Source organism: Pomacea canaliculata, linkage group LG5 (assembly GCF_003073045.1).
Source record: "Pomacea canaliculata isolate SZHN2017 linkage group LG5, ASM307304v1, whole genome shotgun sequence".
Lineage (NCBI taxonomy): Eukaryota > Metazoa > Mollusca > Gastropoda > Architaenioglossa > Ampullariidae > Pomacea > Pomacea canaliculata.
In genome coordinates, this window is record NC_037594.1 from 3,501,653 (window position 1) to 3,626,343 (window position 124,691).

General features: G+C 39.6%; 10 protein-coding genes and 1 long non-coding RNA gene across 26 annotated transcripts; 4 read left to right on the forward strand and 7 right to left on the reverse strand.

Moving 5' to 3' along the window:
- Window positions 1–1,662: 1,662 nt before the first annotated feature.
- Window positions 1,663–29,563, forward strand: LOC112564356 (poly [ADP-ribose] polymerase 14-like). Of its 4 annotated transcripts, none has more exons than XM_025239101.1 (28): window positions 1,663–2,136; window positions 4,123–4,278; window positions 4,653–5,793; window positions 6,723–6,851; window positions 7,962–8,180; window positions 8,806–9,045; window positions 9,293–9,565; window positions 9,762–9,995; window positions 11,221–11,454; window positions 11,813–13,335; window positions 14,000–14,168; window positions 14,382–14,819; window positions 15,142–15,260; window positions 15,636–15,860; window positions 16,303–16,521; window positions 16,750–16,813; window positions 17,371–17,435; window positions 18,655–18,709; window positions 18,889–19,032; window positions 19,686–19,751; window positions 21,521–21,706; window positions 23,069–23,299; window positions 23,447–23,625; window positions 24,002–24,196; window positions 24,541–24,760; window positions 25,514–25,674; window positions 26,999–27,173; window positions 28,485–29,563. In XM_025239101.1, exons 2-28 carry the CDS (start codon window positions 4,219–4,221, stop codon window positions 28,760–28,762), a joined length of 7,242 nt encoding a protein of 2,413 aa, XP_025094886.1. In that variant the 5' UTR covers window positions 1,663–2,136; window positions 4,123–4,218; the 3' UTR covers window positions 28,763–29,563. The 4 variants fall into 4 exon arrangements, with proteins under 4 accessions (XP_025094886.1, XP_025094885.1, XP_025094887.1 ...); XM_025239100.1 differs by having other exon boundaries at window positions 4,172–4,278; XM_025239102.1 differs by lacking the exons at window positions 1,663–2,136; window positions 4,123–4,278; window positions 4,653–5,793 and adding an exon at window positions 7,430–7,704 and having other exon boundaries at window positions 6,774–6,851.
- A 1,373-nt stretch (window positions 29,564–30,936) lies between these two features.
- Window positions 30,937–46,036, forward strand: LOC112564357 (poly [ADP-ribose] polymerase 14-like). Of its 6 annotated transcripts, XM_025239105.1 has the most exons (23): window positions 30,937–31,337; window positions 32,256–32,409; window positions 32,574–32,721; window positions 33,046–33,114; window positions 33,768–33,998; window positions 34,208–34,441; window positions 34,868–36,393; window positions 36,709–36,856; window positions 37,353–37,757; window positions 38,125–38,177; window positions 38,494–38,608; window positions 38,741–39,237; window positions 39,789–39,915; window positions 40,389–40,526; window positions 40,856–40,921; window positions 41,562–41,747; window positions 42,243–42,476; window positions 43,081–43,259; window positions 43,676–43,858; window positions 44,274–44,478; window positions 44,734–44,891; window positions 45,141–45,315; window positions 45,721–46,036. In XM_025239105.1, exons 3-23 carry the CDS (start codon window positions 32,652–32,654, stop codon window positions 45,996–45,998), a joined length of 5,277 nt encoding a protein of 1,758 aa, XP_025094890.1. In that variant the 5' UTR covers window positions 30,937–31,337; window positions 32,256–32,409; window positions 32,574–32,651; the 3' UTR covers window positions 45,999–46,036. The 6 variants fall into 6 exon arrangements, with proteins under 6 accessions (XP_025094890.1, XP_025094889.1, XP_025094892.1 ...); XM_025239104.1 differs by lacking the exon at window positions 32,256–32,409; XM_025239107.1 differs by lacking the exon at window positions 32,256–32,409 and having other exon boundaries at window positions 43,084–43,259.
- Window positions 46,037–51,231: 5,195 nt separating this feature from the next.
- On the forward strand, window positions 51,232–70,349 carry LOC112564359. Of its 8 annotated transcripts, XM_025239114.1 has the most exons (17): window positions 51,232–51,422; window positions 51,994–52,106; window positions 52,277–52,586; window positions 52,724–52,780; window positions 53,539–53,666; window positions 53,996–54,821; window positions 55,388–55,423; window positions 57,115–57,339; window positions 58,052–58,297; window positions 59,185–59,457; window positions 59,802–60,035; window positions 60,485–60,712; window positions 61,202–62,715; window positions 66,042–66,078; window positions 66,237–66,433; window positions 67,666–67,774; window positions 68,286–70,349. In XM_025239114.1, the coding sequence occupies exons 5-17, from the start codon at window positions 53,607–53,609 to the stop codon at window positions 68,348–68,350; spliced, it is 4,050 nt and encodes a 1,349-aa protein (XP_025094899.1). In that variant the 5' UTR covers window positions 51,232–51,422; window positions 51,994–52,106; window positions 52,277–52,586; window positions 52,724–52,780; window positions 53,539–53,606; the 3' UTR covers window positions 68,351–70,349. The 8 variants fall into 8 exon arrangements, 7 of the variants coding, with proteins under 7 accessions (XP_025094899.1, XP_025094898.1, XP_025094900.1 ...); XM_025239113.1 differs by having other exon boundaries at window positions 51,232–51,409; window positions 51,565–52,586; XM_025239115.1 differs by having other exon boundaries at window positions 51,232–51,409; window positions 51,994–52,586.
- A 3,835-nt stretch (window positions 70,350–74,184) lies between these two features.
- On the forward strand, window positions 74,185–77,178 carry LOC112564375. The gene is made up of 3 exons (XR_003099202.1): window positions 74,185–74,579; window positions 76,576–76,696; window positions 77,110–77,178. It is a non-coding gene; the product is annotated as an uncharacterized LOC112564375 (long non-coding RNA).
- Window positions 77,179–91,704: 14,526 nt separating this feature from the next.
- Window positions 91,705–93,551, reverse strand: LOC112564369. The gene is made up of 2 exons (XM_025239136.1): window positions 92,489–93,551; window positions 91,705–91,872 (listed from the first exon to the last, which is right to left on the reverse strand). The coding sequence occupies exon 1, from the start codon at window positions 93,485–93,487 to the stop codon at window positions 92,495–92,497; it is 993 nt and encodes a 330-aa protein (XP_025094921.1). The 5' UTR covers window positions 93,488–93,551; the 3' UTR covers window positions 91,705–91,872; window positions 92,489–92,494.
- Window positions 93,552–94,502: 951 nt separating this feature from the next.
- LOC112564364 lies at window positions 94,503–96,331 on the reverse strand. The gene is made up of 2 exons (XM_025239131.1): window positions 95,128–96,331; window positions 94,503–94,665 (listed from the first exon to the last, which is right to left on the reverse strand). Exon 1 carries the CDS (start codon window positions 96,256–96,258, stop codon window positions 95,134–95,136), a length of 1,125 nt encoding a protein of 374 aa, XP_025094916.1. The 5' UTR covers window positions 96,259–96,331; the 3' UTR covers window positions 94,503–94,665; window positions 95,128–95,133.
- A 2,371-nt stretch (window positions 96,332–98,702) lies between these two features.
- On the reverse strand, window positions 98,703–100,871 carry LOC112564368. Its single transcript, XM_025239135.1, has 2 exons — window positions 99,825–100,871; window positions 98,703–99,269 (listed from the first exon to the last, which is right to left on the reverse strand). The coding sequence occupies exons 1-2, from the start codon at window positions 100,814–100,816 to the stop codon at window positions 99,266–99,268; spliced, it is 996 nt and encodes a 331-aa protein (XP_025094920.1). The 5' UTR covers window positions 100,817–100,871; the 3' UTR covers window positions 98,703–99,265.
- Window positions 100,872–101,529: 658 nt separating this feature from the next.
- LOC112564367 lies at window positions 101,530–103,434 on the reverse strand. Its single transcript, XM_025239134.1, has 2 exons — window positions 102,320–103,434; window positions 101,530–101,814 (listed from the first exon to the last, which is right to left on the reverse strand). The coding sequence occupies exon 1, from the start codon at window positions 103,343–103,345 to the stop codon at window positions 102,326–102,328; it is 1,020 nt and encodes a 339-aa protein (XP_025094919.1). The 5' UTR covers window positions 103,346–103,434; the 3' UTR covers window positions 101,530–101,814; window positions 102,320–102,325.
- Window positions 103,435–104,545: 1,111 nt separating this feature from the next.
- On the reverse strand, window positions 104,546–107,074 carry LOC112564371. Its single transcript, XM_025239139.1, has 2 exons — window positions 106,083–107,074; window positions 104,546–104,730 (listed from the first exon to the last, which is right to left on the reverse strand). Exon 1 carries the CDS (start codon window positions 107,048–107,050, stop codon window positions 106,085–106,087), a length of 966 nt encoding a protein of 321 aa, XP_025094924.1. The 5' UTR covers window positions 107,051–107,074; the 3' UTR covers window positions 104,546–104,730; window positions 106,083–106,084.
- Window positions 107,075–108,467: 1,393 nt separating this feature from the next.
- On the reverse strand, window positions 108,468–110,325 carry LOC112564372 (short-chain collagen C4-like). Its single transcript, XM_025239140.1, has 2 exons — window positions 109,344–110,325; window positions 108,468–108,617 (listed from the first exon to the last, which is right to left on the reverse strand). The coding sequence occupies exon 1, from the start codon at window positions 110,271–110,273 to the stop codon at window positions 109,350–109,352; it is 924 nt and encodes a 307-aa protein (XP_025094925.1). The 5' UTR covers window positions 110,274–110,325; the 3' UTR covers window positions 108,468–108,617; window positions 109,344–109,349.
- A 2,727-nt stretch (window positions 110,326–113,052) lies between these two features.
- Window positions 113,053–114,116, reverse strand: LOC112564366. The gene has a single exon (XM_025239133.1). The coding sequence runs from the start codon at window positions 114,094–114,096 to the stop codon at window positions 113,059–113,061; it is 1,038 nt and encodes a 345-aa protein (XP_025094918.1). The 5' UTR covers window positions 114,097–114,116; the 3' UTR covers window positions 113,053–113,058.
- Window positions 114,117–124,691: the final 10,575 nt, after the last annotated feature.

Consider the following 124,691-nt stretch of genomic DNA (forward strand, 5'->3'; position numbering starts at 1 on the left):
ACATGCGCTTTATCTGTAGTTTGTATCACCAAAGCATACAGAACGAAATTATTTCTTCATCAGAACACCATTTGTAAGTTTTATCTGACCTGTTCTACAGACATTGTGTACAGTGAGGTCTGCTGTTTATAATGAAACCTCAGTCATATACGGTGTGTGAAAGGTTAGGCAACACAGTTCTCTAACTCGATCCTAGATGTCTCACATCTGACATTCACATTTTCGACCCATTTTTATGAACCTACAGGATTCTCAACTAAATGTCATGACACCTGAACAAAGGGCTTTGGCACGGAAGGAAAAGAAATGTTGCTACAAGAAAAATTCAAAACTCGGGCTGGCGGGTCGCTAACAGACCACACCCAGCCCTGCGTACCGTAACGCGGGCGCTCACCGCGGATGCCCGCGGGCGCTCACTCACGCCCTAAAGAGCTTGTGATACCCTTCGCCCACCGTGGGCGCCTGTTAAAATGGCGGCTGACAGCGAAGTCGAGAATATAATTTTGTTGATGGACATATTTGACAACGACGACTAATTAATAGAAGCAATCTATTGCAGCGCCAAGCAATATACTTCTAGTGGCATTCATTTGGGAACTAAAAGAGGAAAAAAAGTCCATAAGAATTAAAGATTATGTGGAAAGAACAATGCGGTAGTCAAGTATATCACGTAAAAACAAACGACGAGCAGACTTTCTGTTGTTGTGGTCCCGATTCGGAGTTTCAAGATCGAAGGCAAATTCATCTACCATCTCTAGAAAGACATGACGATGAAATCTGAACTTTTAATACACTTCTTTGTCGTCGTATATATCTATCTATTGCAAAATACTTATTTATTAGAAGATCCACCGTGAATATCATCTACACGTCTAAACTTTACAACCATGGCGGCCATCTTTGCGCCCGTGGCGTACTACCTCTCGAGCAAGTACGCGTGCGCCCGCATTGCGGTACGCAGGGCAGCCCTGCGTACCGTAACGCGGGCGCTCACCGCGGATGCCCGCGGGCGCTCACTCACGCCCTAAAGAGCTTGTGATACCCTTCGCCCACCGTGGGCGCCTGTTAAAATGGCGGCTGACAGCGAAGTCGAGAATATAATTTTGTTGATGGACATATTTGACAACGACGACGAATTAATAGAAGCAATCTATTGCAGCGCCAAGCAATATACTTCTAGTGGCATTCATTTTGGAACTAAAAGAGGAAAAAAAGTCCATAAGAATTAAAGATTATGTGGAAAGAACAATGCGGTAGTCAAGTATATCACGTAAAAACAAACGACGAGCAGACTTTCTGTTGTTGTGGTCCCGATTCGGAGTTTCAAGATCGAAGGCAAATTCATCTACCATCTCTAGAAAGACATGACGATGAAATCTGAACTTTTAATACACTTCTTTGTCGTCGTATATATTTATCTATCGCAAAATACTTATTTATTAGAAGATCCACCGTGAATATCATCGACACGCCTAAACTTTACAACCATGGCGGCCATCTTTGCGCCCGTGGCGTAGTACCTCTCAAGCAAGTACGCGTGCGCCCGCGTGCGCTCACTCAAATTTCGCTGCGGTACGGCCCGCCCGTCGTAGGCGCCCGCGGGCGCACGCGTGCGCCCGCGTTGCGGTACGCAGGGCAGGTGCTCTAGCAAGCAGGAACGGGAAGTATGCAAACTCTCAGAGCAAAACGGTTCTCGCCTTTTAAACAAAGCACATTTAATTACACAAAAGTGTATTTTAATGTAGCATTAATTTTACAATTATATATATTTAAATTATATATGTAACCAATAATGTTTTGCTATTGGTGAGTGCATGCTATAAATAGAACACGATAAGGTTCGTGGAAAGCATGATGTGGTGCTATTTGGTAACTGCGTAGGTTCACAGATTCTAAACAGAAAGCTGAGTACTTTATGGCGAAACAGATAACGACATCACGTGACCGTAAATCCGGTAGAGGAGTGTACGGACGAAGGTAGCGAGGACTAATGTAACCATTCTGTGTAAAGTGTTGTGAAATGTTTGCTTTTCCTCCAATCTAACGAAGCAACTCACCGTCTATTTGAAAGCTGTCAGGTGTGACGGTTGTCAGGTAGGGTACTACTGGCTGACACTGGAGCTTGCTGAATTACGGGTATGTACGTTATTATTATGTATACATAAAAAGGGCCTTAATCCACAAGATATTTGTTGCTAACAACGAATAAAAGCAGTGAAATATTTGTCAACCTCTGACGAGATAATTTGGCTGCAATAGTATGCGTCCCTGTGTGCATGTGTGTGTCATTCTAAACATTTGCCGAGTAGCTTTGTGGGATAAGAATACTCACCGATTAATTAAAAGCTTGTTTGTGAATTTATCGGCAGTCAGATAACTAGTGTCATTTTCTTCATTTATTTTGTTTTGCACTGCAGCAATCTTTAGGAGCAGGGAACTACCTTTTTGTTGGAAAATGTACTGTTATCATTCTCCCTGTTCACACGTTGTCTGATCTCACTAACATCGGCTGTCTGAAGATTTGTAAAATATGTCTTTCCACTTTAAATCTTTGGTTATCTTCCTTAAACGCTTGTTTCTTTAGGTTTTTACAATCAACTTGATGTTTAAGGATTTTTTTCTAGTAAGCGTTGCCATAGGTTGCTGTAGATACGTAACATTATTGTTAATGATAGAACACGTACACACATCTTTTTCAAAAGAGAGAAAAGGTAATTTTCCTAGACATATAAAATAATATATAGTTAAATCCTAATGGAGGTGCAAAGCTCCATATCATGCCGAGTTGACACACGTAGTGTGAAGTGGTTCTATTTCGGTATCTGTGTATCTTGAAAGATTGACAATAAAAACTTCTTGGAAGCTGAATTACGCAACAAGAAATGGACTGTTTGAAAAGAAATACCCGAGGACTGGTGAAACCATTCTAACATAGCAAACAGTTTTCTTTTATGATTTTTTTTTCATCGAAAAAGGAAAGTGGAAAATGTAATATCGATGTAACTTGCATCGGGATTTCCCGGTATTATGCCTTGGCAGTATTATCAATATCGCATTATGATACAGGGTTACTGTGTGTGTCAACCGCAGGTAGGTACACGAACACCTTTTGTGGCAAAGTAATTGTGGCAGCTCATGTACCTATCTAAAATTTCATGCTGCGTGTCTACTTTCCACTGCAACACGTCACTAATGCGTACAGAGTGTACAGGATTATAATAATTAATCTGCTCATGAGCTGCTCATTCTACACAGCGGCTACGGGCCGAAAGCCCGCGTGCAAACTTTTCGAAGGACATTGTTTCAATATTTATAGCTATTACCATACAATAAATAGTATTAATTATTTACACAATATATATATAATGAAGAGCTAAACACATATTGGTACAGCTTTCATAAAGCGTAACGCGCGACGGCCATAACGAAAATGGCGTACCTGCAGGTGGAGCTATCCAAACATGACGTCACTCGACCTTCGTCGTCTGCTCCATACCCTACACTAATATAAGCCGATAAAAAAAAAGAGCAAATATCCCCATGAAGCTGTCCATTAAAGTCAGTTCCCTACTGGCACTTGATTCCACGCCACTCCCCACCGGGCCGTGATATAGCCGTAGTTGCTGGCACGGCATAAAACACAAACAAACCACGCCCCACCTCGATCATACCCGTTGTGTGACGCTACCCTAGTTGAGAAATGTTCGCACGGGGTCGTGCAAAGGGTTAAGGAAGAGGTCACCTTACGATTCAAGACGTCATGCATGTAACGCATAGGTTTCGCTTGTTTTCTTATTTTGGTAAGAGACTGAAAACAAATAATGGTAAGGTGCGAATGCTTCACTCTGTCAAGCTTACAATACCTGAAAAGCATAGTCTAACCCACTCCTCCTGCTCTTATTTCACGATTATTGTATACGTGGTGACCTAATTCTTCTCCTCATCATTCTCATCATATTCTTCTTCTGGCTTCTTTTATATATATTATCGTTGTGCGTTTTGATTCCAACTACAGTTAAAGCTCTTTTGTCCCCTCTCATATAATAATTTATATATATATTTAAGAAATTCGAAAATTATCAGAAAATCAATGTTTGCTAAGCTCTTTTCCTTCATATTTAGATGTCATTGTTATCATCATCGTCAAGAGTTTTATTTTTAATTTCTGGAGCTGAAACAAGAAAGAGCCTGGACCCCAAAACTTAACGACTTTCTACGATGGATCGTAGCGCAAGTTTTCCATCTCTTCCTGAAGAGTGTGAAAAAGATATCGACAAGGTAAAATGTTAAAACCTGTTAAAGAACGTATTATATGCTAAGTAGAGCTAGTAATAACGCTCAAAATATTAAGTTACAATGGTATTAGTGTTGACAAACTGTGGTAAGATAACATGATACAAAAATAGATTTTTAATTGTTGATGAAAGCAAAAGAATCTTACAGAAAAAAGGATACAAAAGCCATCCTTAGAGCTCTGGCAGTGAATGTTATTCGTCGATTTCCTTATTGAAAAATTAATGATTTGACAGATGTTAAACACGCCGTTGTTTTGCTTGCGGAAGTTAACCTGTACTAAACAGAGTCGTTTCTATGCTGTTTTGTTATGTCCTACTTGCTAAAAAAGAAAACTGACAGAGTCTTCACATGTACAGGATATCTTGACGACTAACCGCCTGGATTCTAGTATATCGGGATTGGGCCCCTTCCCTAACATCAGGGATAACAATATGGAAAACGTGCCTTTCACGCCGCAAAGAAGTCACGTGATTGGAAACGGCCAGTCTGCATCCAGCATACTTTCTTCTGAGCCATCACTGCCTCCCATGTTTCCAAAAGGGCCTCAGAATGTTTATATGAACCAGATGCCTTTGACATCTTCAGTTGTTTCAGGAGTAAGCGGCCTTAATGAGCAATATAGCAGCTATCCTCCCTTCCACGTTAACGCTGCTGGAAACTTGTTCCTCCCCCTACAAAGTAATCAAATGACTGGAAGCGGCTACCACATGTCAAGTCGACCCTTTCCGGTGCCAGAAGTGCCCCCACCTGGCATAACAGCTTCGTATTTTCCTAATCCTCCCTACACATCTTTACCAGAAATAACCAGTTTCGGGGAATTTAACCCTGGGCAGTCACTGCATCCAGCATCTGAGTGTCGAACAAGTGCGAGAGACGAACACTTTCCTGCACGCTCTGGAAGAGACCAAATTCTTCCGGCATGCGAACAGCAGAATCAGCAGTCTCAATACCATCAAACCACATCGCTTGCAGGTGTAGAGCCTCCAAATGCCGGTGAGACTCAGCCACCCAGCTTGATAGGAGAGCGACAGGAAGCCAGGATACAGGTCCCACAGCCTACGTTGACAAACCTGAATCCAACAGTTCAAAGCAAAATCCAAGGAATCCGTAATATACCCCAAGGGTTCCTTATACCTCCAGAAATAGGCCAACGACCTCGCCATCCACCAACAGAAGACTGTTTCAGGATTGCTGGACAGCAACTTACACCCACCATCCCAACGGGAGCTTATTACGATCCAGCGATTCTACAAAGTATACCCTCTAATGCTTACCAAAGGTCACAGTTGCCCCCACCTCCACCACCTCATTGGTACACAAGGCCACCAGTGCCACCGCCTTACACTTTGTATGGACAGCAGCAGAATAGTCTCCATTACTTTCAAGGCCTTCCTGTCATGTACCCCAACATTGGAGCTCAGCCAGTGATACACCCCACACCGTATTCATCGATGTATATAGCTCCAGTCAATACTGCAGTTCAACATCAGGCAAAAGGTGAGCATAACTAACAATTTATGTATACTAACACTAAATTGTGCATGTGTATATTTTGTATAAGAATAATTGGGGGTTCATTTGTATAAAGTAGGTATTTAGGATTCTGTCAAACACAAAGACGTCAGAAGTATACATGTAAAATCGGTTGGGAATGTATTAATGCAAAGTTTAAAGAAGCTTCGTGACGATCTGATTGTCTTCCAAAGAAACTATAGGATTTTCGCTAATTTCGCAAAGTAATACTTAAATGATATCTCGCTCTGTTTCGAGGGTTGTGTTCACAGATGCACGAGTGTCTTGGTATCTTACAGCTATTTAAGGTCCAGTCCGATATGTTATATTGCTTTACTTGAAACTACCTATTTCAGTAATGAACTGTTCATTTGAAAGTCAGTGACGTGTTTCGTTTATTGTACGGTGTAATTCCTTTCATAAAAGGACAGTAAAAGAATATATTTTAGAAACGGAATAAAGAAACAAGTGTTTACTATGAAGCTAAAGGGTGCTCACCTCTCTCAGCCAGTCAGAACCCTATCTCTAAGAATAAATCTTCGGCTGAGTTGGTATATTATTTTGGTTGTGTTAAATGGTATAAATACCAGATCATATGACAGTATCTTTCTGATATTTCAATAGTTAGACCTTTTATTATTTTCTGATGCCGACAGCTTTTATATAGCCACTGAAATTGTCAGGGTAAGTACAGAATGTATTCGGGTAAGTGAATGAGCTAGCGTGTAAGGGAATAATTGAGTTAAAGCATCAACTGGTAGCTAAAGCATCAACTGGTAGCTGCTTGCCATTGTCTTTAGAGCAGGAAACTATGATTTCGAAAGTCCATTCACAGTCTGCAAATTAAAATATTTCAAAGAATTATAGGAATTTTCTTCTTTCATTATTTTGGGGTATCAATCCGATTATTACAGGCCTAGAACTGACCGATGCCAGTACAGAGACCCTTCGCAAACGCAGAAACGTGGCCAAACAGCGGACTACTTACCAAGACAAAGAAAAATATTCTAGATGGTTTCGAAGGTCTCCAGAAAAGGAAAATGGTAAAGTAGAAACATTGTATAGCCGCGGCTACAGCCATTTCAATAATAATAATAAGTAAATTTGTGTAACATGTTTCATCAGCATCTTCCAGACTCAAAGTGTTTTACAATCCATTTAAGCAAAGGCTGTATAATGACAGGAGTTTATGGGTCAACGCATTCCTGTGTTGTTATTACTATCAGAACTGTCACAGGTTAGTCCTGTTTCCAAAATGAGATGATTGAACAAAGTGCTTTTTTTTATTCCTTTTCGTGCATTATGTAAGTTTCTTGGTCACTACATTTTATAGTTATTATCACATTTAGGAGAACTACTTATATTCTTTTAGAATAAAATAAATCTATGTCATTGATACTATTAAAAATAGTGAACGTTTTTAATTTTCTCTTCTTCTATGTTGAATTGAGAGCAATAGGGTTAATTTTAAGATGAAAAATAAAGAAGAGCAAATCTAAGGAGAATTATTTCAGCAATGAAGCAACAGTTTTTCAAGATCCCCCCTTGAACTTATTTCTGTTCAAAACACTGTTTTAAAATGGTAAAAGATATTTCCTTCATTCACCAAAGGTGTTCTTAGTTATAGGTATGCTGCAGCAGTAGAAGAAGTAACACTCGAAGAGACTAGGTGAAAGCGAAGGTGTGGGTTCGAACGGTCAGAAATTTTGCTGTACGCTTACACCTTAAAATTCAGACTTGGTGAAGGTCAATGTACAAGCAAACCACTCCTTGAAGCCATTGTGTAGACCTTACACACACACGCAGAGAACTTAAGACAACGAACACCAGTCAGTTGTGAACAGATTTCATTGGCCGTCCTTCTGACATCTGCACCTTGTTCACACTTAGATGAAGGTTTGATGTCCCGTGTATTTTTTCTGAAGCTTAGAGAAATAATAATAAATAATAATCTAGCTGAAATAGTCGATACAAGAATATATAATAAAAATAGAATTACTATTAATATTATTACTATTAATATTATTACTATTATTACTATTAATATTATTATTATTATTGATTTAATGCCTAATAATTGATTGAACTACTGTATGAGGTCGTACTAGAAGATCCAATAATCACATTCTTTTGCTATTTTTAACAACCGTCAGTGGATGATACAGAAGATACCTCAGACAGTTCAACCGGAAGCGATGAGAAGGTAGCCCCACAACCACAAACAATAAAGATACGAGGGGTCATTGACTGGAAGATGGCAGCCATATGTAAACATTACTTTGAAAACCCAGATAAGGGCGGTGGGAAAATAGAGGAATTTAAGTGGGACAACATTGAGCACATTTTCTACATCAAATTTGCAGATGCGAAAGGTAATCGAATGATTGGTTTTTTATATTTTATAGATATTAAATGCAGTGAAACAACAGCTTAGATATATATATATATCATAACAGTCTGTGTACGCACAGATTAAAAGACTACTTGGATGACAAATTTTCTAATGATTATGTAAAGCTCAGTGCAAGATACAGTTTCACTAATCCGGACCATTATACCTCTTTTGTACTCGCGGTTGATGATTAAAAGATATCACCATGCACAACGATCAGCAACACGGACGTCAGGGTAGTCCATGGTTAACTTACATTTCTGAAGACTTCAGCCAATGAGAGAGCTGGAATCATATTGTAGACATATCGTCACCACCACTCTGACCTTTTTATGTGCATGGTTGTGTTCTTACAGTAGCTGTATATCTCGAAAACTAACGAGGAGTATTCCCACTGATTTGGGGAAATAGTTCTTTAATGTTAATTCTATTTTTACGAGTAAAGAAGCTAGTGATGTAGTTCGACAAAATTATGCAAGGCTGGTTTTGATTTTTTTGCTACATAAAATTTGAAAATTATGTTGCATTAAATGTCCTTCACATATTCTACATGGTTTTTTTTTGCAGATTAGATTACAGACTAACGTTTTGCTTATCTTTATCAGTGGCGAAGCAAGTTTCTTCATCTGTTCACAAGATCGGTGATCGACAGCTCGAGATCAGCCTTGCTCCCGGAGGTATCCCTGAATGTGTGGGTCTACGCACGGTTGAGATCAGCGGAGGGGATGTTGACTTTATAGAGGTTTACAGACAGTACTTTGAAAACCCCGTCAATGGTGGTGGAGCCATCAGTAAAATCTGGGCAGAAGAACAACAACTTTTTATAACCTTCAAAGATGCTGCAGGTTTTTAAAGACTTGTTATGATGATGATATGAATGATATTAGTCGATAGTTTGTGAATCAACGCATTTTAATGTATACACACACAACTACCTATCCCGACCCGCCCACTCCCACAGATACACACACGCTCGCTCACGACGGACAGACAGACGCTACAAGGTAAAGATTTACAAAATAACACTTATAGCAACATAATAATAATAGACATGTTATGACTTGCTGTATTTAAGCATGGTTTATGTTGCAGTGGCAGAAACAGTGTGCTGCAAGTCTCACACAGTTGAAGAACACACTCTGGTGGCAAAGCTCGCAAACATGACACAAGGGACTGACCCCAAACGTGACCTCGAGCACCTCAACGAAGAGTGGACAACAGTGGAATGTAGTGTGGGACCGCACCTAAGAGAAGAAGAAATTTATCGACAATACTTTGAGACTGTGGAAAGTGGTGGGCTGGTGGAAGACATTATTATAAACACAGAAGACAGGAAAGTACTGGTGACATTCCACAGTGGCAAAGGTATTTCAATTCTTTTTACATATTTTTATTACCCTGAATCTGTTATTTTTATACTGCAGGCTCCTATATCTTATAAGGCAACATTATGGCCATATTTTGTCTTCATTTACTCATTTAAAGAAATAAGCACATACAAACATGTACATATGCACATGCGCACACCGCTATATAGAAAATAATGATTGTGTTCTTTCAGTGGCTCGGCAGGTAGCCAGTGGTAGACACAGAATCGATGGCAAGGACGTTAATGTCCAACTCATGAAGACCTCACCCTTTTATCAAAACAAATTGCTCTTCATGAATGTGGCTCGAAATGTTCATAAAGAGCTGCTAATGAATTACATGGAAAGTATCAGTGGTCAAGAGGACATTCAGCTTATCTACAGTGATGTGCCTGGGGATGTATTGGTCACCTTTCAAAACAAGATAGGCAAGTACTGCGCACGCAGTTTCCTGAAATACTACTTAACTATACACTTAACTATACTCCTGTACAAAATGTTTGAAACTCAGGTAAACACATAAGATCTTGCATAAAATATTATTATTATTTAATTAATAATAGTCGACATTTATACATTACAGTATTACCATTTTAAAGTAGGGTCATGCTCTGTATAGAAATAAACTCAAACTATATCACACTAATATATAAATATTGACTCAAACATAGTACTTACATCTAGACTGAAATATATCAACCAATACATAGAGAAGCAACAGTACCGAATACCGGTTATGTAATTATAGATGTTAAGTTTTATCTTTATAAATACTAGCAAACCCCATAGGTGTTAAGGTAATGTTTACATTGATCTTCATTATTTTACATTACTTTATTTGCTTGAATTATTCATTTTTATTATTTTTTTAATCCCTGGTAGACCCAAAGAATGGAAATATTTCTCATATAATTTTTATTGTCTTCTTTATAATTACTTTTTATGACACCTCTTTCTGAAGACTGAATGTTAATATATTAGATTACTTAAATTTTCTTGCACATGATCCATTCAGTTGGTTTTTTTTTGTGGTTATTTTTTTACTGATTTTTTGCGTGTTTGTTGTCTGTTTTGTCTGTCCTACCTATGGCAATAGTCAGTATATCACGTGAACAAGAGTAGCTTTCTCTCTCTCTCTTATTTAATTGTGCTTGACAGTCAGGCCGACCAAAATTAAGTTATTAACGATTTATGCGTCTACCACGTCTTAAAAATTTAAAAAGTAAATAATTTAAACAAATTATGATAAACATTCTCCTAACACTCGCTGATGTAGGCCTATTGTCTGTTTGCTTGTATTTATTTAGGAAAAAATCAACAATTAATATGTATAAGAAATATTACAAAGATAGTATGTACATCATGAAAAATATCATCATAATGGTGAGCACATTATTCGACTGCAATTTACTAGACGACGACAAACAAAATTTCTTCATCGCTTGTATGTAGTTATCTCCCCTGCATCAGGGAAGGACAGTTAAGAGTAGAACATAATACAGACACCGATGAAGTGATCACAACTCTAGAAACGCTTAGAATATCCTACACAATCAAATATAAGTAGTTCATAACACTGCGCACCGCAGTTTTCTGTGCTCATATATGCATTTACTTTGTTTACTGTATTTAAATGTATTGTTACAAATCCAGATTTTTCAAAGATAAGAGAAAAATGCCAAACTAAGCTTCTGAGTGGAGTCAAGCTGGAGGTACACAGAGTTCCTGTCTCTAAATGTGTCATTGTGAGTAACCTCAACCCAAATACATCTGATGATGAGGTTGCTCATTACTTTGAAACCTTGGGAGGAGGTGGTGTGGGAGCAGTGTTAAAAGTGCTCCCTGGTAAAGATAACACCAAATACATCTTCCTTAAGGATCCTGAAGGCAAGAAACGCTTAATGTTTGTGCAATAGACTACAGTAGACATTAAGTTCAAGAGAAAAAAGTTTAGACTTCACCCCATGATGTACTCAAGCAGTAGATAGTAAGATGAATATCTGTTATTAAAGATGAACATGCTACAAAACAAACTTATTCTTAAATCACTTAACTTCTAATGTTTAGTTATCTCTACTGGTATCAGAATTCAACTCGCGCTATCATTTCTCAAAAACTAATAACAGTAACTGTTGAAAATGCAAAAGTAACAATTTTTATGTGAGTCAAGAGTTCTATAACACACATGCGTTGTTTGAAATCCAATCTCCTTGTTGAATTACTAAATTACCTTTTTCTGATTAAGTTGCTCAAGGTGTTGCGACAAAAAGTCACCGGCTTGGGGGAAGAGAACTCGTGGTGCAGCTTTATCTGACGTGCCTTGGACCTTCCGGAGGCAAAGAAGACCTTTATGTCTTTATCCTTCCCGAACCTCTAGAACTATATGAAAACACCGACATTAAGGTCTGTTACCTCCGACACAACAGTAGGATCTTGCAGACCTTCAATGAAAGTCTGTCCACCATGCATGCACGTGCCAAAATAGTAGAAAATGTACTCAAAGTGGAGTGCACCCTGAACGAGTCTGAACCCAATGTTCATCTCTTAGTTGACAGTTGGAAAGATGAAGTGCAAAAGGAGTTAGGTACATGTTTGGATTTCGTGAGGCTTGACCGGCAAGACGTATTACCAGAAATTTGGCCTGAAGTAATGAAAGCTATAGAAAAGTGTGAAGTCTGCGGTGATGATTTGCTCTTACCGATCCCACAGGAGCATGCCTTTCTGATTTTGAGCATAAGAAGCAAAGAGGGGGGCACGTTTGAGAAAATCCAGAGCATTGTTGAGGACGCAGAGAAGGAGCTTACCTTCAAAAAGCAGGAAGTGAGTGAGACTAAACAATTGAAGAAACATGAACGCGATATCTTGATGCTGTCTTCATTTCTTTCCGACGTACAAAATCAGTATACGAGACTAAAAGTAAACATCCACCAACAAGAAGCGGCGATTACTTTTTGTGGTCAGCTAGTGGACATCAGAGATGCGCAGAGGGTGATGTTAGAGACAATTCGTTCTGCTTCATCTACAATTATGAAAGACATGCCCAAAGGTAAAATGAGTCTTCTGGCCAATGGAAACTCTCATGACCTCATACAGAAAAGGATGATATCATCTGAACTCGCTGCCACTTGGGATTGTCACAATGAAGGCGTTGTTACAGTCTTCTGCCTGAAAGAATCTGATCTGCATCGAGCTGTTGAGGTCATTCAGACTTCATTCGGAGAAGAAACCATACTTTTGGACAAAATATCTTCCGAGGTAACGGAGTTGGCACGTTGGGGTAGGCTAAAGGATGATCTCATGCAGTACCACAGGGGGATTCTCACAATTAGTGCAAACCCCAACACCATAACAATAACAGCTTTCAGTGATATTATGCCTGCTGTTAAAGAAGCTGTTGAGAATTTCATAGCACAAAACTCTATCTACTCCGCAGTTTTCAGTTTTTCTCCCAGTCGCCAGAAGTATTTATCTACTTTCTGGGAAGAGAGACTGACAGATATTACTGAAAAGCGGTCAGTTTACAAAGTGCAAATCACACTGGATGACCAGAAAAGGAACATCATCGTTAAAGGAACAAAGGAAGGAATACAACTTGCTAAGAAACACTTGGAGAAACTAGAGAAAAGAATTGTGTGCACTGAAGAGAAAATCACAAGAAAAGAAATTATAGAATGCCTAGTAGGTCTGAAGAATATGAATGAACTAGAGGTCATTGCAAAAGCACATCAGTGTGTTCTGTCACTAAACCCAGAGGAAACTGGTATACAGGTAAGTGACAAAAACTACTGCTTAGCCAAAATCATGTCCCATTGTGTGAAAATATAATTTTGATAATTCTGTCCAATAGTGTTTAGATAACCAGGAAGAGTACAGGAAGAAATAATGACTTATAAATACATGTAAACAATGTAAAGATTGTTTTTTAAATAAAATAACAGATGCTTTCTTTCTCTTGATCTTAATCAGCGTAAAATGTGTTGCATACTTATACACAATATTTGTTATTTGTAAACTTTGATTCTTTTCCTTTGATGAAATACTAAAACTTGAGATTATGGGGGATGGCCCATACTTATTTTATGCAAAAGTGTTTCAGACAGATATACAAAGTACGTAAAGTTTGAAGAAGACTGTAATTTAAAACGTATTGAAACAATGTCCAATGCAGCTTTTATTAAAACATCAAGAAAACATATAAATTAAAATATTTACAAATAGATCAGTCTCAGTTAAATCAGGGCTTCTGCTAAGGCTAAATTTTTTGGGGTCCTCTTCTTCAGATTTTTAAGGGTCCCTGTTCTTCGCCCAAATTTGAATGGGACCCCATTGACGAAAATTGAAGGGGTCCTCCAAACTTTTAATGCGTACTGTATGCAATTTTTTTGCGTAAGCAGAAGCCCTGGTTAAATGTTGAAACTTTTTTTCTGAGCAGTTAGTGTCTACAAATCAGCCTGTTAAGATGGAAAAGCAGACAGTGGATCGTCATTTGGTTTCTGCAATGGTAGCAGACATCACTGCGTTGACAGTGGACGCCATTGTGAATGCTGCCAATGACAGAATGGCACATGGTGGAGGAATAGCTGGAGCTATTGTCTTAAAAGGTAAAAGAAAGAACCAATATTAGCTATATGAAGCATCAGTGCACCTTTTATACTAATTTAACACTGAGACTACCACTTTAATCCTCAGTTTAATTTTTTTAGCAAAAGCAAAATACTTGAATCACCTATTAAATAAATCTTGGTTAATTCAATTTGATATATTTGTAAGTAAACTTATTTATAAAATGAAAGCCATTTAATTTGTATCTACAGGAGGTAAAGAGATACAGGACGAATGCTACCGCCTTCTGAAAACCAGAGGCAAGCTGTCAGAAGGCGATGTGCTGGTCTCAGGACCAGGGAAACTTCCCTGCAAGCGCATCATCCACGCCATTGGACCTGTGTATAAGGGGGGCAAATGTGGAGAAAAAGAACGGCTTCAAACGGCAGTCCAGAATTGCCTGAAGACTGCCTCTGACTATGGCTACACCTCCATAGCACTTCCAGCGATCAGCTCTGGGATTTTTGGCTACCCTGTTGATAAGGCCACGCGTGACATTGTGGAGGCAATCAGGTTTTTCTTTCTTACCAATCCCGACAGCAGCCTTATAGATGTTAATCTGTGTGATGTTCTACAAGACACAGTCAATCTTTTTCAAGAAGCCTTGGGGCAGAACTCTTTACAGGGAAAGTCAGCAGTCATTGTCCATGGTACGATTTAACCGTAATTTTTTTATTGGCAATAAAAACTTCAGACGATATGCCTTTAGAATCTGGTAATGTTTGTAATGATAAAAATAATCTTATCAGCATCAGTGAACCATCACCTGCTATTCAGTAACAGATTTTAAATGAGCATGAACGATTCATTTACTGAACTTAAAAATTATAAGACTAGGAAAAACAGTTATTAAGCGCTTATATTTCTGTGTTAAATTGTTACATTTTTAAATCAGCTTAGGATTACAAGAAAGAGCAAAACTTCTCACCAAGGTTACTGCACTGCAGCTTTGTGACTACATTTTTTATGCAGATTCTCAGTTTCCTCTGCATCTTGAGACTACAGCTTCTACAGCTGCTTTTAGAAAGCTACCAACAGTCTCCCAAGAAATAAAAATTTCTGTGGTCGAAGGAGAAATTGCTAAACAAAATGTAAGTGGCAAAAGAAACTAAAAAATCACCACCACAACAACAATCACAATAATTATTTACAGAGCACATGTTTCCATCTTCAAGTGAGCTTAGTGCGCTAGGCACGAAAGACTAGAAACAGACTTCTGATAGACGAAGATGAGCAGCTGAGTAGTGTTATGAACATCTTCAAAAAAATATTTATAAGATTATTTCACAGAAATGTTGACCATTCGTTTAGATGATACAGGAGGGCATTGTCCTGTATTTGACAGATATAACCTATGACTTTTTGACGCGGATTAATTTATATCATTAATCCCTTTCTTAGAAAAGGGTTCTAGAGAGTGAAAACTGTGGTTCTCTTTTATCTTATAGCTTTCAATTAACTTTCAGGTGGATGTAATAGTCAACTCTACATCACAGGATCTTAACTTGAGTGCAGGCGCCATATCCTCTTCCATTCTAAGCGCCGCAGGACCCAATTTACAAAAAGAGTGCAGCTTGATGTATCCCCAGGGGATTCCCAGTGGAGAAATAGCATGTACCCCGAGTTTTAACCTGGCGTGTAAAGCAGTATTCCACATCGCTTTGTGCAAATGGGGAGACAAGGCCTCTGCCGTAAGCAGACAGTTTTTATGAGTATTCAAAACATTAACAAAAAGTGTAAGGGGTGAAATATATCCCCTTTTCCCCTTTTTGTGAGACGCTAGTATCTAGATGAGATGCAGAGTGTCTGTCTTTCAGTAGAAACGATGCACGTTTTATATAAAGCATCTCCTTTAACTGGAGACATACACTGGCATAGTTAGAGATTGGTTGCCTGAACCAGTTATTCTTGTGTTTATTTTTGAAGCTGCATAATTTTAACGGTCAAGCGGTAGCTAAATTTATTGCAGCTGTTAAGCGTCTTACTTCTGTAAATTAATGTAAATAAAAGGAAAAGATATCCACATACTCATCGCCACTAAAACTAGAAGGTAGTGGAAACGAATTAATGATTGATGACAATCGGGTTGATGATGTTTTGCACAAGTCATGAACTAATTCTTCTTTTAACCAGAAACTAGAATCAGTTGTTGACAAATGCTTACAAGAAGCCAGCAGGCGGCAATTCTCGTCCATGGCCATCCCCGCTCTGGGAACAGGCGTCCTGGGTTTTCCCCGGGATGTGGCAGCCAACACCATCATTTCCACAGTTAACCGGTTCCAGCAGACGTCACCGAAGACATCCTTGAAGGAGGTCAAAGTTGTGGTGTTCAACGACCCTGCAACTATTTTGGTAAATAATTTAGTCTATTTCTGTACACAAAACAGATTTTGATTGCATACTTTCCACTGATGCTTTAAAAACATTCCAAAATACTTTAAGGAAATGATTTGCTCCCATCTCCCATCTCCCATCTCCCATCTAATAATTAGAATCATTGCGAAAATAATGCAGCATACTTAATTCCATATCTCTTTAGTAGTGACTGATATTCCCATTCTATAAACTTCCTTTGCCCAGGCTTTTCGGTTGGTGGATTCTTCTGCAATGAAGCGGCTCGAAGCAGTAAAACTAAGCGAAGCCTGTAAGTAAAAGATCATCCCCAAATCATTATTTTTTAAAACATCAGGAAATCTACAAAGTGTTTTATCTATGGGATAATGATAATATAAACTCTTATTACACATCTACATTTTTAAGCTGCGTGTGTTTGCTCGTTTGTCCATAAGCCTTTTCGCTAGAATGTGTGTTCTTGTAGATTTTTGCTTCTTTGTTTGTGGAAATCCATTTTTAACTGTTTGTTCATGCTACAAATGCATAATTAGATACACGTGAGTTATATATTTCTTACAATGTAGACCGAAATGAAGGTACATAACTATATAATGTAGGTATATATGTTAGCTTATTTTCCTCCTTTCAATGGCACTATGAAAAGTTTCATTCATCGTGACAACACCTTAAGTGCATAACTATGAACTTTCAAAAATGCAATAAGTATTGTCACTTTGATCAGCAAAACTATCCGCATGTCATTCATCATAAAGTAACAGTCATTCCTGAACAGCTTCCTTTTGCAATGTACTTCGTGATCGTTGGTAATTGCTTTCTTGTAATTGTATCAGATTTTATTTCGTGAAGGTGCAGCAAACAGTGTCCAAGATGCCACGAGTTTCAAGGCTGAAGAGGAAATGGTAGAACTCTTAGTAAGCAAGACTATTACAATTAGATACATCAAGCTCATCAAATTATTACTGCTAAGTTTATCATTTCCAACTTAGTGGGACTATTACGGTTCTATTGATTGATAATAAAAATTACTTGGTTTAAGATGGAAAGAATGAATAGGCTAAAAGTAGACTTCCTGTTGCAATTTTATTCCAACCTGTGCGTTTCTGAAGTAAAAGGTGAATAAATACAGCTGCTAGTTTTATTTTTACTGGTTTTGTGCGACATTGTGCCCAAGATCATTTGGTTGACTGGTTATTTTTTAATTCTTTTCGCATATGATGTAAAAATATATTCTTGGAACTCCTCCAATCAGTGTAAGTAATTTTATCAGACTATCCGACTAATTAACCACTAGATGCTCCGCCCTCTTTAGTGATGTCATGACCAATCATATCACGCCTTTCAGTAGAACGCCGGAGAATATGAAGAGCTACTTCCCCTGACTTGGTACAAGTAACAAACCACGTGTCTAGCAGCAACACGTTTGTTGACTGTAAGTCTGAAACGATACAATCATGAAGATTGGTTCAACTCCGGTTCTGCAAATTGCTGAAAAATTTAAAAGGTCGAGTAAGAATTTGAGGGAGCTGATCTCTATCTTTTTATCTCCCATGATGTCTTCTTTGTCATCGGATTTGTTTCGGCGTGTTTTTTGGTCGTTCCTGCAACTGAATGTAATGCCTCATTCCATCTCGGTGACTCTTTTGATCGGCAGACATCGAAGTCGAATAAAAATGATTGCCAAAGTTGCATGTCCGTGACAAGAGACTTGCTCGACAAGAAACCATGTTTGACTAAGGTCGACCCTTTGGGCGGAGCTACTAGAGGTTAATGGACGATGACCTCATATAACTCAGTTTTCCAACCGGAGGTAACCCTCTGCTCTGCCCGAAACTATTCATAACCAGACTTTTGAGAGTAAACGTTTGAGAGCATTCACCGACTCTGGCAGGTTTCATGGGCAGTTTACAGTTCATCTTCTCATTACATTTTCCGCCTGTAATTGTGCTACTCTAAGTTCTATCGAAGTAAAACGATATTGAGAAGTCATAAAAGCACGAACATGTCATCATGGAAGTGGTTATTAGCGACTTCCTTTACTTTAAGATAAGGCATAGAGGATTAGGCTTTTGGACAATTATTATTTGTCTTCATTTTCTTTCTATCGTTATATAAATGAGTTGATTTTTTTAGAATTTACGCCTGGAACCAAGTATATCTTCACTGGTCTATCCCGAGAGAACGATTTGTAAGTATAAACCTAACCGACCTTTTAATGCATATTTTATTGAATATCAATGGCCTTTTTTACAATTTTGTTTATTACTTACTGAGATGAAAGTATTGTTATTAGGAGCAATCAATTCATAAACGTAGAACAAAACAAAAACAATAATGCAAACTAAAAGAAGTATTTGCTTCTGCCAGCTGTTTCTGAGGCAAAGTCCAGTGATTCAGATGTGAGTGTCAGTCTTGGTGGGCTTCATGTGACCATCAAACAAGGAGACATCACAGAGGAACACGTGGATGCTATTGTTAATAGCTCCAACACAAAGCTAGACTTGACTCGAGGTTAACCTTTTTACTATTTGGCATTTTATCTTGCCTTCGGGTACATGTTTGTCTATGGCGTTTCAATTCTATTTGAGAAGTGATCTTATTACAGGGATTTTAATATCTAATATAAGTTATATACAAAACTTCTTTATCAGAAAGTATAAATCCATTTGCGCCACCAGCCTTAACGACAAGAAAACAGCAGCTGGTCTGTAGACATTGTTCTTGCTTATGCTTAGTCTCGTTTCCTCTCCGACACATTACTGCTCTAAATGGATGGTGAAATATTGCCTTTCGCGTAAAAATCACCTTGAACGACATAAAAATGAATTGGGGAAAAGTGACACCAAATAGTCGGGATCTGATCATACGATGCTCTGATCTCTCTAACAGATAAAAGGTAAGCCTACGCTACACTAACTCTTTTATGCTCCACTGCTCATTGGAAAAACAGAAATATCACTGGGTTTTTTCAATGATTACTTACAGAATGCGGAGAAAAGCGTTTTGCCTATAGACTAATTTTTCTGTTAAACTTTTGCTTTCGCGAAGGAACATGCATGTTGGTTATGCATTAATTGTTTAATAAGCTGTTAAATATTTTATGAAGTGAAATAAGGATATGACAGAAAAATAGAGATACAAAAGCCTGAAGTGTTTTCATCTAGGAGCTGTTTCTACCATTCTGAAGGCCAAGTGTGGAGAGGCTCTTGAACTTGAATGCAGCAGTAAACGTGAGTAAATTAATGTTGCGAGTTTTATTCCATTAACTCATCGACTCTTTATTGGTTTCACTTACGATACAACGTACGGAGCCTTCTTCCTTTTAGATGCTACTAAAAATATTTGTTTTTCGGTTTCTCTAAACCGTCAAATAAAATAATTCATGTAAATAATTACACAATAAAATATGGTTTAAATGGAGAAATTCAAAATGGTATTTTACACAAACTGAACATATATGTTATATACCATTATATTTTACTTAAAAAAGTGTAGGTTTTTTTTAAACATGGAATCTTTGAAATGGAACAAAGGGAGGGTAAAATATTTGCATATTATTAGACTTTGAGAGGATGCCTTTGTTGGCATCGGCATAAGTAACATCCTCAGCAGAAAAGACTGAATCCTCAGGAAGGAACCTTTTTATGGAATTTAGACAGACATCATTGAGTGCACCAGGATTTTAATCAGCTGCTCATATGGTATTCAGTGTATTCAGAATTATTTTATGAATTACCTTTCAGATTAAAGAATTTCTTTTGTGGCTAGATGGTTTCTTTTGTAAACGTTCACGTCTAGTCATGATCATTATCAAGATTGGCAGCAGAATTCAAGGTTCTGATTTTGTCTCAAAACGCTTACCATATGATCGATGCTGATTTCGACAGAAGAATTAGGATAATTAAATTAAGTAATCTTTTTACTTTTGCCGCTACAAAATCTCAGAATGCAGTCGTCGGTTTTCTTCTCTCATACATGGTATTTTAAGAAGAAATGAGCGGCTGGCAGATCATTCAATATGTAGTGGAGATGTAGCTTTGAGATGGTATTTATTTACATCTGGAAGCCATGAACAACTCAATTGTGAGACACCCAAAAACTTCCAAAGCGTGTTCGCGTGACCTGTAATGAGGTCAAGGAACGGTAGTAGTGAGTTCTGCTTATTCAGAGCAGGTTTACTCATTGTCTGTATTAGAAATTTTGCAACCTTTTGTCTTGTCTAGAAAAGTGCGGGAATCTGGCCGTGGGAAATTTCATCAGCCTTGAACTAGCCTTCGTTTGAAAGGCGAATGAAAGTTTTTCTGATGGTATACGATATGACTCGTTTTTCAAAAAAAAACTGACTTAGCTTACTTTGATGCTATGCTCATCACAAACAATGCAACCACCTGAATAACATCGTTCATATTTATTTCTACAGAAGCCATATTTTTCGGAGATGCGTATGTCACGAACGAATAACACGCCTTTCTAAAATTCAACACACATGCATACTTTTCTCTGTAGACAAGAAGTTTCAGAAAGCTAGAAACTCCTGCTACCTTTGGTTGAATAGATTTGCGTAGAAAAACATGAAAAAAAAATAAAGGGACATCCGTTATCATAGAGCACGGAGAAGCACTAGGCGATAGTCCCGAGGTCATCATCATTTATTCATAAGAATGTTCTAGAAGGCAGTGTCTCGACATTGTCATTAAATGAGTGAATACTACAAATAAATTTTGTTTTGTGTTGATACTAGTATCACTTTAAAATTATTTCCGTTAAATTACGACAACTAGAAAGAAATGGTAAAGGTCTCATCATGTCTGCGGCTTCGCTCCGCCTTCCATATGCCGTGCACTGAACGTGTGTGGAGAGAAATGGAGAGACAGAGAGACAAAGAGAAGGAAAGAGAGACTGACTAAACTGAAGAAGAAAGTTGTGTAGCAATTAATTTCTTTAATTCACTGTCAAATTCGTGATCTATGGTTAATCAAGTAGATTTACACAATCTCAGTTGCAGATATGGTTCAGCATAAAACAGTTGTAACTGCAGCACACAATCTCAAGTGCAAGCACATTGTGCACCTGGACGCTCTGTTCTACCGTCAGCTGAGCGATTGGGAGAAGGCGTACACAGCGGTGCTGCAAGAAGCAGACAAAATAGGTCTGAGTTCCCTAGCAGTGCCAGCACTTGGAACAGGTAAGAATTAAGAATAGTAAATATTATAGTTCATATTACACTCTAAGCCACGGGCTATGTATGTGATCATTTATATGTGTACTGCGGCCACATTTGTCTGTCATTCGCGAACGCAGGACGGACTTGTTTCATTGTCGAAGTCTGTTCGCACACATTCATTGATACAAAAATCACCAACATTCCTCTGGTAAATTCTGTTAAGTGCCGAAGCGTATCCTTACTGAGCGATTTGAAGAATTTGACAAAGTGTCGTACTGTAAACCGGTCAGCTCAAGGTGCAGACTACACATTCCACTTTCACAGTAAACGCATTCGACAATATTTTCGACTTACTTTTCAATTTTTGGAAATCCTCAAAACATCGCAAGAGTTATCTCGCAGATCATTGAACGTTTTCTCTGTATTTTGTGCTTTGTAGTCACCCAATGTTAATTAATTCATAGTAGGAAAATGTTTAAATTTTCTTTCCTTCACTTGGCTTGAACAGAAATCAAGTTTCCGTTGAAACACGTTCGTGACAAAATATAACTCATAAACATGAATGTTTTCACTTTGCAGAGTTAAAACCGAATTTGTTCAAATAAAGGCAACACCTGTTCGCCATTGTAGATCAGAAAATTTGGTAAAAGCGTTTGTCTTTTTCTTCATTTCTGAGAAAAAGAACGATATTTTTCTCGGAGATCCAAAAATTTCTTAACAACTTTTCCAAAGCTGAGCCACCGAACATTAGTGTGGTAGGGAACATCTTTGTGATAGACTTGAACTTCCTTCAACAATGATATGCATCGCCGGTGTTTGAGCCCTTATGTTCTAATAAAGTGCACGATTTTCATCACGGTGCTGACAATATGGTTCATTTATGATATATTTTTGCAGAGCGCTTCTTGATGCTTAATGAATTTAATAAAGGTGACATCGTGGTCTGGATATATTTCATGAACAGTTTGCTGAATTATGGCCAGAAGACCAACATTCCTTCCAGTTAAATTTGGAGATATATCAGTAGTTAAATTTGGAGATATATCAGTAGTGACACTTCTCAATTTTATTCATGGAAGTCCATGCTTCTCGAGGCACCCTCTCTCTTTCATGAGCAAATCCTCGCCACTCGTAATGTCTTTTATTGACTCGAAAGTAGTTCCTGGGCTATGCTTAACTGTTATCTTTTGCATATTTCTAACAAGTCGTATTTGAAAAATTAAATGTCAGTCAAATGAACCTACGTACTAAAAGAAAAATAAAACTAATGCACTTTACATTTTGGCAGACTGGCTTGTACGGAGACATCCGTAGTGGTGCTTTGCCCATCCCTGTTTTATTTGGTATTCTTTTATTTGTAAAATATTTTTCTTTACTGTGCAGGAACCTTAGGTCTGTCGGCATCTGACTCAGCGCAAGCTCTGGCCAAGGCGATAGTCACTCGTAAACAAACATGGATGACACTGCAGAGAGTGGCAGTCGTTCTGTATGACAGTCCCACAGTGAGAACCTTTACTGAGGTGCTGAGACGAGAAGAAAATCAAGATACAGTTCAAACACTAAGCAGCAAAGACAAAGATGTGCGCAAGAAATCTATATTTCAACGGGCAAAAGGTAGGATAATTGAGTAACAATAGCAATTAAAATTCTGTTTAAATAAAGCGTATAATAACTAATTTGTTTTAAATTCTTTTACAAATTTTTGAGCCGGTTACAATTTATATCTAGTTATCAAAGAATTCAAAAGATGCCATTTTTCAGAGAAGCTTGGGTGTATTTTCAAACCCAAAAGAGACCCAGTCCCAGATGTGCTTAAACTCTACATTTTCGCTGCAAGTCACACAAAAACAGAGGAATTCCGGAAGTATCTCTACGAATTTGTAGACGCCAAGTACGAAAACAAGGAGATCAACGACCTTGAAAGGTTGTCCCCCGAAGAGGTAACCACCAAGATGTTTCACTTATGATTTGCAGGATATATATATATTAGCATGTCACATTATTTTATGTCAGATTGTGTTATTTCTAGGTTTCTTGGGAAAGTAAGTTTTCTTGTAAGGCACAGCTACAGAGTGTAGATGCAACAGGTATATAGAACCAATAATCAAACTCGCAAAAAATAGTATTTAGTGACATATAAACTGAACACTAATCATATACAAAGCTATCATACACATCTTAAAACTATATTTGATCATTCTAGTGTCTGTTTGTCCCTGAAGACTGAAACCAGAGGTGCTAATACGCGTTGTTTAATCATTTACTTCATATGTTACTACTTGTCAAATCCTGTTTGATAGTCGCTATTTCTATCAGTTTGAAGAAATAGAGGAAATGTGCAAGTCTTTTAAAGTGGAACTACAGAAGAATGCAAAGGGAGCTGTTGTGCTCAAAGGCATGAGCGAGGACGTTGAGAGGACTAGAGAGATGATAAGAGTTTTAGTCAAAGAACAAGAACGACAACACCAGGAAGATGTGATGGCAAACGTGGTTCAGTGGTGCTTCTTTCAGGTATACATTCCTTAAGCTGCTTGGTCTGGCACTGGCAGTATCTTACGTTCATTGTTCTATAAGTATAATGATCAAACAGGTCAGGAAATGTAATGTTTTAGCGATTCAGGAAAAATATAGTGCGCTTCCCCCAGTTCACTTCCATTTTTTCCGAAATAATTTTTTACATAAAAATATATACATTATCTTTAAACGCCACAACTCTATAGTTGAATAACAATTCTTAAATAAGATTATTTTACAATCTTAAGAGTTAATGAAAGCAAATGTTGCTAATTGATCTAATATTCTAGTAACATTTGTAAGTGTTTAGTATTATTCTTGTCTATTACTTTATGCCACAGGAAAAAGCCACTGGAACTGAGCGTAAAGCTTTTGGAAAAAGAGAGAACCTTCTGATAGAGGAAGCCTACCAGACGTTCCAGAAAGATCAGAAGAAGGACTCCGTAGAAATTTCTCTAGAAGAAGACGATGCCTTTGTCGTCCATTTCACAGAGAACAAGATATACTCTAAACTAAACCCTTCTGATGGTCTCAAAATAATGAGAAGAGAAATAATAAAAGGTATTTTCACTCTTAATGTGAGACTTTGACACTGATAATTGCTTACATATAAGAAATCTGCAACTGTACCTGCTCAGTTTGTAGTTCATTTTTAAATCGATGCAAGACTTTGAAATTGTAATTGGCAAAGCAAACTTTTATATAAACACTGCCTTTCTCTTATCTTTTCCTTTACGTTTGATTATCACTTACTAAACGATGAAAAGTAAGGAATTGAATCTCCTAGTATTTTGATATAAGAACATTTACGTTACTTAATACACGTTGATCACATGGGAAGAAATTTGTGAAATATCCTTTACTTTTATGTACGATTCATTTCATGTAGTAAATCAATTTGAGAAAATTTGTTCCGACGATTCCATTGATCCCAGTGTGTTTAAAAACATACCAAACTCTTGCCTAAACATCGTTGAACGAAAAAATATACCTTGATTTAAGAAAAAGTGTGATTGATCATGTAAAGGATGAATATGTTCTTAATGAAGAGTTACTACGATTCATTAGTATTTTAACTTGCAGGGTACAAAAACAAAAAAAAGGTAGTCTTTTTGATAATACGCAGGAACATTAAACTTGGTAACTTTTTTCTGTTAGTAACGTGTGGGAAAAGTAAGAGAGATAAAACTTCTTGTCAGTAATGTGTGCGGGAGAAGTAAGGGAGAAAATACATCTTGTTAGGAAATTTACAGTAACAGAAGCAATTTTGTGTAATGTGCTTCATCAATGACAAAAATATGTTTCTGTTTTAAGATGGGGTGAGCAGCGTGAGTCTGCTACCTGAAGAATGGGAGTTTCATGAGGAGGAGGAGGACGCTGTTAAGCTCGTGAATCTTGTGAATGGATGTGACGAGTACAAGACTGTACACGAAAATTTCTCAAGAACGGCAGAAGGAACGTTTTCTATTTTATCGGTGAGTATAGCAGTTCAGTTAATTACTAAACCAAGTATCTTCCATTTTTACCTTTTATTGAAATCGTGTTTGGTCCGATCAGTCTGTACCACTACAGTGATCCTATTTAGCCGTATGAACCGCTAGATATATCTGCACTGTGTGTGTGTGTGACATGAGACAGCTATCTCAATAAATTATGTAGACGCTGATTTTCACAGCCAAAAGATGAAAAGGACAACGTACATGTGATATGCTTTTATGTTTATGCTTCTGCTTTTAGCTGAATACTTTATTGAAGATAAGACTTTATCCAGGAGGGTAATTAGTAGATTTGTAAGGCAGCAAGAGCTATAATCACAAAGTACATCGACAATACCATCACACGTTCATACCCGTTACCAGACGTACCCCCTCCATACAATCACAAGTCAGACTTGCATATGATCACAGTTTATTCACACATGGTGCCGATCAAGGAACGACTGATGGACTGATGCACACATGATGAAGTTCAGAAGTCGCACGGCTAAAACAACAAATGGCAGCCTCAATCTGTTGCTCCTACACTCAAGCACACATAATCGGTGTCCCCTGGGAACTTAACGGAACTTTTTCGACACGAATTACCTCTCTCATTCAGAAGACTTTAGCCGATTTTGAAAATGTCTGCCTGTAACACAGAATCTCACGGGTGCTCTGGGCTGTTTGAGTGACTTTTAAGCAGATGCAGAGAGTTCGATTTGTCGCTACGTAATATTTTCTAAGGATTTTTGTTACTTTTTGAAGAGACATTTGTGCGAAGTCGGTATTACATTTTTACGATCTCTTCACCTGCCCATTTTAAAAAATGAATTACTAAACGAAAACCACTTAAACGCTTACTTTTCATTAAAAAGTACTTACTTTAGTGAACTTTGTTCATTAGTGTCAGTTATGTTTGCCGATGGTGCAGAAATGTAAAAAACAGTTTGAAAATTATTTACAACCATGCCAGCCGCAAGGCCTACTTTCTGTATTTTAGTCGTTACGAAACAATTATACAGATTATTGTTCATATCCTTGCTGTCCTTTCGTCTTAATGAAAATCTGTAGATAAATTGATTTTATTTAGTTGATTGTTTATTTTCTAAATCTTTACATGAACTGTGTCAGTGCGTCTCTGACTAATAGAGGTATAATTATATTTGAATACCACATGTCTAATTTGTATTTTTTCTGAAATTTATAAATGTCTTATTGCTTATTATTAGTACTACTAACAGCAGACGTATACAAGACCGATTGGTAAGCTGATGTTTACGTAAATAAAGATAGATCGTCACAAAAATACTGACTGTTACAGATCCAACGCATACAAAATTCTGTGCTGTACAAGCAGTACATGGCCAAGAAGGACCAAATGGACAAGCAGAACAAAGGAATGGAGTCAGAGAAGATATTATGGCATGGCACCTCGTTAAATGCCATTCAATATATTAATCGGTATGGCTTCGACCGAAGCTTTTGTGGAAAAAATGGTGAGTAGTATCAATGAAAACATTGATAATTGTCGTGTAGTAGTTTTAAAGGGGTCGTAAAACCTTAAGCCTAACCCACAATTAGGGTCTAGCGTGGCTTGTTGACAACCCAGAGACCCCTTATACAAGAAAAGGGGTGCCACCTTAAACAGGTATCATATAGGGTAGACAGCCTTCAAGAAGCTACAGCAAAGTAAGCGCGACCAGCTGGCTAGCAGAGGTGTTAATGACGTGTAGGAAGAGAGCAACACCTCAGGAGTCTCCTACACCTGTCTACCAGGACTTAGTAGGATAATGTGAGGGAAGGTTAGTCACCTGTCTTTCTTTATCACCTGTAGGCAGAAGGTTGTCAATAAGGGTGGTGCCTCCATCTTGTCTTTGCTGGCTACTTGTTGATTGGACGAAGGATGCTAGGAGGCATCCGTTGTTGTATATGCCTGAGCTAATCAGCAGTCGAAACAATTTCAGCTTCCTAACGCCAGCTTCATTTGTACCTTGAGACCGGGTCCTAGACCAAGAGGGCAAGACTAGGGAGGAGGGACGCTTGGGTTAGAGAACCTTGAGCAAGGGGGCGAGTCAGTGACGAGGAACTGTCGGGACTGCCTGCTGTGGCCGTGGGAATCAAGGAGCTTAGCAATCAAGACTGCACTACCTGTGAGAGGTAGACGTTCGACGCCAAGGCTGCCAGAAGACTTCGGGCTAAAGTGGTGTTTGTTCGGCGGTTGTGTGTGGCATATCAGTCTTCGAAGACACCTCGTGTGAGTCCCTGGTCCTGCACAGGCTGGAATCTGTGTCGCCGGGAAAGAGTCATCGCTCTCTGACGTGGTTGGCACATCGAGCGGGAGGGGACGAAGGAGAGTCGGACGAACACTTCGATGGAAAGCGAATTTTTAAAGCAATACTAACCTCATCGCAATAATGTACGCCGGGAGTCTATAAAATGTCTTCAGTCTCCAGGTTTACTTCACGTAGAAGTTAGAAATATACTGTATAGATGTTCACTTTGTCCGCTGTAAAGTGTTTAAAAATTTAAAAGAACCCATTTGCTTAAGCTCTAATCCTGTGTCTGCAAGTTAAATGCTAGTTACATGTATTACAGACAATAATTTGTTTCTTAATAAATAACAAAATAACGAGCGAATAAAAATGTTAACACTTACTGTCACATATGTGTGTAAAAAATAATCATTTGATAACGCGCAAATCTTCAAGGTTATGTTGATGTTGTTGAGCTACTGTTGTTACTCTTATATTATTTGCATGAAATCAGAGATTTATACTTACCGTGGTCTTCTTGTATCTTTTTCCCAGCTACTTGGTACGGCCAAGGAGTATATTTCGCCGTCAACTCCAGTTATTCTATGGACCCCACCTACTCCACCGCAGATTCTCTCGGTCAGAAATACATCTACCAATGCAAAGTCTTGGTGGGACACTCTACAAAAGGCAGCAAAGAAACGAAAACCCTGCCGATACGACAGGGAGAGATAAAATACGACTCAGCCACTAATGACGAAAAGAACCCACAAATGTATGTGATCTTCCACGATTCACAGGCGTACCCGGAGTACCTTATTACCCTTAGGTAACGTCCTGTACCTCGGCACTGACGACGCTGTATAGGAAATCCACTGTTGTAGCCACCGGACCTGTTTCATCTACAACTGGATGAGAACAGAAACATAAGTAACATTTAAATTGCTTCTTGATTTTTGCTTGTTCTATAGGTACTTGAAGAATTTATAAAATTTACTAAAATGGAACTATAAACCCTTAAAAAAATAACAATACATGTAGTTGTTAAACGTTTTCGCTCAAAAGCCAGTTTTGCTTATATTCTGTTTTCACTATTTTTAAGGCATACGTTTCATATTTGAGTTGCGAGACATATGTGTTTTATTTAAACTAAAGTATCTTTGACTTACCGTAGGTACGGTATGTTTTCTCAAGCCTTTATTTTTTATACATCATAATATGAATTTTGCTTTATCTGTAAAAGATCACGGTTAAAAGTATATGTGTACGTTATATGTGAATGTAAATATTTTTCTATATTTGTGTAATACCTACAATATATTATTCTCTCTATCAACTGCTCTAATGAAACAGTTTGAGGACCATGTAATTAAAGTATTATATGTTGACACCTGGTGATGTGAGCATCGACTTATTATATTTAACAGTGTATTAAAACGGAAAAGCGCCGACTTCGCATATTTTATGTAAACCTCCTTGAAGTATCTGAATGAAAAGCTAAAATCACTCATTATCTTTGGAAATTTGTTAGTAACTATATTTTTGAAAATATTTTCAAATAATTTGAAAAACTTAATTTTGTGCTGTGTGCTTAATCATGAATAAATCCCACTAGTACTTCCGTCTATTGATTCTTTCTTTAAAGTGATGAGTGTATCCATTGATTGAGTTCTATTAGCGGAATGCAAGAATCGAGACTCAAACTAACAACAGCGGTTTCAAAAGTGCTTTGTGGATACTACAGAAACAAAATAATAATTATTATTACCCCATGCACATCAGTATAATAAATTCCATCCAAGAGTAACATGACAATTAAAAAATCTTGTTGTCAGCAAGGAGTTATGTTCTTTATGTTTCAACGACTCAAGGTCCTCTGTGTCCCACGACACACATCTAATCTTGTTTTTACATCATTGAAGACACACGTATGCCTGCCACTGTCGATACACCAAGGCGTGCTGACAGAGGCAGTTCCCCCTTTCCCCTAGAAAATAAATAAACAAACCCAAAACCTAGCGAAACTACAGCTCTACATTGCTATAATACCCAATATACGATGTAATTACTTTATTTAACTGATAAGGAAAATACAGCGAAAAACGATGTCTACGTACTTTCAGGAGGTGGATCAGTCGGTGGTGTGGTGACGTAAGAATAATATACAACTGAGAGTTTCAGCTGTCATTACCTTTCTGATATATTTTACCAATATTTCATAACTGATTAAATATCGTTTTTGTGTCTGTGAATCAGATTTTAATAAGCTAATCACATAGTATCTAGAGACTGTGTTTTCAAGTTCGACTTTGGTTTATTTATTTTATGAAAGTTTCTAAATTTCCTAATCATCTTTTATTGAACATTTAGAGGCTGTCTTAACCAGCTTTCAAAAATAAAATTATGGATGACCTAGAGACCATTAGAAATATAGGTGACAGCGATACTAACAACGTGAACATTATTAATTACTGTGCCTGCAAAAAGAACTCGTACGAAAATAATACAGTAGTTCTAATAGAAACATGTCAAAATCACTAGCATATACAAATATACAAATCTGAAAACTAAAAGGAAAACACCTTTCACTCGAACAATAACTTTTACCCCACTTAAAGAGAAATTAAACTGGAGAAAAGATATTTTAATAAACCGAAAAAGACACAAAAGTACAGCTTTGATATAAAGTATTAGTCGACGGCCATTACAAAATAATTACGGCCATTACCAGTAGGCAGAGCTATGCAAATATTGTGACGTCATTCCGTTTCGGTCGTCTGCTTACCTCCTGAACACTGAAGTGACATACTGTTCACTCACAACAACACATACATCACATTCGTCACTAGTCAGGGGCGGTAACTCTGGTCCCTGACAAGTTCTCTAAATTGTCTGTTATTGTTTTTATCTTTTATTTGGACACACACACCACATTCCAGCCGACAAAGTAATTTCACAAATGTTTTGTACGAAACCTTTACGAACATCTCAACATTATGTCGGATTCCACGCATGACTGACCCTGTCACAGGAAAGTCGTCAGTCCCAGGTACCACGTGATTCTATATGTGTACCTGAATGAAAACGAAAAAAAAAGGGAATGCGTTCACGAGCTTAGTGTCTTTCTGGAAATAATGTAGCCCACAACAGCAAGCAATACCTTGCAATATTGATTGAAAGGGAGAGATGACACAGTGGTTCTTGTGATCAGTCGGCTGTCACTCAGTGCCGCGTGGGTGACAGCTGTGGCGTCATGGGGGCGCCACACGTGTACTGAGTCACAAGTGTGCGTACACAGGGACTTGGAAGGTTATCCCATCAACACAGAATGAGGCCATCGTATCTGTTTGAACTCTGTTTCTTCATAACTGTGTCAAACTACAACTTGAACACTCAACGTACATGAAGGTATTGTAAGCCATTAACTTAATTATATTTATATGCTGCAGCCTGTCGTTTGATAGAGAGGTCGCTTGATCACTAAACTACTATTGAACGGATAAGATTTATCAGTCACCGCGATATTAATTACATAGTTCAACAAGTTTATATGTGCATGTTTACAAGATAAACAATAACATTGCTGTATACGTCTTTTAGAAGCCGAAGTCTAACACCTGGTGTCTCTAACATCCACGTGAATGTTCACAGACACACAGACGTGCACACATGTGTATAGGTATTACATGTTTCTCTTATTTGTCTTACTCTATTGCTTTTCTCCACTCTCGACCTCATCATTATCTTTTTCTCATTTACTCTCTCACCTACAACAACTAGACTTACTAGAGGTAAATGCTACTTTCGGTTTGCCAGTACTTAGTAATAGTACAAATCTTCACCTTAATGCTACTTTCGGTTTCAGTTTTGTGTATTAAGCTTTCTGCAGTTTTCGTTATAACTCGAAAGTGCTCTGAACGCTGACCAATTAACATGCAAAACAACATAAATATTAGAAGTCACACATCAAGACAAAACAATTAAGAGTACAAAAGTTTCAAATGTTGTCTAACAACATCCCGCCTAAAGTTCAGGTCGAAATCTTTAGACGCTTCTTGAAAAAATTGTCTTGTTTGCTGGATTAAATGACTGTCGTCTGCTGATGTTGAATGGACGAGCTGATTTGCCTTCTTGCAATGTGTTCAGCGAATAGGTAGGAGACGTAGAAAGGAGCAAAAAATGAGAATTGCAGTAGTCCAGTATTTTTGATATAGAAGAGGGCGTGGATAGTAGAAAGAATAATAATCATGATGTGAATTAGAAGAACAAGAAGACGGGTGAGAGCATGGAACTGAGGCTGACACGCATGGTTTGTTCACTCACCAGGGGATAGCACAGTACAACGGAAGCCTCGTGTAAAACCATCAGCATTTCTCGGCAACATACATCATGAACACCTTTGTGCAAGGTGTAGATCGTACAGATAAAAGCATCAAAAACAAAGAGAAACAGAAATAACTTGAAAGGTCAAGCACAGTAGGTCAGTCTCAGTATGTACACTACTTATACTAGATGTTGTGTTTTTAATGTACACTCTTTGTCTTTTTATTGTTATCTATCTCCTATGGTCCATACTCCCTTTTTTAACCACAAATATAGAATTGGCTTGGGAATTTCTTGGCAATTATATAATTCTTTTTATAGATTTATATTCTTCAAGAGGCAGCAGGTCAGAGGTTCGATGGTTATTTTGCACGGACCAACAGGCCCTAAAGTTCTACCATGCGCCCCTTTCGACGCATTTTTAGATATTTTCATGGATACTGGTCACAAGGTACACCGCAGGATGAAGGTGGGTATTGCATTGTCTTTATTGTTTGTGTCAGTGAACTTGCCTGCAATAAGTGTGAGGTTCCTCTCATTCAAGTTCACACACAAAGATTTTTGCGGTGATGAAAAGTTCCTTTAGCTTCATTTTGCAGAAGAACCATCAGAGGATAAAACCTTCGAGTACGCTAACCCTAACCCTTATAACACTGAGATTCTTGTGTCTGTTTGATTGAGAATACAAGGTTAATAGTTTTATGATATATTTATATGTATAGAGAGAAATGACACGTAAGTCGATATGGCGACAGTGCTGAAATGTTTGGTTGTTTATCACTTCATATTACAGAAGAACCACAGGAGGATGAAATTTTCTATGACGTACCCGAGAACGCTCTTGAAAATCAGTCTGATGGAGGTGAGACATTTCTTGTCTGAGTAGACATGGTATCTTTACATTCCTTTAAAATGAAGCCCAGACAGTGAAGGCTGCAAAGTCTTTCACACATGATAGGGTTTGTACTAGAAATTAGTATATAATAACAATGAGCACACATTTCTAGTGTGGTTTCAAAAACGAAATAAATTTTAATACATTTTAATGCTTAATTATTTGTTGACCCAGCTGCTTCCTTAGGTTTCTATGCACCAAACTTTCTTTTCTTCCGTAAGATAAGTAATAAAGTGCATTCATGCAAAGAATACTAAAAAACACATCCGCATCAACACTAACGCCCCTGGCACGCCGAGACTTTAATTAATGACATTGCAAATGAAGAAACTTAGAAAGAGAGACAGACACACCTGAGGAATTCTGTAAAACTAAGATTTTTTAGTGTAAACACTTGCATATAGGTACTTCATTGTCCGTACTCGTGTGTACAGAGTAAATAATAACCCAAATAAAACAGATGTAGGAAAAATGTAATGAAGCTTTAATTACTCGTCTGGTACAGGAGTTATTCGTTGCGAGACGCATTTAGGATTGTTGTTATTTGCTGGAGAAAAAAGTACTCAGTACAAGTTTGAAATGCGTAGTTGTAACAAAGATGTCGTATGATGTTAAAACAGAAACACAGCAACTGAGGGAATGGGAACAAGAACTTCAAAGCCAGGAATGGCTCAGTTGCCTGGACACAGGGCCGTTTTACTCAGACAAACTTTTCTTGAAAAACGTGGCTCCAGTTGTCACCAAGGAGCTACTCGTCAACTACATGGAGACTGTCACTGGACAGAACGACATAGAACCTAGGTATTGCGATGAACCAGGTGATGTTCTGCTCACTTTCAAAGCAGAAATTGGTAAGGACTTAAAATACTTTTGAAATATTATTTATTATTAAATAGTCTGATGCATACATTATAAGTGAATTTATTACATCAGACAACGGATTAAAACGTCCCTAATGTAGAATATTTAAATGTCGATATCAGATTTGACTAGAGTGAGTGTGGACATCATGAGTTATTGTCGTGTTCATGTCATTGCTACTTGCTTGAACTGTTAACAGATTTTGAAAAAGTGAAGAATAAATGCCAGACAAAGCTACTGAAGGAAAGACAGCTGGAGGTGTGGAGGGTACCAGTCTCTAACAGCATCCTTGTGGAGAACCTCAGCCCAGACACAGATCCTGACCATGTATCTTGCTACTTTGAAACCCCGCGTGCTAATGGAGGAACAGTCCTTAAAGTTCAGCCAGTACAAGACAAACAGAAATGTGTCGTCTGCTTTAAAGATGCAAAGGGTAAGAAGGACAAGCTCATGGACGCTCTAGAAATGACATAACATTTCACGCAATGAGTATGGTGGTATTCAAAGCTTTGCTATTAGGTCAGGGTGCACAGTATCCCTCTAGGGTGTTGAGGTTCTCTAAGGTTTTATAACATATCAGCAAGTTAGGTATCTGCCAGTCACCAAGATATCGCACTAACAGCGGAGTACTGTGCACTTAATCTTTGATCTTTTCATCCATGAAGTCCACCTGACAGCCATGCATGCTAGTAAGACACAGAAACAGCTTCTCCAGTCTAAGCAGCAGCAGCAGCTAGTTTCTGTCGGTAAAAGTTCGAGAAGCTGGTGACCGAAGTTTACTACACCACCCTTTATCAGCATTAGGGATTTAGATATTTAATTTTGAATGAAAGACATGACTTTTGGCTTTCTGTTATAGTGGTTGACGACGTCCTGAAGGTCACCCACATTCTTGGAGGCCGGGAGCTGCGGGTGTCGCTCTACCTGAAATGTCTGGGACCCTCAGGAGGCAAAGCTGAGCCAAACGTCTTTAAACCTCCCGCGACTGTGACTCTAACAGACAAAGATAATGTGAAAGTCCGTTTTCTTAGTCACAGTGCTGAAACACTGGAGTTTTTCAATTTCATACTTGAAGATGTTCATGCCCAAGCCTCTGTTGTGGGAAACGTCCTCATGGTGAGTTACAAGATCAAAGAATCAACGGACAGACTTGATATACTGATGGAGAATTGGAGAGAGAAGGTTAACAAGCAACTGGAAATTTGCTTTGACTACATAGGACTTGAAAGTATAACCGTTCCGCAAGAAATTTGGTATGAAACCTGGAAGGCCATCAAAAAGTCTATTTTCGACCATGATGATCTAGTGTTACCGGACGAGGACGAGTTTACTTTCGTGGTACTGAGTAAACCAGCTGCTGGTGGAAACACTGGTGGAAACACATTTCAACAAGTCCAAAGAATCGCTAAGGTCAAGGAAAGAAAGTTCAAGCTTCAGAGTCGTGAAAAGACTGACACTAAGAAATTAAAGAAATTTCAGTTGGAGCTTTTGATGTTGTCAACGTTTCTCTCAGACACACAGTCACAGGGCATGAAGATCAAAGTTGACATCAGACTTCAAGAAGGAGAAGTCAATTTTCGCGGTTCCCAGATGGCAATAAGAGAAGCAGAGGTGAAGATGTATGACATCCTTCAGTCAGCCTCATCAAGGGTGGTGACTGATGTACCTCATGTTCATGTTGCCCTTCTTGCCACTGACGAAGCTCGCGATGCTGTGAACAATCGTCTCAGACAAGCTGGACTTGCTGCCACATGGGAATGCTGCGGTAATGGAATTATTTTCTATTGTTTACACCAAACGGCTCTTCTACAGGCTGTAAACTTAATAAAAACATCATTTAAAACAGAATGCATATCTTTGGATGAAGTGTCTTCCAGTCTACAAACTACAGCAGAATGGAAAGACACCGTACAGAAACTTGTCAGAAAACACTGCGGACTTGTCTCAATCAACACACATCACAGAACTATTTCTCTAACAGCTTTTTGTGACCTAATGCCGACTGTAAAAGAAAATATCGGAAAATTTGTTTCAGAAAGTAGTATATATTCTACTGCTTTTCAACTTTCCCCAAGTCGACTGAAGTTTGTGACTCTTTTCTGGGAAGAAAAACTTTCAAGCATCGCAGAAAAGTTGAAACAGTACAAAATAAAGATCACACTACAAAGTGATAGTGTTCTGGCTAGAGGGACAAAGCAAGGTATTGAGCTTGTGAGAAAGGAGCTGACTTTCTTGTCAGAACAAATTGTTTCTACGAAAGAACTGATCACAAGAAAAGAAACCATCAGGTGTCTTTCTACACCTCGTACCAAGAACGAACTGGAAGCCATTGCTTGCACCTGTAAATGCGTCTTGTCTCTTCATCCAGAGAATGTTAGTGTTGAGGTAAGTTACCAATAAGACGATCGTTTATCTGGATATATGACCTACCACGGTAATTTGCAGCAAATTTTAGATACAATCAGGTATCTTTACCTTAGTTTGATCCTTTATCCGTTCTGAGCACTGATTTTGTTTGTTTTTGCTTATTTTTAATTTCTTCTTTGAAGAGACGCTGTAGGTAGACTTGTAAACAAGGACATAAAACGAGCAGTTAACTTACCTTGCTATGTGAGCATTCCTCTAATGATTAGCTGCTATATGGAGGGTCGACATAAAACGTGCATGAAGCATCATTGGGTGAAATATTTGTTTTGACAGATGATCTCAACAAATCTGTCGGCTGAAGGCCCTCGGGTACATGCTGTACAAGGGGACATCACTCATTTGAACGTTGACGTCATTGTGAATGCAGCCAATGAGCTCATGGACCACGCCGGGGGCCTGGCCGGACATATTGTTTTAAAAGGTGAGAGCGCTACACTTTCAAACTTTCTTTTCATATAAATAAGTCAGAGCTAGACGACACTTTAACACGAGAGATCAGTCATCTGACTGGAGGAGAGAATGATTGTGCTAGAATTTAAAGAACTCTTCCTCACTTGCAAGCTGACATACTGTATCGTGATGACGATAAGAATATGAATGTGAACCATGTTTCCCTGCCCTTGTTATTGGTTTTAGTATAAAGGTAGAAATATTTTTATACCTTTACTGTTTTTGTGTGTTTTGACTTCTTGTTTTTCTCTCGTTTGAAGTCTATGTTCATCATTAGTATGAGATTCTGTTTGTGTGCGTGCATGTGTGCATACGTGTATCCGTAATTCCACGGTCTGCAATGATGATGATGATGGAGATTATGCAATATTGATGATGATGATGATGATGATGATGATGATGATTGATGATGATGATGATGATGATGATGATGATGATGATGATGATGATGATGATGATGATGATGGGGGGCGACGAGATACAGAAAGAGTGCTATCGCATTCTCAAAGATAAAGGCAAGCTGTCAGAAGGCGATGTGCTGGTGTCAGGACCAGGGAAGCTTCCCTGCAAGGCCATCATCCACGCTGTGGGACCTCGGTATAAGGGAGGCAACACAGGGGAAGAAAAATGTCTTCGAAACACAGTGAAACACACTTCTATTGCCATTCCTGCCATCAGTTCCGGTATTTTTGGCTACCCCGTTAAAGAGGCCACCCGGGTCATAGTGCAGGCTGTGAAACTTTTCTTCGAGACCAATCGTGACAGCAGCATCACAGACGTCCAGCTCACTGACATTCTAACAGACACCGTTCAAGAGTTCCAGAAAGCACTTGAGGCACCGATTAGCAATTATACTCCAATTACTAAACAGGGTAAAAATTACTTTGTAGATTAAGATTTTGTAGAAGTTCTTTAGACACAGGAGTTTGTTTTACGTAGTGTAGAACCTGATAATAAGACCTCCATCACATTGCGAACATATGGTGCACTGTTATCAACTGTATCGATAGTATTTATTAAAATATCTAGAAGTGTCCATGTACTTGTATATTTTTGGACAATCTAGCGATAAAAAAGCCAGTGATATAAAAGCAAATTTAATATAAAAAAATTAGGAGTTGGTGTCGTTGTAGTAATGATGGAAATAATAGAGGCACGAAATTTTCAGCCACATCTAGACAATGTTTTTGTAGCACACTAGCTTGGTCCTGTAAAACTATCCTACCTTCTGATGGGCAGCACCCTTTGTACTCCAAGGTCTTTCTGGGCAAGAAAACTCAGCAACGACAGCGGTAAGCCAGACATGTCCTGACTCCTAGTCATCATTTCTCCACTTTACATCCTCAATACAACACTGATGTAATGCACAAAACGGTCAAGACGACCACTGGGAGTTTTGTTCTTATTACAAGCTAAGCTGTAACAAAATGTGTTTATGTTCTAAAACTAAGTCGCCATGTTATGTTGCCCTAATGCTAGAAAATGTTTGGTGATAAATAATAATTTTGAGATGCATTTTTTCATTCACAAGTGTTTTTGTAGAAGGGGATAAAGATTTTGTAGTATCTCTTTCACCCTACACTAACAACAAACAATCTTTATCTGTAGACCGTACTTGCCATGGAAGAGGACATCACCCAACTGGCGGTGGATGTCATAGTGAATGCCGCTAATGAAAGGATGTCCCATGATGGTGGACTGGCGGGATACATTGTTAAGAAAGGCGAGTTAATAGTAACAAAAAGTTAGTTAAATAAATAGTCTCAAATGTGAGTTTTTCAAAGAAAGTTTAATTTAATATTGATATATTATATGTACAGAGTTTATGCTCTGTTTCCGTTTATCTGTTCTGCAGGAGGTGACAAGATACAAGAGGAATGTTTTCGCATTCTCAAAACCAGAGGCAAGCTGTCAGAAGGCGATGTGCTGGTGTCAGGACCAGGGAAACTTCCCTGCAAGCGCATCATCCACGCTGTGGGACCTGTGTATCGAGGAGGCAACAAAGGAGAAGAAGAATGTCTGCGGGATACAGTGATGGAATGTTTAAAGACTGCCTCTGACAAAGGCTACTTTTCTATTGCCATTCCTGCTATCAGTTCCGGTATTTTTGGCTATCCTGTTGAGGAGGCCACCCGGGTCATAGTGCAGGCTGTGAGGATTTTCTTAGATGCGAATCACGACAGCAGTATACAAGTTGTTTTACTTTGTGATATCTTACCAAAAACAGTTGCAGACTTTGAAAAAGCGTTGAAAGCAACTGCACGAAAAGGTGAAAGGTCAGCAGGGAGTTTGCCTGGAAGCAGTCAAACAACAGAGTTTCTGTTTTCAGGAAAAGAACTTGCATTCTCACAGGTTAGTGGAGATAAACCTGTCACGGTGAAGTATTTTTTTATCTTGTTGTTGTTGTTGTTGTTGTTGTTGTTGTTGTTGTTGTTGTTGTTGTTAACCGCCAGTGGCGCATAGGGTCGCAACTACACCACGCCATCGGACCCGGTTCTGGGCGTCTCTTTCCCGTTGTGTCCATGTTATGCCAGCTGTCTCTGCCTCTCTGTGGACCGATCTCCTCCACGTCTGTCTGGGTCTCTCAACCATGCGCCTCTCCTTTGTGTTCGAGCCCAGAGCTTGTCTTGTTAAATTGTCGGCCAGCTTTTCAATGGTGTGACCAATCCAGCCCCTCTTCCGCTTTTTAATGTCTTGGTGGCAAGTTTATGACCTATGGTTCTCATCCCATAGGTCTGTACTGAAGATCTCGGGCCATCTGATGTTGAGGATGTGACGCAGACATCTGTTGACAAATTTCTGAATCTTGTTGGTGATGGTGTATGTCACAGTCAGATCCATATAGAAGGACTGACTTTACCTTTGTTGCCACACTTTTACTGATGGAGTTTCTTTCTCTACAGGCAGCAGGTCTCAATAAGCCACGTGGACACCAGCACATTACCACATCTGTGAATATTGTCGATGATACCATGAACCGCTCTACACCAGGCGCTGTACAAAATGTAAATAAAGGGATGGTTGCTACCAGTGAGTGTTGACATTATAAAGTCTATAAATAAAACAGTTTGACTTTCAGTGTCTAAATAAATCTGATTTTTAAATAGAACAATAACTCTGAAAAATACATAATTTAATAAAAGTTTGCTATTACTGAATTGTGCGTGTGTCTGTATGCATGTGTGTATGTTTGTGTGTACTTGTAAATGTGAATGTGTGCTCACAGACGTGGATCATTTGCACAGCAATCTGTCAAGTATTTCGTATGTATATCGATGGGCACTTAGACACGTGTGTGCGTGCATCTTTGTACTGGTCTGTATAGTTGCATAAGTGGGTCCATCCTAAGAAGCTTTGACTAGAAGCAGCGAATGATTTACAAATAGTGTCTTTTCAATTTACAAATCGCAGTAATTCACGGCACTTTATTTATCAATGTAACATTATAAACTATGTCCATTTCCCCAACTGTGTAGCAAAAGTATTCTATTGCAATATTCCAGCCGCACCGATCTCAAACCCAAGAGTGCCAGGCTTTGATTTTGGAGGAATTCATGTTACAATCAAGCAAGGCGATATTACCACAGAAGAGGTGGATGCCATTGTTAACAGTTCCAATTCACAACTGGATCTCAGTCGAGGTAACATAGCCAAAACAAATTAACATTCATTTTTTTCTCTCAAGCTTATCTCACACTTAATGTAGACAGTTGTGGATAATGTAAGGAATGGAGAGATGGTCAGAAGGACGTGCCTTCGGAAGCACATTCACTGACAAAGATGTTGGTGGTGATTGCTTTAGGAATGGTATAAGTGTTGTAAGTCTTCGACACCGATTATAATAACAGTGGCGGTGATGGTGGTGGTTGTAGGTGTCGTCTCAGGTACGAGAATAAAAATCAAAGCCACAGCAGGTTTGGCAGCTATTTTTGTTTGAATAAATAAGGAATCTTTAAGCTTCTTTGTTCAGGGGCTGTCTCATGCCAGCTGAGAACCAAATGTGGACCAGCCCTTGAAAGTGCGTGCAAGGCGAAACGTAAGTGACCTTTGACATGACTAATTGCCCGTATGCACTTATTGTCATATAGACTGCAAGATGTTCATTGTTAATTGTGTGAACACTGTAGGAAACATTTTTCAATTGTGCGAAAAAATTATTGTGTTCTAAGAAAATCTGCTCCCTACATTACAATTAAAATAGTATAAACCTGTGTAAGTATGCAATGCTAATGATTCCAAATCGCAAACTTTACAAATTACAAATAGTTGCAGTCACAATTCCCATGTTAGGGGGATCAACTTTAAGCTTTGTAAAAAGAAAATCACCTACAATTTGTAAATGTTGAGACGACGTGTTCTACTGGATTGAATCAAGTCATGAAAGCAGTGCTCATCATACATCAATAAATATATCTGCTATAAATATTACATTGTCCATTATATGGTTTCCCTTCTGTGCGTTGACCTGCGAAAGTTTGTCACAGCCACTGTCAGGCAAATAACAAATACCAGGGTCTACTTGTTTCTTTATGACTCCTAGTCCTTAAGCTTTATTTCATTTCAAACTAAAGTTTTATAACATGTTCTCTTTACTACATACGTACCTAACCCAGAAAAGCAGGATACAGTTAAGATGTTATTATTTATTTAATTATCGTAGAAAGTTCTGGTGACAGTTTCAGAGATAGCTCAACGAAAGGTGGTAACGACTGCAGCTTTCAACCTGAGGTGCAAGCATATTGTACACATAGACACTTACCACTATGTAAACAATGACAGGCTGACCACTGCCTACCTGGACATTCTGACAGAGGCCGACAACCTCGGACTGAATTCCATCGCTTTGCCTGCTATTGGAACAGGTACGAGTGAAGTATTTACCATGTATACAAAAACATACATGTTATCACTTTTTCATAAAACACAATATTAATGCGTTTCCTTACATTTTAATTTTTTTCTGCTTTTGCATGTGTGTGTGGATATGTCTCTCTTATATATTATATGCCTTGTGTATGTATTTATGTATGTTTCTTTATTACGAACATGTTTTTGCTTTCTTCTCTTTTTATATGAATGCATGGATGACATAGGTATTTGTTTATAGCAATAACATACAGTATTGTGCGCGTGAGTAAACTTGTGTCCACGAGACATACTAGTAAAGGAAACGCAAATATGTTCATGGCCTGTTTTGTACTTTAGTTTTGTATTTAACACATCCTCTTTGTTTAATTCCTGACATATATATCATGAGGAATTATTGCTTAGCACCTAAAGGGATAATGCCTTAAACATTTAGTTGGCAGTTGACAATATCATGTGTGGAGTCTCAAATAGTAGTCTTCGTGCTTTAGGGAATCTCAACATATCTCCATCAAAATCCGCTCGAGCGATGGGCAAAGCTCTGGTCGCTCATGCACGAATCAGAAAAACTGTCAGAACTGTGACAGTGGTTTTGTTTGAAGCCAACATGACGAGGGACTTTACTGTCAACCTGACAGCACGAGCTGCGGAACAAGGTTTTGCCCCATCCACAACCTCTGGAAAAAGTGATGGATTCAAGAGGTTGTACCTTCCGGAAAATGGCGGTGAGAAAACCTTTACAAACATATTATCTTTGTCTGATCAAACAGTAGACAAGTAGGGGTACTGAAAAACAGAAATACCTCTTTGATATTTCTAAAGTTCTCGTACAGTCTTTGATGCGTGTTTACAATCACAAGAAGATATTTTATTTCGTTTCTAAATAATAGTAGCTTATACCTCGTAGTGTAGTCCTGAGTTCCATTTTGTCCCATTTGTCATTTGTTTTTAAGTATTGTGATACTTTAGTACTTAGGTACTGAGCTGTACATAAGCGACTATACACTTTCTCTATTGTGCTTTACGAAATTCACTCCTCAATTATGGTTTAGTACATCTTGTTATTTAAATGAAGAAGAATCATAAAAGTTTCATATTAACATCTACGTACGTTGTGAGTATCGTCTCATAACATTTAAAAATATTTTCGTGTTACAGGAGCAGTTTTTTCACTGAGCTTGTCTTTCTGTTTGTAATGATTTGGCTAGTTCCACTGTCAAATTTAATTGAGAGTTAAGACTGCTAGGATTTTCATTCTTTTCTCAATGTGTATTGAACTCGGGATGATATTTTGAAGAAACCTGTTGTGTACTAAATCTCTTTTTCCAGAAGACGGGGAATGGACTACGAGGCCTCAGAACAGCCCACTACCTAAAGTTCTTAAGCTGTACATATTTGCAGCAAGTCAGGATAAGAGAGCTGACTTCTTAAAAGCTTTGGACAGTCTTGTGAATAGCAAGTTCGTAGAACAGGAAATCAAAGACTTCGACAAACTCTCACGTGACAAGGTAACAATTTTTAAACAGTACAAGTTAAAATTTTTGAAAAGGGCCATACATATTGTGGTTGTCAATTTTAATTTACGACAATTAATTTTTTTAGAAATATGCCATTGATTTCTGTTGAATTTGGCACAATCTTTGTTTGCCACTCAATATTATGTTCACTGGCAACATGAGTGAGTCAGTCCAAGATCACTGTTGGAGAAACCAGGTACGAGAGCCACTTGAAGTCAACATAGACCCAATACTGATGTTCTCCAACTATAGTGTAAAATAGTCAATAAACGTAGGAGAACGTAGTCCCACATAAGCTTCGTGTAAAGGGTGGGCTCTAGACACTACCATATTTGTATATTTATACCCAAACAAAAAATTGTGGTAAAAAGATATATTGTTGTTCTAACTGTTACTTGTGATGGAAGCTTGAAGAACTGTGCGGGAAGTACAACCTGGAGCTGCTTCAGAGGGACGGTGGTGCCAGCGTGAAGGGCATGGCAGACGATATTCAAATGATGAAAGAGGAGATCAGCAGCATGGCAAAGAAGGCAGAAAGACAGCAGCAAGAAAATCTGATTGCAAACCTCGTTCAGTGGTACTTTTTTGAGGTAATAATTACAATAAGAGTGGTTGACTGCAAAGCTAGTTCAGCCATTCATCCATCTCTTACAGTTAGCATGGATTACAAGTTTGTCTTGTTGCTGAAAAAAAACTGTTTTGCCTTCGTATTTACCCGCCAACAGGGCATCTGTTTTATTTGTTTTATTCTTAAATCGATGAAGTAAAATATATAAGAAGAACAACACTTGAAAGATTTCTCTTTCTCACTTGAAAGATTTACTGTAATGTTTGAACCACCATTAAGTTTCCTGCAAATTGACAACATTGTGATCACAATACCAGTAGCGATGTTTATTTATTGTTTCATATTAACACGTGAAACACTAAGTATGACAGTGCCGGTGGCTGTATATAGAATGTTGTTTTCATTTACCACGGTTAATTTTTGTTCTCTTTTTAAAGGTCACAACTACTGGAATCAAACGCATTCCATATCAAAAAGGCCCAAATCTGTTGATAGAGAATGCCTTTCAGAATAGTCAGGACACAGTGGAACTGACAGATTCAGAAGGAACTGTCTATGTCGTCAGCTTTAAGGACATGACTGATTCTGTAAAGATGTGTCCAACTGACAGTGTACAAATCATGAGAAAAGAAATAATAACAGGTAATTTAAATGTCAAACTGTGTTAAGAGAACGCCTTACTAAAAAAAACTATAGCATTAACATCAATTTTTAAAAACTTACTTCGTGTGCAAAACGGTTTTGTAATGAAAGGTGCTGATTAAACTATCTGTTTACAGGGCTAGCTCGGCACAAACTAGTTTCACCTGATTATTCGGTGTAAAAACTAACAACCAGCTATATTCCTTTTTCTATCTTCTGTCTCTATTTTTCTTTTTCTTTTCCTAATGATTATAGACACGGCCAATAGTGCAAGTCTTCTGCCTGAGACATGGGAGCCTCTGAGCAGCGACGAGTCTGTCAAGCGAGTGCCCCTTGTGAAGGGATGCCCCGAGTACCAGAGTGTGAAGGCCAGCATATCCCAGACTGCAAAAGGCGGTTTTAAGATCGAATTGGTGAGCAGCAGTTTAAATACACAACGCCAATCAATCATCCATCCATCAATCCATCCACCTATCCATCAGTACAAATCAGTACAAGTGTCAGTCTTTCACCTTTTGACTGTGAATTCTATAGAGAGAGGGGAGGGCAGATGGAGGTATTTAAATTTAGGAAGCTTTTACAAAGAGTAAAAATGACTAAGACTTGTTTGACTTCCCATCACGTGATCATCGATCTACATTTGGAAATCCGTACTGACTCAGATCGAGCGCATTCAAAACCCGGAGCTGTACAAGCAGTATGTGGCGAAGAAGACACAAATGAATAAACAGAACAACGGGATCCAGTCTGAGAAAACCTTGTGGCATGGCACCTCGTCAGACGCCATAGACAACATCAACCTCTACGGCTTCAACCGCAGCTTCTGTGGAAAGAATGGTAAAACTTAGTTACCATAGTGATACAAATATACATTATTACTATGGGCTACTGATATATAAAATAAAGTCAATGCCATGTGGCTTAAATGCCCCACAAATTGTTATGGGTTAGAGTTTAATTATATTCTTTGCTTGTCGACTTGCATTTGTAAATGACATTGCGTAGAAACTAATGAATCTCATTTTCTGACTTGTAAGCTTATCTTTCCTGGAAGGTTCAGTTATTTATTGGGCTGACTAGAATAAACAGGCTTATGAAAATGTTTTTTTACCTTATCACATGACTTACTGTTGCCGACAAATCTTTATTTTCAAATAACCAAAATAATCTCTGTTGAATGAGAACAATTCTCCTGACATGGAGGACTACAACTGATCCTGTGTTTCTCCTTGTTTCACTCAGCTACGGTTTACGGACAAGGTGTGTACTTCGCCGTCAACTCCAGCTACTCCATGAGCGACACCTACTCTGTGAGAGATCAGTCAGGGAGGAAACACCTGTACCAGTGCAGGGTGTTGGTCGGGTATCCCACAGTCGGGAATAGTGATATGAAGTTCTTACCTACTCGACAAGGAAAGATAAGATACGACTCTGCCACCGACCGTAACTCATCTCCAAAAATGTACATCATCTTTAACGACACCCAGGCGTACCCTGAGTACCTCATCACTTTCAAATAACTGATGATCGTTGACAATAAAGAAAGTCACAGATGGTTCTTTGAGTCTTTGCTGTTTATGGAATTTTTGAGATATTTATTAGTATTTTTTCATTTCATTTATTGTTTTTGTTTGCTTGTTTGGGGTTATAATCATTCTTTGCTGTATACTTTGTCCGCTGTGTTGATATCTACTGTTGTGATGCATCATTTTTTGATGATCTGCCGCTTCAGTATAAATAGGTGTGGTTAGTAAGTGTGTATTCATTAGTTTTAATATCTTTAATGTTTAGCAATCAAACAAAATATAAACACGTGAAACGCAAGGAAATAATACAAATAATGATAATAATAACAATACAGTTAACACGTAGCTTTGATCTGTCGCTTTCTGTCTTTCTCTCTCCCTATGTCTTTCTTTCTCTCTGTCTTTCCCTCTCTGTGTCTGTCTCTCTATTTCTCTCACACTGTTGTCGCTTCTGTGGCACTTTCTCCGGAAATGTGTTAAAATATAATTTTTAGTGTTGTGTTTTTCTGAGCTTTAATCTAGGTAAAGCCTTTTACATAAAAATCTTGTCATACAATTCGGGTTGTCTCTTTGACTCTTTTTCTTCTTTATCTTCTTCATCTTATTATTATTATTTATTGTAGGAACAGTATCAGTATTGTAATAACTACCGTACTTGTTAAGTAGATGTTTTGTTGCGTTTAACTCTAATATTGTTTACACAGACGACTAATCTTCATCTTCAAAATAACATTAACTGAGAAACAAAATCTGAAAGAAGTCTCTCGAAAGATACAGCAAACGCACTATTTTTCACTCACTATCCCTCCCGCTCGCGCATGCGCGCGCACACTTGTGTCGACGTTTACAAAGTTTATGTCATGTTTACATCCCATGCCACTATTGAGCGTATGGAACGGAGACCAACACTGAAAAGAGCAAAGTTTTGGAAATGACAGAGGCAAAGTATTTTTATAAACGGGGTACAGCTCTTAGAGGTCAGCAGCTTGAAGCACTGGGGAGTCATCCTCTCTAGGGACGGCAGCTACACGCCAGACATCCACATCAGGATCGCAACAGCAGCATCGGCAATGACTACAGTAAATAGAATCTGGGGAAAAAAATCGTCTGCCAGCAGTCCAGTAATAAAAGTACGTGGTTTCATCAACTGAACCATTACCTACTTTCATACATAACGAAATACCTGATTAGTTGACGTCCTCGCCCACCATCTGTTGAAGGGAAGTAATCCATAGTAGAACAATTGCTAAAGGCTCCAGCAGTTGCCTCCATTGTGCATTCAGAAACGTGGCTGCAATGTGTCTCTAAACATCCACTTCTTTCTAATCTGGATTTCTCTCCTGACAACTGTCGTATGGTAAGAGTCCAGTATCGCCCCAACGTCGCCGGATGCACGCTCGCAACCGCCAAAACTGCTGACAGGGCTGGAAGGGGCCATGAACAGGGAACCCCCATTGCTACAACAATTAAGCAGCAGACTCAGCATCCAGCAGACGACGCGTGACGTAGCAGGGGCATGACGTCAGGCGTTGCTCAGGTCAGGTCAGGTCAGTCCCATGCCCGGTCCGGGCGTAGGGGGGACCGTCCGGCAGCAGCAACAGACAGAATTTTCCACCCGGTCCTGTCTTGAGCAGATGAGAGCAGGTCTGGCATCTCGCGTTCGGTCCATTCTTTAATGTTGGTGACCCAGCTTTTCCTCGGATGACCACGACGACGGCTCCCTTCGAGGGTTCCTTGTAGGATCGTCTTGGACAGGGTGTTGTTGGCGGGTGACGTGACCGAACCAGGCGAGCTTGCGCCGCTTCACTGTTGCCAGAAGGGGCTCATGTGGGCCCACGAGGAGGTTACGGTGCTCGTACGTATGCGTTGGTCTTGTGTTCGCGGTACGAGATGCGGAGCAGCTTTCTCAAGCACTTGTTCTCAAAGGCCTGGAGCTTCTTTTCCGTTGCGGCAAGCAGCGTCCAAGTCTCGCAGCCGTAGAGTAGGATTGACACTACGAGGGACTTGTACAGCCTGTGCTTGGTACTGAAGCTGATTGAGTTGCTTCGCCAGATCCTATCCAGCCTGGACATTGCGGATGTTGCCATACCAATCCTGATACGGATCTCTGCTGTACAGCAACCATCTCTAGTCAGGGTGGCACCCAAATACTTGAAGCTGTTGACCTCCTCCAGTTTCAGGCCGTTCATGACGATGTTGCTGCTGCTGTCGGTGGTGGAAATAATCATTACTTTGCTTTTTCTGAGCTTATTTCCATGCCATAGGCCCCGCTCGCCTGGAGAGTCTGTCCGTCAAATCCTGAAGTTCGTTGTTACTGCCTGCCATGAGGTCAATGTCATCTGCAAAGCGGAGGTTGCACAGGGGTCTGCACCAATGGAGATTGAGGTAAGGTGGTTGTGGAGGGTGTCTTGCATGATTTTTTCAAGGAAGATGTTAAAAAGGATGGAGAGAGTAGGCACCCTTGACGGACCCCGATCGTCATCGCGAAGAACTCGCCTAGTTGGTTGTTGAGTAGTACCGCGCTGGAGGCGTTCTTGTAGAGTGCTGCTACCATCTGGATCAGTCCCTCCTCTATGTTGAATGATCTCATGACCTGCCAGAGTCCATCGTGCCAGACACGATCAAAAGCTTTTTTGAAATCGATGAAGTTATGGTATAGTTGACGTTGATGCTCCAGGTGTTTTTCTATCATAACACGGCAGTTAAAGATCTGTTCTACCGTGCTTCTTCCAGCCCTGAAGCCAGCCTGTTCTTCTGCCAGCAGTTCCTCTGCAATAGGTTTTAAGCGGTTGAGGATGATTCTGAGCATTACTTTGCTTGGTGACTTATCAGACTGATGGTTCTGTAGTTCTGGCACTGCCTCAGGTTCCCTTTCTTAGGGAGTGGATGATGATAGACTGAGCCCATTCTTTGGCCATTTCTTTTCTTCCCATATCTTTTGACACAGTGTGGTGAAGGCCTTGGTTGTTGCGTCTCCTCCATGCTTCAGCAGCTCAGCAGGTACGTTGTCCACACCAGGTGACTTTCCTCCCTTCAGACTGTGCATAGCTTCTCTCACCTCATCAGTGAGGACTGGCAGGTCTTCAGCCTCTCTTGTCCCAGTCTGGTGATGCTGGAGAATGCTGGTGTCTGGCTCGATCTTGTAGTTGTACAAGTCTTGGCAATATTCAGTCCAACGACTTAGTACAGCAGCGTTTTCCGTAAGGAGCTGTCCGGCGCTGTCTTCGATGACTGTGGCTGGTCGCTGCTGAGTCTTGGTGAGGGCCTTCAGTGTTTCATATGCCTTCTTGCTGTCTCCGCTTGCCATGCCTATTTCCACGCTGCAACACTGGTCTTCGATCCAATCTTCTTTTGCCTCCTTCATCCTTGTTCTGATCTGCTGGTTGACAAGTCTGTACTTGTCTGCTGACGTCGGGTCTCGACCTCTCCTCTCTTCAAGGCTCTCCTTTCGTCGCAAAGATCAAGGATGTCGTCTGTCACCCAGGGTTGTTTGCGCTTCCTCTGCTTCCCCAGCACTTCGTCTGCAGTAGAGAGTAGCACCTCTTTGATACTTCCAGCAAGGGCGTCTATGTCGCAGTCTATAGTAGCCAGGGCTGCAAATTTGCCCCCACCTGGGCCTGGAAGATCCTCTCTGTGTCCGGATCTTTGAGCTTCTCAAGGTTGAATCGGATGCGAGGGCTCTTATTGTTGTCACGTCTCAACTTCAGTTTCAAGTTGAGGCTAGTGAGGACGAGGTTGTGGTCGCTGCCTATGTCAGCGCCAGGAAAGGACCTCGTTTGTGCTTTGTTGATGCTTGATTTGAAACGCTGAGGCAGCAAGATGAAGTCAATCTGGTTATGGACCAGACCTCCCGGCGAATGCCACGTTACAGTTCTTGACTTCTTGTGCGGGTGGAGGGTATTGGCAATGGTGAGACGGTGACTCTGAGCGAATTCTAGTAGCCGTAGGCCTCTTGCGTTGGTGTTGCCTAGGCCAAACTTGCCGACTGTTCCTGCCCATTGTTGGTAAGCGTCAGGGCCGATCGTAGCATTCCAGTCGCCAAGAACAAGCAAGATGTCTTTCTTCGGAGTTTTCTTGATGATGTTGTCCAGCTCCTCGTAGAATTCCTCAACCTCTTCATCTTCGTGTTCTGATGTTGGGGCGTACACTTGTATAATGGTGATGTTGTGCGGTCGAGCAGAGATTCGGATGGAGATAAGTCTGCTAGAGACTGGAGTGCAGCTGATGACAGTCCCAGCCACCTCCTTCCTGACAATGAAAGCGACACCACGTTCATGCTTGATTTCGTCTCCGCTGAACCAGAGCTTGTGGCCTTCATCTGTAGTTGACTCCCCGAAACCAGTCCATCGACTTCTGCAAGTCCCACTATGTCCCAGCGGTAACGCTGTAACTCGTGTGTGAGTTCTTTCACTTTGCCGCATTGAAAGAGTGTGCGAACATTCCATGTTCCGATAGTAGTCCTTGTGTAGGCAGCTTAAGTGTAGACTTGGGTGTAGACTTGGTTCCAGTATCACACTTGTCGCCCCCTCCCTGGAGACCACCAGAGGGGTGCGCGGTCGTTGGTGATCCGGGCCTCGACCGATCCGGCATGTTGCTTCTATTCTGTTTGCTACCATAGTACTTCAGTGGGCTTTGGCGAACTTGGTGGCGCCCATCTCCTCTCCAAGTATTTGTATTGACGTGCAGAATAACACGTCAGCCCCTCACAGCGTTTGGCCCGCCAGCAGAAGCGGTTACCGGGGTGTAGCCAGGTTAAGGACCTGGAGCCAGCTGTGAGAGTTGATTGCCATGTGAGGACCAGTGCTCCCGTCTGTCCCAAGGGACACTGCTACCGGAAAGTCAAAGGTGCTTCCTCTACATAGACACCCCGGACACTCTCATAAAGGAGAGAAAATGACACATGACAAAATGACGTAAATTAAAGTGACGTCAGAACTAAATGACGGTCCTCCAGCCAAAGGTCAGCGTCTACATGCAATACAAGCACAGTCCGCAGGCCAAAGATCAAACATGTCATATAAGCTGGAATGCATTCTATAGCAAACATAGCTGCACAGAACACATCCAACAGACGACATCAGTCCTATTGAACGACGAATGACCCCAGCACACACAAAAAGTTCACTACAGTCCGCGAAAAAAGGCCTTGCCATCTCCTCCCCCGCCCGCGAACCGGATAAAAATAGCCTGGACTATGACGTCATAGTCGTCTGCTGTCAGCGGCCATTTCTATTACCGTGCGTCCCCAGCGCTGAGAGACAGACACAGAAACACGGCTGACACAAGACAGTGATGAACATGGTGAACGTTTTCATCAAGATATCACTAGAATGGATAAAAGATGCCAGGGAAAATTGTCCACTACAATGCTGACATCTACGACTTTGTGACTTGGTTGTTTACAGGTATTAACCAGAGGTCAGTTACTATTAGCATGCATTCGTGATGTACAGAAAAATATTGCTGATTACAAAAAGAAACTACAGCCAATTTTGCCTTTTGTTTGTCATATTCATGTTTAACACATACACATTAATAAGAATGGTTAATTTTATTTCAGTGACATGGCTTTTGTAAACATTTGTTGACCAATGTAGTCAACATGGCCATGCACACTGACATCACAAATCTCCAGGAGACACGAGATTATAGTCAAGGGATGGTGCTCTCACAAAGGATTCTGGTTTCATCTTACAAACACTTAACAGGGGCTCCTTTGTGCCACACGATAAAGTCAATCATATACTACATCATTCTAGAAGCTCTCTAGCCTATTATCGTAGGTACCGCAAGACGTTCTGAAAGTGAAAATATGTAAAGAAAGCTCACCAAAACTATCCATATAGACATTGGTACAATACGTAGTAGACTATATACATATAACAGTTTCACATCAATATTTACTTTTTATCTATTGTTTGTTTGTGTTTGTGTTTGTTTTTTGTTTTTTTTTTTTGTTTTTGTTTTTGTTTTTTGCATTTGTTTTTAGTGTGCCGACCTTGCTTTCTGACCCAGAGGCTACTTAAATAGTCTCGTTAAATCAGACCTGCTATATGGCAAGGAGAAGCAGGTTCAACTACACACATAGGCTGTTGAGGGAACGTAATGTATTTTATATTATTCAGAAAAGAAAAAAATAACAGATTTTTAAATATAGATTTTGATTAAATAAAGCTTTAGTTACATTAATTTTATTTTTATAATTATTTAAATTTTGTAATACATATTTCAACTTGGTTGTGACACTGAAGTATGAGGTGTTTCTATTTTAGGCCCAGACATACACAGTGGAGATACTGCCTGCAGGTGTCAAGGTCACTTAAACTGAGGCGCTGAGAGGTTTAAGTGCACATGAACTTTTCTTCATTGTGCTTTACGAAATTTATTTCTGTACACTTTGAGTTCGTCAGATATTTTTAAAAAAGTTAGAAATCTGATTTCAATGAATCTTGATAAAGTCAAGGCATTGTGGTCTTAATTTTTCTTTATGTAAATTTCCCTGTTGGAGCCCCACAGCCTGGTCACCGTAGATCGTTAATAGCTTACGTGGCGCCACAGGAAGCTGACTAGACAGAGACACAGGTAAGTCCTTTGAATAAGGTGATGGTGGACTGTGCACATAAGCAGTTTGAACAGTGAAATTGCTAGACTATTTAAGTAAATATACCAAATATACATTGCAACTCCCGTGAAAATATCGTTTCAAATAATGTCTCAAGGTGATTGTGTGCGCGCCTCAAGTGTAACACATCTACGCTATGACTGGAGTCTGCAAGGTAAGTATATTTTCCTTTTAAATTTGCAGTAGCCTCAAAGAAACTGTGCGAAGGAATGAATGCACGAATTCTTGAATAAACATAGTCTCTAGATATTATCTTCCTGCTCCTTTTAAAATAATGTATCTGTGTGTAATCGATTTGAGCATTAATTGGCTGTCTTGTGTCTGTTAAGCTCATCCAATAGTTTAGGTTTGAGGTTAGGCCACAATAAAGGTACAATCATTCCAATGGCTTTAGCTGGCGAAAAGACCCTCGGGTAAATTATCGCAAAAGACAGTCCAATTCCCGATTTAAGAATTAGGTCAATGAATGAAGTTTATTTTTATAGAAAAAAAAAACTATCATAGCGGGAATTCCCGAACTGATAACAATGCAGAAGAAAAACAGGAAAGCAAACAGCAAGCAGTAAAATGGAACAGAGTATGGGCAAACAAAGATGAAAATCACAGACGAGCAAAAGAAAGGGGCTGACAAGCGATAAAATGCTCGTTATTACATTATTGAAGTATAGCTGTGTCCCCTTCTTTCGACAGTCCTGTGTATTTGCGTTAGGAGTTCTTTCCCCTTATTACCACCCTAACAACTAAATATTTTTGTATTTATTATCGTGCTTTGCATCCATTGACAGTTGACACTCACAATCATCAAAAACACTTATAACTGGAAAAGCAAAGCTTAGCACCGTCACTCCTGCAATTTACTATCAGCATCGTCGTTATCATCATCATAGCCATCGTCGTCGTTGCTATCAACAGGTTTCGTTTTGGATAATTGTTGAAGAGATGAAGAGCAAAAAATAACGTCTACTCAGCAACTTCAAACCATGTATGGCAGCAGAAGTCCTGCGTCTATTGCTGGCTCCTTCGAAAAAGTTATTGACGAGGTAATTCGTCTAAGAACGATATTTATTAACAATAATAATGGGCTTTTTTAAATAATTGTTGATCATAACAAGCAGAGATAATAAGTAATTTATCAACCATTAAGATTTCTAAGGTATGACGGTAGAGTAAGCAATCATATAAAACTAGGTAGTGTAGTAATGTAGAATGAATAGTGAGCGATAATGTTTGTAATATAAGGCAACATTAGAGGAGAAATCCTTCCATAATCTTGTCGATTAACTGATGCAAACTTTCGGACTTTTTTCACATGATCTTGCATTTTGTTTCCAGCTTACAAACAAATGAAAACATTTTGATAAATGTACAGGAAATCCTTGCAAATAACCGGCCTGATTCAAGATCGTCAGGACTAAGCAGTGTTTCTGGACCCGAGGACAGCACCACGTACAATGTAGTTAGGAGCGAGGACAACTTTCTGTTGACGTCACGACATAATCACGTGGTTGTAAATGAAAACTCTTCCACAGATAGGAATATTCGTGAGTGTGAGCTGCCATCTCCTCTCATGTTTACAACACTGCCCCCTCCTGGGGTTCTAGTTTCCAGAAATCAGCCACCATTTGTCATTCCAGATTCTTCATTCTTGCGAAATGCAAATCCACCATCATTTCCCAATCTCTACAGCTTACCATCGGCAAGAAGTTTTAATTTAGGGCAGCAAATACCTTCAACTGGCCACTACCAAACAGCGAGATCTGAAGAAAAAAATCCTTTGTTACCTGAACATCAGAATCAAGAATCAGCACAGTTCAAAAATGACCAAAAGGCAGCAGCAGGAGAACAGCGCCCTTATGTCAGTCCACCAAAACATGGTTTTGGAAATTCAGAACAAACACCTCCAATCCATTTTGGATTCCCAGTCACTCACCACAGTCTACCAACTCATCATGACCCAAGTCCTTTACACAATGTATTCTATGTACCACAGTTTGGCTCCCAGTGGATTCCGACCTCACAAGCTCAAGGACCATATACCTCGTCTTTTCGCTACGAACCTCCGCAGAATATACAACACAGCTCTTCTGGGTGTCAACCATTATATCCTCCTTGTGGAAGCCAGCCATTTGCGTACCCTATTCACAATCCACACATGATGTGTACCATTCCTGGTGCAGGCAACCCTCTAATAAGTGGTGAGCTTAGATACATTTTCTGTCACTGAGTTAGGTATTTGAAATGATGAACTGCTTTTTGAATTTCGTAAACCATTTTAAACATTTATATTAATGATCAAGCATTCTTACAGTAATTGAAAATTCATTAACATTCAGTTTTGCTTTAAGCATATTATTGTTACTCTCCATTAATCAATAAGCAGATGTCGAACAGACTCGTCATTCCAAATAAGATTTTATACTTTTGAGTGAGACACTTCATATCATTGTGGTTAGTTTCTTTCCTTAGATATTAAAAACATCTATTTCCAGTGATTTTCTCTGACCACTCGCATTGTGCTCTAAACTTTCACAATCCCTCTACCTCTCTGCTGAAGATATTCATATTCGACTTTTCAGCTTTTACATCATCGATGTTCTTTAAAATATAGAAGCATTAAACAAATTAATTTGTTCTAAAAAATATGCTCTAAATATATTAAAACTGAATGGTGGACTTAAAGACGGAAGATAAGAGGGAAAGCTATCAAGATATAAAAGTTTCTTCCTCAGAAAATTTGCCAGAATTGTTAATATCGTTGCAGAAGCTGCTTCAAGAGAGGCACAGCAAAAACATCAAGGTATAATAAATAACTATAAAGAAATTTGAAACACAATTTTATTTGAAATATGGTATCACAAAAGAGTAAAATATTTTTTCCTTAGGTCTCAGGATTTTCTCTGAGTGCCCCTTACACTTTATGGTATATGTACTACAGAAAATACCGAGACCTCAGGAAAAAAATTACCTTTTCAGCATATGTCAAATTAAAATATAAAAATTGTTTGCTTATTTTTTTAACTCGTTTACGAGTAGGTCAATTTTGGCAGGCCCGAGCATCTAAGAACACATCACTCTATGCGTAAATGAATGAATCCATAAGGTAGGCAAGAACTGGAACCTTTAGGAGTTGTTCCACTACAGATTACTTTCCTTTAAAGGCTGAAAAAGTCAACCAATCAGGTATTTCGTTATGTTTGAAAGTAGGCAAAGATTGTGTTCAAGCGCCATGTTAAAGTCGGTAACCGGTTACTCAATTCAACATGGAGTTGTACTCAAACAACTGATAATAATAAGAAAACAGTAAGTAATATTTAAATTCTAATGTATATTCTAATACAATATGTGTTTGTTTGGTACTTTATGTTTGTTTATATCATGTAAAAAAAAGTTAAATTTGTAACGGTTGACCTACTTCCCGATTAGTGAATTCTCTGTCGCATACAGTTACAATCTTTCATTTGATTTAACTACCAGTAAACCAAACCTATTCTTAAAATTTACACTACGTAAAATGCTCTTTAAAATGGAGTATCACCGATAATTGTCAACGTTGTAGGCTAATAGATATACATTTTGTTTTTAAATACCGGTCGAAATTTTACTCGCTGGCATTCAGCGCTTCGTCCTCTAGTAGCAACGCGCACTTCTCCCTACTTAGCACATGAGTTAAATTTAAAACTTATTTTAGTCTTTTTTAATTTAGGTATCAATTTCGTTGGTTGGTTTTTATTTGAAATATATATTCCATTTTTAAATTCAATATGCAATTTATACAAATTATGAATATTAGATCTAAAGGGTAATTGGAAGAAAACATAATTTTCTTATTCTTCTTCTATTTTTTTTCCATTCGATTCTTTGTGTCGTCTGCATTAAGTAACTTCTACTCTAGGACTCGCAAGATATGATTATCTCCCCTAGTTTGGTTTGTAAGTTCTCACGTAAAATATTTTTAAAATTAAATTAATATATTTTACTGCTATTGGACTGCTGGAAATGATCTAATATTGCATTGTAACTGGAAATAAGTAGACAATTTAAAACCTCTAGGACAATGGGAAATGAGTGAAAAGTCTATAACTAATTCCCAACTAGACAGAGTTAAATAAAAGTGAGTAAAAGGAGCCAAGCCTAAGAGGTCGATAGGTAACATGTAGTCTCCTTCTCAACGTCCGGTCCATGGGCATTTGCAGTCCATGGTGTAGTATCTGTGAACTGAAAGTATTTATACTTCAAAGGTATCGTGGAACTTTAGCCCATAGCAAATAGTCATCTGTAGATTCCTGCTTTAAAAATTCTGTTGTCAAAAGTAAAGAGATGAGACGGAACGACGATTGACCACGATGCATCTCTCATTTTTTTTAAAATCTTCTATTTCAAAGCTTCATTATACTTCTTTCCCCGAACTTATATTGTTTTTTATGTTGAATGCTTTATTGATGTCGAATTAAGGTGTAGTTTTATTCTATTTTTGATACTTCAATGAAGGTTTTCAGCAAGGGTTGGTGGCTAGTACTGAATGTTCATCAGGAAGAGTAGAGGATACAGAGCCACTGTCAAAAACCATACAGATACTAGGCGTTGAAGACTCAAGGACAGCATCCAAATGCAAATACTACTTTGAAAACCCCGAAAAAGGCGGCGGAGAAATACAGGAGGCCAAGTGGGACAGCATTGATCGCATCTGCTATATCACCTTTTCCGACATGACAGGTAGGTTTACAGTACATTTAACTATTTACAAAGATATTAGTCCCTTGATAGAATATGTGACTGTGTGTGTGTGTAGGGAGTGGGGTGGTGGATGGGTTGGATGGCAGATTATAGAAATCTTTGAAATGAAATATAACTCTCCATGTGTGTGTATATATATATATCTTGCTGAATTTGGGGATTAAAAAAATACCTTGTGAAAGCATGACAATTTTAAGCAAATTTAAAATCAACAATAAGTTGTTGCATAACCAGACTATAAAAGGCATATAGAGTTGTTCAATTTTGAAATGTTCTAGATTAGCTACTTATCGTTCTTATTTCTGAACGAGATATCTTACAGAAAGCTGTTGATAATGAAAAAGTATTTTTTTATAACAGGTGAAAACAACGTTTTTCTAATATTTAAATGAGTAAAGCAAATATCAAAGGAATAAATAATTAATGATATCCTCAGTTACAGTCTCTTTGGTTTATCTGCGTCCTTCTGAGCTATCTTTGGAGTCCAACTGTTAATTTATCATTTTCATTTATATAATTAAAAAAAAAAGAAAACCAACCCTTACCTCATTAGTCCTTTTAGAAATTTAGCTGTTAGTTGGTGTTTTAGAAAGTTTGCTAGAACGGACGAGTCTTAAAGAGTCCTTGTGCATCGAGTATTAATTTTTCTGTACCATGAATTTTATAGTTAAAAAGTATTTTTCCTCATCAGTTGCGAAACGAGCTGCTACGTCTCTTCACAAAATTAATGATCTTCAGCTGGAGACCAGCCTCGTTCCAAGGGGCATCCCTATCTCTTCGGGCATGCGCACTGTTAAGATCATCGGAGGAGATGTCCAATATCCAGACACTTACAAACTATATTTTGAAAACCCCCAAAATGGAGGTGGGCCCATCAGTTCTATGCGAGCAATGAAAGAGGCGCGAATGTTTTTGATAACATTTGCAGATACCGCAGGTAAATGAACATTTTTAAAGCTGACTAAACGTTCGAAAAAGCTAATTAATTTTGAATATGTTTTATTTACTACAAGAGATTATTATCCGAAAAAAACAATTTGATGTGTTAGCGAATTATTGGCATTAAGAAAAAAGTCAAGATCTTGTTTTCCCGGACCGCACAAAAATAAACTTACTGATTGTATAAAAGCTTTTTAGCAAAGAGCTAAGCTGTCGCCTTGGATGCTTCCTACAGTGAAATCGGCAGTTAGAATTTGGGTTAATCTACTTGTGCAGGTCTTTATGTGAAAAATTCCAACATAAACTGTTTTTTGACTATTAACAACACTATTTTCTGTGAACATCCCGGCAATTGCTAGCCTTTAATTATGAAAATCCTCAATAGATTGTGTAAACAAGTATGGCGTCGATTTTAAATGGTTCTTAGAAAATACATCCACATACACTCTTGTCCGCGCGGACTCCACTAAAATTGTCAGCGCTCTCTTCGTTAAGAATATTAGCATTTCCATCAAATCTTGATATACTGCTATTCTTTCACAGTATTACCGGTATCACATTTATCTGACTAAAGTTAGTGTAATTAATGTTTAGGCATAGAACGAAGAAACGGGACAGGTTGATACAGACACGTATATATAAACCAGCAAAGAGCGATAAAATGAGTATTTAAATGCTGTTGTAAAGGTATATTCCTTATATTTAACTTTTACTTAAGACTGTTCATTCTTGTGTTAGGATACAATGCTTATTTGACACCAACGGGAGCGGGTTTTTTTTTCTATTAAAGAATCAGCACGTGGCATAGCTGTCTTTAATTTTACCACAAATTTTTAAACCAGTTTTGAAGTGTAAGTCTAATTTTAAGTATGTTGAATTTTTCAGTGGCAGAAAAAGTGTGCAGTCAAAAGCACATCATTCAAGGACACTTACTAGCAGCAAAGCCATTAAGAGGGCAACAACTGATAGATGTAAGATGTGACCCTGAACATGTCGGAAACTCTTGGACAACAGTGGAAGTGATTGTTGGACAGAAGCTAAAAAATGAGATGTTTTATCGACGGCACTTTGAAACATGTACACACTCTGGGCTGGTAGAAGAAATAATTTTGAAAAGAAATGAAGGGAAAATACTTGTTACATTCAACAACTTCGAAGGTATTTTTTACATCTTACCACTTCTATCCTGCAAACAGTTCTTTATGTTTACAGATGCACGTTTTATCTACTTAATGCTTCTGCATGCCAGTACAATAAAAATAATCACGAAGACTAATTGAGAAAAGTTAATTTGAAAGCACGCTTGTGCTCGTGTTTCCGGTACATGATATATCTTTCTGCTTTTTTTAAAATTGTTAAATAGTGATAAAAAGACTTTTCAATTTTTCTTATGGAGAAATATTTTAAAATGCCGCACAAATATCCCTGGAAGGCTAAATACAGTCTTCAAAAAAATTGTTTAATAACATGAGCGCGCACTAACCATTACATTTTACTGTCAGCTGCTCATCAGGTTTCAAGTTGTAGACACACGATTGATGGAAAAGAAGTCCAGCTGAGTGTCATGAAGACATCGCCATTTTACTCTGAAAAACTTTTATTCCGGAATGTCCCTGAAACTGCAACAAAAGAACTTTTAATCAATTACATGGAAAATGTTAGTGGCCAGGATATTAAAAGCACTAACCACAGTGATAAACCCGGGGATCTCCTTGTCATCTTTCAAGAGAAAATCGGCGAGTATTATGTTTAGAAAAATGCTAAAAAATGTTTAATGGTTTAATTATGAGGATCAAAAGGTCCGATTGCTGAATGCCTAAATTTTTCTTCTATTCCATCCACGCTCTTTCTTTATATCGTGTTTCACTCATATTTTCCAGCTCTTTCTCTCTTTCATTTGTATCAGAGACTGTATCTGTAATTGGTATGAGCGTGAGTTGTTACGCTGCCATGTGTGTATTTGTTGCATAACTAAAAAATCAAATATGATTCTTTCTGTTACTGTTCTTTACTTCCAAGTTTAATAGAAATAATATAAAGTATAATCTGCGGTACTTAATTGGTTCACTGTTTTCTTTATTGAGAATTTACTAATAAAATAAGAGTTATATGTTGCGTGTTAACGAAAGAAACTTGTTTTCAATCATTCTGTTTATTGTAATTTATGATGGTGTAATCATTGCAGATTTTCAAAAAATAAGACAGAAATGCCAAGCAAAGCTGCTTTGTGGAGACAGGCTGGAGGTTTGTAGGGTTCCTGTGTCTAGCTGTGTTCTCGTGGAGAACCTCAATCCTATGACATCAGATGATGAAGTCGCACATTACTTTGAATCACAGCAAAGAGGAGGCACAGTACTCAGTGTGCAACGAGAGGAAAATCACAATGTATTGGTCTTCTTTAAAGATCCTGAAGGCAAATAATGTTTACTTTATCTTCGTTCTAATAGGATGTTCATGATAACTACTTTTCTCTCTTCCTTTTTTCATTAAAAAGTGCAAATGATTAAATGTATCGCCACTTTCTAGTCACTTTGACTCACGAATAAGCAAAAGGACATTCTGTCATATTCTTAAAGTTATAAGCTTCTTTGAAATGAGGTCCCATGTCATTTCGTATTATGCACTACTCAAATTTTTACACTTTTTAAAAATTATAATGGACAACTAACTAGTTTCAAAATTATTGGTATTTGAAAAATCGCGAAATATATTCACTCCTCTGCTATATATAAAACAATACTGACATTATCGGAACATCTATCACATTGAAAGAACGGATCTATAAAATGTATAAAGTGGTAATTTACATGCTTAGCGGATGGTTTTCACGGTACCATAATCCTGATACAACCAGCACCTCATTCTGCAACCACTAATAGAAGTGTCTTCATTCTTTACCCAGTCGCTGAACGCGTTGCCATGATGAAACACCGACTTGGGGGACGAGAACTCGGGACCAGGCTTTACATAGAATGCCTTGGACTTTCCATCGACAGAGAAGACCCTTCTAGCTTTGTACTTCCAGAGCCACTGGAACTGTCTGTGAACACCAACATCAAAGTGTCATTCCTCCGCCATAGCCCTGAAATGCTTCAGACTTTCAATGAAAGTTTGTTGCAGGTTTATGCGCGTGCGAGAATTGTGAAAGACTCTCTAAAAGTTGAGTGCACCCTCAAAGATTCAGTACATGATGCTCCTCGCTTAGCAGGCGCCTGGAGAGATAAAGCATACAAGCAATTAGAGAACTGCTTTGATTCTGTGAGACTTGACCGACAGGAAGTATTGCCAGAAGTATGGCCTGATGTGCTGAAAGCTGTACAAAAGTGTGAAATCAGCAGTAAAAATTTGCTCTTAACTCTTGCAGAGGAGCATGCCTTTGTGATTTTGGGAAGAAAGAAATCAGATGGAGATACATTTGCTAAGATCAAGCGCATTGTTGAGGACACAGAAAAAGAACTTGCTTTCGAAAAAAGTGAATTGCATGAGGTAGTGGAGCTTAAAAGGCATGAACGTCATCTTTTGGACATGTCGAGTTTATTTGCCAACACAGAAGAAAAGTATAACAGGCTCAGTGTTAGAGAAGAAAATGGACAGGTTGTTTTTCGTGGTCAGGTGAAGGACGTGAGGAATGCGCAGCTAAAGATGTTACAAATGTTTCGCTCGGCTCCGTCGATGACATTAACGAATGTATCCCACGGTAAAAGAAGTCTTCTGGCCAATGAGAGCGTTCATAACTTCATACGCCCAAAACTGGCATCACTGAGGCTCACTGTCACTTGGGATTGCCAAAATGAAGGCCTTGTTACATTCTTCTGCCTGGAGAAATCACATCTCTATCAAGCTGTTGAGATCATTCACTCGTCACTACAAGAAAAAGTCTTGTCTTTAGATGAAACGTCTTCCTGGGTAACGGCTTCACCGAACTGGAAAAAGTTGAAAGACTATCTTATTAAAAGCAACCAGGGCACTTTAATGATTGAAACCAAGCCAAAGGGTATTCTGATCACTGCTATCAGTGAGATTATGTCCGAAGTTAAAAATATTATTCAGAATTTCGTTTCAGAAAATGCAATCTACTCCACTGTTTTCCGCTTTTCTCCTAGTCGGCAGAAGTTCTTAGCACTCTTTTGGGAGAAACGACTTGAAAGTATAAAGGAGTCGTTATCCGACTACAATGTGGACATCCGACTATGCAATAAAGAAAGAAGTATACACGTTAAAGGAACAAAACAAGGTGTGGAACTTTCTAGAGAGCAACTGGAAAGCCTAGAGAAGGAGATTAAGTGTACTGAAGTAGACGTCAATGTGCACGAATTCATCAAGCAGCTAGAGGATTTGAATCTGAGGGACCTAGACAGCTTTGCAAAATCACACCACTGTGTGGTTGCATTGAGTCTAGAAAAAAATGGCATGCAGGTAAGAGCTAGCTTAGGGAAGTATCACTTAAGAAAACACTGAAATTTGAAAATAAGTATAAAGACGTCGCATTTTAAGGTAATATTTTTGTGTATTTCGTTGTACTATTAAACCATTAAATATTATTATATTCCGCCATTATTTTGATAATATTTCCCTCTTATTGTAAATTTAAACTAGATGGCAGCAGAAACGTCCTTGTTTTCTTGACTAATATTATAGTAAGGTGGAGTATATTTTGTTCACGTCACTGTTGTCAAGATATTTCTTAAGGTTGTCATTTAATTTTTATAAAATTTTGCATATTTACGATTTACATTGCATTGTTTTAACTGAACCTGGGACTTGTAGGTACATAGAAAACTTGTTTTACACAGAAAAGACATTAGGTGATTAATGGTGTGCTTGGAAATTTTTTCCTAATGTGTCAGTCAGTTTGATAATTGTTCATTTCATTACAAAACATGTGCCCATTTCGTTTGCAAAATATAGCAAGGGTATAAATATTACTGCCCAGATGCGTCTGATAAGCATTTACCTGGTGTAATTCGTGTTTTGTATAGCCTACGTCGCTAAATTACACATAAAAAACTCTTATGCAGCATTCTAGTGTGAATTTCTTTAAAGAGATATGGCAAGTGCTTCTTTAGTCAACGTTTTTAAAAAATGATAATATTTAGAGGTTTTGTCGTAAAATTGAAGATAAACACAGGTGAATATCGTTTTGCATGTTACGTGCACACCTTAAGAAAATGTATTTTCCGTCAACTGTCTTGGAAACTTCTAAACTAAAAGGTGAAAGGCGCTCTTTATCATTAAAATCCAACTTAAACGGTTTGCGTTTTTTTTTTTCATGTATCAGTAGATACAGGCGATATAAAACTAACCTGTAAATTTGAGCCTCCTTTAGCACGAGAAATGCAGATTTACGTCCGAATAACCCGAACTGTCAGTCTGATTGGTGTTGATGGCTGGCAATATTGTGAATGCTGCACCAACTTGGCATAGTACACTGTTAGCGTGACGTAGTACACTGTTAGCGTGACGTAGTACACTGTTAGCGGCGCTCACTTATGGCAGGTGCAAATCGCATACTTTGATAGCGGATAATTAATTAACAGATCGGTTTTGGAGGCTGAAATTTACACGTTACGTTTATATCGCCTGTATCTACCGATATCTATAAAAGATGCAAACCATTGAGTTTGGTCTTTATGGCCTATGTAAACTGTGGGATTGAGGGTGACACGCTCGAGTGGGAGCTATAATTATGCGTGGTCAACCTGTTCATTTGTTCTTGAATGCCTGGATTATTCTTTTGGTGTCTGCAAGTAGAGTCCACGTGCCTCATCTGCAGAGCAGAAATGGTATTATAAGGGATTTGTACATATTGTACTTTGTAGTAAACCTGATGTTGTTGACCATTAACTTTGCTGTTTTCAATGCTGGTCTCCATTCCATATATGTACATTTGAAGTGTCTGTCAGTCTTGAGGTCTTGCAGTTCTTTGTTAGTGTCTGTTAACAGATCAATGTCGTCTGAAAAGCGTAGGTTGCATTTAGTGTAGGGTATTACCAATGATGTTCTCCAAAAACAGCACAAGTGATAGGATTCATCCATTATGTACGCCGACTGTGGTGGAAAAGTAAACTTCTATTTTGTTGTCCAGCAGTACTGCGCTCGTTGAGCTATTGTACAGCGCTTTGATGACTTGACTGAGACCTTCGATTATTATTTCTTTGCATCACATGCCATACTCTGTCAAATGCATTCTTAAAGTCTGTGAAGTTGTGATAAAGGACCCGAGGTTGCTGAAGGTGCTTCTGTAGAAGGATGCTACAGTTTAATATATGTTCATGTCTGCTCCTACCTGGTCTTAAGCCAGCCTGTAGCATAGTACAGCTATTTCGACCTCTTCTCCTAGGTCTGGTAGGTCTGCAGGTTCACTGTTTCTAATGTCGTTGTTTTGAAGGATGTTAGTGTCTCTGTTCAGCTGGAAGTTGTGCAGATTTGTACAGTAGTCAAGCCATCGGTTGAGTACAGCATTGCTTTCTGTGAGAAGGTGGCCATTGCTGTCTTTGATTATTGAGGTCTTGTACTGATCTGATATCTTAATCATTAGAGGAGCAATTAGCTTAAGTGGTTGACTGTCTCTATCATAGGGCATAGAAAAGGAAAATGTCATGTTATAAAGATTAACCTTTAACACATCAACAAGTAGGAACCTTAGGTTTTTTTTCTGTCGTAACATTCCCTCCTCTATGTTTCGGCATTGGCCTTAGATTTCTCCCTGTCTGACTTCAACCCTTCCTTGATTGTGCAATTCTCTTCTTTGTATTTTGAAGACGTTTCTCATTTGCTTTTCTTTCTTTAAGGTCCTCCCTTGGTTGGAGAGATCTAGGATGTCATTTATGTCTAATGGTTGGTTCTTATTCCTTTGACGCTTTAAAACGTCCTGGGCTGTTGACAGCAGCGCCTCTTTAATGTTTGCGGAGAGGGTGTCTACATCACAGTCCATCAGGCTCAGTGCGGCGACTTTTCCTCCTACAGTGGCCTTGAAGACTTCTGCAACTTTTGGGTCTTCAAATTACACCATATTAAAGTGAATTCGAGGAGTGTGTGTGTGTGAGAGAGAGAGAGTCGCTTCGCCCTCAGCTTCGTTAGAACGAGGTCTTGGTCGCTACCTATGTCAGCGCCTGGGTACGTCCTTGTCTTGGCCTTGTTGATGCAGGATTTAAAGTCTCGGTAGCAGGATGAAGTCGATTTGGGTATGGTCCAGTCTGTTTGGTGAGTGTCACGTGGCTATCCTTCATTTCTTGTGGGGGTGTAAGGTGTTGCTTTAAGGGAATCTCTGGCTCTGCGCAACTTCTACGAGTCTGATTGTCGTTGGTTTCACCAAGGCCAAATTTATCTACCGTTCCTGCCCATTGCTGATAGATGTCTGGGTCGACCTTGGCGTTCCAGTCACCGAGTACAGGAGAGAAATGGCACGCTTGACGGACACCAACTGTTTTATGAATGAACTCTCCTAATTGATTGTTGAAAATCACTGTACAGTTTGTTTTTTAGTTTAGCATCTCAACATTTGAGAGTCTTATTACATAAACTAGACCACTTTATGTTGTTAAGCCCAGAAAAAAAATCGTGTGGATTTGTACATGAGGATTTGTAAGGTCAGGTAAATGTAGCATGAACTATTTTATCGAGATATTTTAGAACGCAGCATTTCATTAAAATGACAATTCTTTTTTCCTTAGTTACTCTGAATACAGAGATTTTCTATGTTACCAAAAATGTTAGTCTAAAACTATTGTTGATTTTTTCAGGCGCCATTGGACGCATCTTCTGCCGCTACTTACCACGGTAACCAATTATCATCATGTGCGGGTCGCACTTATTTAGGGTCAGGGTGGTGATGATCTGTGCAGCGAAGATGAGTTTAATGAATGCCTTTGGCTATTAATATATTTGGGTTTGAAACTTGTTTAATAATTATTGTGTATCACATTTGTCTCTTTCAGCGAAACCTCGAACATTTCCAACAAGTCTTGAGGAACTCTGTATGTTATACAAGAGGAAAAGAGGATCAGTCCCGGAAGAGCTAAAACTCTATATCTTTACAGATAACAAAATGAATAGACAAAATTTTCTGAAAGCACATGGGATTTTTTTGGACTACATTAGAGAGCACAATGAAGAAAATCGAGTCTTTTTAGAGGTAATTTTTACATAAGTTGCTATTGTTGTTGTTTTTGTTATTATTATTAAAGTAAGTAGACTGCTTAAACAAATATTAAGGGCAGTTGTATAATCAGTGCCAATAAACAAACGGATAATAACACTGAATCAAAGAACCTCTTTGTTTTTAAATGAAACAGGCAATTTTATTGAAAAAAGATCATTTTAGCAAGAAGAATTTGAGCGTAGACTGACATAATACATCTTTTGAAAATTGAGAAAGGTGATATTGGAGTAACATCAGGGTCCGGTGCGGGAGTGAAAAGAAAAAAAAGTGGTTTTATCATCTTCTACAAAACTGGAAATTGTTGAACGTGCCGAAAAGGGGAAATCAGTTGCTAAGCTTTTATTGAAATATAACATCGGAAATGTAGGATGATGTCCATCCGATTGTAAAATCATTTGCCCCTTAGCGCTTAATTATAGTGGTCTTAGTGCTATATTTCAGTGAGTGACAATACTCTCTAACGGTTTCTTCAGTTCATTTGAGTTACTGTAATTAGAGAATTTAATAATAATCTTATTCTTATATTCTGGAGAATGCTTCACTTAGGTTCTACATACCTTGAGCTCTTCACCAAGACTGCATGAGTACGGGTGGTGAATGGTTTATTCTCTGCTGGTGATTCCGGCCACATACCGGGCCTTTCTACACTCGATCTATCAGCTTCTTTTTTACACTCTGGACGATCATGTTTTCCTCCAGAGTCTTCATACAACTTTTGGCTTCTCTGAAACTGTATGGATGGTTAGACATGTCTCCCACACATCCACCACGCAAAACCGCTAGACCTGTCGTACCGGGGAGCGCGCCTCCAATACAGAATAGAAGGAAAGAAAGAGAGAATAAGAACTCCCTATTAGTCATAAATGTCTTCCTTTTCCGATATACTTGGAACTACAAGACCTTGTTATATTGCACAGACAGCGGATAGATTAGGGCGAGAAGAGAGCGAATAAATAAGACAGGACAATAATTTGTAACCCGACAACTGTTCTTCCTGGGGGCTTGGTGACAGATGTACCGCCCCCTCCCCTATCCCATGACAGAGGCTGTGCTGGAGGGACGATGCCAATTTTTGAATGGTGCAAACGCTAAACGCACTCGAGGAATACTGGAAAATAGGACTCTCACACACACACATTTGTTCCAGGCTCACTAACTGTTAGCAGCTTTAAATTTTTGTCTTTCATTTTGTTTTCCTTTCTTAGCTGGCACCCGAGGTACCAGTCATACTGGAGACACGACGGGAGGAAGGATTTTCGAACTTATTCCTGCAGAAATTGAACAGGCTTACATCGGTCTACCACTCCACTCCATGTTAGTCACCCATTTATTTTTTAATGTATGTTAAATGGTAAAAATACACGAATTTTGTTTTAGCCATTAAGAAATTGTTTGTGAAAAACTGATTACTTTTACAACGTGCAAATCATGGAAAAACAACTCGTCCTATAAAAACAATTAAAACAGGAATCTAGAAAACCTCTCCCTTAACCTACTCTTTTCAAAAATAATTATTCAATCGATATAGAGAGAGCTGGAGGAAGAAAGTATCGAGTTACAGAAAGGTTTATCCTGTGTATTCTTGATCTCTTCTTTGTAATTACTTCTCGATGACATAACGGCAGCTCTAAACTGTACACCTTGGGCGATGAAAGCCATTGGTCTGTAGATGTCTGACGAACGAGTGGGAGAAACTGCCCACGTGAGCCCTGGCGTTGGTACTATTGCTAGAGATCGTAGACGTTAAAAGATAAAAATCAAGAAACTGATTTGAAGAAGGGTGTTTTACTAGTAAACTGATTAAAGCTAATGTTTTAATTTACAGTGTCGTCACTGAGAGGCTCGCGAGCGCTTGCAAGAAGCTGCAACTGGGATGAGATGGCAGGGTGACAAATGCCAGAGCCTCACACTCGACGTCCCTGGCAATATATTTTGAATACCAAAGCTGTCTTGTGTGTGCTACATGTGACTGTAGCCCTTTTTTATTTGCCAGTTTCTTGTGTGCTTTTTTTCAATCTCTCGCTTCCCAGAAGGTTAATTGAAACTTTTCCGGGGCTCCAGACTGTGCACATAAGCTAAAAGAAACGGAATTCGAAGACATTAGTTAACCCTATGACACAACACTACAAAATAGACATCTTGGAGGCAGTTTGGTTTACATCAGTGTAGATGGTCTGACGAAGATTACTTGGACAGCAGCTAATGCCATATTTATGTGATCGTGCTGTTTTCTTTTTTTTTTTTTTAAATAATGCTGAAATATTTATCACACTTCTTTTTGCCTGATAGCTCATATAAGGCAATAATCTCTTGCAATACATGTATTTAGTTTGTTCTTATCCTAAAAAGTATTTTTCCCATACACTCTGCATTTTGGAATAGCTTTCCTCTTGTCCTGTTTTACGCTTGTTTTTGCTTGTGTGGGTCACTAAGCCTGCTGAGCAACTTGTTCATGGGATATTTAATGCTGCATAGTTATAGTTATATTTACATTATATGTTTGTAGTATTAGTGTAAAGTTTATGGCACAATATATTTTAATGCACATGTCGAGGTTTATATATTAATATCTTATCATAGAATAATTTGTGTGTATTTTATTTACATTATTAAATGTACACTTTTGTGGACAGTTCAATTTTGTTCCTGCTGCTTAATCTCCTGTAGTAAATAATCTTTATAGGATTGGGATTTTAGGTATTACAAATACGTTCTTTTTTGATTTGCATCATTTGTGTATGTTAATTAAAAAATATTGTGTCTAAACTTGTCGTCTGTTTGTATAATAGGTAAGAGCTGGAATATCTGATTGTTTTATGTTCATGCTCATCCCATGACAGGTACACGGTAATAAACAGCATTTCCATTTGATTTTCCTGCGGAGATCGAGACTGGTGGCTGTAGTAAATCTGTAGTAAAACTGGTGGGATACCTTGATTAATTCTTTGGTTACTAGGTTAAGAGGCGGCTAGATCCCCTTATACGCATGAATCTACCCTTTTTTCAAATATTTATCAAAAAATAACTAAACAAGATAGAAAAACAATGCAAATTGATAATGACGCATCAAAATGTGTAAAAATAGACCAGTCTTACCTGAATCTTGCTTGAGAACTCACTGTTATGATAATCCAACCAGAATTGGGTATATGAAGTGGAGTTTTGAAAAAGATTTTTACACACATGTTTACACAGGTTATGACATCCAAAAACAAGGTAGACCTCCAGGAAGCAGACTTTGATGTTTTACAATTAAGAAGACATAAAATCACATTGTTCTTGTCCATAGAAATTCACATCTGTTGCATTAAGAAGGTGCCAGAATCATAAAAACCTATGGTTGTAGAATTCCGGTCAGAGTCGTGATGCAAAAGCTATCACCATCAGACCCTGCAAAAGTCTTGTAATCACAAAAAGTTAACAAAAAAGGGTTATGTAAAGATCATGAATAGGATTTCATATATTTATTTATATATATATTAGTATTATTTTGAATATACAGATTGTTTACCCGGTGTGTACATAGTCTGGAATGCCTGGTACATGATTATTAAGAGTTGTGTGGTTATGTTTATGCTTTTTCTATACAATATATAAAAAACTATATATTTCACTTTTGGTTACTTTGAGCAGATGTGAAGTGATCACATTTTACTGATATGTCATGACTAGTGATGCGAAGTGGGCGTGGCACTCTTGTATTCTACATTCCGACAATAATAAATCCCTTTTTATGCATGAGGTAGTACATTTAAAACATAATTATGCATTGTGTAACATTTACATTATCAAGGTATGGAAAACATAATAGTAGGCTACTTTCTGGTAGATGCATAGTGATCATTATCACATTTTATTGCTGGCATACCTAGGAATAATAAAAAAACTGATCGTAAAATTGTTGGACTTCATGTTCTTTCTTTCCTTTATTATCATCGTCAGAGTCAACATCAGTACTATTAGCAGAAGTTGTAGTGTAAGAACTGAACGCTTGTTAGCAAATGTTTCATGGAACTTTTCGAAGCCTTTAATAACATATCATGAACAAAGTGAAACAAATCAGAATATTTGGAAAGCTTGGTGCTTCAGTTTTTTAGAGTGATCTTTTTGAGGAATAACCAGACCGGAATGGATAAAGCACGATGTAATAATTGCTTTCTGATTAGCGATGAAAAGTTAGCGATAACAGAAGACAGCATCATACGACATTGAAAGTCTTGAGGTCTTCGAAATTTGTGTAATCTCTGTATATTTTATATATGTTTGACTTGTTATTTATTCATGGAAAACAAAAAAATGGTATATAAAACACCCTTGACACCTAGAAATCACCATCAGATATTTCCGTTCTAGGTGAATGTCTCAGAACTACAAATGGTGATCATCGTGACGTCAGAGTCCTTCCGCTTTGTGCCTAAATATTTGAGCCTCGCTTTCCTTTAACCGTCTTTCAATCTTCTTGTCTTTTTCTCTTTTGTTACTCTTATATTCTTTTTGTTTTGTCTCGTTCGTCTTCGTCTAATTTTCTAGACTCGGTATAGAATACGTTGAAACTCTGGCTGTGACCCCGCGATAATTCATAAGGACAACGATAGAAAGTGTTTGTGCGTTAATTTGACTAATTGTTGTTGTTGTTGTTGTTGTTGTTGTTGTTGTTGTTGTTGTTGTTGTTGTTTATTTAGAGATACACACACAGTACACATTCCAACCGACCAAGTAAACTTCACAGAGCAAATATTTCAACATTCTGTCTGATTTCACTCATGACTGATTCTGCAAAAGGAAAGTGATCAGTCTTACGTAACAGGTGATTGATTTTTTTTAACCTGAATAGAATAGAAAGAAGGATCGCTTCCCGGAGTTTTGTGTTTTTCTGGAAATAAGTCATTCAGCAGCAGCGAGCGACAGCTTGGGCCTTGCACGGGTCAAAGGACACGACGGTTGCTATGGTCGTTATTGTAGTCGTCAACATACTTGAGGTCATCGCCTCCAGTTTTGCTCTGTTTCTTCAGAGCACACGCACGATCTACATAGACCAAGGTATTATAAGCCATTAACTTACTTTATGTTATGAGGAATTGTTTTCATTCCATTAAATTTTCTTTTGCGATATTTTTCCTTCATTGCTTTCAGTCTGGTTTTTGTGAACAAGTCTTTGCTCGCTTGATTAATAACTATTATTGAAAGGATATTCTTCAGTTAACGCGATATTTTTATATAGTCCAACATGCTTACATGGTCACAGACACACGCTCATGCACACAGGTGTACTCGTATTGCAGAACAAATTTGTTTTATTTCTCTCTTTCTCTGTCTCTCTTCTCCACTCTTTAACTCATCATTCTATTTCTCATTCTCATAGCTAGCTAGACAGAAAGATAATACATTTCTGTAGTAGTGAAACGATGTTTACACACTTTTATTTCATTAACTACGTTTGTTTGTCTGTCAGGCTCATATTTTGTCTATTTTTTTCACCATCGTCCTAGAGGTCTGAAATTTTCACAAGTTAATCATTTCCCGTGATAATGCAATATTAAATCATTTCCACAAGTAGTAAAGTAATTTTATTTAAAATGTATTTGTCTTCTTTATAAAAATAAAATTTAAAGGAACGTAATTGTGAAGACTTCATTCCGCTTTATTATGCAGTAGTTTCTTTCCTTACTTTTTCGCTTCACATTGCAGAACAACCACTGGAGAATGAAATTTTCTATGATGTACCCGAGGACGCTCTCAAAAACGAATCTGATGAAGGCGAGAATTGTTTTGTCTAATTTAGTACACACGGCGTGTGTTTTATTTCTTTAAAATGTAGCCCTGGCATTGAAGTCTTTTGAATACAAAACGGTATGTTTAAGACGATAGAATTGTTACATAGATATATAATGAACACACATTTCTCGTCTAGTTCAATAGAAATAAAAATCGTGTTTATGCATGCTCTGTTTTCCTTCATGTGGATTTTGAAATCAACATGTTTACAAATTTACTTTCGAGTTATGTTAACCTGATTAAGAAAAAAAGGACTGACTATGCTAAGCAATAAATAGTTGCAATTTCTTCAGAATCAGGATTTGTGTGGTTTAATATAGATGCGGAAGAAATGGTAAAAAATTCTTTTTTGAAATGAAAAAGTCATCAACAGCTGCTAAATTCATTAGTTACAGCAAAAACACCAAGCTTCAAAATCTCAGGTGACTTTTTCCATCTTGTATATGTGTAGTCATGAACAAACGGTAAACAGTGAACAAGAAGGTAACAATGACAGTGACAGCGGCAGTGACAGTGACAGTGACAGTGGCAGTGACTCCTGCTGTTAGCTGTTCTCAACAAGTAGTCTGAGACTGTCTCTAGTACTGCTACTCCAAACCACATGATGTGTGACAAGGAAGAGTGCTAATTTGAATTAAAATGTCTGAATACATCAGGAAAAGTGACTACCCTACACCACGTGACCCCGACTTGTAGCAGCACCTCTACAGGTCACACAGTGCAATACCTGTAGGTCACATGTGGGAGGCTGGCTCACCTGTTCCGCAAATCGCACTTTACCGTTTATTTAAACCAAAACTTAGTACAGGAGAACCTCACTGCCAAGGTACTCGAACACTTGACTGTGTAACACTTACACTGGCTTTTTACCCACCTGTGTTTATGCCCACCATTTTTTTAAAAGCATAAAATTACTGTCGCTGAAAATCTCATTCAAGATGATAAAATATAAATAAACTAAGTGTGACAATGTGTGTGTTGATGTGTGAGAGTGAATGAGTGAGCCATGAATACTTCATATATGTTTGATGTGTCGTTTATTCACAGATAATAAAAAATGTTAAAGACACAGCTGATAACTATAAATCATTACCATATGTTTCTTTCTGTTTGGATGTCTCATAACTACAGACGGCGACGCCAGAGATTCGTTTTGGTTTGTAGCTTAACAGACAGTACGTGCCTGAGTATGTGAACCTCACTTTCGTGTTACCATCGTCTTCTTGTCATTTTGTTCTTTTCAACTCATTTGTTGTTCTGTTTTATGTCTAATCGCTTTCGTCTAATTTTCTAGAATGCATTGCTAAAAATCATCATCATCATCTTCTTCGTCGTCGTCGTCGTCAACGTCATCATCATCATCATGATCATCAGCTAATTAAGTAAACGTTCAAACCCTGTCAGTAAAGACAGTGCAAAGACAAAGACAGACAGCTATAAGGACGAGGGAAGACGAGATAATAAACACCAACGACAATAAATGCTTAGTACTCTAGTTTGTTATTGCATTATATTTCTTATTTGGACACAAAAACACACACACACACACACACACACACACACACACACACACACACACACACAGCCCACATTACAGCCGACATATTAACTTCACAAACATTTAGTACGAAACGTTTACGAACATGTCAACATTATGTCGGATTTCACGCGTGACTAATCCTACCACTGGAAAGTGGTCAGTCCTGTTTAGCAGGTCAGGAATACAGTCTAGGTGTGTATGTAAGCGTATGTCGTTAAGGTAAAAAAAAAGTGAAAGTACAAATAAGCATTGGTCGATATAAAAAGCACGCAGACGACACTGGCGGACATGACAATAGAGGGAAGCTGATGTGTTTGTTTAGAGAACAAGTTCAGAAGTCAGCGAGTAAGAAGTAATCCATTGCCTCGCCAAAGTAACATATGTAAACATATTCATTGTTTATTTTATTCTACTCCTGTGTTTTATTTTTGGCTTTGCCAACGATTCGATGTGTGGAGAGATGTGTGAAGCGATGAGACAGTTGCCTCAGTTTACCGGTGCGTGAGATCGAAGCAGTTGAGTACAGCACGAACGAGAAGGAAGTAGTAAGCATAGAGAATTAATACGGATGAATGTGTAAGGAATTATTTAGGTGGAGGAACAAGGAGTTGCAGCAACCCTGGCGGGTCGGACGTTGGTGAGAGGCACTGACACTGTCAGCTGATCAACGATGGAAGACAACATCGTCTAGTAACAAGGATTGTCTCCGCGGTCAGTCAATCTGCCGGCTGTCAGATTTTAGTCTTTTTTCTTCATAGTTGTGTCAGACTACAACTTGAACCCTCAACGTCTACGTAGACGAAGGTAAAATAAGCCATTAACTAAATTTATATTATGAGTAATTCCTTCTGTTTTATTAGAATTTATTTTGTGATTTTCCATGAAGAAGTGGCTTGATCAATAAACTGCTATAGAACGGATAATCTTAGTAAACGCGATATTCTTTGTATAGTTCAATATGTTTATTTATATGTGCTTGTTCATAAGATAAACGATAATACTCTCTATAAATCTTTCAGAAGCCCAAGTCTTACACCCAGCTGTCTTTAAAATTCACCTGAAGGTTCACAGACACACGGACGTGCACACACGTGTACAACTATTACATGTTTTTCTTATTAATCACTTTGTTTCTCCACTTCCTACCTTATCATTTTCTTTCTCCCATTCTCTCTGTCTAGCACACACACTAACAACATTCACCTACAGCAACTACAGGTAAATGCTACTTTCAGTTTGGGTTTTCCAGGAAAATCGTCCCGTCAATGCTACTTTCTGTTTCGATTTTGAACATTCATCTTTCATTACAGTTGTTGTAATATTCCAAGCAACAATATCTGATATTAAACAAGGTCTTTATCCACAAGTAGCCCACATCTTTCCATTTCTACCAATTTAATAAGACTGGATTAGTTTGTGGAGCATTAAGGAGGATTTGTATATGGTGGCTGTTGTACTTCACCATCAAGTACAAAGATCGATGACTGCTTAGGCCCAGGACTACTCAATTTCCCCCTCACACTCAGCAACTTGTTAAGAAGATAGGGGCAGGGGAGGGATATGAAATATTTGTTTTCTTTATGAATCAAACAGAAAAACTAACAATATGGGTTATTAGTTGTCGTTCTAATTTTAGTCTACTTTATACTTATTATCATCTTCTATATCAGTGTCGTTTGTTTTCAGCTATTTTCTGTTATCAAGACTTATCGCCTAGTCGTCTATCATCTTAATAATAATTGTGATCTACATCGTGCTCTACCCCGACATGTCTGAACGCTGATCCATTAGTATGCCAAAACAACATAAACATTACTCACACATCAAGCAAGACAAACATTAAGACAAGGAAGGTTGCAAATGTTTTCTAACAACATTCCAGGCAAAACGTATTGCTTAAATCTTTAGATGCTTCTTGAAAAAAATATGTCATGATTACCATCTGCTGGCTGGAGGGAATGAGTTCCAAAAGGCTGATACTGAATGGATGGACAGTGTACTAAACGAGAAGCCACATTGTCCTCGCAAATTCCTGCTTGGAATGAACTGACGGAATGTGTCAGAGAAAAAAAGTAAAAAAAATCCAAAGCAAAGTTTGGACAATTTAGATTGTATGCAAACCCCGACAAGAAGTCAGTGAGAAATACTAAAAAGATGACTTCCATGACCTCGTTTTTCCGAGGTTTTGCTTGACCCCTGGATTGCTCACTCGGACTATGAGTCGTGCTGCAGACTTCTGAAGCTTCTCGAGTTTATTGATGAGGTACCGAGGACACCAAGATAAAAGATAATTATAATTCTAAAGTTCTCATTAAAAAAAATACACAGACGTTAGTACAGGCAATTGGAGTAGAAATATGCAGAAGCATGGTGATTGTAGAAAAGCAAAAAAGGAGACGGGGTCAAAGGGCTGGGATTATCGCTTCACTCACCATCACCTAGCACAATGTAGGTACTACTACATGCAGAAATATTAAGATTTTCCAGCAACATTTTAACAAAATCCATTTAAGAAAGTCACCATGGACACTTTTGTCATGGAGTAGGGTGTGTCATGTTAGAGACAAAGGATCAAACAACAAGATGACATACAAATTTAAAAATAATCAAAAAATAACCGGAAAAACTTTAAAATATCTAGCAGAGTCAGACCGACACTAGTACAGAATTCGTACTGGATGCTGAGTAGTGTTTTAATGCACATTTGATGGTTTTTTAAATCATTGTGTTACCTATGGTCTATAATCCACGGTTTCTCCATAAATATTGGAATTGCTTTGGGATTTGATATTTTTTTCAGATTTCCATTCTTCAAGAGGCAGACCGTGAGAGCCCTGTTCACGACTCTATCATGAACGCCTTTCAAAGCATATTTAGATATTTTCGTGGATACTGGTCACAAGGTACACCACAGGATGAAAGTAGGTATAGCCTTGTCTTTTTTGTTTGTGTCAGTGGACGTAGACAATAGGCGCGAGGTTGCTGTCATTCTCATAGTTAGCTAGACAGAGAGATAATACATTTCTGTAGTGGTGAAACGATGTTTACACACTTTTATTTTATTAACTACGTTTGCTTAGCTGTTAGGCTCAGATTTTGTAATCTATTTTTCACCAATTGTCTTAGAGGTATGAAATTTTCACCAGTTGCTTATTTTCAGTGACAATGCAATATTAAAACTTTTCCAGTAGTCCACAAGTAGTACAATAATTTTATTTTAAATTGTATTTTTTTCAGAGAAGTAACATTTCAATAAATGTAACTGGACAGACTTGATTCCGCTTAATTATTTTGCAATGGATTCTAACCTTATTATTTTCGCTTCATATTGCAGAAGAACAACTGGAGGATGAAACTTTCTATGACGCACCTGAGGACGCTCTTGAAGATGAGTCTGATGAAGGTGAGAACACTTTTACAAACTTTTTTTTGAATTTTGTTAAGCTGCTAAATCGAAAATCCTAACTATATTATGGAATGAATAGTTGGATAGTTATACTTGTGATGTATGCACATTATGTTAAAACAGAGACACAACTGCAAAAGATACAAGAAGTAAAATATCAGGAATGGTTAAGCCGCCTGGAGACAGGACCCTTTTACCCTCACAAATTGTTCTTCAGAAATGTTAGTCCGGATGTTTCCAAAGAGCTGCTCATGAACTTCCTAGAAATCGTCACTGGACAGGAGGACATAGAAACTCTGTATTGTGACAGACCTGGTGATGTTCTGGTCACCTTCAGAACAAAAGTTGGTGAGTAGCAAACAATACAATAGACTATTAAAATAGTAGATATTTGTGGTTTCAAGGTGCTTAGTTTGATTTTAATTATGAATGGATTAATGGTAAAATAGGATAATGGATGAAAATGTGTCCAATACAAAATACAGGTAGTCCTCAGGTTACGACGGTCTCGAGTTACGTCGTTTCGTGGTTACGACACTCATTCCCACTTACAGCGACAGTGATAACAAAGCAACGTAGTGGGCTTATTATTGAGATGGACAGATTATTGGCGCTTTGGTTGGAAGACCAAAATCAACGCCGTATCCCTGTGAGTTTTATGGTTATTCAGGAGAAGGCTAGGCGACTGTTTGAGGCGTTGAAAAGAGAAAAAGGGGAAGGAAGTGAAAGTGAAGAATTTGTGGCGAGTATAGGGGTTGGTTTATGAGGTTTAAGGATCGTGCCAATTTCCATAACATTAAAGTGCAAGGTGAAGCTGCTAGTGCTGATGAGAAAGCAGCAACTGAGTTTCCTAAAGCATTGGCTAAGATAATTGAGGAGGGTGGTTACTGTGCTCAACAAGTGTTCAACGTGGATGAGACAGGCTTGTTTTGGAAACGTCTGCCTAACCTAACACTGTTTATTACTGTTACAGTACTTACAGTACAGTATTTCATTATTAAACGTACTGTACTACAATATTTTACTGTACTTATGTTTATTGATAATTATGTAGGGTACTGTGTTAGGATAGGTGTTTGGATAGGCTAAGTGTTTGCAGTACTGTACTGTTATTATGGTACAGTACTGTATCAACGTATGATCCGACTTACGTCGAAATTCGGTTTACGACGCCGCGTTAAGAACGGATCCCCGTCGTAAGTCGAGGACTACCTGTACTTGAATATCAATACTCTGATTCCGAGCGAAAATATAAGGTTGTGTGTGCGCGCGTGTGTGGGGAGGCAGAGAGAGAGAGAGAGTACATAGTTTGATAAATTGTGGAAGTTATATTGTTTGATTCTTTGAATTGTTCACAGATTTTTTGAAAGTTAAGAATAAATGCCAGAGAAAGTTACTGAATAAGAGACAGCTGGAGGTCTTGAGGGTACCTGTCTCGAACAGCATCCTCGTGGAGAACCTCAGTCCAGATACAAACCCTGACCATGTATCTTGCTACTTTGAAACCCCGCGTGCTAAGGGAGGAACAGTGCTTGAGGTTCAGCCAGTACAAGACAAACAGAAATGTGTCGTCTGCTTTAAAGATGCCAATTGTAAGAAGGACTAGGGGATGTGAACATAGAACAATAAACAGAAATGGAGAGTTTTTAGATAACAAAATGACATTTAACGCATTTCATCTGTTAAAATCGAAAGATTACTGATCAGCGCCTATGTACACAGTACATCGCTAGCCGTTAGCCATTGTCATTGGTGCTGGAATGTTTGTATACCAGAACTTATTAGCATTTTAGGAGGTTGCTAGTATCCAGCTACTGCACTCGTGGAGGCGGAATATGTAGTTCTTGATCTTCCTGTTTATTAAACTCACTTGACAAACATGCATATCATAGAGATAGTTACATTAGTGTGAACAGCTAAAGCGGCAACTTACCATTATCTTATAGCTTAGTCCCGGTGGGATTAGTGAACTGTAAGTGGTTTACTGTCTCTGTTACATGGCACAAAAAGAAGGGAAATTTTCATGATGTAAAGGTTAACTATTAGCACATCAACACCCTAAAACAAGCAGGGACTAGGAGATTCAGTCTCAAACTACAGTGGCGATGTGAATGTCTGTTCCAGTGGTTGACGAGGTCCTGAAGGTGCCACACAGACTCGGAGGCCGGGAGTTGCGGGTCTCGCTGTATGTGGAATGTCTGGGACCCTCGGGAGGTAGAACAGAGCCCTACATCTTCGTCTGTCCCCCGCCTGTTATGTTGACAGATGAAGACGATCTGAAAGTTGCCTTCCTCAGACACAACTCCGACATGTTGCAGATGTTCAACCTCCACCTGTCAGAGGTCCATGCCAATGCCACTGTTGTAGGTAATGTGCTCATTGTGAGTTGCACCCTCACAGCATCAATGAACAGAGTAGATTTACTGGTTAAAAAATGGAGAGATAATGTAAACAAGCAACTGGAGCATTGTTTTGGCTTCATAAGACTTCAAAGATTAGAAGTGCAGCCAGAAATTTGGTGGAATGTCAGAAAGGCGGTACGTGAGTCTAACGTCAACACTGACGATTTAGTGTTATCGCATGATGAAGAGTACACCTTCTCAGTTCTGGACAGAAGCTTCGATGAAGGAGACACATTTTCACACATTCAAAATATTGCTAGTGTTAAGCAGATAGAGTTCGAGTCTGAAAAGACGAAAGTGTCTGAAGCTAAAAAACTAAAGAAATTTCAACTTGATCTTTTGATGTTATCCCCTTTTTTCTCGGACACACAATCGCATCACAAAGATCTCAAAGTAGACATTAAACTCGGTGAAAGAGAGGTCGTTTTTCATGGTCCTCTGATGGTAATAAGAGAAGCAGAGGTGAAGATGTATGAAATTCTTCAGTCAGCCTCATCAAGGGTGGTGACTGATGTACCTCATGTTCATGTTTCCCTTCTTGCCACTTACGAAGCTCGTGATGCTGTGAACAATCGTCTCAGACAAGCTCTACTTGCTGCCACATGGGAATGCTGCGGTAATGCAATTATTATCTACTGTTTGCAACAAACAGCTCTTCTACAGGCTGTGAACTTAATAAAATCATCATTTGAAAGCGAATTCATTTCTTTGGATGAAGTATCTTCCAGTCTACAAACTAAAGCAGAATGGAAAGACAATGTAGAGAAACTTGTCAGAAAACACCGCGGACTTGTCTCAATCAACACACATCACAGAACTATTTCTCTAACAGCTTTTTGTGACCTAATGCCGACTGTAAAAGAAAATATCAGAACTTTTTTTTCAGAAAGTAGTATTTATTCTGCTGCTTTTCAACTTTCCCCAAGTCGACTGAAGTTTATGACTCTTTTCTGGGAAGAAAAACTTTCAAGCATCGCAGAAAAGTTGAAACAGTACAAAATAAAGATCACACTACAAAGTGATAGGGTTCTGGTTGGGGGAACAAAGCAAGGAATTGAGCTTGTGAGAAAGGAGCTGACTTTCTTGTCAGAACAAATTGTTTGTACAGAAGAACTGATTACAAGAAAAGAAACCATCATGTGTCTTTCTACACCTCGCAACAATAACGAACTACAAGCCATTGCTTTCACCTGTAAATGCGTCTTGTCTCTTCATCCAGAGAATAGTAATGTTGAGGTAAGTTACCAATATGATGATCGTTTATCTGGATATATGACCTTCTGCGGTAATTTGCAGCAAATTTTAGATACAATCAGTTATCTTTACATTAGTTCGACTGCATATTCGTGCTTATCACTGTTTTTGTAATTTTCTTATATGTGGAAACGCTTTACTTAAAATCAAGTACATGAAAATCAAACAGGAGCAGTTAACTTACTTGCTATGTGAGCATTCCCCTAATGGTTAGCTGCTATATGGAGGGTCGACATAAAAAGTGCATAATGCATCATTTGGTGAAATATTTGTTTTGACAGATGATCACCACAAATCTGCCGGTTGAAGGCCCTCGGGTACATGCTGTACAAGGGGACATCACTCAACTGACAGTTGACGTCATTGTGAATGCAGCCAATGAGCTCATGGACCACGCCGGGGGACTGGCCAGACATATTGTTTATAAAGGTGAAAGCCTTACACTTTCAAACTTTCTTTTCATATAAATAAATCAGAGCTACATGACACTTTAGAATCTCCTGTGGACTTGAGAGTTAAGTCATCCGACTGGAAGATTTATGATTGTGAAATGCTGATGGCTGTGTTTGTAAGCATGTGAAGTAGAATTCATAGAAATCCTCCTCACTTTCAATGGAGTGTGATAAGAATATACATGTCACCTCTATTTCCCTGCATTTGTTATTTTTTATTAATGCAATATTGGAAACTATATGGTTAAAGTATTCTGTTGGCCTATTCCAGCCCCACAAATCTCAACCCAAGGAGCGAAGGACTTAGATTTTGGAGGAATTCGTGTTACAATCAAGCAAGGAGATATCACAACAGAACAGGTGGATGCCATTGTTAACAGTTCGAATCCAACGTTGGATCTAAACCGAGGTAACATAATAAACCAAAACTAAACAATTCTTTTCTATTGTCAGAACCACCACACTGAGACAGAGAGGACAGAGAGACTAGACCACTGGCAGTGACACGCGTTCTTTCATGCAGCAGAAAACCAACATCTGCCATTGGTCGTCCCATTTGTATAATGAAAGAGTCCAACAGAATTTTCTTACTGGCTTAGCCTCTTTTTCTTCTTATACCAGTTATTCTTTAATACTAATTTTCTAACAAAGGTCCTTAATGTATGTATTACTTTGAATGATTACAATCAAAATGTGGAAGTAGTGATGATTACACCGCTTACTAGTGGAGCCCCAGTATATTCTGAAACACGGATGAGCCTCGGATGACAGCTGAGTAGTACCGCCTAAGTACTAGGAGCTAGGTACTGCGGAAGCTGAGACTGGGGTCGAACCTGTGTAATATCTCGGTGTCATCTCTGTCGACTACAGGGTAGATGGAAGAATGATTGCCTTCTTTGGAGCGTGTATGTACATGTTAATCATCCGTTATTCTTCCCCTAGGTAGTTCCTGCTCATTTTACTCGAATTAATCCTACATCATAATATTCGTTTGACATTCACGCAACATTCAACTATATCTTTCTCCCACATAAATTCTATGACTACTCAGTATTAATTCATTTTCTTGCATCTTAAATAGTTCAAAGTTTCAAAATGTAAGGAGAAAATCGATAATGAGTATACAAAGGTTTACCTTGGCTGGGCAAGGAATTCTTATGTCCCCTTTCTTTTTTTCTCAAAGTATACAAACTTCATTCTGAGACACAGGCTATTCGGGGAATGGCGCAATTGAGTTCACTTAGAAAATGCTCCTCCAGTGACGAGTAGTCACATGACCACACATTCACACAACACAATCGTAACCAGTTAGGATCGAAAACCCTTTTATCTGACATCTATCAAACTAAATAATTTCTTACAATACAGTGCAACACACTTAAAATGAATGTAGCCAGATGTGGATAAAGTAAGAAATGTCAGAAGGGCATGCCTACGGTCCGCACATTCATTGACAAAGATGTTGGTGGTGATTGGGGAATAATATTAATGTTGTAAGTCATAGACAACGATTATGATGACAGCGGCAATAATGGTAACGGCTAATGGTATTGACTACAGTAGAGAATGATCATGGGAACCAACGGAATTTCAACAGCTTGTTTTCAACGGAATTAATTAACAATTGTCTGCGCTTCTTTGTCTAGGTGCTGTCTCTCGCGCGTTGAAAGCCAAATGTGGACAGGCCCTTGAAAATGAGTGCAAGGCAAAAAGTAAGTAACCCTTGACCTGACTGTCATACCATTACATAATTATTTTCATGTTTGCAAAGAGATGTGGAATGTTCCTTGTCTGAACAATGTAGGAAATAATATAATTGTACTTGCAATGTTATTGCGCTGTAAGAAAACCTTTTTCTGATACAAAATAATAATCTTTGTCAGTCAGCAGCGCTAATAATTCTACATTGCAAACTTTAAAAATTACTTATAGCTGCACCACAAATCACACGGCTACTCAGCTGACCTGTTGACAAAGATGTCAAAACAAGGACTAAAGCCTTAAAACAGCCTGATTTACAGGTTGCGGCCTCACTTTAAAAGTATTTTAAAGGAAGAACGCCTGCAATTTGTAAATGTTGAGATCACCTGTTATACTGCATTGAATATAAACATGAAACAGTGCTCGTCATACACCAATAAATATATGTGTTATAAATATTACATTGTCCATCATATAGTTTCCCTTTTGTGCCTTGACCTGCCAAAGTTTGTCACAGCGAATGTCAGGTAAATAACAAATACCAGGGTCTACTTGTTTCTTTATTACTCGTAATCCTTTAGCTTTATTTTATCTCAAACTAAAATATTATACTTTTTACTACATAGGTATGTAACCCAGAAAAGCAAGATACAGTTATGTTATTATTCATTTAATTATCGTAGAAAGTTCTGATGCCAGTTCCAGAGATAGCTCAACGAAAGGTGGTAACGACTGCAGCTTTCAATCTGAGGTGCAAGTACATTGTACACATAGACACTTCCCACTATGTAAACAATGACAGGCTGACTACTGCCTACCTGAACATTTTGAGAGAGGCCGACAACCTCGGACTGAATTCCATCGCTTTGCCTGCTATTGGAACAGGTACGAGTGAAGTATTTACCATGTATACAAAAACTTACATGTTATCACTTTTCATAAAACACGAAATTAATTGGCTTTTTCTTTTTTATGTTTTTTGGATACATGCGTGCGTGTATGTAAAGATATTTTCCATATGTATATAGTCTTGTATTAATGTATGTTTCTGTTTTCTGTTTTTGGTTTCTTGACTTTTATATAATTACATAGATGAGATAAACATTTATTTGTGGAAGTAATGAACAGTATTGTGCTCGCGAGTAGTGTCAACAGGGTATACTAATATATGTTTCTATGTAAATGTGTTTATGGTCTGCTTTACGTTGCACTCTGTAATATCACCACTCATCGGCGATTTAACGCTATTAACATCGTTGTCTTGGGTTAATTCCTGTCACTAACACACACACACAGTACATGTACATTTATTGCTTAACATAATGCTCTTTCAAACATAGTTGGCAGCTGACAGTATCCTGTGTGGAGTGTAAAATAGTTTTTGTGCTTCAGGGAATCTCAACATGTCTCCATCCAGATCCGCTCGAGCGATGGGCAAAGCTCTGGCCACTCATTCACGAATCAGAAGAACTGTCAGAACTGTGACAGTGGTTTTGTTTGATGCCAGCATGATGGAAGAGGTTACTGTCAAGCTGACAAAACTAGCCATGTTACAGGTTCTTATACCGTCAACAAGCTCTAGAGGTCAGGGTCCATTCAAGAGATTGTATCTTCCACAAAATGGAGGTGAGAAAGCATATATTTTCTCTTGTAATTCTAGACAACAGAGACAAAGGAGTACCTATCTGATATTTCATTACTTCTTTTTCTCAATCGTATTTACAATCACAAAAATACAGTTTATTTTGATACTATAGTGGTGTATGCCCTGTAGTGGAGGCCTGCGTCCACTTTGTGAAATCCCCAGATTATCAGATGTTTCTAGTACTGTGATGATTAAATGTTTCAGTACAAGCTCTACACAATCGGCTTCCAACTTTCTTAGTTGGACTGTACAAAACGTGAAATTTCTTCACATCAAACATATTCACTCCTTAATTATGCTTTGATACTTCTTTTTATTATAACAAAGAGGATTCATGAAATTCTCAAATTAACCTCAACATACATTGAAAGCATTGTGTCATAATAATCAAATATACTTTTGCGTGCTCCAGGCTTTTGTCAGCAAACTTATCTTCCTATTTGAGTGTGTTCACCACAGTTTGTAACGATTTCGCTATTTCTACTGAAACATTTAAATGAGATTAAGGTTGCTAAGTAAAAATTATCAAAGTTCATTAACTTCTCAGAGTGTGTTGACCCACTACTTACTTAATTCCTTTCTATTTTCATTTATTGACCCTTCAGAGTTATTTAGCTACAGTTTGCTTTTATTCTGTATTGCTCAATACACTAGCTAGCTATAAAAATAAAACAATTAAAGGGGTGTGTTGACTACTTTACATTATGTCAGTCGTTTTGTCTGCCACATAATAACAATCATTCGCTGACATTTAAAAACAAATTAACGGGATCCTGAATGTTCCTATTTGTGAAAATATTAGAGACAGCATTTGACTCTAATAACAGTTTTCGTGAAATGTAGTTTGATAAACCTATGAATCTAATACATGAGGGAGTGAACACATTGGCTAGTAATATCTGCATCTTTAAAGAAAACTATTTCATTCATGTAACGGATTTCTAAGTGACTGATCAATCATTTTTGCTGTTGCAGACATTTTTTGCTTCTAGTCCTTAAGTATGTGTAACTTAAAGTACGTGTAGGGTTTAAAGCTCATACAGTATTAAAAGTTATCTTTGGTGTAACCCTGTCCCAATAAAAGAACTTACAAACAATTCATACTATTCTAAAAAACACAATTTCAAGCATTATAGTTACAAACAGGCACTTCTTTCTTCAATTATATCTCTATTCTCTTCTGAAGTTGTAATTTGATGATGAAAATGATCTTTTTTTCAGAAATCCAGGAAGGGGGTATGAGGACTAAGAACAACCCACTCCCTGAGGTCCTTAAGCTGTACATATTCGCAAGTCAGTATAAAAGAACCGATTTCTTCAAAGCGTTGGATGGTCTTGTGAAAAACAAGTTCGTAGAACAAGAAATCAAAGACTTTGATAAAGTTCCACTTGAGAAGGTAACAATTTATAGTAGTTCAGGTTGAAATTTTGTATTGTTTTACGTCAAAGCTACATTATAGTTGGGTTGTTATGTTTGAATTTCGCTACACTTTACCACAATAAAATATTTAGAAAACATGTAATTAATTTCTTTTGAATTTAGCACAAAGCATACTTTGTCAGGATGAAGGCCAACCTGGACGTCTTTTGGGAGTAGTCAGAGGTCTGGCAGATTCCTTATAAAGCTAGAAAAATTAAAAGTATATCCCTGGGGCTCGATAATAATAAGTTCATGTACAACATGAATGACGGTAAGATTACTGTTGGAGAAACGAGGTGCGAAAACCACTGGGGGTCGCCACAAACCCAATAATAATGTTCTTAAAGTATTGTGTCAAAACGAATCTAATCAGTTGATTTGCCTCATTAGAGGTTCCTTTGATTAAACTGACAAGGAATTAGTCCTGTACATTTAAGATTACTGGAACGTAGAATGTTCACAGAGATGTTAAAGAAAAATGTCATTCTGTTTGAGAGAGTGTAGCGTAGAACAACAAAGTACCACAGTTTGCCCCCACTCTAGTATGTAGATGTACTAAGACTGTCAAGCCTCTTGTTTCGCAGGCTAAGGGGTTATTTTACTATGTATATAACATCACCCAAAGTTTTTACTGCGTGAATACGGAGAGTTAGTTGTCCAGGTCCAAATGTAACACCAGTGGTGAAGTTCAACCTTTGAAAAGAAATAATTGTGGATTTTGAAGAACTGTTCAGACAAGCACTTTGCAGACTCAGTTCTCGATCGTTTCCCATTTGTTCAAATGATTTCATAATGTCAGGGAACGCGCTTTTATAAAATCTCTTTCTCACTCTCACAACACGCACGCGTTCCCTTGCGTATTCTTTCAAACATAAAGCACAAAGATTTGTCGTGGAAATAAAAATAACTTTAAATCAATCCAACATCAACTAAATATATACATATAGTCAGTAGATCTTCCACACAGCGATCTTCATCTCCAAACAGTTCTCTTACAGATCTTCCACACAGCGATCTGCAATTCTAACAGTTTTCTTGCTGTCACTGCGACGGCATACACATGTCCATATCTATATACTTCAATCTGTCGTATGTTTCTGGAATAAATTCATTAGAGTCTTAGTTACTCACACTCGACTGATATCCACCCACACAAACGACTTGAGGCAACCACATATTCGTTCCAATGCTTATTAATAACAGGTGTTGACTCGGCAGACACCTACAGACGACTCAAAATATATTTGCTGGGGGTCAACACATGACCGAGGCACCACAAATAAATTCCCAGCACCACACAGATACACTCCAGGGAATCACACAGATACTCCCGGCACACACAGATACACTCCAGGGAATCACACAGATACTCCGGCACCAGATACACTCCAGGGAATCACACAGATACCCCGGCACCACACAGATACACTCCAGGGAATCACACAGATACCCCCGGCACCACACAGATACACTCCAGGGAATCACACAGATACCCCCGCACACACAGATACACTCCAGGGAATCACACAGATACCCCCGGCACCACACAGATACACTCCAGGGAATCACACAGATACCCCCGGCACCACACAATATCCACAACGAACACCACACACACTTTCTATCCGACTCTCTTCAATGCTCACAGCCGTCTGCTTTCTTCCAAATACTTTTCACTTGCGTCCCTATCCAATTACGTCACTTTTTGCGTCATAAAATGACGTCGGGTTCTGACGCGAAACCACGACGCAATCAACACTCTTAAATTCAAGGCAATAATCTTTAACAAAATGAAAGACAGGGGCAACAACCTCCTGTCCCTAATAAACTGGTCCCTGACACATAAACATATGCTCGATGTCAGCACCAGGCTGTAGACAAAGCCATATTTGTTTACTTATACCCAAACCCAAATTTTTTAGTGAAATTATATATCTGTTACAACTTTCATTCGTGATGGCAGCGCCAGGAACTGTGCAGAAAATACGACCTGGAGATGTGTCAGGGAAACACCGGAGTCAGGGTGAAAGGCATGGCAGACGATATTCAAATGTTGAGAGAGGAGATAATCAACATAACGTCCAGAGCAGAAAGACAACGACAAGAGTGTATGATTGCAAACCTCGTTCAGTGGTACTTTTTTGAGGTAATAATTACAGTAAGAATAGTTGAGTGCAAAAATACTTCCATGATTCGTCAATCTCTGTTACCAGGGATTCAAAGGTTTGCTTGTTCTGCATTATAAACTTAATTTAGCTTCAAGGAGAGGAGGAGAGCATCTGTTTTACTTATTCAAATCTTAAAAAGGGATGTTACAGGCATCATGGGAAGAACAAAACGAATACGAATAAAGACTAGGTTAGAAGTTTTACTCATCGCTAATAATTAATCTCTTTCACTCTATTTCTCTTTTGAAAGATATATGGTAATTTTTGAACCACCATCGAGTTTGATGCCAATTGACAACATTGTTACCTCAAGGTGTTTTTATTGTGTCGTATTAATGCGTAAAACACTGAGTATTCTAGTATTTGTTTACGGTTACCACGGTTGATTTTTGTTGTTTTGAATGTTTCACCCTGTGTATAAGCCGGTGGCCTCGTATTCACGATTCCATTTTTTTACACAGTTCGTGATATTCTTTACACTTGTTTCCCCTTTTTCTTCCTTTTTCGTGCCACTAGGTGACAGCTACTGGAACCAAACGCATTCCTTATGAAAAAAGAGAAAATCTGTTGATAGAGAATGCCTATCAGAAGTATCAGGACACAGTGGAACTGACAGATTCAGAAGGAACTGTCTATGTCGTCAGCTTTAAGGACATGACAGACTCTGTAAAGATGTGTCCAGCCGACAGTGTACAGATCACGAGAAAAGAAATAATAGCAGGTAAACTTGGTGTTAAACTCTAATGTCTGTATTTGCATGCCACCAGGACCTTGTTTAGGGACGTATTGGTTCATAACTTAAAACACCTGTTTACAGGGTTAGTTCACCACTGACTAGTTTTCCTTCTTGAGTAAACACCAAATAAAACCCAACCATAATTATTTCCTTTCTTTCTTTTTCTTACGATGTTGTTGATGTGGATGATTATAGACTTGGCCAACAGTGAAAGTCTTCTGCCTGAGACATGGGAGCCTTTGAACAGCGAGGAGTCCGTCAAGCGAGTGCCCCTTGTCCGTGGATGCCCCGAGTACAACAGTGTGATGGTCAACGTGTCCCTCACTGCAGGCAGATATTTGAACATCAAGTCGGTGAGCAGTAGTTTGAAGAAAGTGCAAAATAATTTAGGAAGCAAGGTGTAAGAATGACTGTGACTTTTTTGACATAAAATACTCATGAGTACTCACCAAACTTGTGCAAATTTATCAACTGGAAAAAACTGCAATAATCCTTTCTTCTCATCAGATCGCATACAGAAAGAAAAACGGACCAACAAACAAAATTATTGATGAATAAATAAACAAACATTTATGTAGTCATACATAAAGATGTTATGTCGGTAGGATACAGCCAATGACTGATAAAGTCTGCACTCTTCCCATCACGTGATCATAGCCTCAATCGATCTAAATTTAGAAATACTGATCAATTCAGATCGAGCGCATTCAAAACCCGGAGCTGTACAAGCAGTATCTGGCGAAGAAGACACAAATGGACAAACAAAACAACGGGTTGCAGTCTGAGAAAACCTTGTGGCATGGCACCTCGTCAGACGCCATAGACAACATCAACCTCTACGGCTTCAACCGCAGCTTCTGTGGAAAAAATGGTAAAACTTAGTTACCATAATACAAATATACATTGTTACCATGGGCTACTGATATTACCGTTAGTCCAAATTTTTTTCACCTAGCAGATCCAAAATAATCTTGAGTTTTTGTGGTTTTTGTTCCAGCTTTGTCTCATAAATTTTAAATTAAAGCATGACAGCTATTGGTCGTATGATTCTTTTATAAGTTATTTAAGAAAGTTATAAATAAAGTCCAGGCCAAGTTGTTAAAAGGCCTACGAATTCTTGTGGGTTAGAGTTTATGTTCTTTGCTTGTAAATCGTATAGCTAGTGTTCTGCTGTTGTCTGAATTGTAGTCTTTCCTGTAAGGCCCAATCATTCATAACTTCATGTATATATCTTTCTATCTATTGTTAAGTAATTTTTTCCTTATCACGTGACTTATTTGTTGACAAATCATGATTTTCAAATAACTAAAATAATCTCTGTTGAATGAGAACAATTCTCCTGACATGGAGGACAACAACTGATCCCGTGTTTCTCCTTGTTTCACTCAGCTACTTATTACGGACAAGGTGTGTACTTCGCCGTCAACTCCAGCTACTCCATGAGCGACACCTACTCTGTGAGAGATCAGTCAGGGAGGAAACACCTGTACCAGTGCAGGGTGTTGGTCGGGTGTCCCACAGTCGGTAATAGTAATATGAAGTTCTTACCCACTCGACAAGGACAGATAAGATACGACTCTGCCACCGACAATAACTCACCTCCAAAAATGTACATCGTCTTCAACGACACCCAGGCGTACCCTGAGTACCTCATCACTTTCGAATAACTGATCATTGGCATAACAGAACATCACAGGCGGTTCTTTGTGTCACCACGGCCGTTCTGATGTTTATGGAATTTCTGAGATATTTGTTGGTCTTGTTTCATTTCATTTATACTTTTTTTGTTTGCTTATTTGGGGTTATAATCATTCTTCGCTTTATACCTTGTGTGCTGTGTTACTGTTGCTATGAATCATTTTTTGTTGATCTTCCCTAAGTTCTAACATATTTCATGATTAGCAATTTTTTTTGTGAGGTAGGGGGCTGCTCATGGGGTCTTACAAATGACATCAAGTGAGAGACAAAGTCCGAAAGAAGTCTCTCGAAAGATACAGCGAAGTTACTATTTTTCACACACTATTCCCTCACTTGTGCGCGTTCACACACACACACACATGCACGCACGCGCACACACGTACCCCTATTGTCAAGGTTTAAAAAGACTGTGTGTCATGTTTACATCTCACCCCCATGACACTATTGTGGAAGGTAGACGTAGAGGAGGCAACTCCTAGAAACTTCAGGAATTTTTATGGACTACCTTGTGTGGAGAGACGGAGGCAGGTCCTTCCAAATACTGGGACCGAAGAAAGAGGGCGATACAGTCTGATACGTGGACTAAAGAACAATCCCAAGTGAACGGACCTTCGAGGCGGGTAGGACAACACAAGCTCAGACTTCACGACATCAAAGCAGTGCAAACTTACAATAAGAATCACAGGTAGACAAATTCACAAGAGGAATCACAGGTAGAGAAAGGTAGAAAATGTGGAGGAGAAGCATGAACAGCACCAGCAGTAGTTTTACAGATCACGGCCTCTTGGCACTGAGTTCAGCTCACTTGAAATAAAGAGAAAAAGTAGAAATAATTCAATAGAAAAATTTACACTCTACAGAACAGCTTGTTGGTGCAGGTACAAGAACAGGTGGTGGAAGGAAGGGACTGAACTACTCTACGTACGCCGTGCCCTAGGCACAGTAAACCACTTACAATCAAATAGAACTGTATTTACTGTATTTACTGTGCTTTCTCCGTTAAACATAAGCTCACAAAGCGCATTCAGTTTTAATACAAACATCAATTGTGAAGGAATTATTCGATGTCTTTTTTATTCATTTTCCACTGACTTAATAAGAAGTTTACAAAATACATGAACTTATGCAGTAAACCATGCCGGCCATACATGTAACAGTGATTGAATATATTGGCAGCGAAGGCTTGTTTGCTGTCTCTTCTTGATTTCCTTTTATCTGAAAACAAAAAATGAACTAAGCGTCAAAAATAGTTTTGGTGTATGGTAGAGAAGGTGGACAAACTTTAGACCCTTTGGTCTTGTATAAATTAGCATAATACATGATAAGGGATGTAGACTTTTTTTAATGTGCTTTACCTGGCCAAATGGCTGGATTATGTCCCTTTTAGTTGACATAGTTTTGCAGTAAAGATTATTACATATAAAATAGGCGACCCTACTCCTGCTAAAGGTCTCTATGATTTTTCTAAGATTATTTCAACAACAATTGAGCATCATCAATTTTTTTATTTTCCCATACATTGCTTATCTCAAACGGACAGAAGTAAATATTATGTAGAGTAGCTTGTATGCTGTATTCTGTTTCATAGAAGTTTTGTTTCAATATTTCTTGTTTGGAGCAAACAGCGCGTCTCTTTTTCTGGGGTTCAAGTTGTTATTATGCATGTATATGGGTTTATTTTCTTAGTTATGTCATTTGTATGCTTGATAAACAGAAATAAAAGCAATATTTAGTAGCAAAAGTACTATTCAGTTATATATAATGTTTGCAAGACTTGAAAAGAAGGTCAATTGTGTGTGTTAAACAATGAAACTAAGAGCCAGATACTTACAGCTCATTATTTAGAGCAGACGACACACGTGACCCTCTTTCCAGTGACGTAGGGAGGACATGGCAGGCTCCCACACACCGTGACCGTGTAGTACAACAGTTTTCCGTTATTATCTGTTTCGCTGGCTAACCTCTCTTCCATCTTGGAGTTCACGCAGATGAATTCAGAGGCAGCATTATGCGCGGGGTACCCTGCCATCAGCCACCCGCTGTACTCCGAGGTCCAGCCAGCTGGACAGACAGTCGTCGCCGGGATCATCACGTTGTTGGCACGTGACGATCGACACACGGCACACACAACATCTTTATCTTGGTGACTGTCTTGACTCTCGAACTCCGATCCGTAAAGCCCCGCGTTGTTGGAGTTGGAGCTGTCGACCAAGTTTACTCCAGAGAGAGGCAGACACAGGTAGTTGGCTGCTGCCCCGAGGGAAGTATAATGAGAACCCCCGACCTCGCCGGAGTAGACAAGAACAGCAGAGTCTGGACACGTGGAGCTTCCCCAGTTGACAAAGACAGACGTGGAAGCTTCGGTCAGTCCAGTCTTTGTGACTTGGAGCTCGGCACTCATTTCGGAAACCTTCTGTGAGAGCTGGGTCACGATCGGTACCAGAGGGTCACTGTCGTCCGACCGAACAAACTTTTGGTTGTCAACACCTTCTCTTGCTGTTTCTGGTGTCTGACCCACAGCTTTTTTCTCATTTTCTGTTTTATCGTCTGAAGAGATGACCTTTGATGCTGAGCACACCGTCCTCAGGTGTTCAAAGCTTGTCTGCAAGGACTGCTTCTCCGCCAGCCAATCCTGTCTCTCAGCAACCATATTGTCAAGTAGTTGTGCTTGCGTTCTGACCATGTCCTCTAGACCTCCAACTCTGTTCACAAGACCTTCGATTCTGGTTATGAGTGCAGAATAAATTTCATCCTGCAACATTTGCTGATCAGCAGCTGCACTAACACAGCCTGTGACAGCTGTGAGTAAGAAAATCGCAGAAAATTTCATGATGGCGTCCGGCGTACCAGGCAAGGCTCTTTGTCTAAAATGTTTCTGAGTGAGAAATCACTTTGCTTTTTGTTACAACTGAGTGAAAACAATTGTTATCTACTGGGAGATAAGAAAATAAGGGCAAAGAACAATAACATGGGTATCCAGGTTCTGCTGTCCTCGTCTACTTGGGTGTCGTCCGGGGGGGGGGGTCTTTTTCTTAACTCTACCGGAGCTGCAGCCAACTACCTGTCTACCCCTCACTAACCTCAACTTGATAAACATTAGGGTGTTACATGATGTTCACTGGATCCCACTCAAGCTTTTATGAAGCAAGACAGATCTTGAAAGCAAAGTAACCTGCTAAACTCAGGTAATGCCTACTCTGTGTCAACTTGTATACTGTTTGGGAATTCTAAGAATTTGGGAAGGTAAAGTAGTAGATGAAATTTGATTTAGTTACGATTTAGCTACACACGTTTTATTTACAAATGGAATTCATCAAGACTTAAAATAGTGTAGACGCAGTTGCTTAAAAAAAAGCAAGAGCAAACATTCCTGTCCATCTAGCAGTAAACGTGTCACGTATAAATCATGACCAAAAAAAAATAGCGGAGGGCAAAGGTCATGTCCTACTTTAGGCGTGTTGTGCACTGGGAACAGTGAGCCACTCAAACTTAACTGCGGTTGTATGTAGGACCGCGTCTTTTCACTTCTTGGTGTCACGGGCTGATCTTAACCTTATCAGACGAGACTCACTGACCAACTCACCAGGGACTCCACAAGCATCATTCAGCAAGTGAAGGAGGAAGCAAAGGTGCTCATGCCAACATTGACATCCAGAAAACAGAAGACACGTGGTCTCGCTTTTTCTTTTTCTGTCTTTTTTTATTCCGTAATGAAGGCGCCTCTCCTGGAACGACAGGTCGAGCGGTTCCTAAATACTTTGTAAGACAGATGAACCGAACCTGTTTCCAAGGCGCCCTGCAGTATTATGTTTACAAACTGTATACAGTAGCAAGACAAACGTCAGTTGTTGTGAAGTGGTTTAATTTCTCATTTTTCTCGATTAAAACACGATTCTCTAACGAACGACACACGCATGCGCAGGGTTGTATTGAACGATGTCGACAGCACAAGTTGGCATGGTGTTGGTAAAGACTATTTTCGAATGTTATACTTTGTATTTCTTTCACCTGAAAAACAAAAACTGAAAATCACTAACAGTGAATAGGTTGATCACCATACTTGTCTCTTCTTGTATTAATCATAATTTAATGTCAGCAATAAAAAAGAGTATTTCAATATCTTCGTTATCTCACCTCGTTCTAAGTATTCCCAAACAATACACAACACTAGTTCATACAGAGTATGTATCACATTAGTTGACCAAGTTGTTTTCCTTTCACTATCTATCGTGTTTCATATAACACAGCTAAATATTGTGAGCGCCCTCCTTGGAGCGAATAACACATCCATTTTTTGAGAATTTAGTTGCTATTTATATTGTCTGTCATTTGCCAGTACTAACATTATCTCAAGTCCTGACAACGGGTACTAATATAATAATATTAAAAATATCCAGCAATTAAAGTACAATTAGGTGCACGTTAGTATTTACAAATAATTTACATCAACGCCGAGCGTCGTTGACTTACATGTTCCTACTTGGAGCAGACGACACACGTGACCCTCTTTCCGCTAACGTAGGGAGGACATGGGAGGCTCCCACACAAGGTGCTTGTGTAGAACAACAGTTTGCCGTTTAAATTTTCCTCGCTGGCTATTCGCTCCTCCATCAAGAAGTCTACACAGATGAATTCAGAGGCAGCGTTGTGCGGTGGATTTCCTCCCATCAGCCACCCGCTGTACTCCGAGGTCCAGCCAGCCGGACAAACTGTCGTCGCCGGGATCATCACATTATTGGCTCGTGACGATCGACACACGGCACATAGAGGATCTTTTTCTTGGTGTTCGTCACCTGTCTCGTACTCTCCTCCGTAAAGCAGCGCGAAGGTGCTTACCGAGATGTTCATCAAGGTGAGGTTAGAGAGGGGCAGACACAGGTAGTTGGCTGCTGCTCCTGTGGCCGTATAACTAGACCCTCCCACTTCACCAGAGTAGACGAGGACAGCAGATTCTGGACAGGAGGAACTTCCCCACCGCACAAAGACGGAAGTGGAAGCTTCGGAAACCTCGGTTTTCAATTCTCGCTGACCTGCACGGACTTCGTTTCTCAGAGCCTGTAAATTGGTATCTACCTCGTCCTTCAGAGCCTGCAGACCGGCACTGACTTCGCTAACCTTTTGTGTCAACTGAGTCACCACTGGTAACAGAGGGTCACTGTCATCAGACCTAACAAAGACACCAGGCTTTTGTTTCTCACTGCCAAGAATTTCTTCTCCCAGTTGTGGTGACTGATGCAAAGCATCTTTCTCATTTGCAAGACCGTCTGTTGACAATATGTCATCCTCTGGCGAGCGAAACGTTTGATGGCTTTTGACACTTGTTTTCATGGACTGTTTCTCTGCCACCCGCTGATGTTTCTCAGAAAGAATACTTTCAATGAGCTCTGCTTGCTTTTTGACCGTCTCTTCTAGAATTTTCATTTTACTGATGACCAGTTTATGCGTTTTGACGATATCTTTTAGTTCCTTCATTTGGTCCACAATATTGTCCATTTTCTCCTCCAAATTAGCACAACCATCATCATGGAGTCTCTGCTGTTCGACACCTGCCAGAACACAGACTGTTAAGGCGGTCAGTAAGAAAAGGACAGCCAGACTCATTGTAACGTATGGTGCATCTCTCACTCTTCTTCTCTTTAAATGGATTTTTTTAGGTCTATAGCTGGGTTCTGAGCGGCAACTCTTTGCTATCAAGGATGAGATAAGAAAAGAAAGAGACAATCTGTTGTCTAACCTTAAAGGAAAGTTGTGGGGGGGGTGCGTGTGTGCAAGCATACGCGTGACCTAAACTTACAGTGAATGGAATTAAAGCTTCTTGAAACCTTGGATGAGAATTAGTCTATGCAATATAATTCACAAATAACTTTCTATTATGATGATATTGAAGACATTACCAGTAATGAAATACGAATGGGAACTAGACAAATGTTTTGGCGCCGAGAAAAACTGGTCAGGGTAAAAAGTATACCAAAGTTTGAGGGAGAGGAGACAGGCACCGCCTTCACATACCTGGCCACGACAAAAAAGGTCTCTAACACATCACTCTCCAACGACCCGGAAGGGGGACGGGGAAGACCTTTTCTTTTAGACTGAACTTGCATGGATGCAAATCAAATTCATATGCACATGAAAAGATTATCCTAATGGGAACTAGTGAAAAGTAGACAGAAATAACAAAGGACAACAATGTTTACCAACGTAACTTTAAAGACTCACACGAGAGCTTGGCAAAGATCTCTGAAAATAGACAATAAAGTTTCATAAAAAGTATTCTGGTATTGTTTTATGACATCCAAACATGAAGCATTTCTCTTCATCCAACGCAAAGACAGGAAGTGATATACACTGAGTATGACTGAAGATGGCGTCGTGTACTGTTTGATGGCGCACACCTGCTGAAGATGGGCAGCGAGTCCAGACGCTAACAATGGAGTAACATCAACATACCCGTGAGACTGGCATGGCTGAGATGTATAGCCAGTTATGCTATATAGTTAACCCTCTCTAGGAAATACACTGACTCGAAGAATAGTGTGGAGGTGGGTTTTTTTAAAGTTCAACATCCACTGCAGTCGTGAAGTTCACCCTGGTATCAGCTTGGTGGGTGGAATAGACTGCAGTGCGCAGCTCGGTGATGACATCGCTGGACACAAGAACTCTTTGTGGGAGCTTACCATGTCCTCCTTACGTTACCGGAAAGAGAGTGTCATGTGTTGTCTGCTCCAAATAGTGAGCTGTGAGTATTCGGCACTCCGTTTCATTATTTCGACTATTTAAATGTTTCTTCTTTTAAAATACTGACTTCGTTAACCCTTTCTGTCAACTGAGTCACGACCGGCACCAGAGGGTCGCTGTCGTCTGACCGAACAAAGACAGCACTCGCTTGTGTTTGACTGTCTTTCTCCAGACTTTCTCCAGACTTTCTCCAGACTCACAGCCTCGTTTCCATCTGTTGTGCTTTTTTCTAGAAAGACATCAGGAAAAGAGCACAGTGTCTCCAGGCGTTCAACTCTTATTTTATGTTTTGTATTTCGTTCATCTGAAAAACAAAAATTGAAAGTCAGCAACAATTAATACCTTTATCACCATTCATGTCAAGCTGTTTAATGAGGTTAGCAGGGAACGTTTGTCTCTTCTGTTAGTAATCAGAAAAGATAATTTAACGCAAGCAATAAAATACAGACGATGAAGTAGTACAGTGAACTCAGTATAGAGGCTGATATTGAAAACATTAGCATCATGGATGAGTAGGAGACGCTAAGTGAAATGCGTTATTTGTAGAATAAGAATTGAATATTGTAAACTTCTTTTACGAGCATAAAAATTATAAAAATAAAATAGAGAATTTAAGATCCCGATGTTTTGTGGACAGAAAATCATTGACTGGTTTTGATTTTGTGGTGGCCATGTTGTGTAAGAACTGTACTGCTGTGTGTAGCTGTGAGACAATACTGTACTAAAATAGAATCCACTCATACTTTAGTAGATTGCGAGTGGTCTATACAATTGTAACCAATCAATGTTCTTATAATTATTGAGTTACATATCTTGAGAATCTGATTTTACATAAATAATTAGCCATGCCCTCTAAGGTTTTTCAGTAAGCAGACTTAATATTTTAATAGCCTCACAATATAAAATGAGATAAAATTAAGAAACATGAGTGTAATCGTAGACAAAATATAACACCTGTCTTTTCCGGTTTGACCCGGCAGCGATACTCAACAGCAGCTGGGGGTTAGGTCACATGCATGACTCACGAAACGAAAAGTAGAACGGTTATCTTCTTCCAGAGACCTCCCCATGCTGCTTTGCACGTTGATACCAGCCGACTATTATCGTAAACTCTTGTACTGCCACAGCAGTGATATTTACCGAACACGTGGGTGTGAGTTAAACTCAGTTCTGACTACTCACGTGAGCTTAAGTTGCAGGGGAACATAGTACAATGCTCACGTCCATCACTCATTTCACTTCACGGCTCACGAGCCACCACTCCTACTGTTCCCCGAACTCAAAACTCGACGTGTGATGTAACGTATAACAAAAGCAGATTTATTTAACATAAAAAGCATGCAAAGTACATACAATAACAAGATCCGTCTAGGCTACTCTAGGGCAGGAGAAATAATACAATAGAAAAATTTGCAAATTACAAAAACATCTTCTTGGTGCAGGTAAATAATTTACTGTTGGGGATGATCCACACAGTCATCCATGCTAAATCGAATTCAAATATCCTTTTCCATCAGCACTGAATGTGCACCGGATTAACCAGGTATAAACAGGCGCTGGAAGGAAGTGACTGTGCTATCTACACACGTAGTACCCTATGCACAGTGGACCACTTACAAATAGCCCTGCATTCACTGTGCTGTTGAGCCTTTTCTTTCTCCTCTAAACAACAGTTCACAAGCCACATTCAGTTGTAATACAAACGTCAATCGAGAAGGAATTACGGAATATTTTTTATTCATTTTTCACCGGCTTAATAAGAAGTTTACAAAATTCATTAACTTATGCACTAAACCATGCCGGCCATACATGTAACAGGGACTCAATATAGCTGGCAGCTAAGGTTTGCTGGCCGTCTCTTCTTGATTTCCTTTTATCTGAAATTGAAATAAAAAGAGTGTCAAAAATAATGTTGGTGTTTGGTAGAGAAAGTGGACAAACTTTCGATGCTGGTCTTGTAAAATTAAGGATCGTGCATGATAAGGGATGAAACTTTTCTAAAATGTGATTTACCAGGCCAAATGATTGGATTTCATCTCTTTTTTATATCGTTTTGTAGTAAAGATTATTACATATAACAAACACCAATGGGCGACCTGGACTTAATAGCTGCTACAGATTTTAATGAGTTCACTGAGTTTATTTCAACAACAACTGAGCTTCACCGAATTCATAATATTATGTAGGTTTGCTTGTATGCTGTATTCTGTTCCATAGAAGGTGGAATATTTCTCAAGTTTTATTTTGATATTTCTTGTTTTGAGCAAACGACACGTCACCTTCTCTCTGTTTGTAGTTTTTCTTATATAAATGTCATTTGTACGCTTGATTACAAAAAAAAAAAAATAAAAGTGATATTCAGTGATATCTAATATTTCAGAAGAAGATAAATTGAATGTGTTAAACAACGAAACTGAGCGCCAGACACTTACTTGGAGCAGACGACACACGTGACCCTCTTTCCAGTGACGTAAGGAGGACATGGCAGGCTTCCACACACGGTAGCCGTGTAATACAGGAGCTTCCCGTTGTTGTTTTGCTCGCTGCCTGTCCTCTCCTCCATCTTGGAGTTCACGCAGATGAATTCAGAGGCAGCGTTGTGCCCAGGGTACCCTGCCATCAGCCATCCGCTGTACTCCGAGGTCCAACCAGCCGGACAGACAGTCGTCGCCGGGATCATCACGTTGTTGGCACGTGACGATCGACACACGGCACACACAACATCTTTATCTTGGTGACTGTCTTGACTCTCGAACTCCGCTCCGTAAAGCCCCGCGTTGTCGGAGTTCGACCTGTCCACCAAGTTTACTCCAGAGAGAGGCAGACACAGGTAGTTGGCTGCTGCCCCGAGGGAAGTATAATGAGACCCCCCGACACTGCCGGAGTAGACAAGAACCGCAGAGTCCGGACACGTGGAGCTTCCCCAGTTGACAAAGACAGACGTGGAAGCTTCGGTCAGTCCAGTCTTCGTGACTTGCAGCTCGGCACTCATTTCGGAAACCTTTTGTGAGAGCTGGGTCACGATCGGTACCAGAGGGTCGCTGTCGTCCGACCGAACAAACTTTTGATTTTGGTTGTCAAAAGCTTCTCTTGCTATTTCTGGTGTCTGACCCACAGCTTTGCTCTCATTTTCTGTTTTATCGTCTGAAGAGATGACCTTTGATGATGAGCAAACCGTCCTCAGGTGTTCAAAGCTTGTCTGCAAGGACTGCTTCTCCGCCAGCCACTGCTGTCTCTCAGCAACCATATTGTCAAGTAGTTGTGCTTGCATTCTGGCCATGTCCTCTAGACCTCTAATTCTGTTCACAAGACCTATTCTGCTTTTGCGTGCAGAATAACTTTCATCCTGCAACATTTGCTGCTCAGCAGCTGCACCAACACAGCCTGTGACAGCTGTGAGTAAGAAAATCGTAAAAAATTTCATGATGGCGTCCGGCGTACCAGGCAAGGCTCTTTGTCTAAAATGTTTCTGCCTGAGGAATCGTTTTGCTTTTTGTTACAACTCAGTAAAAACAATTGTTATCTATTGGGAGATAAGAAAATAAGGGCAAAGAACAATAACATGGATACTCACTCTGGTTGTGTAGGGATGGGGTGTAGGGGTGTATGTATATATGTGGCTGGATGTGTGTCTGCACATGTTTTCAGTCGAGCTCAATCTGCTCTTCACTCTTGAAAATTCTTTTGTTCCTGAAGTATCTGCACTATAGGGATATAGATGTTGCTATGTATCATTTAATTATATATTGACATTATTATTAGTGCTTTGCTGGTTTGAAAGGAGGCTCTCTAAGAGACTACAGTGTTAGCTAAACGATCCAGCGATCTCACCACCAAGCTGCACACTGAAGTCTTTAAATATTCCGCCGACAAAGCTGATACCACGGACTGCAGTGGATGCAGGGAACTTTAAAAAAAAGGACCTACACACGATTCTTCGGGCCAGTGTATTTCCTAGATAAGGTTAACTATATAGCATAACTGGCTATACATCTCTGTATGCTGATGTTACTCCATAGTTAGCGTCTGGATTCACTGCCCAGCTTCAGCATTTCTGCGCCATCATACAGTAGTTATCTGTATATTTGAGTTGGATTAAGAAAAATGCTTCATGTTTGTCATAAAACAATACCAGAATACGTTTTATAATACTTTATTGTCCATTTTCAGCGATCTTTGCATAACTTTCGTGTTAGTCTTTAAAGTTAACTCCTCTGTGGTTGTTTCAACATAAGACCTTGTCCTTTTGCTATTGACCTCCACAAACCTGACAGTGTTGTTATAAGAACGGCTATTGTTCGGAGTTTTGGAATTTTTAAGTGACGAAATAATCAGTTTTCATACAACACAAACTTGAGTAGTTATTGTCTTTGAATGGAGCGGGTAGAGAGGGTCGACTGTCTCTTCTGATATTTCTTTGATCTGAAACAAAAACTAAAAGTCAGCAAGAAATGTTGTCTGGTGAATGCAGTGGAGCGATTTCAGATGATGGTCTTGTAAAAATCACAAATTAGATATTAATGTACAGCAAAAAAGTCAAGCTTTAGTGTGAAATATTTTATACTTCTACCAAGAAGGGAATTAATGATACTTTGGTGGATGTAGTGCTTATGTAGATCCCCATAGTATAGGAGAGAAAGATGGGAAATGTAACTGTGTTTTATCTCTGTGGAGAAGAAGCACTGCCAAACTTTTTTTGCCATTGTTGACATATCAACAGATGTGTCCGGGCCTGTTTGTGTCGTGAGTAGAACTCAGGATAATCTCAGAAGTATGTGGCCATTCTTGCAGTTTCTGAGTCACAACCTCAAGCGGTAAACATTTGATTTCAATAGGCAGCTTTAGAAATAAACTTTTAAATGTATCTGCAATACTTCAACAAAATATGGTCCTTATATTTCAACAATAAAACTGAATAAATTCTTACGGTTTTCTATTTGGAGCAGACGACACAGGTCACCTTCTTCCCGTTGACATAGGGAGGACATGGCAGGCTCCCACACACGGTGACAGTGTAGTACAACAGCTTCCCGTTGTCGTTTCGCTCACTGCCGATCCTCTCCTCCATCTTGGAGTCCACACAGATGAATTCAGAGGCAGCGTTGTGTCCAGGCCATCCCCCCATCAGCCACCCGATGTACTCCGAGGTCCAGCCAGCCGGACAGACCGTCTTCGCCGGGATCATCACATTGGTGGCGCGCGACGATCGACACACTGCACACAGGGGATCTTTTTCTTGGTGTGCATCTTGGGTTTCATACTCCCCTCCATACAGCTGTGCGTCATTAACGGTTGAACTGTCAGCCAGGGTGAGGTCAGTGAGGGGCAGACACAGGTAGTTGACTGCCGCTCCTGTCGTGTCAAAGAAAGATCCTCCGATTTCGCCGGAGTAGACGAGAGCAGCAGAGCTTGTACACGTGGAACTTCCCCAGTGGACGTAGACAGACGTGGAAGCCTCGACAACTTCATTCTTCACAGTCTGCAGGCCGGCACTGACTTCGTTAACCCTTGCTGTCAACTGAGTCACCACCGGCACCAGAGGGTCGCTGTCGTCTGACCGAACAAAGACAGCACGCGCGTGGGTTTGACTGTCTTTCGCCAGACGTACAGCCTCGTTTCCATCTGTTGTGCTTTTTTCTGGAAAGACATCATTAAATGAGCACAGTGTCTCCAGGCGTTCAACTCTTATCTGCAAAGACTCCTTCTCTGCCAGCCACTGTTGTTTTTCAGAAATAAATATCTGACCCTGACTTCTGACCAAGTCCTCGAGACCTTGTATTCTCTCCAAGAGACTTTCTACTGTAGCCACGAGTGCTGTGTGACTTCCATCCTGGAGTCCTTGCTGATCCTGTGCTGCCAGGACACACCCTGCTACAGTCGTGAGTAAGAAAATAGCAGAGAGCATCATTGTGGTCTGTCCTCTACTGTTTCTTTCTGAGAAATAGTTGGACATGCAGCTCTGACACAGTCACGAAGATAAGGCTGTCTAGAGAAAGATAAGACGATAAGTCTCGGGACATGAGAGAACTGCAGTAAAAATCATTTGACCTCGCTTTGAATAATGCAGTGTGTTTGATGCACTTACAACTATGTCTCTCTATTGTCTCCTATGCCAAGGCCACATTGCCAGTAAAGAAGTACTAAGAAGGCCAAGAAGATAAATTAGTTACACGCAGAATGACATACACTTTCTTATCTTACGACAGATACTTTCATTTGAATTATTAAACGGCACAAAGTTTCGCTACCTTTTATCTAAACCTATCTAAAGAGAAAGAGACAGTCACAGCTGTTATGCTTTCATGATGTGGCCAGTAGTTTTACGGACAGCTGTAACAAGAACTGTCATGGCAGCTGTGGAACAGCAAAAGCTTACATATGGAAGCTGCTGTGGTCTCGCTGATAAAATGGAGTCTGGAAGACATGATCAAAAGCAAGCACGAGTCACAGAAATGCTGGTTTCTATTCTTTATCTGCAGGGAGATGTTGAGCATCTGGATACACTGTCACCTTCTGTGAAAGCTTCCTTCACAACTGACGAAGCAGCAACCGAAGATGATGGTCAGCCGTCAACAGCGAGCCAAAATAAAAAAATGTTTGTCCGATCGGATGACACCAACCCTCTGATCCCGATGTGTGTGTGAGTGCGTGAGTGCGTGCACGTGTGTAATTTATATGTATAATAAATATTTTCCTATTCTGTAACAGGCGATATATGAGAGAGGTGAATGCTTTGAGCTCCTAGGTGCCAGCAGGAGTCAGGTTGCCTGGAAACGTCACTTCAGACAATATTATCAGATAAATTTGAAGTATTCGTGTTCGTTTGGTTTTCTTTATCTACTATTAGGCATGTGTGTGTGTGAGAGAGAGAGAGAGACAGAGAGAGAGAGACAGAGAGAGAGAGACAGTACTATTTTAGAGGAATGGTCAAGAAGCTGTAGCCACTGGCAGCATCACTTCCAGAACACATTCACTGTAAAACAAGTTAGTAGGCAGTTTGTTCAGTCTACCTGCGCCTGACTTGCCCAACAAGTGCATGCATGTGTGTGTGTGTGCTTGTGTGAGACGAGGTTATTTATGACAGGTATTAATAGTGTAGATCACTGTAGAAGCTGTAGAAGTCACTGTTCAACTCATCTACTACTAGCTATAAGACTTTCTCATCCACCTTTAATATTCACCAACACGAGGTAGCGATCACAAAACTATCAGCGATTAAGATATTGATGGAGTTCTTTTTTTATTGTCCGCTGATGAGATAATTATTTCACAAACTGCAAGTTGTTGATGGCTGTCAGTAGCAAATTTGTAGCACATAGGTAACTGCGTTCTTTCGATCTGAAAATAAAAATAGAGCACCATTTGCTTACATATTACACTAATAATAATAATGCATCGGAGTCTGTAAGTATGTGATTGGTGATTGTCAAGAAAGTGGCAGTCGTTGTTACGATCTGCTGCTCGTGCAATGTCGTGTGACAAATAAATGTTCTTGTTCTTTCAAATCTTAAGAAAATAAGTAGTAAACTGTTAAAATATGTGTCAGATACTTACAGCTTGTTATTTGGAGCAGACGACACACATTACATTCTTGTCGTGAGTGTAAGGACTACATGGCAAGCTTCCGCACACTGTGACTGTGTAGAACAGCAGCTTTCCATCATCATCTCTACCACTGGCATCCCTCGCCGCCATCTCTCCGTCCACGCAGACGAACTCAGATGCCGCAGCATCATATAAATATCCACCCATCAGCCACCCGCTGTACTCCATGGTCCAGCCAAGCGGACAGTCACTTCTCGCAGGGATCATCACAGTAGTGGGATGTGTGGATTGACACACAGTACATAATGCATCTTTATCGTGATGCTGGTCTTGGGTTTCGTACTCTGCTCCAAACAGATAAGCGTTTTTATTGCTCCTTCTGGCTGCCAAAGCCAAGTTAGACAGGGGCAAGCACAGGTAGTTGGCTGCTCCTCCAGTTTCGTCATAGCTGGATCCCCCGATGATGCCAGAGTAGACGACAACAGCAGTACCTGGACATTTGGAGCTTCCCCACCGCACGTAGAGAGAAGTTGAAGAGCTGGCAACCTTGTTTCTCAGATCCTGAAGGTCCGCATGAAATTCGCTCTTTAAAGACTAAATATTGGTGTTGCCTTCGCCTGTCAGACTCGCCAATGTCGTTCTAACTTCATTTTTCATAGCCTGAAGATCGGCGCTGAACTCGTTCACCCTTTGTGTCAGTTGAGTAGGAAGGTTTTGTTGTCTGCTATGAAGTGTCTATTTTCTAACAAAAGGAGAATCTACACCTTGCGGCCTTTTACAAGGGAAAATAATATTATATTGGCATGAAAGCTACCATGTTATTTTGTCTAGAAGATATTGCAGGTCATTTCTGCCTGTGTTTGATTTGTTGTTGCCTCAGTAGGAGTCTCTCGACCACCGATAAGACATTTAATATCTTGCAGATGAAATTGCATGACTTTCGTGACTCCCACCTGTTTCCTTGCCATGTCCTACAAGATTTTGTGTTCCTTCGTGGATTAAAGATAAGTTGTTGATCCACACTGCCAGGACACGCTCTGTTACAAATTTAATATAAATTTAATTGCCTAATAGTCACGCTGACTTAAGCTACAAAGTAAAAGTTTATACATTTAAAGTGCGATGTTTAGGCATCAAATACTTACGACTACTTGGAGCAGACGACACACGTGACCCTCTTTCCGCCAAAGTAAGGAGGACATGGGAGGCTCCCACACACCGTGGCCGTGTAGAACAACAATTTTCCATTATTATTTACCCCACTACCTTGGCGTTCTTCTTTTTCAAAGCTTACACAAATGAACTCGGAGGCAGACTCCAGATCGTAATATCCTGTCATCAGCCATCCACTGTACTCCGAGGTCCAGCCATCGGGACAGTAAAACGTCGCCGGGATCATGACATTAGTGGCACGTGACGATCGACACACGGCACATAGAGGATCTTTATCTCCATGTATGTCTTCTGTTTGGTACTCTCCACCGTAAAGATGTGCAGTGTGGTAGTTCGTGTAGTCAAACAATGTAATGTTAGAGAGGGGCAGGCACAGGTAGTTGGCTGCTCCTCCGGTTTCATTGTAGTTGGACCCTCCGACGACACCGGAGTAGACGAGAACAGAGGAGCCTGGACACGTGGAGCTTCCCCAGTGCACGAAGACAGACGTGGAAGCTTCAGTCACCTCGTTTTTGAGAGCCTGTAGACTGGCACTGACTTCGTTAACCCTTTCTGTCAACTGAGTCACCACGGGTACCAAAGGGTCGTTGATATCTGACCGAACAAAGACTGCATGTAGTGCGGAATTTCCAGTTAACTGTTCTTGTAACAGACCTGTACCTTCTATCTTGTCAGCTGTGTCCACTAGAGGAAAGGTGTTTTTCAAAGGAGAGCATGCTTCCAAACCCGTCAATGCTCGCTGCAGACCAGAAGCAAGATCATCAATGACCTTTGCCTGTTGTCTGACGATGTCCTCTAATGCTTCTATTCTGTAGGCAAGTGCAGCGTCGGTCACGGTCTGCTGATTGTCGTCTGCGACAACAACACCTGCTACAACAGTCAGTAACAACACAACACACGTTGCCATTACGGAGTGTGGGAAGCAAATGCTCTCTCCCATACAATGTACAGCTGTACATGTCCATACACTCGGCTGCGCTCCTACTTTTAGGGGAAGATAAGAAACAACGAAGGGATAGAAAGATCGTTCGTCTTTCTTTTATCTCGGACTTCTAAAACAAGTAGCAGCAAACATGACCTTTCGTGACCTGTGGTACTTCCATGTACTGCATCAATTAGCACTGTATTTTAGCTGATATTCTAGTTGGTATACTAGTAGGTATTCTAGCTGATATTCTAGTTGGTATACTAGTAGGTATTCTAGCTGATGTTCTAGTTGGTATACTAGTAGGTATTCTAGCTGATGTTCTAGTTGGTATACTAGTAGGTATTCTAGCTGATGTTCTAGTTGGTATACTAGTAGGTATTCTAGCTGATGTTCTAGTTGGTATACTAGTAGGTATTCTAGCTGATGTTCTAGTTGCTATTGTAACTGGAGGTCTCGCTGTCCTGCTGTGTGATGCTCGCAAGTCGCTGGTTTCTCGCTATACTGGTTACTTGTGTCTGCTTTTGCTTCTTACCTGTTACACGCTTTCATGTGTCTGTTCACCTGACGACTCGACAGTCGTTAATGGGTAACTCATTCGCTACGTCAGGGTTCAACGAGGTCACATTCCCCTCGTGCGCATGGAAATTCACCAATTTAAAAAAAATCATAAAAAAATAAATGTAAGAGATAGAAAAAAAATTTAAACTAATAATACGAGATGAAACTGTGTGAAACAAAAATGTTTACATCTGAATCCTGCTTGAACAGTTACTTATTAGGTAATCCAAAGCAAATTAGGTAGGTGTAAATGAATTTTTTTTTTAATTCCACACAGGGTTGCACAGGATATATCATGCTAGCACAAGTTACACCTCCAGGAATCACACTTTGATAACCGCATATAAACGTGAAATGAAAAAAACATTGTTCCTAAAAGAAAAGTCAGATTGATGCATTTAATACTATTATTATGGGTACGCTACGAAGGTACAGAGCCGCGTGAAAACAATTCACTTCGGAGCGCCGAGTGCCTGCGAAGCAAATTTTCCCCAGTGTTTTTAAAAAAAATTTATCTGGTAAACTACAAAAAAGACAAATATATGTGATACGCCGTTTAAAAGAGCATTCTAAACAATCTTTACGAATAACTTTAGTAGAAGGGAGAGAACCCAGATCGGTATTAGACTAGAGTTGTTTCCCCTTATGCGCATTGCTTTTGTGTGTGATATAGAAAGTGGACAAACTTTATACCCTGGTCTTTAATGAACAAATAAAACAAAGTAAAGCCAAAGATTAAGTTTTTGTCCTGCTTTGGCCGTGTTGTCCCCTAGAAACAACGAGCCACTTAAACTTAATTACCATGATGTCTACCTTTTGAACCTTGTGCAGTAAATAAAATTTGTTGTAGTAACAATAAACACGCCAGTTGTTGTGTACAGTTTTTTTTTAATTCTCCACTGATGACAACGACACACAGTGTGCTGTGTTGTGGTAAACAACATCGTCCACGCCAGCAAACGTAGTTACAGCGTTGTTGTCAGTGATGTTTGTTTGGTTTTATGTTTTGTATTTCCTTCATCTGAAAAACAAAAATTGAAAGTCAGCAACAGTGAATACCTTTATCACCATTCATGTCAAGTTGTTTAATGAGGTTGGCAGGGAACGTTTGTCTCTTCTGTTAGTAATAAGAAAACATAATTTAACGCAAGCAGTAAAATATAGACGATGAAGTAGTACAGTGAACTCATTACAGAGGCTGATATTGAAAACATTAGCATCATGGATGAGTAGGAGACGCTTACTGAAATGCTTTATTTGAAGAATAAGAATTGAATATTGGACACTTCTATTACGAGCATAAAAACTCTAAAAATAAAATAGAGAATTTAAGATACTGATGTGTTGTAGACAAAATCGTTTACTGGTTTTGATTTTGTGGTGGCCATGTTGTTTATAACAAACTAAATCATAGATTACTTCAGCAACTTCATTGCTTCACCTCATTTTTAGTATTCCGAAACAATATTCAAACTAAGCAGACATAGAGTAGACATTACTTGAGTTGTACGTTACTTTGCTTTTGTGATCTACCTTGTAACTTAAGTGAAATCGAAGCAAATATTTCTAATCGTTCTTTTCCATAATTTGACTGTTATTTGTACTGTGTGCAGCTTTCTTGTAATGAAGTTATCTGAAGTCTTTAGAACGGATAATAAAAATAATATTCAAAAATATCTAACTTTTACAATTCTAAAATTAAGGTAAATATTAGCATTGACTTTATAGCCGAGCGTCATTTACTTACAGTTTCCTACTTGGAGCAGACGACACACGTGACCCTCTTCCCGTTAACGTAGGGAGGACATGCCAGGCTCCCACACACGGTAGCCGTGTAATACAGGAGCTTCCCATTGTTGTTTTCCTCGCTGCCTGTCCTCTCCTCCATCTTGGAATCCAGGCAGATGAATTCAGAGGCAGCGCTGTGCGTTGGAGCTCCTGTCATCAGCCACCCGCTGTACTCCAAGGTCCAGCCACCCGGACAGACAGTCGTCGCCGGAATCATCACATTAGTGGCACGTGACGATCGACACACCGCACACACAGGATCTTTTTCTTGGTGTGCATCTTGGCTTTCATACTCCCCTCCATACAGCTGTGCGTAATTGTTGACCGTGATGTCCACCAAGGTGACATTAGAGAGGGGCAGACACAGGTAGTTGGCTGCTGCTCCTGGAGATGTAAAATGAGACCCCCCGACTTCACCGGAGTAGACGAGGACAGAAGAGTCTGTACATGTGGAACTTCCCCACCGCACAAAGACAGACGTGGAAGCTTCAGTCATCTCGTTCTTCAGAGCCTGCAGACCGGCACTGACTTCGTTAACCCTTTCTGTCAACTGAGTCACCACCGGCACCAGGGGGTCGCTGTCGTCTGACCTAACAACGACAGCACGCGCTTGTGTTTGACTGTCTCTCGCCAGACTTACAGCCTCGTTTCTATCTGCTGTGCCTTCTCCTGGAAGGAGGACATCAGGGAATGAGCATAGTGTCTCCAGGCGTTCAACTCTCATCTCCAACGACTGCTTTTCTGCCTCGAGACCTTGTATTCTGTCCAGAAGACTTTCTACTGTAGCCACGAGTTCTGTGAGACTTACATCCTGGCGACTTTGCTGATCCTGTGCTGCCAGGACACACCCTGCTGCAGTCGTAAGGAAGAAAATAACGGAGAGAGTCATTGTGGTCTGTCCTCTCCTTTACTCTTTCTTTCTAATAAATGAGTTTGAAGCTCTGACACAGTCAAGGCGATAAGACTGTCAAGATAAAGATAAGGCAATAAGTCTACGGGACATGACAGAATTGTAGTAAAAAAATCTTTTGTACAGGAAAGTGTTCTTATGTGTGCTTACTTGAATGTGTGCGTGTGTGTGTGGGGTGGGTGGGTGGATGTGTGTGGCGTGCGAGTATTTATATGTTTATATTCTTTAATCTCCCTAACTCAGAGGGTTCAGAATAATGCTTCTATGATCGTCAATCGTAGGCGAAAAGGACATTATTCTACATCTCTCTTTCTCGAGTTGACTACCAATCCAAAGTTGCATTGATTACCATTGCTTACACGATCGCCCCACTGTGCTACAGCCTAGTCCACCTGTCGGAGCTGCTGACGCCTTCCTACCTGAGTCACTCTCGTCAGTCTGCTTGTGTTTCCACGCAACAAACGGGAGAAACTCAACAGTCACTCCGTTTCCTTCTCAAGTCTCACTGAGTGGAATTCTCTGCCTTTATTTCCGTTCTTGGGACTGAGTCTCACTTTGAAACCTTTAAATCGAAACCCACCGCTTTAAGAAATATTTTGCATAATAATGTATAGTATTTTAGTCACTCTTCTGCTCTTGATTCAAGCAGTTCATGGTTTGTGTCATCCATTTATTGTATATTTCTCAGTTTGAACTACAAAAAGCCCTCCATGTCCTCCATACAGTAGCGGCAAGAGAATGACATCTGTCGTCTCCTCTAAATAGTAAGAATTGTTTTTGCTTTACATTTTAAAATTTTTCTTACTATCTTCTTGCGTTTAACTTTTATATATCAAAATTATACAAAATATATGTAGTCTTCATTTTTATTTGAAACGGGTGAGCTGGGTGAACGAAGCGTATGTTGGCATGTGCTTGTATGTGTGCGACGAGGTTTTTTGTGACAAATATTAAAAGTGTACATCAGTGTAGAAACACTTACACCTCAGTCTCCACCTCATCTACTATGAACACTTGCTCTCAATCTTCTTATTCACCAATATGAGGAAGCGATCATTAAACTATCAGTAATTAAGATTGTAACGATTCGCGATTGAGACGAATCTAGTTAGATTCATGTTTATTTTTAACTTTCCCTGTGGTCAGGGGAAGAGCAGTCGCGCGAGCGCTGACGTGTCTCTGCGTGACGATTCTTTTGCGTCATATAGTGAATGACGTAAATGAACTGAACACAGCGTAACTAGGGCGACGGTAGGCAATGGAGAGCCATGTAGTACTGGTGATTGGTTGAGAGAGTCTCCAAGAAAGACTGCTGGATGGTCGTCCTAGTTACCTGGTCGCTAAGGGTGCCTGATTGGTCAGGAAGGAAAAAAGAACGAGTTAACCTAGGAGATCTAACGTTTCTCGGGGCAGACGAGACCAAGCAGTTGGAGTGTACAGAGCTCCGTGGGGAGCGTACAGTGTATGGTTGACTGCCAGCAACGGATAGCCAACGTTGTGTTCAGTGGAGTATTAACGTGTGTAAGCCGAGTGTGGCATAGTAATCAATTCAAGCGGAATATAATATCTTCGCCGATACGGCTTTGATCTTCTTAACTTCACGAACTGCGTGAAGAAATTCAGTGGACTTCACAGTTAACTTCACAGTTAACTTCACGAACTGCGTGAAGAAATTCAGTGGATTAACCTGCTGGTCCAGTGATCTCGTCAGCGCCAACCGTCTGAGAAACGTTAGGAGGAGGTTGACGCTGGAGGGGGTAGCGTTATTTTATTTTGTTTCATCCTCATCTCATCGTTAGTTAATTTCATAAACATTAAATGTGTTAATCGTTGGCCGGACCTTTTTGTTGAAAAAGGTGGAAGAGTGCGGCGAGCGTGGTTCACATGCAGATGTTACACGCGCTCGCAGACACATTCAACACACTCTTTCATAAAACGTTACAAAGATATTGCTGGACATTTTTATTGTCTACTGATCATATAATTATTTCACACGCAACAAGTCTTTGAAGGCAGCAATAGTTTGTATTCCGTAGGTAACTGCGTTCTTTTGTCTGAAAATAAAAAGGCAACACCATAGAGTATTAACGCACTGAGTCATGTAACGGTCTGAAGATTGTGGACAAAAACAATAATGTAACACCAAAAGGGAAATTTAAATGCAAAATTCTACTCACTTAGGGTTTTCCTTCATTATAAGCTTCAACGTCCGTGTGCTTGTGTGCATGTGTGTGTGAGGTGAGGGTGTTTATGATAGACATTAGTGTGTTCGCTTGTCAGTCACCATCTAGCACCGCAGTGCCTCCCAGAAGCAGAAAGTCCGACTCGACCGAGTGGTGCGTGCGGGCGAGTTGTACAACTATTGGCAGCGACCTGCCCTCGTCAGACATGATGTATACCCACGATGTGCAGTGACACGCACCCAACCAATTGCTTATTTCATTGTATGTCCTCTACAATCTCGAACAGACATGGCCAGGCCAGAACATCCCGCTTGATAAACAGTTTTCATGCTAAGGGTGTGGCACTAGTCAGGTCTGAGAGTGGAATGCAGTCAGTGGTGAAGCTGAAGTGTATGGGTAGTGAAGGGCATGTGTGTGTCTATACTATTGATACAAATATATATATAAATAAGGAAATATTAAAAAAATTGAACATACACATTTAATATATGGATTGTCTAACAGTTATATCGATTTCAACTGAAAGGTAAAGTTTTACATACTTGAAGTGCAATGTTTAGGACTCAAATACTTACTTCTGACTATCTGGAGCAGACAACACACGTGACCCTCTTCCCGGTAACGTAAGGAGGACATGGCAGGCTCCCACAGTCAGTGACAGTGTAGTACAACAGTTTTCCATCATTGCTTACTTCACTTCCTTGGCGTTCTTCTTCTTGGGAGTTCACACAGATGAACTCGGTGGCAGCTTTGTGCCCGAAATATCCTGCCATCAGCCATCCGCTGTACTCCGAGGTCCAGCCAGCTGGACAGACAGTCGTTGCCGGGATCATCACATTATTGGCACGTGACGATCGACACACGGCACATAGAGGATCTTTATCATTATGTCCGTCTTCTGTTTGATATTCTCCACCGTAAAGATATGCAGTGTAGGTGTTTGTGTAATCAAGCAAGGTAATGTTAGAGAGGGGCAGGCACAGGTAGTTGGCTGCTGCTCCAGGCTGGTCGTAGTGAGACCCCCCGACGACACCGGAGTAGACGAGAACAGCAGAGCCTGGACACGTGGAGCTTCCCCAGTGGACGAAGACAGACGTGGAAGCATCAGTCACCTCGGTTTTTAAAGTCTGCAGACTGGCACTGACTTCGTTCTTCATGGCCTGCAGACCGGCACTGACTTCGTTAACCCTTTCTGTCAGCTGAGTCACAACCGGTATCAAAGGGTCGTTGTCATCCGACCGAACAAAGACTGCATGTTGTACGGAATTTCCAGTTAACTGTTCTTGTAACAGACCTGTACCTTCTATATTGTCAGGTGTGTCCACTACGGAAAAGGTGTTTCTCAAAGGAGAGCATGCTTCCAAACCCGTTAATGCTCGTTGCAGACCAGAACCAAGATCATCAATGACCTTTGCCTGTTGTCTGACGATGTCCTCTAAAGCTTCTATTCTGTCGGCAAGTGCAGCGTCGGTCACGGTCTGCTGATTGCCGTCTGCGACAACAACACCTGCTACAACAGTCAGTAACAACACAACACACGTTGCCATTGCGGAGTGTGGGAAACAAATGCTCTCTACCTGCAGTGTGTACCAGGACACCTTGGTGTCTGACATGTCCATACACTGGGCTGCGGTCTTGCTTTTACGGGAAGATAAGAAATAACGCAGATATAGAAAGATCGTTTGTCTTTCCTTTATCTCTGACTTCTAAAACAAGTAGCATTAGTCGTGACCCTTTTTGTTTTTTTGTTTTACCCTTGGTGCCTCCTCGTACTGCATCAAATAACGTGGTATTCTAGCTGATGTTCTAGTTGATGTTTTAGCTGATGTTCTAGCTGATGTTCTAGCTGCTGCGTATCAGTCTGATGGTACAGAGCTTGTGTCTGCTTTTGCTTCTGACATATTCCACGATTTCATGTACTTGTTCACCCGAATGCTCGACAGAGGGTACTGAAAATTTTCAACAATCTGTGTGCATGTTGCTCAGTTTGATGAGTGGATGTGAAATGTTCCATCGTTGTAAGCGAACTGGTCTTAATGCTCATGTGTACAGAATCGGTCTCAGTTTGCATGCGCACCAAATCGGTTGATTGTAGTGAATATGTAAAGCACATGAACTTCGGCCCGAATGTTGCAGGTTTGTTTTATGTATATAAATGCTTTTTTTTTTGTAAACAAACTGGCCTCAATGCTCATGTGTACGGAATCGATGTCATTACGCATGCGCACCAAATCACTTAACTGGTTGTTGCTTCTGTCAAAGCTGCTGGAGTTAATGAATAAAGCAAATGAACGTTATAGGGTCGTTTCTTTTTAAATAAATGCTTTTCTCTTTGTTTCTTGTGTTTTAAATAGCTTGAGAGAGAGAGAGAAAGTGTGTGTGTGTGCGTGCGTGCGTGCGTGTGAACATTAACATATTAGATCAGATAAATTTGTGTTTCATGTAAGCTTTAGGATTAGTGTTGGGTTGTGGTTAATGTCTTGGTGGCTTCTATTTTGGACAGAATTACTGAGGAGGCAAAACGATGGAGGCGAAGGTTTGTTAAGATGACAAGTGTGTTTGACTGTTCGCTCAGATTAGTGTTCAACAGCCGCCTTCAGGAAGCCAATCTGGAAATCCGCCAGCACGTGACTGGCCAGTTCTTTCGGACATTAATGTACAGTATATTTGGTTTGAATGTTTTACTAACACTCCATGTATTTATTTATTGAGAACTTTTTTAATTTACTAACTTTAATTTTGTTTATTAATTTCTATAGACAGAATTTATTAGCAAAATTTAGTTTTATGTGTAGGTTTTAGAATATTAAGAAAGACTGCATTTTTTTGGTCCTAATTCCCTAAAAAGTTTTCTAAGCCTAAAATCTTTACGAAGACCTACGGTCAAAGGGAGAGAACCAAAATCAAAATTAAGCTTGAGTTGTTTTCTCCCTTTCTCCGTTTTCTCTGCCTACTGCCGTCATTGTGAAAAGATTAAAATTGGTTGGAACTGTTTTGTTTGGGGTTTGTTTGTTGTTGGTTTTTTTTATTTGGGGGGGGGTTGTTATTGTTGTTGTTTTATTTATGTTACATTTTTGCAGGAAAACTTTCTTTCTTGGTCCTAATTCCCTAAAAAGTGTTCTAAGCCTACAATCTTTACGACGACCTACGGTCTAAGGGAGAGAACCAAAATCAAAATTAAGCTTGAGTTGTTTTCTCCCTTTCTCCGTTTTCTCTGCCTACTTCCGTCATTGTTAAAAGATTAAAATTTGTTGGAACTGTTTTGTTTTTTGTTTTTTGTTTTTTTTTTTGGGGGGGGAGGTGGTGTTGTTATTGTTGTTGTTTTATTTATGTTACATTTTTGCAGAAAGACTTTCTTTCTTTCTTTCGGGTTAAAAAATCAAATGGTTAAATACTTTAAACTAAAATTTGGAATTACTATAACCGATAATTTCGTACCGCAGTACGTCTTAAAAGACAAAATGTTAGTTAAAAAAAGGGTATGCCAACTATTTAATTGTGTCTACAAGAATGAATAATACTGAGTATTAGAAGATATGACTTCATTGACTTGGCACTTTCTAGCGAACGCTGACATGACTAATGAAGGCTTAAGGTGTACTTGCTAACAATACAAACCCTATAACACATCGACAACAGCCAGCACAGGTAATTTGACAGTTTGTTTACATCTACACCGGACTATTTTTCCGTCACCGTTTACTTCTGCATGCAGTCATGCACGCTTTCAGCTTCACGCTTCACGCGACGAAGAGACTTTTTTAAAAAAACAAAAATAACGGTTTCTGAAGTGCTGATAAATTGTATTTATTATTCTGTGTAGGCGTTATTTAACTTCTATTACGCACAATTATACAATTGTATCATTTACTTATTCTTAATCATATATTTTACATTGGTATTTTTAATAGTTTTAAACCTAAAATGATGGGGTAAAGATAATGCAGTGGGAGTGAGGTGTTACAGACTGCAGTGATCTTGGGGTAAGCTAGGTTGCTGCAAGCAAGTTTACGTCTCCTCTCCTTCCCTGCTCTCCTTCCAAACCTCTACAGTCTACAGCGTCAGGCCCCGTCTAACAGCTGGGTCAAATGGAGAATACGTTAAAAAGAAACCGCTGCGTCCCACGGTATCGAACCGGCTAGTCTGTGCGCCTGCCACTTACCTTTCTGCTTTCCTCGTAGATAAGACTTTTGACGTATCTGTTCTCTGCTGTCTGTTATCTGTTGAGACCTCTTGGTGGTTATACGAGTAACGTATTTGTCCGTGGGATGTGTGCGACAAGTAAAGAACTTTAACGATCTCTTATTTCTGATAAGAACGTCGTAGTTTCTCAAGAATAAAATAACTGAGAAAGGTGCAGAGAGCAGACGAAATCTGTGGGCGTGTGCTGCACTACCGGGCTTTACAGCTAACACCTCCTTCAACTCTCCCTTCATTCAAGTCACATTCCAACCATCTGGGAACTGTCCAGCATTGTTTCATTGATGGTCATTTGTGAAGGTATAGAATATCATTGAGGAGCGTGGCGATGTCGTTATTGTTAGCTTCTATGACAATAATATATGCTAACAAATGTTTACGGTGACGTCTAATAATTTTCTTTGTCCTTTAGTCAGAATTATTAAAGAAACTTAAGAAATGTCTTAAATAATAAGTAAAAAAACGATAAGAAATGACTTCAGTCATCAAAAGGAAATTATTAACTAGATTTATAAGGAAGCAAGGGTTAAAAACATTGCAGAACAACATCAATAATAGATAACACATTCATACCCACCACAGCAGACACATCTACACACAATCACAATTCAATCCACATATCATCACAACTCATTCACATCGGCAACCCTTGGAAAGCGACATTGCTTTAACATAAATAAAACTTAACACTCCCGTAAAAATTATGGACATTTTCTCGTACAAAGAAAATATGAACCTTATAGTCACGAACTACTAACATTTAATCAATGTCAACTACATCACGTCATTTGTCTATGTTGATTAGCCATGTGTGCAACACACGCATCTTTGATGCCATGTAAGTTGTCTTTACTATAAGCACCCCTTCCAAAGATCACGACTGCGATACGAACACTACTTGCTGCAGACGACACACGTGACCTTCTTCCCGTCAGAGTAAATGGCGGACACGGCAAGCTTCCACAGTTAGTCACCGTGTAGTACAACAGTTTCCGTGAAGTCCTGTTCGCTACCCAACCTTTCTTCCATCTTAGAGTCCACGCACACGAACTGGGAAGCTGCCTTATGGTCCGGGTAGCCAGTCATGAGGTATCCGCCATATTCTAAGGTCCACCCTGATGGGCACTGGTTTATTGCGGGTACCATGATGGAGGCAGGGCGCGGCGACCGACAGACGGCGCACAGTGGGTCCGTGTTCATGTGGGTGTCATATGTTTCATATTCGCCACCGAAAAGGTGCGCGCTGTATGTGGTGGAGCTGTCCACTAAAACCACGTCAGCGATGGGCAGACACAGGAAGTCCACTGCTGCACCTGGACTGTCGTAGTGGGAGCCTCCAACAACACCGGTATAAACCAGAGCAGATGATCCCGGACAGGTGGAACTCCCCCAGTGCACGAAGACAGAAGTGGAGGCTTCTGAAAGGTCAACCCTCACTTCGTTCCTCAAGGTTTGAAGGCCGGCCCAACTTCGTTGATTTTCTCCGTAAGTTGAGCACGACTGCCTGGAAGGGGTCGCTATCGTCTGATCGTCCCAGTATGCAATGCTCTGGAGGTTACTAAAGTCACTTCTTTGTTATCAGCGTTCATTTTGGAAGAAGGGTCTCAAATGGCGCCTCCTGACAGGGGGGGTGGAAACAGTGGCACGACGAGTGGAAATTGCAAACATCCCACGCGCAGGTCAGCCACATCCCGCAAGCAAAACTGTTTCTCGCGAGACCACGTTCTTTCTCTGAGAGCAATCTTCTGGACGATGCGCTTCTTGCGTCCTCATGAAGACCTGCTGTTCCCTGACCATACATTTCAGGTCTACTCCTGTGTGCAAGAAGATGTCTCCGCGTGGTGGATCTTTACCTTGAGAGCGAGATCAAAGCTAATCTCCGCAATAATAGACTGCACACAGGGCATGGCGCCAAGATTTTCCAAAGCTTCTCTCTAGAAAGACAGAGATAAATAAGCCGGAGACAAAAGATACGGGACACCTTATAATACACGCGCTTCGCATTTCATTTTCTCTTATCTCTTCACGAATAACAATAGAAAGACAGTAGGGACCTGACTTTTTCATTGGACTAATACAGTCTGCCAAAAAGCGATAAATTCAGGTAGCTAAATGCCTACCACGGTACTCAAAGGTGGTCGCAGGCTGAAACACCACATCTTGCAGCAATGTGAAGTTTAAATCACCAGAGTACCGCCAATTAGCCGGCATTGAGTTCACACCAATTAAATCTAGTTTAAGTCCTACGTCATCAGCGCAAGAATTGCGTAATTAAACCGCGTCATCCGTAGCCCTAAGTAACGCAGTGCTCGTCTTAATCTATGTTCACAGTAAGAGCTGAGTCCGGTTACCCGCTACCTCCAGCTGTCAGCATCCTACTGCATTTTACTCAAACAACTATTTGGAACAATACAGTAGTAACCTAAATATACTCACGCAAAGTGTGTAAAGTCTAACTCTACCTCAACATACCCTAGATCCCATACCAGACAAGGAACCCACCCGCGCCCCATACCCCTTTCTGTAAGGAACACGTGGCATAGGCCCCGAGCTCTGTCTCCGCAGAGCGGACTGTCATTAAAAGAATGAAACAGAAATGAACATATTTGTTAATATAACGTCCACAGTGAAATACATGAACTGCCTTATCGAACCTTCGGACTCGGATTTCTTTTTTATCCGTCCTTGACCTTCGAACTTATCTCTCTGCGTGCGAGATGGGTCTTCCTGTCTGCTTTCTCCAGAGGCACCGCTCTAAAATATTTTTAGAAAAAAGTGATTCTTTAACAACTTTTAGTCGCACGAAAAAAAACACGCGCACACCACAACATATACACACCATTTCCCAATTTTCCAATAATGCCTTCTGTACAATTCTTTTAAAAACATTTTGCTTACTTATTGAAGATATATGTTTCCGCTTTGCCCCGAAAAACACGGATTAACTATGTCCTGAGATTATGTACGTTGACGCCAAGACGTTACCAACACGCAACTTCTCCCTCTGTGATACACAATAGTAATTTACATAGCAGCACCTCCCACACGAGGAGAGATACAAAACAGGGACAGTAGGTAGTGTTGTCAACAGCAAACCGGCCATTACGAACACCGTAGAACAAGCAACAAACATCCAAGTGAAAAGACAGTACATGAAGAACCAAGAGGAGGAAATAACGCGAGTAGGCACAGCAAAGTTCATTCACTTTCAAAGAACCTTAATACCGTTGTCGGAATTTAAAAAAATTGACAAGATTAATGAATACATTTTTTAAAGTATTGGGATCATCAAGATGACTATAAAGACTTTTGACGTTATATCTTGTTCCCTGAATATCTCTAAAGTCTTCTCCTAAGGAACTACATATTAATTTTCCTCCTCCAGTCCTCGGCAAGAAGCCACTTGAAATTTTCTAGCTTTTATCTATTTATACTGTGGACGATACAAGAGATATGGGTCTACTATGGGTCTGGTGGGAATGCAAAGTATTACGGCAGCAGTAAACCTCAAAACTCCATGTTCATAAATAAGTGCACTCTTTGCGGTTCCGGTGGCGACAATCTTTGTTCTGTTCTCTGCCTGAACTGCGCTCAACTGTCCGTGTCGATCTGGTTTCACCCACTGCTGCGTGCGCACCCGTACAGACAGCCGTCGTGTCAAATTCGGAGCCCGGCTCAGCCCACTGGCCGACCCATGCGTACTGCGCATGCTTGAGTGTCCACGGCGCGACTGAGCAGGTCGAAGCGAAGTTGTCGTCGTTGCCGTTGACGTCGCTCTTCCACCCGTTTGCTGATGACCGTGTGCTTCACCTTAACGCAGCACAGCGCCGAGTTTAAAGTCTGGTTCAAGGTCAATGAACTAGAGAGTTAATGTCAAGGGGACAAGTCCCACTCGTAGAGAAACAGTCGTAAAGAGAATAATCGCATCTTACAGCTTGCCTCTTCAAGCTTATGTCACGCCGCCATGTCCACATTCCTGACGCTGCTTCATGCACCACATAACCACTCAAACGAGTAGCAACTACAGGCTCCTGTTTCTGCCCTTGCAAAACGTATGTTCCGAGCGTCAGAGCAGCCGCGTTGAAAACTGGAAACCGAGCTCGCAGTGCATGGAACACTGGTTTGAGCTGTACCGTGGGGAATAAACTGGGACCAAATGGCGGCGGCCTAGATCCCGCCCGCGTTGCATGCATTCGCGGACGCCTGATTAGCATGGTCACACGCAGCGCGCTGTTCTCCGAGTGAGTCAGTCCTGATTCCCAACCAACCTGCTGCACGACGACACGCCGGCAGACCACTCGACATGTGAACTGCAGACGAATAGTCGCCGTCGTCGTGTGGTGAGCTGACACGAGATCCGACCACGAGTGGTAGTGACTGCTCCGCCAATAATGAACCTTTCCCCGATATTTGCGCCATAACGACATGTCATTAGAAGAACGCTGGATATCGGCGGCCACTGTTACATCCAAACCTATCTCATCCCACGCAACCGTCTAACCTTCGTACATCATTTTAGCCGACCATTTTAACGGCTGCAAACAGTTGCCTGCGTTTAGTACGGTCTTCTAGATCCATTCTTTCGCGCAATCTGAAATTCCCCTGACAATGCGCCACTGACACACAGGCAAGGCATGTTCTCTTGTCCTTTGTAAACAGGGCCACTCTGAATGACTGCTAACGAAAACTCCACGGAGCCCTCGTCTTATCCTTCTGGAATGAAGGCTATGAAGAAGCATGCTGGCGATCATTTAAAAATCTTGAAAGAAATGTCGAGGAAGAACCGGCATCTTGCCGACCTGAAGACAAAAAAAGAAGAAAAAATTAGTCGTGATAGCTCGCTAGAGAAAGCGAGAAAAAAAGGACAGACTAGGCGGTAATCGGAACAGATCAACTACGATATTGGTCTTCTGTGAACGCTACACCCACCCGGACGTGTCTCGCCTCTCCTTGTAAGAAGTACTCCGGGCAGTCCCAGACAATTACAGCTCCCAGCACAAAGCAAGCTTCTTGTAGTCCTTTTACTCTTTCTGCGCTTTGAGAATCCGATATGCGGCAAACCATACCTCACGAAGCAGTCCGCTAGGACAGCAAAGGCCAACGATTTCTCTGTCTTGTTGCTTGCTTTTAATTGAATGCCTCAACCGGCGGACCAGAACATGTCCTTCTGTTGTAATCGCCATAACACCACAACCACTCTCTCTTCACACAGTGATTCATAAAAATTCATAGCCAATCAAATAAATCCTCCCAATTTGTGGTTAACCTAAATTTAACCTCCAATAAGATCATAAAACTCTATCACTTACGAAAGACTTACAGACTTATTTTATGAGATGTACGACGACTATTATGCTTACACAACCCGAACATAAGACGTCGCGGAACTGATTATAACAGACAGTCAACAACGATCGGCTATCGATTATTAGAAATATGCACGCATTAAAAGTTTACATTAACATTGTACATAATTATGGTTGCAGTAGAAGTCTTTATGGTGAGTCTCTGAACCAGTTATAGGGCGGTCAATGGTTTTTTTCTTTTAGTCACTTCGGCATATAAGTACTTTTATCACCAGTGTGAGGCACAAAAAACACTGAAATCAAAATAATAAAACCAGGGCTGGAGGCTTATCTGACTGAGTCTCAGTCTTCATGTTGCCAAGATTTATTGACCGCTGGTTTGGATTCAACCAAAAAAACCAACTCAAGACTCATAAACTGAGAGCTAAAACAAAATGCATACAATCTTGTGATCTAATCGCCGAAAACCAGTCGTAACAGTTAACCGTCAAGCGATTGCAACTTCATAAAATGACTGTGCGAATTTTAACTATTAACACTTTATGTCCCGGAGTCATTTCACAACCTTTGCAAAAACACTGAGGTTTATTTCTCTTAAAACAATGATATCCTATCATCACGTCAAGCCCCTGGTTATCTGTCAAGCGTGAACGGTAAGGCTACGAGAATCGGGTAACATCGACAGGCACAACGCATTGCTTGAACAGTGTTTGAGAACCGATAACCTTGCACCTCTGCTGTAAGAAACGAAAGTCTTCAAAGGGGCCAAGTGCCATGTGCCGGCGTGAAAAAATTGAAACACACACAAGGTCGAACTACGGTTGGCAGAACTCAATCCCATAACAATCTACCTAACTATTTGCTTATTTTGATTAAAGACGAAACATTCACTCACATCGCTTGTACATTCAGCTATGATTTACTGAACTAAACAAACCAGAACACCACATTCTATTACCATAACGATCATAAGTTAACAGAAGCTCGCTCCTAAGGTGCGGTGTTTAGTTTTTATCTCCCCATAGTGATAACCTCACCTACCAATCATTCAACGCGCCATAGACATTACTTCCACCTATAACAATCTTTTTTGTCTTAAAAATTTCACCTAGCATCGATAGCGTAAAGTATATTCAGTCTACAGATTAGCGTTGCTAATGGCATATTGAAACTAAGAAATATATTAGCGTCACTATCACTGTCGCGTAATGGAGCCATTTATGGCAGGATTCTATCGTACGCGTGAGAAGAAAGACTCAATGTAAATTCGCACCTGTGGGACTTCGAGCACAAAAAAAAAGTGTTCTCTTATCTTTTCTAGGGAGAGAGGAAGGGGTAGAACGTACTAACCCTGTAAGCTTCCGGCTGAGCCACGGGGTAAGCGAAAGTCGAGCAACACATATCACGGAGAAAACCTGGTTGAAAAAAAAAGTATTGAGCTCCTACACGTAAGCTGCTGATGATGTGTATCGTGCGTTGAAATGTTGCCACCTTGTCCTCACACGGATAACGTTATAAAAAAAAAACACAAAAACGCTGCAGCGAGAAAACTGACTGAAACACAGCTGAAATCCATTGCTACTACGATTCTCTGCTTTACAACAACGGACACTCAACAACAACAACGATAAAGAAGAAGTAAACACAATCTGCAATATGTAGAATTACCAACATTACTTAACTTTAAAAGCAGGGTTCAACCGAATGTTAGACTCGATCCTATGTCTCGGCAACTTACCTGTAAACGTGCAACAAACAGGAACCGAAATCTCCACAGGTTCGTCGCACGGCAGTACCGTTCGTCCCACCTTCCGGTGATCTAAGTGTAAACAGAGCCATCCACTCACACCCGAGAACTATACAGCACAGTAAATTCCAGTGTCGGGGACGACCTCAACCTGTCTGTGCATGGTCTTGCTAAAAGTGACATGTGTGGGCTAGGGTCTAGCTCCACAAGAGTCCAAGAGCCGGGACTGCTAGCGCCAATGCTCGTGTTTGAATTCCGACTTGCACCTGTCAAGCTGCTAGTGGTGTGTGGGTTGACAATTTAATACCATCTTTTCATTTTCACCTGAGCGTATGGATCTGCTTGATCTAATATAATGGTTGGAAAATCTGTCAAATCTCTTGACATGATAACATGTCTAGTTATGTTGTTGTTCCACAAAAAACACAGTACATATGTTTGCCTGTAACACATGAACACAATTGATTCATTTAGCGAACCACATTTTGTTGTGAACACTCGATAAAGTTTCTTGTCCAGAAACGATGATAGCCTCGCTCCCAGACTTTAAAGCTTTTCTCTCCCATGTCAGACATATGAATTATTTAGTTCACAGACTATCGAAGCATTTGTGGGTTTTCCTCTGTAGTTACACAGCTGGTCATTCACGAAAGCAAAGATCATCTCAAGTCACAAACATCTATGATTAAGTCCACACACTTGTGTTGCCAGGTGTTGTGAGCACCAAGCAGACTGCCTTGAGGTGTACTCGTATGTCACAAACAACATGTTCACCTGGCTTACCTCTACAACACTTGAGTAAAAGTAAACTAACGAACAAAGAATGGCAACCCATTCACCCTTCTGGTCGCACCCGCTGCCAACGTGTCACTAGCGAAATGAGGCCGGTGGCGCAGGTCAAAGTTCAAGAGACCCAACATAATCACGACGCCCTTGACACCACGCAATAGCTTCAAAGAGT

Excerpts from the sequence above, each read along its gene's own strand:
- LOC112564356 (XM_025239101.1), top strand. The coding sequence starts at position 4,219 with ATGGATCGTAGCGCAAGTTTTCCATCTCTTCCTGAAGAGTGTGAAAAA. Across the intron at positions 9,996-11,220 it reads CACCTTTCAAAACAAGATAG|ATTTTTCAAAGATAAGAGAA; the intron begins GCAAGTACTGCG and ends TTACAAATCCAG. Across the intron at positions 21,707-23,068 it reads AGTGCCAGCACTTGGAACAG|GAACCTTAGGTCTGTCGGCA; the intron begins GTAAGAATTAAG and ends TTTACTGTGCAG.
- LOC112564357 (XM_025239105.1), top strand. The coding sequence starts at position 32,652 with ATGCGCCCCTTTCGACGCATTTTTAGATATTTTCATGGATACTGGTCA. Across the intron at positions 36,394-36,708 it reads CAGAGAATGTTAGTGTTGAG|ATGATCTCAACAAATCTGTC; the intron begins GTAAGTTACCAA and ends TTGTTTTGACAG. Across the intron at positions 40,527-40,855 it reads ACAACTGGATCTCAGTCGAG|GGGCTGTCTCATGCCAGCTG; the intron begins GTAACATAGCCA and ends TTCTTTGTTCAG.
- LOC112564359 (XM_025239112.1), top strand. The coding sequence starts at position 53,607 with ATGTATGGCAGCAGAAGTCCTGCGTCTATTGCTGGCTCCTTCGAAAAA. Across the intron at positions 54,822-55,387 it reads AGGCAACCCTCTAATAAGTG|AAGCTGCTTCAAGAGAGGCA; the intron begins GTGAGCTTAGAT and ends ATATCGTTGCAG. Across the intron at positions 60,036-60,484 it reads CATCTTTCAAGAGAAAATCG|ATTTTCAAAAAATAAGACAG; the intron begins GCGAGTATTATG and ends TAATCATTGCAG.
- LOC112564369 (XM_025239136.1), bottom strand. The coding sequence starts at position 93,487 with ATGAAATTTTCTGCGATTTTCTTACTCACAGCTGTCACAGGCTGTGTT.
- LOC112564364 (XM_025239131.1), bottom strand. The coding sequence starts at position 96,258 with ATGAGTCTGGCTGTCCTTTTCTTACTGACCGCCTTAACAGTCTGTGTT.
- LOC112564368 (XM_025239135.1), bottom strand. The coding sequence starts at position 100,816 with ATGAAATTTTTTACGATTTTCTTACTCACAGCTGTCACAGGCTGTGTT.
- LOC112564367 (XM_025239134.1), bottom strand. The coding sequence starts at position 103,345 with ATGTCCAACTATTTCTCAGAAAGAAACAGTAGAGGACAGACCACAATG.
- LOC112564371 (XM_025239139.1), bottom strand. The coding sequence starts at position 107,050 with ATGGGAGAGAGCATTTGCTTCCCACACTCCGTAATGGCAACGTGTGTT.
- LOC112564372 (XM_025239140.1), bottom strand. The coding sequence starts at position 110,273 with ATGACTCTCTCCGTTATTTTCTTCCTTACGACTGCAGCAGGGTGTGTC.
- LOC112564366 (XM_025239133.1), bottom strand. The coding sequence starts at position 114,096 with ATGGACATGTCAGACACCAAGGTGTCCTGGTACACACTGCAGGTAGAG.